At 46.8% G+C, this 144,179-nt stretch overlaps 1 pseudogene; it reads left to right on the forward strand.

Annotated features, from left to right (window-relative positions):
• Positions 1–37,402: 37,402 nt before the first annotated feature.
• On the forward strand, positions 37,403–97,311 carry LOC149436192 (uncharacterized; annotated as a pseudogene).
• Positions 97,312–144,179: the final 46,868 nt, after the last annotated feature.

Genomic DNA, 144,179 nt, shown 5'->3' on the forward strand with positions numbered 1-144,179 from the left:
TGACCTTCTCACCCGAGCCTTTTCCCTGCTGACTCCATCTTCTGCCTTACTGACCCATTTTTCGCCCTGCTGACTATAATGGACCCCAGACACCCACGACTGGGTATCTCCATCAAGAAGCTGCTTCTCAGGCTCTGGAATGCGAGACCAGTGAATCTGGCTATAGTTACCCCAAGATCCAGATGACACCAGATTTGAAGTAAACCATAGATAGACTACTTTATTTGAACACAGATACAAGATATATACACTCAGTGGACAGTCCCCCCTCCCTGCATAATGACACAGGGCGGGGCAATCACATTTAGTAACAAGAGATACACAGGTATTTAAACTTCACACCAGCAGACAGTCCCATCAGAAGGGAAGGCTGCTGGAGACACCCCCCCAACTAAGTTCATACACATAAACACATACATCCCATAATAGTTTGCTCCCAAGCAAGACACACAATAGAACAATGAGATGCAGCCACATAACACCAAACAATCCACAACCCCCACCCCACCTATCTCCTAAACATGTCTACACGGTTTGAGACAAAGCCCACACAATATTAGGACAGATCACCCTGCACCTCTAACAGGCACAGGGTGATTTACACATAAAAGGGATATGGGGAGCTCAGATGGGGTCTCCCTACCTCTCCAAAGTAAGCTGGGGTCCATGGGCCCCCCACCCAAAGTGACTCCCGTCACACTGACCCCATCCAATGCCCTGCTGAATCCAGTTCTATGCCCAGCGAACCCCTGTCTTATGCCCTGCTGACCTCAATTCTATTTCCTGCTGACCCCATCCTATGCCCTGTTGAGCTCATCTTATGCCCTGCTCATCCAAGTTCTATGCCCTGCTGACCCCATGCCCTGCTGACACCAGTCCTATGCCCTGATGATTCAATCCTTTTCCCTGCTGACCCCATTCTTTGTCCTACTGAACCCTGTCTTCTGCTCTGCTGACTCCACCCTATGCCCTGCTGACCCCACCCTAAGACCTACTGACCCCAGTCCTATGCCCTGCTACTCCATCTTCTGCCTTACTGACCTGTCTTCTGCCCTGCTGACCCCTGTCCTATGCCCTGGTGACCCCTGTCCTATGCCCAGCTGACCCAAGTCCTATACCCAGCTGACCCCTGTCCTATGCCCTGCTGACCCCTGTCCTATGCCCAGCTGACCCAAGTCCTATACCCAGCTGACCCCTGTCCTATGCCCTGCTGACCCCTGTCCTATGTCCTGCTGACATCATCCAATGCCCTGCTGACCCCTGTCCAATGCCCTGCTGAACCCTGTCTTATGTCCTGGTGACCCCTGTCCTATCCCTGCAGACTCTATCTTCTGCCTTACTGACCTGTCTTCTGCCCTGCTGACCCTTGTCCTATGCCCTGCTGACCCCAGTCCTATGCCCTGCTGACCTCAGGCCATGCCTTACTGACCTGTCTTCTGCCCTGCTGACCCTTGTCCTATGCCCTGCTGACCCCAGTCCTATGCCCTGCTGACCTCAGTCCTATGCCCTGCTAACCTCAGTCCTATGCCCTGCTGACCCCATCCTGCGCCATGCTCATCCAAGTCCTATGCCCTGCTGACCCCATCCTATGCCCTGCTGATCTCAATACTATGCCCTCTTGACCCAAGTTCTATGCCCTGCTGACCCCAGTCCTATGCCCTGCTGACTCTATCTACTGCCCTACTGACCCCTGTCTTCTGCCCTGCTGAACCCATCCTATGCTCTGCTGACCCCCTCCCCATGTCCTGCTGGCCCAAGCCCTATGCCCTGCTGACCCCCATCCTATGCCTTGCTAACCCAAATTCTATGCCCTGCTGACCCCAGTCCTATACCCTGCTGGCCGCAGTCCTATGCCCTGCTGGCCCTATGCCCTGCTGACCTCAGTCCTATGCCCTGCTGATCTCAGTCCTATGCCCTGCTGACCCCAGTCCTATGCCCTGCAGACCCTGTCCTGTGCCCTGCTGACCTCATCCTATGCCCTGCTGACCTTGTCCTATGCTCTACTAACCCCTGTCCTATGCCCTGCTGATCCCACCCTTTGCCTTGCTACTCCTAGTCCTGTGTCCTGCTGACCCCATGCCTCTGCCCTGCTGACTCCATCTTCTGTGCTGCTGACACCTGTCCTATGCCCTTGCGGACCCCTGTCCTATGCCCTACCAACCACTCTATGGTACTCTGCTGACCCCATCCTCTGCCCTGCTAACCACTGTAAACTGCACTTCTGATCTCCTGTCCTCTGCCCTACTACCCCATGTACCCTGCTCTGCTCACTGCTGTACACTGCCCTTCTGATCCCCTGTCCTCTGCCATGTTGACCCCTGTTGTCCACCCTGCTGGAAATTGTTATCCACCCTATCTACGCCTGTCCTCTGCTTTGCTGACCCCTGTACACTCCCCTGCTGACATCTTATCCTCTGCTCTGCTGGCCTTAGTACACTACCATACAAACTGCTGACCCTATCCTCTGCCCTGCTGACCAACCAATCCTCTGCCCCCTGACTTTTTTACTGCACCCCCACATCAGGTAGGTTAGATCCGGTCCTGGAGTTGAGTCAGACGCCCCAAACCGCTTTCTCATTTTGGACTGGTAATTAACTAGCTATTGGGAACTACTAATTTAGAGGTGCAGGAATTGGGACTGATTTGAGGTGTGAAGGTGTAGGAATTGGGGTAATCTGAGGCATAATCATGCAGGAACTGGGATGATATGAGGTATGATGATGCATGAATACGGTCTGATCTGAGGTGTGACGGTGCAGGAACTGGGCTGATCTGAGCTGTGAAGGAATTGTGGCTGATCTGGGGTGTGAACGTCCAAAATTCGGGGTTGATCTGAGGTGTGATGTTGCAGGAATTAGGACTGATCTAAGGTGAGAGTGTAAAGGAAATGGGCTGATCTGAGGTCTGATGATTTGTGTGAAGGTGCAGGAATTGGGCTAATTTGAGGTCTGAAAGTACAGAAGTTCTATGATCTCAGATCATAGATCAGAAAGTACAGATCTGATCTGAGACATAATGGTGCATGAATTTGGGGTGATCTGAGGTGTGAAGGTGCAGGATTTGGGGTGATCTGAGGTGTGAAGGTGCAGGATTTGGGGTGATCTGAGGTGTGAAGGTGCAGGATTTGGGGTGATCTGAGGTGAGAAGGTGTAAGATTTGGGCTGATCTGAGGTCTGATGGTGTAGGATTTGGGACTGATCTGAAATGAGAAGGTGTAAGAAATAGGGTGATCGAAGTATGAATGTGCAGCAACTGGGCTTACTTGAAGGCACAGAAATCGGGTCTCATCTGAGGTTTGATGGTCCAGGAATTGAGGCTGATCTGAGGTGTGGAGATGCAGGAATTGTCGTGATCTGAGGTGTGGAGATGCAGGAATTGTTGTGATCTGAGGTGTGGATATGCAGGAATTGTTGTGATCTGAGGTGTGGATATGCGGGAATTGTGATTAGAGACATGGAGATGCAGAAATTGACATGATCTGAGGTGTGAAGAGCAGGAACTGGTGTGATCTAAGGTGTGAAGATGCAGGAATTGTCGTAATCTGAGGTGTAAAGGTACAGGAATTGTCATGACCTGAGGTGTGGATATTCAGGAATTGGGGTGATCTGAGGTGTGAAGATGCAGTAACTGGTGTGATTTAAGGTGTGAAGATACAGGAACTGGGGTGATTTAAGGTGTGAAGATACAGGGATTGGGGTGATCAGAGGTGTGAAGATACAGGGATTGGGGTGATCAGAGGTGTGAAGATACAGGGATTGGGGTGATCCGAGGTGTGAAGATGCAGGAACTGGGGTGATCTAAGGTGTGAAGATGCAGGAACTGGGGTGATCTAAGGTGTGATGATGCAGGAACTGGGGTGATCTAAGGTGTGAAGATGCAGGAACTGGGGTGATCTAAGGTGTGAAGGTGCAGGAATTGTTGTGATCTGAGGTGTGAAGATGCAGGAACTGGGGTGATCTAAGGTGTGAAGATGCAGGAACTGGGGTGATCTAAGGTGTGAAGGTGCAGGAATTGTTGTGATCTGAGGTGTGAAGATGCAGGAACTGGGGTGATCTAAGGTGTGAAGATTCAGGAACTGGGGTGATCTAAGGTGTGAAGACGCAGGAACTGGGGTGATCTAAGGTGTGAAGACGCAGGAACTGGGGTGATCTAAGGTGTGAAGACGCAGGAACTGGGGTGATCTAAGGTGTGAAGACGCAGGAACTGGGGTGATCTAAGGTGTGAAGACGCAGGAACTGGGGTGATCTAAGGTGTGAAGATGCAGGAATGGGGTGATCTAAGGTGTGAAGGTGCAGGGATTGAGGTGATCCAAGGTGTGAAGATACAGGAATTGGGGTGATCTAAGTTGTGAAGATGCAGGAACTGGGGTGATCTAAGTTGTGAAGATGCAGGAATTTGGCTGATCTGAGAGGAGAAGGTAAAAGAATAAAAGTAATAAATTAAATAAACTCTACACCCACGTTATACAAAGCTGCAACCACACACAGAGGATATCCTCTCTCAACCAGCATGTAAAGAATAATATGCTCAATACAGGAATTTTTCCGTCCAGACTCATGGGCTTCATCTGGGACCCAACACTTAGATACCATCAAGCCGTTCCCATGGTAGGGATCAATATTGGCTCATGCAAAATAAAGAGGTGCCTCTCAAGTACAGTAAAACTAACCACTTTATTTAGACAGACAGAATCGCACTTACAAAACACTGAAGGTAAAGAAAGCATCAATCGTTACACATGGGTGTTCCAAGATGGCGGACAACGTGATGACGTCAGAAGGGAGGCTCTGCCCAATGCGTTTCGTCATGACCAGACATCTTCCGGGGCTTTCACTTGAGTGAAACATGTTGGGCGGAGCCTCCCTTCTAAATAAATAAATAAAGTGCAGCTCTAAAACATGTCAGAAAGTTCGTTATCAAAAGTTCATGAGATATTCCAATCAATATAATGACAATCAGATGGTAGACACAGCTGTGAAGGATCCAGTAGAAATGACAGAAATGCGCACTCACCGACCGCGCATAGGAAATGCGCATGTGTGTATTAAAATCCACAGGTATCGTTCTCCATTAGGAAGGGGTGTCATCAGGCGATGATCTGCTGGACTCACAAGACCTCCTTAGGATCAGGATAAAGCGACCAGGTGAGGGCTCCCTCCTCTGGGTGTAGCTGTGTCTGCTGGTCTGGTAACCCCTAAGTAAGGGGCAAAAAATGGGAAAGTACCCATAGTGTAGTATGTCAAACTTTATTAGTAAAAGATTTAGTACAGGACAGGTCAGTGATGATACTGGCACAAGCCAGAAAGCACAAGGTAAAAAAATGTTATATTACTGACCTAAAGTAAAATGGCCGCCAGACCTCCTCGTGGTCTGGGCGGCAATGAGGCGTCACAAGCTGTCAGTTCCTCCTGAGGCCTTTCGTGCTAAGGCACATCTTCAGAGGGGAGCCTCCCTTCTGTTGTCCGCCATCTTGGAACACCCATGTGTAACGATTGATGCTTTTCTACCTTCAGTGTTTTGTAAGTGCAATATTGATCCCTACCATCGGAACGGCTTGATGGTATCTGAGTGTTGGGTCCCAGATAAAGCCCATGAATCTAGACGGAATAATACCTATATTGAGCATATTTGGCCCCCTATAATTAAGGGGTCTGACGATCTGGTAAGCCTCTGATTTGACAATATGGTGGTACAGACTCACATTGGTGGGTTTTGATGAAATGAAGAATGTTCACCACTGATTGCAAGATTCAGGGGATTGATTTTCAGCTAGAAGGACTGTCTGTGATTCATTTCACTTCTGTGGATTTTGAGCATCTTATGGTTATTTATGAACTGTCAGCGATAGATTTCACTTGTGGATTTTGAGCACTTCACTGTGTATTTATTAGTTCACATTTCATTTATGTGTTTAGAATTGTTTGCTGACAAAAAGAATTAAAGTGATCTGAGGTGTGAATGTGCAGGAACTGGGTTTACTTGAGATCTGAAGGTGCCGGAATGGGGCGATCCGAGGTGTGAAGGTGCCGGAATGGGGCGATCCGAGGTGTGAAGGTGCCGGAATTGGGGCGATCCGAGGTGTGAAGGTGTGAAGGTGCTAAGCTCAGTTTCTTTTCCTGCTATTTTTCAAATTGTTTCCAGCATTTCCTTTATATAAATGTATTTTCATGATTGAGAGTGTGAAGTTGGCTTATTTTTTTATGTAGTTGGCATTCTCAATTTCTATTAAAACATTTTTCAGCACGCTAAGCTCAAAGGTTTACCTATGCCAGCTCTATCTCCCGTCTGATCGATGTTTATAAACAATGTTACTTTGTATCTCTCCATCTCCCGTCTGATCGATGTTTATAAATAATGTTACTTTGTATCTCTCTATCTCCCGTCTGATCGATGTTTATAAACAATGTTACTTTGTATCTCTCTATTTCCCGTCTGATTGATGTTTATAAACAATGTTACTTTGTATCTCTATCTCCCGTCTGATCGATGTTTATAAACAATGTTACTTTGTATCTCTCCATCTCCCGTCTGATCGATGTTTATAAACAATGTTACTTTGTATCTCTATCTCCCATCTGATCGATGTTTATAAACAATGTTACTTTGTATCTCTCCATCTCCCGTCTGATCGATGTTTATAAACAATGTTACTTTGTATCTCTCCATCTCCCGTCTGATCGATGTTTATAAACAATGTTACTTTGTATCTCTCCATCTCCCGTCTGATCGATGTTTATAAACAATGTTACTTTGTATCTCTCCATCTCCCGTCTGATCGATGGTTATAAACAATGTTACTTTGTATCTCTCCATCTCCCGTCTGATCGATGTTTATAAACAATGTTACTTTGTATCTCTCTATCTCCCGTCTGATCGATGTTTATAAACAATGTTACTTTGTATCTCTCCATCTCCCGTCTGATCGATGTTTATAAACAATGTTACTTTGTATCTCTCTATCTCCCGTCTGATCGATGTTTATAAACAATGTTACTTTGTATCTCTCTATCTCCCGTCTGATCGATGTTTATAAACAATGTTACTTTGTATCTCTCTATCTCTCGTCTGATCGATGTTTATAAACAATGTTACTTTGTATCTCTCTATCTCCCGTCTGATCGATGGTTATAAACAATGTTACTTTGTATCTCTCTATCTCCCGTCTGATCGATGTTTATAAACAATGTTACTTTGTATCTCTATCTCCCGTCTGATCGATGTTTATAAACAATGTTACTTTGTATCTCTCCATCTCCCATCTGATCAATGTTTATAAACAATGTTACTTTGTATCTCTCCATCTCCCGTCTGATCGATGTTTATAAACAATGTTACTTTGTATCTCTATCTCCCGTCTAATCGATGTTTATAAACAATGTTACTTTGTATCTCTCTATCTCCCGTCTGATCGATGTTTATAAACAATGTTACTTTGTATCTCTCTATCTCCCGTCTGATCGATGTTTATAAACAATGTTACTTTGTATCTCTCCATCTCCCGTCTGATCGATGTTTATAAACAATTATACTTTGTATCTCTCTATCTCCTGTCTGATCAATGTTTATAAACAATGTTACTTTGTATCTCTATCTCCCATCTGATCGATGTTTATAAACAATGTTACTTTGTATCTCTCCATCTCCCGTCTGATCGATGTTTATAAACAATGTTACTTTGTATCTCTCCATCTCCCGTCTGATCGATGGTTATAAACAATGTTACTTTGTATCTCTCTATCTCCCGTCTGATCGATGTTTATAAACAATGTTACTTTGTATCTCTCCATCTCCCGTCTGATCGATGTTTATAAACAATGTTACTTTGTATCTCTATCTCCCGTCTGATCGATGTTTATAAACAATGTTACTTTGTATCTCTATCTCCCGTCTGATCGATGTTTATAAACAATGTTACTTTGTATCTCTCCATCTCCCGTCTGATCGATGTTTATAAACAATGTTACTTTGTATCTCTCCATCTCCCGTCTGATCGATGTTTATAAACAATGTTACTTTGTATCTCTCTATCTCCCGTCTGATCGATGTTTATAAACAATGTTACTTTGTATCTCTATCTCCCGTCTGATCGATGTTTATAAACAATGTTACTTTGTATCTCTCTATCTCTCGTCTGATCGATGTTTATAAACAATGTTACTTTGTATCTCTCCATCTCCTGTCTGATCAATGTTTATAAACAATGTTACTTTGTATCTCTCTATCTCTCGTCTGATCGATGTTTATAAACAATGTTACTTTGTATCTCTCTATCTCCCGTCTGATCGATGTTTATAAACAATGTTACTTTGTATCTCTCCATCTCCTGTCTGATCGATGTTTATAAACAATGTTACTTTGTATCTCTCTATCTCCCGTCTGATCGATGTTTATTATTATTATTATTATTATTATACAGGATTTATGGCGCCAAAGGTTTACTCAGCACTTTACACTATAACTGGAGACAATACAGCAACAATACAGTTCAATACAAGAGGGATAGGAGGGCCCTGATCCTTGGAGCTTACAATCTAGGAGGGAGGGATGATTGGTACAGTAGGTAGTCACTGTGGGGGATGGACTGGTTGGAAGAGTAAAGGATTCCAGTATTAGCTGAGGGCAGGATAGGCTTCCCTGAAGAGATATGTTTTCAGAGTGCACCTAAAAGTAAATAGAGTAGGCGATAGATTGGGGTAGAGAGTTCCAGAGGATGGGGGAAGCCCTGGAAAAGTCTTGGAGATGAGCATGGGGGGAGGAGATAAGGGAGCTAGAGAGTAGGAGGTCTTGCGAGGAGCGGAGAGTACAGTTTGGGTGATATTTAGAGATAAGATCGGTGATGTAATTTGGGGCAATGTTATGAACAGCTTTATATGTCATTGTTAGTGTTCTGAATTTTATCCGTTGGGCAACTGGGAGCCAGTGGAGGGATTGGCAGAGAGGGGTGGGGGACACTGAATGGAGGCCAGTGGAGGGATTGGCAGAGAGGGGTGGGGGACACTGAATGGAGGCCAGTGGAGGGATTGGCAGAGAGGGGTGGGGGACATTGAATGGAGGCCAGTGGAGGGATTGGCAGAGAGGGGTGGAGGACACTGAGTGGAGGTCAGTGGAGGGATTGGCAGAGAGGGGTGGGGGACACTGAGTGGAGGCCAGTGGAGGGATTGGCAGAGAGGGGTGGAGGACAGTGAGTGGAGGTCAGTGGAGGGATTGGCAGAGAGGGGTGGAGGACACTGAGTGGAGGCCAGTGGAGGGATTGGCAGAGAGGGGTGGAGGACACTGAGTGGAGGTCAGTGGAGGGATTGGCAGAGAGGGGTGGAGGACACTGAGTGGAGGTCAGTGGAGGGATTGGCAGAGAGGGGTGGAGGACACTGAGTGGAGGTCAGTGGAGGGATTGGCAGAGAGGGATGGAGGACACTGAGTGGAGGTCAGTGGAGGGATTGGCAGAGAGGGGTGGAGGACACTGATTGGAGGCCAGTGGAGGGATTGGCAGAGAGGGGTGGAGAACACTGAGCGGAGGCCAGAGGACGGATTGGCAGAGAGGGGTGGCAGATACAGAACAGTTAGCGAGGTGGACGAGTCTGGCAGCAGCATTCATGATAGACTGGAGGGGGGATAGTTTACGATTAGGTCGGCCAATGAGGAGGGAGTTACAATAGTTGAGGCGAGATATAACAAGGGAGTGAATAAATTACTTTGTATCTCTATATCTCTCGTCTGATCGATGTTTATAAACAATGTTACTTTGTATCTCTCTATCTCCCGTCTGATCGATGTTTATAAACAATGTTACTTTGTATCTCTCTATCTCTCGTCTGATCGATGTTTATAAACAATGTTACTTTGTATCCTTTTGTGGTTTATTTACTAAAGGCAAATACGTTCTTCTCTCTGCAAGGGAATTAGTGAATGAGGTGAAGCTTTGCTTTCTTCTATCATCAAATTCATTTGCCGGAAAATAATGCTGTTTTGTATTTCCCTTGCACGTGATTGGGTATTCTTTGCAAAGTCAAACTTTACCACATCCCATAGACTCTGGAGGAAATTGTTTTCTAAAGTGAATTAGTAAATTATCCCCTAATGGCTCATTGGATTGCAGGTCATTGTTCACATATTCAGTATCTGTCATGTAAGTGGCCCCTCATTATGAACATTCAGGCACAGGATCATCTCTGCCTTCACTCAACCACAGCCAGCTTACTGTCACCAAACCGGATGGCAACAAATACATCAGGAAATGGTTGTATGTCTGTGGTCACCTAATGACCTCTACAGAACCCCCTCCCCCCCTCCTTATCTCAAGGTATAAACATTGATTGTCCAGAATTCAATTCCACAAATTATCGTTGTCATTTTTAAATTGATTTTCAGCAGAAATGGTCATTTATGGTTTAGAAAAAATCTTACAAATTTTCAAAACATTTCTAACACTAACCACCCCATAGCAGGAAAACCTCGAGTTTCAGTCACATGGGAGGGAAGCAGAGCTCATGTCTGCAGGCAGAAGATTTACAGTATAGCTGCACCTCTATGTCTGAATCAGGAGAGTCCATGTTTAACCTCCTTGGCGGTGTTCCCGAGTGTAGCTCGGGGTAGAATTTCTATACCAAGAACGGTAACCCCCCCCCGAGCTACACTCGGGCTTACCATGCAGCGTTCTCTGGGGGTCCCTGCAGCACTTACCTTGTCCTTCGCTCCCACGATGGGTCCCCTGCAGCGTCCCCGTCCATCTCCTCCGGCGGATGCCGGCATCTGACTTCCGTGTTCCGGTCCCCGTGACGTCGGAACGTTCGGGCGGCGGAACCGGCGGGAAATTTGAAATTTTTAAAAAATGACATTTTTGCTGTCATTGCTTTTTCACTGCATTTCACATACATTTTGTCCCTACTGCTTTGTCCGGCGCCCTGCCTGCATTTTGACTGTTCTTTCTGCCTGGAAACTGAGAAACGTCCATGGCGTCCAAAAAGCGTCCCTTTAGGTCAAAAGCGGTTTTAGACCGGCTAGAGAACAGCGATAGTAAATCAGAACCACTTGCAGAATTGAGTGATAATGATTTGTGGGGGAAATTCGTCATCAGACACTGAAAACGATTTTGCGACTTTGCTCAGCGATGTGCGAATTTGCCTCTGTATTTCACATTTCAGTGTTTTTGGTTTGATTATATTATTGAATTAAATTTATTATTATTATATTATTATTTTTTATGATTATTTATTAAATTATAATTTATGATTTCGTGTTTCAAGTTTTATCATATCCGGAATGTTTACTAGACTCTTGTTCGGATAGATTTCAGTGAGTTATTCCTAAAAATTACAGCCTACAATTAAAAACTACATATTTCCATGCAAAAAAATGGTACCGCTTTCAGCACAAAATTCCTGACATGATCATACCGCCAGGGAGGTTAACCACTTTCCCTCCTGAAGGTTTTACCACCTTCATAACCAGGCCATTCTTTGCTATTCCGCACTATACTACTTTGCACTACTTTAACCGCTTCCCCTCCACCCTATAGGAGAAATACTGATATTATTATTATTATTATTATACAGTATTTATAAAGCGCCGATAGTTGGCTCAGCGCTGTACATTACAAAGGGGGACAGAACATGTGACAGAACAATACCAATACAATGCAAAACATGAGGGGATCGAGGGCCCTGCTCTTTCGAGCTTACAATCTAGGAGGGAGGGGATGGTGGCACAGGAGGAGATAGCTGTGGGGGATGGAGTGGTAGGAAGAGTGGGGGAGCTGTTATATATATAAAATTTTGCAGTTCCGGGTAGGGGGCATGTACCCTACCCACCCCGCCATTTGCTGCCTCGGATGTCAATCACCGGGTCCCGGTCGGTGATTACTCACCGGCACCCAATATTAGCAGAGCCATACAAAGTAGTGTGCTTACAGTGGAAAGAACACATAGCCTCATAGTAAAACACACACAGTTAACCCTTTGATCGCCCCTCATGTTAACCCCTTCCTGCCCAGTGCCATTAGTACAGTGTCAGGGCTTTTTATTAGCACTGATCACTATATTGGTGTCACTGGGGATGTCAGTGACACCAAGTCAGTTCCCCCCCCAGTGTCAGAATGTCCGCCGCAGTCCCGCAATAAGTCACTGATCGCCGCCATTACTAGTAAAGAAAAAAATTCCAGTATCTACACCGCCATTTGTAAACACTATAAATCTCACATAAACCAATTAATTTACACGGATTGGGATTTTGTTTTTTAGCAAAGACACGGAGCAGAAAACATTTTGCCCTAAATTTATGATGAAATGTTACTTTTTTATATTTTTTTATTGGACATGTTTAATAGCAAAAAGTAAAAAATATTGTTTTTTTCTAAAAAGTAGTGATTTTTTGTTTGTTTATAGTCCAAAAAATAAAAACTGCACAGACAATCAAATACCACCAAAAGAAAGCTCTATTTATGGGGAAAAAAAGGACGTACATTTCATTTGGGTGCAGCTTTGCATGACCGCGTAATTGTCAGTTAAGGTAATGCAGCGGCGTAATGAGAAAAAATGGCCTGGTCAGGAAGGGGGGGGGGGGAATCCTCTGGAGGGCAAGGGAGGGGAATCCTCTAGAGGGGGAGGGGTTATTATGTTTCATCTTGAAATGTCTAGAGACACGGTGTTTTTCAAATCCATTTTTAATATTGTTAATATGTTCCCTATTATCGTTTTTAATTTTCTTGTTATTCTAGCCACATATTGCTTACGGCAGAGACATTCCAGAACGAAAAAGAATTGTTGCTCTACATAAAGATTGGCTAGGCTAGAAGAAGATTGTCAAGACCCTGAAACTGAGCTGCAGCATGGGGGCCAAGACCATACAGAGGTTTACCCCCTTCCAGTCCGGACACTTCCCCCCCGCCCTTCCTGTCTGGGCCAATTTTCAGCTTTCAGCGCTATCACACTTTGAATGACAATTGCGCGGTCATGCAACACTGTACTCATATGAATTATTTACCATTTTTTTGAGACAGATAAAGCTTTATTTTGGTGGTCTCGGTCAGTCTCTGTCAGTCTCTGGTCAGTCTCAGTCAGTCACCTGGCAGTCTCTGGTCAGTCTCAGTCAGTCTCTGGTCAGTCACCTGGCAATCTCTGGCAGTCTCTGGTCAGTCTCGGTCAGTCACCTGGCAGTCTCGGTCAGTCTCTGGTCAGTCTCAGTCAGTAACCTGGCAGTCTCAGTCAGTCTCTGGTCAATCTCGGTCAGTCACCTGGCAGTCTCGGTCAGTCTCTGGTCAGTCTCGGTCAGTCACCTGGCAGTCTCGGTCAGTCTCTGGTCAGTCTCGGTCAGTCTCTGGTCAGTCTCCGTTAGTCTCTGGTCAGTCACCTGGCAGTCTCTGGTCAGTCTCAGTCAGTCTCTGGTCAGTTTCGGTCATTTTCTGGTCAGTCTCTGTCAGTCTCGGTCAGTCTCTGGTCAGTCTCTGGTCAGTCACCTGGCAGTCTCGGTCAGTCTCTGGTCAGTCTCGGTCAGTCACCTGGCAGTCTCAGTCAGTCTCTGGTCAGTCTCGGTCAGTCACCTGGCAGTCTCGGTCAGTCTCTGGTCAGTCTCGGTCAGTCACCTGGCAGTCTCGGTCAGTCTCTGGTCAGTCTCGGTCAGTCACCTGGCAGTCTCGGTCAGTCTCTGGTCAGTCTCGGTCAGTCACCTGGCAGTCTCAGTCAGTCACCTGGCAGTCTCGGTCAGTCTCTGGTCAGTCTCGGTCAGTCACCTGGCAGTCTCGGTCAGTCTCTGGTCAGTCTCGGTCAGTCTCTGGTCAGTCACCTGGCGGTCTCTGGTCAGTCTCGGTCAGTCTCGGTTAGTCTCTGGTCAGTCACCTGGCAGTCTCTGGTCAGTCACCTGGCAGTCTCTGGTCAGTCTCTGGTCAGTCTCAGGTCAGTCTTGGTCAGTTTATGGTCAGTCTCTGTCAGTCTCGGTCAGTCTCTGGTCTCGGTCAGTCTCAGGGATAGGAGGGCCCTGATCCTTGGAGCTTACAATCTAGGAGGGAGGGATGATTGGTACAGTAGGTAGTCACTGTGGGGGATGGACTGGTTGGAAGAGTAAAGGATTCCAGTATTAGCTGAGGGCAGGATAGGCTTCCCTGAAGAGATATGTTTTCAGAGTGCACCTAAAAGTAAATAGAGTAGGCGATAGATTGGGGTAGAGAGTTCCAGAGGATGGGGGAAGCCCTGGAAAAGTCTTGGAGATGAGCATGGGAGGAGGAGATAAGGGAGCTAGAGAGCAGGAGGTCTTGCGAGGAGCGGAGAGTACAGTTTGGGTGATATTTAGAGATAAGATCGGTGATGTAATTTGGGGCAATGTTATGAACAGCTTTATATGTCATTGTTAGTGTTCTGAATTTTATCCGTTGGGCAACTGGGAGCCAGTGGAGGGATTGGCAGAGAGAGGTGGGGGACACTGAATGGAGGCCAGTGGAGGGATTGGCAGAGAGGGGTGGGGGACACTGAATGGAGGCCAGTGGAGGGATTGGCAGAGAGGGGTGGGGGACACTGAATGGAGGCCAGTGGAGGGATTGGCAGAGAGGGGTGGGGGACACTGAGTGGAGGTCAGTGGAGGGATTGGCAGAGAGGGGTGGGGGACACTGAATGGAGGCCAGTGGAGGGATTGGCAGAGAGGGGTGGGGGACACTGAATGGAGGCCAGTGGAGGGATTGGCAGAGAGGGGTGGGGGACACTGAGTGGAGGTCAGTGGAGGGATTGGCAGAGAGGGGTGGGGGACACTGAGTGGAGGTCAGTGGAGGGATTGGCAGAGAGGGGTGGGGAACACTGAGTGGAGGCCAGTGGAGGGATTGGCAGAGAGGGGTAGGGGACACTGAGTGGAGGCCAGTGGAGGGATTGGCAGAGAGGGGTGGAGGACAGTGAGTGGAGGCCATTGGAGGGATTGGCAGAGAGGGGTGGGGGACACTGAATGGAGGCCAGTGGAGGGATTGGCAGAGAGGGGTGGAGGACACTGAGTGGGGGTCAGTGGAGGGATTGGCAGAGAGGGGTGGAGGACACTGAGTGGAGGCCAGTGGACGGATTGGCAGAGAGGGGTGGAGAACACTGAGTAGAGGCCAGAGGACGGATAGGCAGAGAGGGATGGAGGACACTGAGTGGAGGTCAGTGGAGGGATTGGCAGAGAGGGGTGGAGGACACTGAGTGGAGGCCAGTGGAGGGATTGGCAGAGAGGGGTGGAGGACCCTGAATGGAGGTCAGTGGAGGGATTGGCAGAGAGGGGTGGAGGACACTGAGTGGAGGCCAGTGGAGGGATTGGCAGAGAGGGGTGGAGAACACTGAGCGGAGGCCAGTGGAGGGATTGGCAGAGAGGGGTGGAGAACACTGAGCGGAGGCCAGTGGAGGGATTGGCAGAGAGGGGTGGAGAACACTGAGCGGAGGCCAGAGGACGGATTGGCAGAGAGGGGTGGCAGATACAGAACAGTTAGCGAGGTGGACAGGTCTGGCAGCAGCATTCATGATAGACTGGAGGGGGGATAGTTTACGATTAGGTCGGCCAATGAGGAGGGAGTTACAATAGTTGAGGCGAGATATAACAAGGGAGTGAATAAATTACTTTGTATCTCTCTATCTCTCATCTGATCGATGTTTATAAACAATGTTACTTTGTATCCTTTTGTGGTTTATTTACTAAAGGCAAATACGTTCTTCTCTCTGCAAGGGAATTAGTGAATGAGGTGAAGCTTTGCTTTCTTCTATCATCAAATTCATTTGCCGGGAAATAATGCTGTTTTGTATTTCCCTTGCACGTGATTGGGTATTCTTTGCAAAGTCAAACTTTACCACATCCCATAGACTCTGGAGGAAATTGTTTTCTAAAGTGAATTAGTAAATTATCCCCTAATGGCTCATTGGATTGCAGGTCATTGTTCACATATTCAGTATCTGTCATGTAAGTCATTATGAACATTCAGGCACAGGATCATCTCTGCCTTCACTCAACCACAGCCAGCTTACTGTCACCAAACCGGATGGCAACAAATACATCAGGAAATGGTTGTATGTCTGTGGTCACCTAATGACCTCTACAGAACCCCCTCCCCCCCTCCTTATCTCAAGGTATAAACATTGATTGTCCAGAATTCAATTCCACAAATTATCGTTGTCATTTTTAAATTGATTTTCAGCAGAAATGGTCATTTATGGTTTAGAAAAAATCTTAAAAATTTTCAAAACATTTCTAACACTAACCACCCCATAGCAGGAAAACCTCGAGTTTCAGTCACATGGGAGGGAAGCAGAGCTCATGTCTGCAGGCAGAAGATTTACAGTATAGCTGCACCTCTATGTCTGAATCAGGAGAGTCCATGTTTAACCTCCTTGGCGGTGTTCCCGAGTGTAGCTCGGGGTAGAATTTCTATACCAAGAACGGTAACCCCCCCCCGAGCTACACTCGGGCTTACCATGCAGCGTTCTCTGGGGGTCCCTGCAGCACTTACCTTGTCCTTCGCTCCCACGATGGGTCCCCTGCAGCGTCCCCGTCCATCTCCTCCGGCGGATGCCGGCATCTGACTTCCGTGTTCCGGTCCCCGTGACGTCGGAACGTTCGGGCGGCGGAACCGGCGGGAAATTTGAAATTTTTAAAAAATGACATTTTTGCTGTCATTGCTTTTTCACTGCATTTCACATACATTTTGTCCCGAGTGCTTTGTCCGGCGCCCTGCCTGCATTTTGACTGTTCTTTCTGCCTGGAAACTTAGAAAAGTCCATGGCGGCAAAAAAGCGTCCCTTTACGTCAAAAGCGGTTTTAGAACAGCGATAGTAAATCAGAACCACTTGCAGAATTGAGTGATAATGATTTGTGGGGGAAATTCGTCATCAGACACTGAAAACGATTTTGCGACTTTGCTCAGCGATGTGCGAATTTGCCTCTGTATTTCAAATTTCAGTGTTTTTGGTTTGATTATATTATTGAATTAAATTTATTATTATTATATTATTATTTTTTATGATTATTTATTAAATTATAATTTATGATTTCGTGTTTCAAGTTTTATCATATCCGGAATGTTTACTAGACTCTTGTTCGGATAGATTTCAGTGAGTTATTCCTAAAAATTACAGCCTACAATTAAAAACTACATATTTCCATGCAAATAAATGGTACCGCTTTCAGCACAAAATTCCTGACATGATCATACCGCCAGGGAGGTTAACCACTTTCCCTCCTGAAAGTTTTACCACCTTCATAACCAGGCCATTCTTTGCTATTCCGCACTATACTACTTTGCACTACTTTAACCGCTTCCCCTCCACCCTATAGGAGAAATACTGATATTATTATTATTATTATTATACAGTATTTATAAAGCGCCAATAGTTGGCTCAGCGCTGTACATTACAAAGGGGGACAGAACATGTGACAGAACAATACCAATACAATGCAAAACATGAGGGGATTGAGGGCCCTGCTCTTTGGAGCTTACAATCTAGGAGGGAGGGGGTGGTGGCACAGGAGGAGAAAGCTGTGGGGGATGGAGTGGTAGGAAGAGTGGAGGAGCTGTTATATATATAAAATTTTGCAGTTCCGGGTAGGGGGCATGTACCCTACCCACCCCGCCATTTGCTGCCTCGGCTGTCAATCACCGGGTCCCGGTCGGTGATTACTCACCGGCACCCAATATTAGCAGAGTCATACAAAGTAGTGTGCTTACAGTGGAAAGAACACAGAGCCTCATAGTAAAACACACACAGTTAACCCTTTGATCGCCCCTCATGTTAACCCCTTCCTGCCCAGTGCCATTAGTACAGTGTCAGGGCTTTTTATTAGCACTGATCACTATATTGGTGTCACTGGGGATGTCAGTGACACCAAGTCAGTTCCCCCCCCCCAGTGTCAGAATGTCCGCCGCAGTCCCGCAATAAGTCACTGATCGCCACCATTACTAGTAAAGAAAAAAATTCCAGTGTCTATACCGCCATTTGTAAACACTATAAATCTCACATAAACCAATTAATTTACACGGATTGGGATTTTGTTTTTTAGCAAAGACACGGAGCAGAAAACATTTTGCCCTAAATTTATGATGAAATGTTACTTTTTTATATTTTTTTATTGGACATGTTTAATAGCAAAAAGTCAAAAATATTGTTTTTTTCTAAAAAGTAGTGATTTTTTGTTTGTTTATAGTCCAAAAAATAAAAACTGCACAGACAATCAAATACCACCAAAAGAAAGCTCTATTTATGGGGAAAAAAAGGACGTACATTTCATTTGGGTGCAGCTTTGCATGACCGCGCAATTGTCAGTTAAGGTAATGCAGCGGCGTAATGAGAAAAAATGGCCTGGTCAGGAAGGGGGGGGGGGGGGAATCCTCTGGAGGGCAAGGGAGGGGAATCCTCTAGAGGGGGAGGGGTTATTATGTTTCATCTTGAAATGTCTAGAGACACGGTGTTTCTCAAATCCATTTTTAATATTGTTAATATGTTCCCTATTATCGTTTTTAATTTGCTTGTTATTCTAGCCACATATTGCTTACGGCAGAGACATTCAAGAACAAAAAAGAATTGTTGCTCTACATAAAGATTGGCTAGGCTAGAAGAAGATTGTCAAGACCCTGAAACTGAGCTGCAGCATGGGGGCCAAGACCATACAGAGGTTTACCCCCTTCCAGTCCGGACACTTTCCCCCCCTTCCAGTCCGGACACTTTCCCCCCCTTCCAGTCTGGACACTTTCACCCCCTTCCAGTCTGGACACTTTCACCCCCTTCCAGTCTGGACACTTTCCCCCCCTTCCAGTCCGGACACTTTCCCCCCCTTCCAGTCCGGACACTTTCCCCCCCTTTCTGTCCGCACACTTTCCCCCCCTTCCATTCCGGACACTTTCCCCCCCTTCCAGTCCGGACACTTTCCCCCCCTTCCAGTCTGGACACTTTCACCCCCTTCCAGTCTGGACACTTTCCCCCCCTTCCAGTCCGGACACTTTCCCCCCCTTCCAGTCCGGACACTTTCCCCCCCTTCCTGTCCGGACACTTTCCCCCCCTTCCAGTCCGGACACTTTCCCCCCCTTCCATTCTGGACACTTTCCCCCCCTTCCAGTCCGGACACTTTCCCTCCTTCCAGTCTGGACACTTTCACCCCCTTCCAGTCCGGACACTTTCCCTCCTTCCAGTCTGGACACTTTCACCCCCTTCCAGTCTGGACACTTTCACCTCCTTCCAGTCCGGACACTTTCACCCCCTTCCAGTCTGGACACTTTCCCCCCCTTCCAGTCCGGACACTTTCCCCCCCTTCCAGTCCGGACACTTTCCCCCCCTTTCTGTCCGCACACTTTCCCCCCCTTCCTGTCCGCACACTTTCCCCCCCTTCCATTCCGGACACTTTCCCCCCCTTCCAGTCCGGACACTTTCCCCCCCTTCCAGTCTGGACACTTTCACCCCCTTCCAGTCTGGACACTTTCCCCCCCTTCCAGTCTGGACACTTTCCCCCCCTTCCATTCTGGACACTTTCCCCCCCCTTCCAGTCCGGACACTTTCCCCCCCTTCCAGTCCGGACACTTTCCCTCCTTCCAGTCTGGACACTTTCACCCCCTTCCAGTCCGGACACTTCCACCCCCTTCCAGTCCGGACACTTTCACCCCCTTCCATTCCGGACACTTTCCCCCCCTTCCAGTCCGGACACTTTCCCCCCTTCCTGTCCGGACACTTTCACCCCCTTCCATTCCGGACACTTTCCCCCCCTTCCAGTCCGGACACTTTCCCCCCCTTCCAGTCCGGACACTTTCACCCCCTTCCAGTCCGGACACTTTCCCCCCCTTCCAGTCCGGACACTTTCCCCCCCTTCCAGTCCGGACACTTTCCCTCCTTCCAGTCCGGACACTTTCACCCCCTTCCATTCCGGACACTTTCCCCCCCTTCCAGTCCGGACACTTTCCCTCCTTCCAGTCCGGACACTTTCACCCCCTTCCAGTCCGGACACTTTCCCCCCCTTCCAGTCCGGACACTTTCCCCCCCTTCCAGTCCGGACACTTTCCCTCCTTCCAGTCCGGACACTTTCACCCCCTTCCATTCCGGACACTTTCACCCCCTTCCTGTCCAGGCCAATTTTCAGCTTTCAGCGCTGTCACACTATGAATGACAATTGCGCGGTCATGCAACACTGTACCCATATGAATTTTTTAGCATCTTTTTGAGACAGATAAAGCTTTATTTTGGTGGTCTCGGTCAGTCTCTGGTCAGTCACCTGGCAGTCTATGGTCAGTCTCGGTCAGTCTCTGGTCAGTCTCGGTTAGTCTCTGGTCAGTCACCTGGCAGTCTATGGTCAGTCTCGGTTAGTCTCTGGTCAGTCTCTGGTCAGTCTCAGTCAGTCTCTGGTCAGTCTCAGTCAGTTTCTGGTCAGTCTCTGTCAGTCTCAGTTAGTCTCTGGTCAGTCTCGGTCAGTCACCTGGCAGTCTCGGTCAGTCTCTGGTCAGTCTCGGTCAGTCACCTGGCAGTCTCGGTCAGTCTCTGGTCAGTCTCGGTCAGTCACCTGGCAGTCTCGGTCAGTCTCTGGTCAGTCTCGGTCAGTCACCTGGCAGTCTCGGTCAGTCTCTGGTCAGTCTCGGTCAGTCACCTGGCAGTCTCTGGTCAGTCACCTGGCAGTCTCGGTCAGTCTCTGGTCAGTCTCGGTCAGTCACCTGGCAGTCTCTGGTCAGTCACCTGGCAGTCTCGGTCAGTCACCTGGCCATCTCAGTCAGTCTCTGGTCAGTCTCTGTCAGTCTCGGTCAGTCTCTGGTCAGTCTCGGTCAGTCACCTGGCAGTCTCGGTCAGTCTCGGTCAGTCACCTGGCAGTCTCGGTCAGTCTCTGGTCAGTCTCGGTCAGTCACCTGGCAGTCTCTGGTCAGTCACCTGGCTGTCTCAGTCAGTCTCTGGTCAGTCTCAGTCAGTCTCTGGTCAGTCTCAGTCAGTTTCTGGTCAGTCTCTGTCAGTCTCGGTCAGTCACCTGGCAGTCTCGGTCAGTCACCTGGCAGTCTCGGTCAGTCTCTGGTCAGTCTCGGTCAGTCACCTGGCAGTCTCGGTCAGTCTCTGGTCAGTCTCGGTCAGTCACCTGGCAGTCTCGGTCAGTCTCTGGTCAGTCTCGGTCAGTCACCTGGCAGTCTCGGTCAGTCACCTGGCCATCTCAGTCAGTCTCTGGTCAGTCTCAGTCAGTCTCTGGTCAGTCTCAGTCAGTCTCTGGTCAGTCTCAGCCAGTTTCTGGTCAGTCTCTGGTCAGTCTCGGTCAGTCACCTGGCAGTCTCTGGTCAGCCTGTCAGCTCTCCCCCCCCCAGTAGGCATGGAGATCACTCACCAGGTTGGGGGGGGCGGAGACCGAGGGGGGGCATGTATTGCCCTCGCAGCCTCATTTCCCTTCCCTCTTCCACCTCTGTGACAGAGATCCCTGTCTCCCCTGGACACTGCCGTCCTCCAGGATCATCTCTCAGACCTGGCTCCCCACTGCCATCCACTGAGGAGAGCTCTGACCATCAGAGCAGCCTATAGCCTGGCCGGGTGCACTGGAGGCTGGGAGTTGTAGTCCTTCCCATGCACAGCCTGCCGGGATTGTAGTTCGGAGCGGTGGAGGAAGGACTACAACTCCCAGCATGCAGTGCACCCGGCCAGGCTATAGGCTGCTCTGATGGTCGGAGCTCCCGGAGCTCTCTGCAGTGGATGGTGGTGGGGAGCCAGGGCTGAGAGATGATCCTGGATGACGGCAGTGTCCAGGGGAGGCATGATACTCCCACTCCTCACTGGATTCCTCTGCCGTAGTGACATCAAAGACGTCCCTTCTTCCGAGGCGTGGCGCCACCCCCCTGTAAAGTGCTGCCCTAGGCAAGTGCCTTGTTTGCCTCGTGGCAAATACGCCCATGGTATTTGTACTGTCCTGGCTTGTTAGGGCCTCAAGAAATGAGGCTGTCAGTACATCAGGTGTAATCAGGTGTCATCAATTTTCAATGATTGGTACTATAGCTTGTAGACTCTATAGCTTTCACACAGACCAAATAATATGCACTGATTTGTGTTATTTTTACCCAAGAAATGTAGCAGTATACATTTTGGTCAAAAATTACTTATTTGCAAGATTTTATAACAGAAAAACACATTTTTTTTCAAAATGTCTGGTCGTTTTTCATTTATAGTGCAAAAAATAAAAAACCCCAGTGGTGATTAAATACCACCAAAAGAAAGCTCTAATTGTGTGAAAAAAAGACAAATTTTTATATGGAACAGTGTTGCATGACTGATTACTTGTCAGTCAAAATGTGAAAGCTGAAAATTGGCCTGGGCAGGAAGGGGGTAAAAGTGCCCGGTGGGCAGGAAGGGGGTAAAAGTGCCCGGTAGGCAGGAAGGGGGTAAAAGTGCCCGGTAGGCAGAAGGGGGTAGAAGTGTCCGGTGGGCAGGAAGGGGGTAGAAGTGCCCGGTAGGCAGGAAGGGGGTAGAAGTGTCCTGTAGGCAGGAAGGGGGTAGAAGTGCCCTGTAGGCAGGAAGGGGGTAGAAGTGTCTGTAGGCAGGAAGGGGGTAGAAGTGCCCTGTAGGCAGGAAGGGGGTAGAAGTGCCCGGTAGACAGGAAGGGGTAAAAGTGCCCGGTAGGCAGGAAGGGGGCAAAAGTGCCCGGTAGGCAGGAAGGGGGTATAAGTGCCCGGTAGGCAGGAAGGGGGCAAAAGTGCCCTGTAGGCAGGAAGGGGGTAGAAGTGTCCGGTGGGCAGGAAGGGGGTAAAAGTGCCCGGTAGGCAGGAAGGGGGTAGAAGTGTCCGGTGGGCAGGAAGGGGGTAGAAGTGCCCGGTAGGCAGGAAGGGGGCAAAAGTGCCCTGTAGGCAGAAAAGGGGTAGAAGTGTCCGGTGGGCAGGAAGGGGGTAAAAGTGCCCGGTAGGCAGGAAGGGGGTAAAAGTGCCCGGTAGGCAGGAAGGGGGTAGAAGTGTCCGGTGGGCAGGAAGGGGGTAGAAGTGCCCGGTAGGCAGGAAGGGGGTAGAAGTGTCCTGTAGGCAGGAAGGGGGTAAAAGTGCCGGTAGGCAGGAAGGGGGTAAAAGTGCCCGGTAGGCAGGAAGGGGGCAGAAGTGCCCGGTAGGCAGGAAGGGGGCAAAAGTGCCCTGTAGGCAGGAAAGGGGTAGAAGTGTCCGGTGGGCAGGAAGGGGGTAAAAGTGCCCGGTAGGCAGGAAGGGGGTAGAAGTGTCCGGTGGGCAGGAAGGGGGTAGAAGTTCCCGGTAGGCAGGAAGGGGGTAAAAGTGCCCGGTAGGCAGGAAGGGGGCAAAAGTGCCCGTAGGCAGGAAAGGGGTAGAAGTGCCCGGTAGGCAGGAAGGGGGTAGAAGTGTCCGGTGGGCAGGAAGGGGGTAGAAGTGCCCTGTAGGCAGGAAGGGGGCAAAAGTGCCCGGTAGGCAGGAAAGGGGTAGAAGTGTCCGGTGGGCAGGAAGGGGGTAAAAGTGTCCGGTGGGCAGGAAGGGGGTAAAAGTGCCCGGTAGGCAGGAAGGGGGTAAAAGTGCCCGGTAGGCAGGAAGGGGGTAAAAGTGCCCGGTAGGCAGGAAGGGGGCAGAAGTGCCCGGTAGGCAGGAAGGGGGCAAAAGTGGCCGGTAGGCAGGAAGGGGGCAAAAGTGGCCGGTAGGCAGGAAGGGGGCAAAAGTGGCCGGTAGGCAGGAAGGGGGCAAAAGTGCCCGGTAGGCAGGAAGGGTTAATGTAACATTAAAATGTAGGTTAGCTCGAAAATGTCTACAATGTAACTATACAAGTGGAAACCCTCTGTACGTAGATACAAGGCCCAATCCCCAAATTAACAGTAATATTGTAAGAGAAAAAAAGTTTCCAATCCTCTTCATGGAAGATCAGAAAGTGCCAACAAGACAAACATCCAAATACAGTTTTATTTGTACATTTAAATACAATACAGTTAAAAAAAATTGCTTCTCCAGGATCAAACGTGTCCATCAGCTAAGACTTACGGAATGTGTGCTGAACCTGAGGAAGCTATTTGTATGCGAAACGCGTCAGACACTAAGACTGATGGAATTTGTGTTATACATTGGACTTGGTGCTTCTGCTGGATATGGTTGTTTAACTGTATTGTATTTTAATGTACAAATAAAATTGTATTTTTTTTAATGGATATTTGTCTTGTTGGCACATAAAAAATTCTAGAGTAGATTGGAATATTTTTTTTTCTTACAATAAAAGCAAGAAAATGTCTGAACTTTTCCCCTTGAAGATATTAGTCCATAGACCACTGAAAGGTCCCATCAATGGATCCGTCCCATCACACACAATCACTTTACTCCTCACACTGTATATCATGTATAATCATCTGCTCTTATCTCCTTATTTATGATAGGGGTACTATTCCTCCCACTGACACCAATGATGGGGCACTATTCCTCCCACTGACACCAATGATGGGGCACTATTCCTCCCACTGACACCAATGATGGGGCACTATTCCTCCCACTGACACCAATGATGGGGCACTATTCCTCTCACTGACACCAATGATGGGGCACTATTCCTCCCACTGACACCAATGATGGGGCACTATTCCTCCCACTGATACCAATGATGGGGTACTATTCCTCACACTGACACCAATGATGGGGTACTATTCTTCCCACTGAAACCAATGATGGGGCACTATTCCTTCCACTGACACCAATGATGGGGCAATATTTCTCCCACTGACACCAATGACGGGGCACTATACCTCCCACTGACACCATTTATGGGCACTATTCCTTCCACTGACATCAATGATTAGCCACTATTCCTTCCACTGACATCAATGATGGGGCACTATTCCTCCCACTGACACCAATGATGGGGCACTATTCCTCCCACTGATACCAATAATGGGGCACTATTCCTCCCACTGATACCAATAATGGGGCACTATTCCTCCCACTGACACCAATTATGGGCACTATTCCTTCCACTGACATCAATGATGGGGCACTATTCCTTCCACTGACATTAATGATGGGGCACTATTCCTCCCACTGATACCAATAATGGGGCACTATTCCTCCCACTGACACCAATGATGGGACACTATTCCTCCCACTGACACCAATAATGGGGCACTATTCCTCCCACTGATACCAATGATGGGGTACTATTCCTCACACTGACACCAATGATGGGGTACTATTCTTCCCACTGAAACCAATGATGGGGCACTATTCCTTCCACTGACACCAATGATGGGGCAATATTTCTCCCACTGACACCAATGACGGGGCACTATACCTCCCACTGACACCATTTATGGGCACTATTCCTTCCACTGACATCAATGATTAGCCACTATTCCTTCCACTGACATCAATGATGGGGCACTATTCCTCCCACTGACACCAATGATGGGGCACTATTCCTCCCACTGATACCAATAATGGGGCACTATTCCTCCCACTGATACCAATAATGGGGCACTATTCCTCCCACTGACACCAATTATGGGCACTATTCCTTCCACTGACATCAATGATGGGGCACTATTCCTTCCACTGACATTAATGATGGGGCACTATTCCTCCCACTGATACCAATAATGGGGCACTATTCCTCCCACTGACACCAATGATGGGACACTATTCCTCCCACTGACACCAATAATGGGGCACTATTCCTCCCACTGACACCAATTATGGGCACTATTCCTTCCACTGACATCAATGATGGGGCACTATTCCTCCTATACCAATCATGGGGCACTATTCCTCCCACTGATACTAATGATGGGGCACTATTCCTCCCACTGATACCAATAATGGGGCACTATTCCTCCCACTGACACCAATGATAGGGGTACTATTCCTCCCACTGGCACCTTTGATAGGGGCACTATTCCTCCCACTGACACCAATGATGGGGCACTATTCCTCCCACTGACACCAATGATAGGGGTGCTATTCCTCCCACTGACACCAATGATGGGGCACTATTCCTCCCACTGACACCAATGATAGGGCACTATTCCTCCCACTGACACCAATGATGGGGCACCATTCCTCCCACTGATACCAATGATGGGGCACTATTCCTCCCACTGACACCAATGATGGGGCACTATTCCTCCCACTGACACCAATGATGGGGCACTATTCCTCCCACTGATACCAATGATGGGGCACTATTCCTTCCACTGACACCAATGATGGGGCACTATTCCTTCCACTGACACCAATGATGGGGCACTATTCCTCCCACTGACACCAATGATGGGGCACTATTCCTCCTACTGACACCAATGATGGGGCACTATTCCTCCCACTGACACCAATGATGGGACACTATTCCTCCCACTGATAACAATGATGGGACACTATTCCTCCCAATGAAACCAATGATGGGGCACTATTCCTCCCACTGACACCAATGATGGGGCACTATTCCTCCCACTGATACCAATGATGGGGCACTATTCCTCCCACTGATAACAATGATGGGACACTATTCCTCCCACTGATACCAATGATGGGACACTATTCCTCCCACTGATACCAATGATGGGGCACTATTCCTCCCACTGACACCAATGATGGGGCATTATTCCTCCCAATGAAACCAATGATGGGGCACTATTCCTCCCACTGACACCAATGATGGGGAACTATTCCTCCCACTGACACCAATGATGGGGCAGTCCAGCCCTCCTAAAGTCTAAAGGACAGTAATCAGGCCCTTTGCTTAGAAAGTTTTGAGACCTCTGATCTAACATAATGAGATGCAACAACCCCCCCAGAGTGGGCTCCTCCCACTGTTACCTGTACAGGTGAGTACAACAACACAGGACACTCCCATCATATACAGAGTATAGGAACTGATCTAAGTATAGTCAGTCCAAATTTGCATTTTTTTTTCTACTAATTATTTACTAGTAGGTATAGGCCAAGGGTTCAAACCAAACTCGGGCTGTTCGGGCATTTAAACGAACTCCTGGTCTTTTGCCTGTTCGGCCCCCTGCATTGTGGGAACTGAAAATCATTACTAGAAGTGGGATTTGTTCCTACTTCTATATATGGCAGCTTCCCGCTGTCACTGGTTTCTGAGGAAACTGATGGTGCAAGCACCGACGGCGTCCCTAGGAACCCACTGGGAAATCAACCCCCCTTTTTTTTAAATAAATTCTTTATTTCAACAGCACACGGTATCAGTACAGAGACTAAGGAGATAAATAATAGAAGTTACATCTCCATAACGGAGACCCACACACATGAACAACAATGTAGAAGATCATCAAACAATGTCATTCAATATCCGTCATCTTCTGCTGGTCCATCGCCCCATATAGTAGAAGTACTGCTACAGGGCGGCAGGGCTGTGCAAAATCCATGTGTGATGTGGGGCACATGCTACAAGTGCCTCGGCCTAGTGATACCCACAGGAAGGGCACAGTACAGGACCAGTGTCCTCAGTGCTGGGACAAGGTCTTCTGGTACACAAGGCAAAGACATAGTAGTGCACTCCCCCCAAAAAAAAAAAACTGCAAAAATGACAGACACTATCCACTAGCCCTGGAAATGCCACAATTTATCCATAGAAAACTGAGTGGGATGGGCAGGAGGGTTTTGCCGGTGTTGATACAGAGATGGTTATACCAGAATCATGGATGAGGCTACAATCAGGATCTTGCTACTTTTTTTACAACCAGTTATTGTCTTTCATATAAAAGTGATCCAAGTGGCTATATAGCTGCTGGATCACTTTTACAGGCAGTGGAAGGGGGAACCCCCCTCTCACCACTGTTGCCTTTTGTCCCATCAGAGAGCCCATTAACGATTTGACTGGTCCGGCCACAATCATTGAGAGGAGTGTGTAGCAATTGTGCACACCGAGATGGACGCGGTCATCCATCTTGCTAAGGATCCTCCATCTTGTATCATTCTCTCTCCCTCCAATGAGCCTCCTCAGAAATGTGGTCTGTGTGTGTATGCTGAGTTCAAAAGGCATCAGGCCCCAGCTGGAGAGCTTCATGGTTATAAACCCAAATTAGCTGGTGCCCGGGTGTCTGTTAACTTCTCAATCTGAGATAATCGTAAAACCATAAACCAGTCCTTCACTGGGCTTCAAAGACATTCCAGCTAGCCGTAAAACAGACCTCACATTTAAAACCCACTTTTCCATATAATTTTATATCTTAAGGTAGGAAATAATTACATAAAAACCAAGTATATATTTGGATAGCTCAGTTTAATGCGAGTCGTCTGATATCTTACACCCCTAGTGGACGTCTACAGGAGAGAAGAAAGCCATATAGTTCTAGCTGGAATAGAAAAATATGGCATGTTTGATATCGAGACGTTCAGCAGATGATTCTGCATATTAATCTAGTCATGGATAGAATGTTACATGTACCTAGGGAAGGTTATTGACCATAGTATACCTTGTGAGGGATTTGGTCATAGCCTGAGATCCCCGCCTGCAACACCCCTCCCCAAATGAGGCAATTGGTTCTCTGCTTTAAGGAGACACCCTTCTGAGTTCCTAGAAAAGGCTGTTATGCTTGGAGAAGTTGAAGTTGAAGAATTCTCCTTTTTTACATCAGAACCAACTTGGGAGCTCTGAAGCTTGGTCTGCTTAACCCAGGACTTTTGGCAAGTATCTACAGTACATCTCTAATCCTCTTTCTTCATCTTTTTGTTGTGTTATTGCTCTCTGTATTTATATATATACAGTGGGGATCGAAAGTTTGGGCACCCCAGCTAAAAATTTGTATTAATGTGCATAAAGAAGCCAAGGAAAGATGGAAAAATCTCCAAAAGGCATCAAATTACAGTGTCAGGAATGGACTAGCCAGCAATGGTGGGACTCACCTGCCTTTTGATCTGCAGTACCAGGGCTGGCCAGCGGGTGCTCCCAGCAATCAGAGACTCAACTTTGCAGCCAGCTAACACCTGAAACTGATTATGCTGGGGTATTTAAGGGATGGCCAGACTTGCAGACTCTGCCTTGGTGTTGTGTTTCTCTTGGGCCCTGTATCCTGTTCCTGCTCTCTGTTCCTGCTCTCTGTTCCTGCTCTCTGTTCCTGCTCTCTGTTCCTGTCTGATTCTCTGCTACCTGTCCTGATCCCTGGCTTGTCTGACCATCCCTCTGCCTGACCCTCTGTACTACGCTGCCTGCTACCTGTTCTGATCCCTGGCTTGTGACCCTGACCATCCCTCTGCCTGACCCTCTGTACTACGCTGCTAGCTACCTGCTGAACCTGGCCTGTGACCCCGACCAATCTCCGCTTGCTCCCCCTGTACCTACCTGCCCGACTGATATTGACCCGGCCTGCCTGACGACGCTTGCTTGTATGTACTGTTATCTGTGGGTGGTTGGTTTGGTTCGTTTGCACTGTATTATGTTTAGTATTGCACTGCGTTTATGTTTGTATGGTTAGTGTTAATAAATTATATTGTTTATAACATATCTGAAGTCTGCGTTTCCCTGCGTCAGCCACACACCTCTGGTCACACCTGGGAGCCCTGACATTACACCAAGGCCAATCCTGACCAGAAGTGGCTGCACAGGGAAGCCATCTTGGCTTGTTGCTGGGAAGGATGGATCTGGATGAGGTTGCGTATTTATATCTGCTAGTGTTTGATGACAGGGAGTATGCTTATCAAACTCTGAAGGAGTATACCCGGGATGAACTGCTAGAATGTATACGGTTCGCTCATGTTCTAGTAGATCAGGGCACAGAGTTCTCTGAGGTGCAACCTTTGATTGAGGTTTGTGTTGAGTTGGTTTCATCTGGTTCCCCCGAATGCAGGGATGAATTTTTGCCACCATTTAGTGCAGACCAGGTAGAGTCCCTGGTGTGGTTATTAGAGGATGATGTGGGTTACTTTCTGGAGCGTTATTCCACATGTTCACCACAGACACTAAGAGATTGTATAAACGCAGTGCAGTCATTGACCAGACAGGCTTTGTGTAAGCTCAGCTTTGTCCAACCCATACTGCAGACATGGACAGATTTGTTGCACCCAGCCTCTATCAGCTTACAAAGACCCAGTCCTGCTTCTAACTCTACTCCTGTATTCCCACCAGCTCCTCCAGTTACAGCCCAGTATACTTGGCTATCTACCGCATGTCAGTCCCCTGTTCCCACTCGCTGCACCTATCCTGCCTTTAACCCTGTAAAAAAGCCCTCTGTAGCAACTGCTCCCTCCCCTGTTCCATCCTCCAGCTCTTCTCTGTCTCCAGCTGCTCCATTCGTTTGCAGACCTGCGTTTACTTGCAGTGCTCCAGTAGTTAAAACCAGAAAAAAGTGAAAGTTCTTTCCAACCAATACCATCCTGCCAGTATCCAAACCGGTGAACCTGCCTTCCGTGACTCAGCCTGAAGCCTCTAATCAGCCTGATGCCTCTCTTCGGCCGGATGCCTCTCTTCGGCCTGATGCCTCTACTCGGCCTGATGCCTCTACTCGGCCTGATGCCTCTCCTCGGCCTGAAGCCTCTACTCAGCCTGATGCCTCTACTCAGCCTGATGCCTCTACTCAGCCTGAAGCCTCTACTCAGCCTGATGCCTGCATTCAGCCTGATGCCGCTACTCAGCATGATGAACTGATCCAGCCCGGCGATCCTATTAGGCCAGTTGACTCGATGCCCGCTGTTGATCCAGATGATCCGGTACCTGATCCAGTGCCCGCTGTCGTGCCAATTGACTCAGAGCCCGCTGTCATACCTGGTGACCCGGTGCCCACTGCCTTGCCAGATGACGCGGTGCCCGCTGGCAAGCCAAATGACCTGATGCCTGGTGACCCAGTGCCCGCTGTCATACCTGGTGACCCGATGCCCGCTGTCGAGCCAGACAATCCGATACCTGATGACCCGGTGCCCACTGTCGTGCCTGTTGACTCGGAGCCCACTGTCTTGCCAGACGACTCGGTGCCCGCTGTTCCGCCAGTCGACTCGGTGCCCGCAGTCTTGCCAGTTGACTCTGTGCCCGCTGTTCCGCCAGTTGACTCGATGCCCGCTGTTCCGCCAGTTGACTCGGTGCCCGCAGTCTTGCCAGACGACTCGGTGCCCGCAGTCTTGCCAGACGACTCGGTGCCCGCAGTCTTGCCAGACGACTCGGTGCCCGCAGTCTTGCCAGATGACTCGGTGCCCGCTGTTCCGCCAGTTGACTCGATGCCCGCAGTCTTGCCAGATGACTCGGTGCCCGCAGTCTTGCCAGACGACTCGGTGCCCGCAGTCTTGCCAGACGAGTCGGTGCCCGCAGTTCCGCCAGTTGACTCGATGCCCGCTGTTCCGCCAGTTGACTCGGTGCCCGCAGTCTTGCCAGACGACTCGGTGCCCACTGTCGCGCCTGGTGACTCGGTGCCCGCTGCTTCGCCTGGGGGCCCGAGACCTGTTGCTCCGCCTGAGGGCCCGAGACCTGTCGCTCCATCTGGGGGTCCGGCGCCCGCCGCTCCGCCTGAGGGCCCGAGACCTGTCGCTCCATCTGGGGGTCCGGCGCCCGCCGCTCCGCCTGAGGGCCCGAGACCTGTCGTTCCATCTGGGGGTCCGGCGCCCGCCTCTCCGCCTGAGGGCCCGAGACCTGCCGCTCCATCTGGGGGTCCGGCGCCCGCCGCCCCGCCTGGGGGCCCGAGGCCCGTCGCCCCACCTGGGGGCCAGAGGCCCGTCGCCCCGCCTGGGGGCCCGAGGCCCGTCGCCCCGCCTGGGGGCCCGAGGCCTGTCGCCCCGCCTGGAGGCCCGAGGCCTGTCGCCCCGCCTGGGGGCCCGATGCCTGTCGCCCCGCCTGGGGGTCCGGCGCCCGCCGCTCCGCCTGAGGGCCCGAGACCTGTCGCTCCATCTGGGGCTCCGGCGCCCGCCGCTCCGCCTGAGGGCCCGAGACCTGTCGTTCGATCTGGGGGTCCGGCGCCCGCCTCTCCGCCTGAGGGCCCGAGACCTGCCGCTCCATCTGGGGGTCCGGCGCCCGCCGCCCCGCCTGGGGGCCCGAGGCCCGTCGCCCCACCTGGGGGCCAGAGGCCCGTCGCCCCGCCTGGGGACCCGAGGCCCGTCGCCCCGCCTGGGGACCCGGTGCCTGCTGCCCCGCCCGGGGGCCCGGTGCCTGCTGCCCCGCCCGGGGGCCCGGTGCCTGCCGCTCCGCCTGGTGGCCCGCTGCCTGCTGCTTCTCCTGGTAGCCCGATGTGCCTCTGCCCGGAGTCCTGCCCGATGTGCCTCTGCCCGGAGTCCAGCCCGATGTGCCTCTGCCCGGAGTCAAGCCAGATGTGCCTCTGCCCGGAGTCCAGCCCGATGTGCCTCTGCCCGGAGTCCAGCCCGGTGTGCCTCTGACCGGAGTCCAGCCCGGTGTGCCTCTGACCGGAGTCCAGCCCGGTGTGCCTCTGCCCGGAGTCCAGCCCGGTGTGCCTCTGCCCGGAGTCCAGCCCGATGTGCCTCTGCCCGGTGTGCCTCTGCCCGGAGTCCAGTACGATGTGCCTCTGCCCGGTGTACCGCTGCCCGGAGTCCTGCCCGGTGTGCCAGTCTTTGATATCCCGCCAGTTACCAGACCCGGGCGGTGGAACATTTTTCCCAGCTAGGACAGTTTGGAGAGTCCTGAGGCTGCTCCTTGAGGGGGGGGTACTGTCAGGAATGGACTGGCCAGCAATGGTGGGACTCACCTGCCTTTTGATCTGCAGTACCAGGGCTGGCCAGCGGATGCTCCCAGCAATCAGAGACTCAACTTTGCAGCCAGCTAACACCTGGAACTGATTATGCTGGGGTATTTAAGGGATGGCCAGACCCACAGACTCTGCCTTGGTGTTGTGTTTGTCCTGGGCCCTGTATCCTGTTTCTGTCCTGCATCCTGTTTCTGAACCGCTGCTGACTTCTCCTGCTCTGATCCCGGCTCGCTCCTGACCATCCCTCTGACTGACCTTCTGTACCACGCTGCTTGCTACCTGTTCTGATCCCTGGCTTGTGACCCTGACCATCCCTCTGCCTGACCCTCTGTACTACGCTGCTTGCTACCTGCTGAACCTGGCCTGTGACCCCGACCAATCTCCGCTTGCTCCCCCTGTACCTACCTGCCCTATTGATATTGACCCGGCCTGCCTGACGACGCTTGCTTGTATGTACTGTTATCTGTGGGTGGTTGGTTTGGTTGCACTGTATTATGTTTTAGTATTGCACTGCGTTTATGTTTGTATTGTTAATGTTAATAAATTATACTGTTTATAACATATCTGAAGTCTGCGTTTCCCTGCGTCAGCCACACACCTCTGGTCACACCTGGGAGCCCTGACACTTAGTACACAGAAGTCACTTATTAATTTTATGATTTAATATCTTGAAAGTGGGCAGAGCATAAAATATGTACAAAGGAAAAACAGTTACAGAAAATACAAAAAGACACACAATTGGCTATTCACTATGAAATAAAAAGGGAATAAAAACAGAAATAAAACTTTTAACAAGATTTATCCTGCAACTGGAGCAAATCAAAGAAAGTCCGCGATTCACAAGTCATATAAATCCGGCTCTGTACGAATCACACCGTCCATATCTCAGGGTCCTCAATTTATTGAAATATGGATTTGGGCTGGATTTTAGCCCTCAGCCAATCAACCCTGGGGGGGTGTTCCTGTACCAGCCCACAGGACGTTCTGTGTTCTGAAGTGCCCAATCTCAAATGGGCAAGAAACGGTTTGGATCACTGGGTCAGGGATAGGATTTTCAACACCAGCGCGTCAGTCCGATTGCGACAGTACCAATCACTGTTCAGCTGTCACAATCAGACGCCATATAACCATTCTATGTGTTTCTCTGGGATTCTACATTTTACATGTAGATGGAGCCTACAGTGTGTCCAATCAGAAGGAAGTATTTTCTTCTCTCTGCAACTAATATTTTAGCTTTCATGAGAGATGAAACATATTCCTCTGATCTGTGGATATGAATCAGATCTGGCAGACATTTCGGAGCCTTCTTTCGGTCTTCTTCTTTTAGGTTCAAAAAGGTGGCAATCTCTGGCTACATAGGTGAGAAGCTTTTATTGGCTTCTTGGTGTCACCTCCAGCCTAGAAGCTGCTCTGTCCTTTCAGATGCTGATTGGTGAACATATGTCTCTGACTGAATACTGAACACTGATCTGTAATAATACAAAACTAAACTATATCTACAATTACATATTTCTACTGGTCACATCCCAACTAATGATAAAATGATTCTACTCTTACATTTATGTTACAGTAGGGATTTCTTAGTTGCATTCTACAGCAAAATATGGTCCGCAGAGAGCTTCCAAAGCATCAGAGGGATCTCATTGTTAAATGTATCAGTCAGGAAAAGGGTACAAAAGAATTTCCGAGACATACCATGGAACACAGTGAGGACAGTCATCATCAAGTGGATAAAACATGGCGCAACAATTACCAAGAACTGGACATCTCTTCAAGATTGATGAAAAGACGAGAAGAAAACTGGTCTGGAAGGCTGCCAAGAGGCCTACAGCAATCCCGACCACCCTATAGCAGAAATACTGCTACAGGGCGGCACAGGTGCACAAAATCACGTATATATACATGTTTTTGCATTTCCGGACGCGGCTGTCAATCACTGTGTACGGCCGGTGATTACTCACTGGTGCCCGGAGATTGCCGAGGATCTCCGATGGGGAGGAGAACTGTTTGTAAACAAAACAGTTCTCCTCCCTGTTGGCTCGTGCACACTGCTTTGGATGGCTCTGCACAGCAGTGTGACTACAGTGAAGCACACGGACACAGGACATAGTGAAACAGCACACAGTTAACCCTTTGATTGCCCACACGTTAACCCCTTCCCAGGGGCAGACTGACAACACATGGGGCCCCCGGGCAATAGAAGATCATGGGGCCCCTGTGACCTTGCCCAAATTCAAAAAAGCCTATGAAAAAGGTACCAGGGCATGTCATGGGGCCCCCTACTGACCCCGGACCCTCGGGCAGTGCCCGAGTTTCCAAATGGTCAGTCTGCCCCTGCCCAGTGCCATTAGTACAGTGTCAGTGCTTCTTTTTAGCACTGATCACTGTAATGGTGTCACTGAGGATGTCAGTGACACCAAGTCAGTTCCCCCCAGTGTCAGAATGCCGCAGTCCTGCTAAAAGTTGCTGATCGCTGCCATTACTAGAAAAAATATTTTTTTAAGAAAAGCCCAGTATATATAATGCCATTTGTAGAAACTTTCATGTAAACCAATTAATTTACACGTTTTGGGATTTTTTTTTTGGCAAAGACACGGAGCAGAATACATTTTGGCTTAAATTTATGATGAAATTAGATTTTGTTTATTTTTTTACTGGACATGTTTTATAGCACAAAGTTCAAAATATTGTTTTTTGCTCAATATTGACGGATTTTTTGTTGTATAGCACAAAAAAATAAAAAAACACACAGGTGATCAAATACCAGGGAAAGAAAGCTAATTTTGTGGGGAAAAAAGGACGTAAATTTTATTTGGGTGCAGCGTTGCGTGACCGCACAATTGTCAGTTAAAGTAACGCAGCACCATAATGCAAAAAATGTCCTGGTCAGGAAGGGGGGGAAATCCTCAGGAGGGCAAGTGGATAAAGGAGCTGCAGGAATATCTGGCAAGTCCTGGCTGTGTGGTCCATGTGACAACAATCTCCCGTATTCTTCATATGTCTGGGCTATGGGGTAGAGTGGCAAGACGGAAGCCTTTTCTTACAAAGAAAAACATCCAAATTTTGCAAAAACACATCTGAAGTCTCCCAAAAGCAAGTGGGAAAATGTGCTCTGGCCTGATAAAACCAAGGGTGGACTTTTGGCCATAATTCCAAAAGATATGTTTGGTGCATAAACAACACTACACATCGCCAAAAGAACTCCATACCCACCGTGAAGCATGGCGGTGGCAGCACCGGTGGTAGTGAGCTCTTATGGATCTTCAACTTGGGGTTCCCCAGGGCATGGAGTCTAAGCCCCAGCCTGCTTGTTCACCAGAGCCCCTGATGGTGGGGATGGACTTGCAGCAAGCTGGGACCAGGTACACCCAGCTGAGGTGGAGGAGACTGCTCACGGGAGCAGAGTATCACAGGAGAAGACAAACAGAATCTGATAGGCAAGCCAAGGTCAGGATAGGTGGAAAACAAGCAAGGTCAGAGAATGAAGCTGGGGTCGGTACACAGGTAGTCAATTTAGGATTCAAGACAACAGACCCACATGGGAGCTCCAGCAACTAGGAAGTTGCTCAGGCAAAGCGGCCTAGTCTGAGCACGTCTTATATAGACAGGCAAACAAGGAGGAGGGACAGGAAGTGATGGAAGGGAAGGAAATAAAACCCAGAGGATAGCAGATGATGCCCATAGGTGAACACAGACAAACATGAGAAGGGATCAGGACTACAGCAAGGAGGTAAGAACACAAACAAGAAACTGCAGTCTAACTTGTTGCTTCTTGCTTCGGGGCTGTTTTTCTTCAGCTGGAACTGGGGCCTTAGTCAAGGTAGAGGGAATCATGAACAGTTCCAAATACGGGTCAATATCGGCACAAAACCTTCAGGCTTCTGCTAGAAAGCTGAACATGAAGAGGAACTTCCATCTTTTAGCATGACAACCACCCAAAGCATCCATCCAAATCAACAAAGGAATGGCTTCGCCAGAAGATAAAAGTTTTGGAATGACACAGCCAGAGCCCAGACCTGAATCCCATGGAAAATCTGTGGGGTGATCTGAAGAGGGCTGTGCACAGAAGAGGCACTCACAATCTGACAGAATTGGAGTGTTTTTACAAGGAAGAGCGGGCAAATATTGCCAAGTCCAGATGTGCCGTGCTGATAGGCTTATACCCAAAGACTGAGTGCTGGAATCACATCAAAAGGGGCTTCACCAAAGGATTAGTGTAAGGGTGTGCACACTTATGCAGCCAGATTATTTTAATTTTTTTATTTTTACTTCCCTCCACATGAAAGAGTTCAGTTTGTTGTTCAACTGAATTGTTTATAGGTTACAGATTTATCTTTGTCTAATTTTTTACATCACAGAAACCTGACAATTAACAGGGGTGTGTAGACTTTTTATATCCACTGTATGTACGGGGTGTATGGGGTGTACGGGAAGCATGGGGTGTATGGGAAGCATGGGGTGTACGGGATGTACAGGATGTATGGGGTGTACAGGGTGTATGGGGTGTACAGGATGCAGGGGATGTATGGGGTGTAAGGGATGTATGGGGTGTACAGGGTGCAGGGGATGTATGGGATGTACGGGTTGTATGGGGTGTACAGGATGTACGGGATGTATGGGGTGTATGGGTTGTAAGGGATGTACGGGATGTATAGGATGTGCAGCACTGTGGTAGTTCAATGAGAACTATGGGCGGGACTTGTAGTTTCTCATTCACAGAGGATTGTGAAAGAACGGAGCAGCCAGGCAGGTGGAGTCCAGCATGGTCACTGTTTTTTTAATTTGACATCTAGCAGGGGGAGGGGGTGGAGAATATCCCTCACTAGCTGTCAAAGCGGGGGAGTGGAGAGGATTGGGGGCCGGTCCATTCATATCATGTTACATGTTACACCCTGAATATTTGGAGTATTATAATAATGGAGAATCAGTGGCAGTACGGTGTAAATCTGGATATTATCCATCATCTGACACAATGAGTTGTGACAACCCCCGCACCTCCCAGGAGTGGACTCCTCCCACTGTTACCTGTACAGGTGAGTACAACATGTGACACTTCCATGATATACGCAGCAGGAAGCCCTCCGTATGGAGCAGACAGATCCCAGGAACCTCCCATAATGAGGAGGTCAGACCATGGTCCATAGACCACTGAAAGGTCCCATCAATGGATCCGTCCATCACACACAATCACTTTACTCCTCACACTGTATATCATGTATAATCATCTGCTTTTATCTCCTTCTTCCACAGCTCAGTGTAAGAAGCCCACCATAGACCATGTGGACAGTCTCTCCATAGACAAGGAGTATTATAAGAAGGGAGAATCAGTGGCAGTACGGTGTAAGTCTGGATATTATCCATCATCTAACACAATGAGATGTAACAACCCCCACACCCCCCAGGAGTGGACTCCTCCCACTGTTACCTGTATAGGTGAGTACAACATGTGACACGTCCATCATATACACAGTATATGAATAGCACTATGTACAATATATTCAGAACAAATATACATATCCTTCCTTCATAATATACAATGTAATATCTGCTTCCACTTTGCATGTGCCCGGAGGATTCTGCCCCCAATCTTGAATTTAGCTGAACAGAGCATGCTCCAGCCGTGACATCACACCTCCACTACACACATTGCCCTACCCCAGTGAGATCCCACCCCCTCCACTACATACATTGCCCTACCCCAGTGAGATCCCACCCCCTCCACTACACACATTGCCCTACCCCAGTGAGATCCCACCCCCTCCACTACACACATTGCCCTACCCCAGTGAGGTCCCACCCCTCCACTACACACATTACCCTACCCCAGTGAGGTCCCACCCCCTCCACTACACACATTGCCCTACCCCAGTGAGATCCCACCCCCAGTACACACACATTGCCCTACCCCTGTGAGATCCCACCCCCTCCACTACACACATTGCCCTACCCCAGTGAGATCCCACCCCCTCCACTACACACATTGCCCTACCCCAGTGAGATCCCACCCCCTCCACTACACACCTTGGTCTATCCCAGTGAGATCCAACCCCCTCCACTACACACGTTGCCCTACCCCAGTGAGATCCCACCCCGTCCACTACACACATTGCCCTACCCCAGTGAGATCCCACCCCCTCCACACACACATTGCCCTACCCCAGTGAGATCCCACCCCCTCCACTACACACCTTGGTCTATCCCAGTGAGATCCCACCCCCTCCACTACACACGTTGCCCTACCCCAGTGAGATCCCACCCCGTCCACTACACACATTGCCCTACCCCAGTGAGATCCCACCCCCTCCACACACACATTGCCCTACCCCAGTGAGATCCCACTCCCTCCACTACACACATTGCTCTACCCCAGTGAAATCCCACCCCCTCCACTACACACATTGCCCTACCCCAGTGAGATCCCACCCCCTCCACTACACACATTGCCCTACCCCAGTGAGATCCCACCCCCTGCGCATACACCTTGGTCTACCCCAGTGAGATCCCACCCCCTCCACTACACATATTGCCCTACTCCAGTGAGATCCCACCCCCTCTACTACACACATTGCCCTACCCCAGTGAGATCCCACCCCCTCCACTGCACACGTTGCCCTACCCCAGTGTGATCCCACCCCCAGCACACACACATTGCCCTACCCCAGTGAGATCCCACCCCCTCCACTACACACATTTTTTTTTGATTGAAAAGATACTTTTATTACAGAAGTATAAAAAACAACATGATACTTGTAATCGGGGTACATCTCATCCAGTACTGCGACGCAGCGCACCACATTGCAATACAGTTCCAAGCATACGATAAATACATTCAGAAATAAATACATTCGCTCAGCGGTATGATGCCTGACGTGATGTGCAGAGGATGAATCCCCCAGACCAACACGTCATGCATGACGCCGCTTACCCCGAAACCATAGCATCCTAATACACGGTACATTTCCTAATATCACTAAGTCATGCAAAAACGAAAAACCAAATGTTACAATCTACAATAAGCATCGGGAGTGTGGGGGGGAGGGGGAAAAAGGGGGAAAACACAGGCCCGATGCTTTATTGAAGGGACAAAGACACGCTAGGGGGGAGGGGAAATCTTCAGACGTCCTCTTCCTCCTTAAAGTCCATCAAGGTATAGTCTCTGAGCAGACTGAGGACCAGTCTGCGACAGTCCTCAATGGACATCCTCTCCCGCTGGTGGATGAGGCGCTTCCTGGCGCACCATAAAGCGTCCTTAAAACAACACAGCACCCGCCAGGCGCCGTCAATGTCCTCCAGAGAAAAAGTTCTACAGAATAGTCCACTCAACACCCCAAAGTGAGTGATGGCTGTCTGTGGTACAAAGTCTTTGAGTTCAGGTTCCAGGGCCCCCAACAGGGCCTGAGCAAAAGAGCACTCCCAGAAAACGTGGTGAGACGTTTCCTCATGGATGATGCAGAAGGGGCAGTATCTGTATCTGCTCAGGTTCCTGGCATGCATAAATGTCCTGAGAGGCAACCCCCCTTGGATTGCCATCCATGCCAGGTCTTTGTGCCTGTTGGTGAGAATGTTGGAAGAAACATTCCTCCAGACCACCTTGCAGGTGTCTGAAGGCAGGCCTGGAACCGACTCCAAAATGTCGCTTGCTCTGATGAGCTTGTAGATGGTCTTTGGTTTCCACAAGTCAGGCTTGACTCCCTGCAGCCCCTGCTCCCTGATGAACTTGAAGGTATCCAAGTAGTACCAAGGGGTGTCCCAGTTGTTGGGGATGGAACTGTCCCAAGTGTCCCACCCGAGGGACCTCCAGAGAGGCAACAGGAAGAAGCGAGACATTGCGTTCCCGCCAGAGTCCATAATCCTTTTGGGCAAAGTTCTGCGGATGCAGTTGCAAGCAAAGAACACCCTCAGTTGGGTGGCGATGTCGGGCATGCCCTTACCGCCCTTGAGGGGTTCCTTGAACATGACTGCCCACTTCACTCTGTCCATCTTGGAGCCCCAGATGAAGTGAAACACCGCCCTGGTGATGGCCTTACAGGTGTTGACCCGTGAGGGCCAGGCCTGGGCGAGGTACTGCAACACAGGGAGAATCTCGCTGCGGAGTACCAGTGTCTTCCCTTTGATGGTGAGGTCTCTGAGGCTCCAAAGTCCAAATTTCTGATGCATCTTAGCCAGTCTCTCCTCCCAAGACTTCAGGGCTGCGCCCTCGGCACCAAACCAAACTCCCAGAATTTTCATGAAGTCTGTCTTGATGCCAAAGGGTATGGATGCAGAAGAAGGCAGGAACCACTTTCCGAAGAGCATGACTTCCGACTTCCCGCAGTTGACTCTTGCCCCCGAAGCTTGGCCGAAGTCCTCGCAGGTCTGGACGAGCAGGTCGATGGAGCGCTGGTTGGCACAGAACACCGTCACGTCGTCCATGTAGAGCGAGCACTTCACTTCCCGTCTGTCTGGTCCCGGTGCGGTGATTCCCCCGATCTCTGGATTCCGTCTGATGCATTCAGCGAAGAGCTCTATACAGCAAACAAAAGCAGAGGTGAAAGAGGGCAGCCTTTCCCCGGGAAGGGGTCAGTTTTCCAGCCGTTCACCTGCACGGAACTGCAAATATCATTATACATAATGTCAACGTACGAACAAAACATTTCCCCGAGACCAAACCTGCGCAGGGCTCTGCACATAAACCCATAGGAGACACAGTCAAAGGCCTTTTCCTGGTCAAGACTGACCAGGGCCGCGTGCACACGGCGGTCCTTGATGTATTGGACCGTGTCCCGGACAAGCGCTAGGCTGTCCGCAATCCTGCGGCCAGGAATGCCGCAAGTCTGATCCGGGTGGATGATCTGTCCGATGACAGCCTTCAGCCTGTTCGCCATGACTTTGGTGAGGATCTTGTAGTCCACGTTCAGGAGAGAGATGGGACGCCAATTTTTCAAGTCACATCTCTCCCCCTTACGCTTGTACAGGATCGTGATCATCCCCTCCCTCAATGAAGGAGGCATCCTGCCCTCCACCACCATCTCCTCGTACAGCTCGAGCAGGTCCGGGCCCACGAGATCCCACAGCGCTACATAGAGCTCCGCTGGGAGACCGTCGCAGCCCGGGGTCCTGCCTTGCCTAAAGGATTTAGCGGCAGAGTGCAGCTCCTCCAACGTCAAGGGGGCGTTGGTGGCCGACAAACCTGCAGGATCAATAGCGTTAGAGATACCTGACAAGAACCTGTCGGCTGCTGCCGTGTTTGTTTCTTTGGGGGAGTAGAGGTCGGTGTAGTAGTCGCTGACCACTTCCATCACGGCCTCTTTCCCCTTCTGGAGTGTTCCGGTCTTGTCGCGCAGCTCCGACAGGGGTGTGTGTCCTGAGTGGAGTTTCCTGAAAAAGAAAGAGTTACACTTCTCACCTTTCTCTAGATGCTCCACCTTGGCACGGAAGACAATGTGTCTGGATTCTTCCTCAAAGTGCTTTTTCAAGCTCTTCTTGGTGTCCTCCAGGTCTTGCCTCACGTCCCAGCCACAGAGGTGAAGGTCCTGCAGGGACTGCAGCTGACGCTGCAGTCTCCTGAGTTCCCTCCTCCTGGCACACACTTGCTGGCGTCCCCTGGCCTGAAAGAAGCTGCGCAGCTTGACTTTCACGAACTCCCACCAGTCGCTTACCTTGGGAAAGAAAGACTTCTCCTCTCGCCAGGCACCGTAGGTTTCTCTGAGCTCCTCTAGCAGTTCCTCATCGTCCAGCAGGGTGCAATTCAGCTTCCAGGAGCCCGGGCCGGGGGCAAAGCCCTCTCCCAGGTCACCCCGAAAGTGAATGGCCCTGTGGTCAGAGAAAAAGCAGGGAACCATGGAGAACCCGCGGTGCCTGACTGCCCTGGAGGTGAGCACAAAGTCAATCCTGGAACGCACAGATCCATCGGGGCGGCTCCATGAGTAGTTCACGGAGGCGCGCCCTACGGATCCCACGGCGTCCAGCAGGGAAGCCTCAGCAATCACCTCCCGGAGCAGCTTCGAGGTGGCATCGAGTTTAGCGTACATGCTGGAGCTGCGCCCGTCCTCCTCTATCGGATAGTTAAAATCACCGCCGATTACTACTGTTCTCGTTGTGACGAGTTGCGTCCGCAGGGTTTGGAAAAGCTCCAGCTGCGCGTTCTTCTCCGGGGAGGCGTACACGTTGATGAGCCTAACGGGCTCCCCCACCCATGAGCCGTCTATGACCAAAAGGCGGCCACAGACGAGCTCCTGGACAGAGTCAACAGTGAAATGACCTCCCCTGATAAGAACCGCAACCCCTGCAGACTTGCAATCGCCACCCCCAGACCAGTAGGAGGGACCGTGGGTCCACTGGGAGGACAAATGAGTGTACCTCCTCAGAGGGGGAAGGGCGCACTCCTGAAGCATGTAGACATCACTCTGCTGTGTGGAGAGAAAGGTCAGCACAGTCTGCCTCCTAGACGCATCCTTGATGCTCCTCACATTAATGGAAAAGATAGAGATCTCAGCCATCATGGGAAGGAGATGAAGGGGTTAGTCGGCAGGGGCTGTGCTTACCTCCCCTGGAGAGGGGGGGTGACCTCTGTGACCTCTGCAGCCTGACCAATGTCCTGGCTCAGTCCGATCTAGTTGAGGACCTCGTTGAGGACCTCATCGAAGTCGGTGGTGAGATCTGGTTCCGCCCTGGTCAGAGCCATCTCTTCTTCCACCTCCTCCTCCTTCTCCAGCGTGTCGAGGTCCTCCCCGACGGGGTCGGGACCTGTGACATTCTGGAGGACGGCAGGCCGTTTGGTGGTGGAGGAGGGGTCCTCCGCCGCCGGGCTGGCCTGCTCCTTCTTCCGCTTCCTGTTCCCCGCCGCAGAGCTGCCGGCAGGGGTGGCAGGGGGAAGGGGCGGGAAATCCTCCTGTGAGGACAGGTCAGGGGGGGGCGGGACCGGACTCGGGAGGGGTTGGGAAGGGGAGGGGAGGGGGGGGCAGGAGGGCAAGGGGTGGGGGGGCAGGAGGGCGAGGGGCAGGGGGGGCAGGAGGGCAAGGGGCAGGGGGGCCAGGGTCCAGGGGGGGGCGGCCTCCGACACCGGAGGGGTAGGGGGGGCTGGGGTGTGGGGAGGGGGTGGGGGGTTCCTCTTACCTGGGTCCTTCTGAGGGTTCTTTGGCGCTGGTTTAGCAGGGCCCTTGCTCAGGGCCCCCGCATACGTCCTGCTTCTCTCTGGGCAGTCCCTGTAGACGTGCTCTGACCGTCCACAGAGGTTGCAGGTTTTGGACCTCGGGCAATCCTTGGTCTCATGGCCTGCAGCCCGGCAGAACCTACAAGAGAGCACATGGCAATCCTTACCCTCGTGCCCCGGCTGTCCGCACCTGCGGCATGACTGGGGTTGGTCGGGGTAGTGTAGGAGTCCTGCAGATGCTCCCAGGGAGAAACACTAATGCAGATGTTGGAGGTCTCCAGCAGGCCGATCTCTCAGCAATCTGCAAAACACAGCCCACTTACCTGTCCAGAAGCCGTTGGCATCTAGTATCCGGACTGGCTCCTTCAACACGACGCAGAACCTCTGGAGATAGGTGGCAATATCTCTTCCGGGGACGTGAGGGTTCCTCATGGACACCGTTATCCGCCTTTCGTCCCTTTGAATGGGAGAATTCGCAAGGAACTTGCGGAAAGGGGAATCAGGCCCAGAGGTCTTCACCATCTCCCAGTACCTTCTGCAGACCTGTAACGAGACAAAGGTTATGAAGAAGATACCTTTCACGAAGGACTGCACCGACAGGGTCTCTGCCTTGCTGAATCCTTGTTCCAGGATCATCTTCTTGCCGAAGACTTCCGGGGTCATGTCCGGGACTCTGCCTTCCACCTCCTTCAGCCGCAGCACGACTGTCTGCTTCATCCAGGGCTCCAGGGACGGGAGACCTTCTGCAGGGCCGGAGCGTTCTGAGGTGGAGGTGGAGGGGGTCTTGGCAGGGGCGGCGGCGGTCAGCGGCTTCTTGGCGGTTTGCTTGTTCTTCCCCATCTTGTCGCAGAGGAGTTCTCAGGAGGGCTTCCAAGAGATCTTGAGCGGATTCCTTCTCCTTCTTCTTCCTTGGCGGCTTCACTCTTGCTTAGCCTTTGAAAAGGCTATTGAGCGTCTACTGCCCGGAGGTAGTAACGCAGAGTGGGAAGGGGGGAAGATCACAAACTCGTTCTGTGTGGGGGCTAAGCCTCAAACCCAATAGCAGCAAGCAGGTGAAGCCGAATTTAATCGACGATCCTACCAGGCCGAGTAGAGGGTACCCCACACAGACCAAATGGCTGGGATAGATACAAGTGGTTCTCAACGTCCTAGCTGGAAGCAGGGACACCCCTAAAGGCAAGGTCGATACTACACTTGATCTTAGCCAAAAGGCCGAGAAGCGACACACACACACACATTGCCCTACCCCAGTGAGAGCCCACCCCCTCCACAACACACATTGCCCTACCCTAGTGAGATCCAACCCCCTCCACTACACACCTTGGTCTACCCCAGTGAGATCCCACCCCCAGGACACACACATTGCCCTACCCCAGTGAGATCCCACCATCTGCACACACACCTTGGTCTACTTCAGTGAGATCCCACCTTTGGCACAAAAGGATAGGTCTATCTCTAGTGCCCCCTCACTGTGTAGTGCCCACAATCCATCACACTTATTGCATATTGAACAGTGTTTATATCTTCCCCATAGACATTACTCGCTGAGCACAAAGTCTAGAGGTTCAGCAGCATTCTTATCGTTGCTTTCCACTGGAGTTTTTGTGTTTGTTTTTTGCCCTCCTCACCATAACCAGTCAAGTAATACTATCTCATTAATCCTCTAACTCTCCCCTGTAGAAGTCATTGAGTCTATGTACAACACTGATGATGGCCAACAAGACGTAAACAGGTGTCTGTAGTGTGGAATAATTGGCTCTATAACAGGCTGGATCTGTGCCATAGACTGATATCTCAGGGAGTGGAAATAGCTAAAGTTGTGTAAATTATCATGTCTCAGGTTGCCCAGTATGGATCTCCGGAGTGTTTGTGGATCTGGGACACAAATCCTGGAACTGAGCACCCTGAGAACAAATAACAAAGTCTCCATGAATAGGTCAGTAGTCCTTAAAGACAACCCAAACCAGGATCCTGCACAGGGACCTACCTACCTCTATGTCCATGTCTAATAAAAGTCTGTGGTCAGGATGGAGTCCTGGTACAAGATCATGAGGGTTACAGACATGGCATCAGTCCTGGAATAGTGTGAATGGTGACAATGATGAAACCACTTCTGGACCTTTTCCCGGAGCCCCGGAAATCGCGGCCTACCCGCGCACCAGAAGCCGTGGCCTCGATTTTGGCCGTGGCCGAGCCGCGATCGGACCGGATCGCCGGACATCTACCTGGACCGTCACCGCTCTGCCCACCGGGTCCCGCCGACCTGCCTGCCTGCCCAGGGCCCTCCCCATCAGCCCTGGGTCCTCGCTGATCACCCTGGACCACCAGGAACCGGCACGGCCTCACGGTCTCCCTGGAGCCCTCCCTAGCTCTGGGACCACCCCAGACCACACGGCACCCAGCCGCCACCTCGGGGCACCCAGCTGCTCGCACCCGGCGACCCTGCCTGGGAACTGCTTCGGGCCTCCCAGCACCCTGCGGGCCACCCTGCACCAGCCAGCCCCAGACCAGGGACCTTTCCAGGACAACGCCGCACCTCCGCTACCTGCATCGAGGGGATTCCGAAAAACCATGGGTCTTTAATGCCGTTCCAGATATTGCAATGCATTGTTGATGAGGATTCTCCCGTCCTTCCCATCTCTTGGCCTTTGCTTGGCAACTCGAAGTCTAAGCTCCCAGCTAACACCCCTGGACACCCAACACCCAGCTACCGGGCACCCAGCTACCACCCCTGGACACCCAGCACCCAGCTACCGGGCACCCAGCTACCACCCCTGGACACCCAGCACCCAGCTACCGGGCACCCAGCTACCACCTCTGGTCACCCAACACCCGGACCACCCAGCGAATCGCGACGTCTCCCACTCTCTGGCACCCCTAACCACACGCAACATCAAACCCAGACTGCTCCAACCATGGCAGAACGACCATACTAAATGCCTCAAACGTCGCAGTCGTGCGCTGGAGAGACTATGGCGCAAAACCAGGTCCCCTCATGCATTCTCCCTCTACAAATCTGCCTTCCTCACCTACACCTCCTCCCTCCACGCCGCCAAGCAGGCCTACTTCGTTGACCTGATCAACACCCTCTCAAACTGCCCTCGCCGACTCTTCTCCACCTTCAACTCCCTGCTCTCTCCCCCCCTCCTCCACTCAGTACCTCACTTACCGCCCACGAGATTGCCACTCATCTCCACAACAAGATTGACGCAATCCGCAAGGACATAGTCAACTTGCAGTCTACCTCCCCATCTAGCCTCCCCCCTTCCATCACCCCCTCATCTCTCCCCTCCTCTGACCTTGCAACGGCACTGCCCCCCACCACACCCAAGGCCCTGCCTACCGTAACCCCCCCATCACTGCACTCCTTCAGCCCTACTACCACTGAGGAAGTCACCAGAGTCTTCTCAGAAGCCCGCCTCACTACCTGCCCCCTGGACCCTATCCCCTCTCAACTCCTCCGGTCACCCCCCTCTTCCCTCATCCACTCCCTTACCCACATCTTCAATCTCTCCCTCTCTACTGGCATCTTCCCCTCCCCCCTAAAACATGCGCACATCACCCCCATACTCAAAAAGCCCTCCCTGGACCCCACTGACCTCAACAACCTCAGACCAATTTCCCTGCTGCCACTCACGTCCAAGCTCCTTGAGCGCTTGGTCTACGATCGCCTAAGCGCCCACCTAACTGACAACAACCTCCTTGACCCACTACAGTCCGGCTTCCGTCCCCTACACTCCACCGAAACTGCCCTCCTCAAAATCACCAACGATCTACTAACCGCCAAAGCCGACTACTCTGTCCTCCTTCTCCTAGACCTCTCTGCGGCTTTTGACACAGTCGACCACCCCCTCCTCCTTAATAAACTACTCTCCCTTGGCATCAGAGACACCGCTCTCTCCTGGTTCTCGTCCTATCTATCCCAACGCTCCTTCAGCGTTTCCTACAACGGCGCCACCTCCTCTTCCCTCCCCCTCTCTGTTGGGGTCCCCCAGGGCTCTGTCCTTGGACCCCTTCTCTTCTCCATCTACACCTCCTCCCTTGGCAAACTCATACACTCCCACGGCTTCAACTACCACCTCTATGCTGATGATACTCAAATCTACCTATCCACCCCTCACCTCACCCCCACATTCTCCGCCCGCATCACTCACCTCCTAAACGACATCTCTGACTGGATGTCGCTCCATTTCCTCAAACTCAACCTCTCCAAAATCGAGCTTCTCGTCTTTCCCCCTTCCCGTGCCCCCCCCCCATCCTTTCCATCACTACCAACAACACCACCATCAATCCCGCCCAGCAAGCCAAGGTCCTTGGCGTCATTCTGGACTCAAACCTTTCCTTTCAACCTCATGTCAAATCACTCACAAATACATGCAGGCTCCACCTCCGGAACATCGCCAGGATACGCTCCTTCCTTACCCCAGACACCACTAAACTACTCGTTCACTCCCTGATTATCTCACGCCTTGACTACTGCAACTCCCTCCTCATCGGCCTACCCCAGTGCAGGCTCTCCCCGCTTCAGACCATCCTGAACTCAGCTGCCAGACTCATCCACCTCACCAGCCGCTCCACCTCTGCCACCCCCCTCTGCCTCTCCCTCCACTGGCTCCCCATTGCCCAACGCATTAAATTCAAACTGCTCACTCTGACCTATAAGGCCATTCACAACACTGCCCCTAACTACCTCACCGACCTGATTCCCAGGTACCACCCTACCCGTACCCTTCGCTCCTCACAGGACCTCCTTCTATCTTGCTCCCTGGTCTCCTCCTCCCACGCACGACTGCAAGACTTCTCCAGGTCCTCCCCCATCCTCTGGAGCTCACTACCCCAATCCATCAGACTGTCACCTTCCCTCCTCACCTTCAGGCGCTCCCTGAAAACCCACCTCTTCAGGGAAGCCTACCCCACCCTCACCTAACAGCCGCTGCCCTTCCCTCCTCCTACCACTCCATCCCCCACAGCCATTTCCTCCTGTACCTCTACCCCCTCCCTCCTAGATTGTAAGCTCAAAAGAGTAGGGCCCTCTTACCCCTTGTGTGCTGTTTGATGTTACTGTACTGTTTCATGTATTGTCCCCCCCTCTATTGTACATCGCTGAGCAAACCCTTTGGCGCTATATAAACTCGATAAATAAATAAATAAATAAATAAACCACATACTGCACAGGCCAAATGGAAGTCTGTACACAGTTTATAACTAGACAATTGTCCAGCATGCTGGTCCTGCCACCCTAAATGAATGTGCTCCTCACCTGCTGTAAGGTTGTCCATTATTATAGGACAATGTTCTCCAGATTTACATAAGATCTTTTCTATAAAATGTTTTTCGTATGAACAATTCCACCATTAACAGTAACATTATTTTGTTATAGAAAGATCATTTGTGTACAAAAGGTGACGGTGAAAGATGCAATGTAAAGGCGTGACGTAGACTCAGGGTCAGTGTTGTCAGGATATTCATACTTCCCTCACCGTACAATTACAGTATGTGAGAATACAAACTTAGCTTGAAGAAGGACAAATGAAAGCAGGCTGCATCTACCCATCTAAACAAAGCCTTGGAAGACACTCCATTGGATTAGGACAGCAGGTGACCTCCTTGTGTGTCCTCCCACTTCCAGCACTGACTGCACACTGTCCATACACAGACAGATCTTCCTATGACAAGGCACTGACACTGAGCTCCATGTAGAAGCAGAGTTATGGGGGTAACCCAAGGTGTGTGTGCTGGGGGTGGGATCTCACTGGGGTAAACCAAGGTGTGTGTGCAGGGGGTGGGATCTCACTGGGGTAAACCAAGGTGTGTGTGCAGGGGGTGGGATCTCACTGGGGCAGACCAAGGTGTGTGTGCATGGGATGGGATCTCACTGGGGTTCTCAAAGGAATGGAAATGTGAAAAGAAGCCGGGAGGAGAGTCCGGTCATGTGACTTTGGTAGGCTCTCCTCCAATCACAGAGCTCTCTGCTGTGGTAACCAGGGAGAACTCCAAGAACTTTTTCAGGATCCGTTTTATGAATGGGCTGCAAAATACAGATCCTGGCATTGAGAAATCCTGCTGAATATAATGGAGTAGATATCTTCTCTGTATTCTAAATCGTCTCTGAGAGTTTAACCGCTTTACCAATGACCTATAGCAGAAATACCGTTACAGGATGACAGCAGTGCACAAAATCACGTGTATATATGTGATTTTGCATTTCTGTGTAGGCTCACACACGCCCTACCTACGTCACCATTCATGGCCATGGCTGTCAATCACCACGCCCTGGCCAGTAATTACTCGCTTGCGCTTGGTGATTTCCGAGGATCTCCAATGGGCAGGAGGACTGTTTTGTTTACTAACAGTCCTCCTCCCTGTCGGGTCGGGCACACTGCACAGCACAGCACAGCCATCCACAGCAGTGTGCTTACAGTGAAGCACACAGACCCCAAACCCTAGTAAAACACTCCCTACACACAGGTAACGCTTTGATCACCCCTCATGTTAACCTCTTCCTGCCCAGTGCCATTAGTACAGTGTCAGTGCTTTTTATTAGCACTAATCACTGTATTGGTGTCATTGGGGATGTCAGTGACACCAAGTCAGTTCCCCCCCAGGGTCAGAATGTCCGCCGCAGTCCCGCTATTAGTCTCTGATTGCCGCCATTACTAGTACAGATGAAAAAAAAAATCCCAGTATCTATACCGCCATTTATAGATGCTATAACTTTCACGTAAACCAATTAATTTGCATGTATTGGGATTTTTTTTAGCAAAGACACGGAGTGGAATACATTTTGGCCGAAGTTTAAGACGCAATTTGATTTTTTTTTTAAAATTTTACTAGACATGTTTATAGCAAAAAGTCAAAAATGTTTTTTTTCTCAAAATTGTCAGTGTTATTTTTTATTGCGCAAAAAATTAAAACGCACAGACAATCAAATAACAGAAATAAAGAAAGCTCAATTTGTGGGTAAAGGGGGCACAAATTTCATTTGGGCACAGCGTGGAATGACCACGCAGTTGTCAGTCAAAGTAACACAGCACCGTAATGCAAAAACTGGTCTAGTCAGGAAGGGGGGAAATCCTCTGGAGGGCGAGGTGTTAATGTCTCCATGTTGTCTTTATCAGGAGTCACAATGATGGATTGGAGGGTCACCACGACTAGTATCAGCTACCGGATCTCCTGCACTCCTCAATGTCCCCAGACCTGGAGATTTTCTATGGAATGCTGTGCCGAGCCATATTCTTATGGATCCTGTAAAACGTCAAATAGTAAAAATGTGACATTCACCGATCTACAGCCGGTCTCTCTGTATAGAATACACACCTACATTCTTACAGAACAAACATACAATCTGGGGTTCAGAGATATCAGGACGGAGGAGTCAGGTGAGAGAATGGTCTGTTCTTATACAAGTATTGTCTGTTCTGATATCAGCCAACACTGGACACAATACTCAGCCCCGTCATTTATCATTTGTCCTAAAGGAAACCTGTACTGAGGGAAATACAGAAGCTGCCAAATCCTGAAAATGGCAGTTTGATTCTGATTGGTGGCTGTGGCGAAATAAAGACTCTCCTTAAATAAATTGATAAACACATAGAAGATGATATCAGAATATAATGGGGGTCTAGCAGATAAAAGCACAGGCACAAATTTCTCAGCATCATGTGCAAAGTGAATGTCTTCCCAAATACCCATCTTCTTCAGTAAGGTGTACCAATTCATGCCCAGCCTTGTTCCTTCGGTTCCTCCCTTATTACATGGCTCCATACACATGGGATACTTTCCCAAAGGATGAGGTCATTTAGACCAAATTAAGTTAATCATGTGTAGCACTACCCCTCTTCCTTAGGAGTTGCAATAGTTTTGGGTCCCCTTATAGTCCTGCACAGCAAGGCAACACACATTTTCACGACCTTGCATCCAGGAGTCAGTAACTAGTCCTTAAGTTTGCTTTTTTGTTTTTATTAAAGGGGTTAATAACTTGGATGGGTAAGGGATGTACGGGATGCTCAATGGAACCGAGAAACTGAGAACAACTTCCTGGAACTATTTACAAGTCTTCACAGCAAAACAGTTTCTTTTGGAGAGCTAGCCAACATCCAGTACCACCTCAGACCCCAGAAAACTCCCCTTCTTTTCTCAGCTGTCTGAAGGAATCCCTGAGCGGAGGATCCGGTGTCTGCCACAAATTAAGTGAAACAGTCCTGGGTGAAAGGCTAATTCAGCTCCTCACTCCAGTGCCTCCTTCTCCTTTCTGGCCCAGGGGGTGCAGGTTTAGTCAGTCCTCTTGTGCAGCTGGTGGGTTGGTGGCTGCTAGCAAGCCTTCTAGCTGCACCACTCCTTCCCTGCTACACAGGTGGTCCTTGCTCGGGGGGCCAGTGAAGGTCTGAGATTTCCTCCTTCCAAACTCCACTGCCTGTAGGTGAGCCCCTCCCCATAGGAGCTCCCTCTCAGGCTCCTGCCTTTAGCCTCTCATCCTCTGTTTTCCACCCAAACTCTCCTGTTGCTGAGCAAGTGCTCACTTTTAGGGGTGTCCTGGCCCCTTGCCAAGCCTTCTGTTGGGGATTGGACAGGATCCCTCAAAATTTCAGATTAGCCACTTCTCAGATCCACCCACTGCTGCTAGACCTTTCTCCAAAGTTTAAGAGCAGGGGGAAATTCCAGAGGGCTAGTCTGCAGAGCCTCTCAGCTCTGACCAGATTTTGACCCCTGCTATCTATCACACCTAGGCTGCTACTCAGTCCTACTCACTAACAATTGGAGTCTAGCTCCCCCTAGCTGACTAGCATAGTGCTACACGTGTAAATGGAGCAAAAATATATAATTTATGATTGTTAAGAATGACCACATACTGTACACTTGGTGGACTCTTTATAAGTCTGTCTATAAAATCAGGGGACTGTGTCAGCAAACAATTCTAGGTTGGAGTGAAAAGTATAGAAGGAATAAGAACAAGGTCTGGTGGAATAGGAGGAATAGGAGTGGGTCCGGTGGAATAGGAGTGGGGTCTGGTGGAATAGAAGGAATAGGAGCGGGGTCTGGTGGAATTTTATTATTATACAGGATATATATCGTGCGAACAGTTTGCTCAGCGCTTTACAAAATGAAGGCGGACATTATAGTTACAATACAATTTGGTACAAGAGGAAACAGAGAGCCCGGCTCATTAGAGCTTACAATCTAGGAGGAAGGGTTGAGTGATACAAAAGGTAATAGCTGTGGGGGGAGGAGCTGATGGAGAAAGTAAATGGTTTACTAGGTAGAAGCAGGATAGGCTTCTGTAACGTACATGTAAGATTTGAGTAGCTGAGATGGGATCTGTAGAAAATATGACAATGTAGATTTAGCATTCCATGTTATAATAGAAGATGTGTTCAGAATTCAGTCAGAGATATATGGTCACCAATTAGAATATGAAGGGACAGAGCTTCCTCTGGAAGGAGGTGACACCTGGATGCCAATAAGAGTTTAAGATTTGTCACCTTCTGGGAAATCTGGAAGGAAATGGCTGGAGACAGTTCGGCTTCATGACACAGCGGGGGACCAGAGGTGGTTCCAATGTGTCTGGGAGCTTTGAAGTATATCAGCAGATCAAAGGAATATATTTCATCTCTCATAAAAGCTAAAATATTAGTTGCAGAAAGATGAAAATACTTCCTTCTGATTGATCACACTGTAGGCTACACCTGCATGTAAAACTGTATTTGTAGACTATGTAGGATACCAGAGAAATGCAGGAAATGGTTATATGGCGCCGGATTGCGACAGCTGAACAGTGACTGGTACTGTCTTGATCGGACTGATGAGCTGGTGTTGGAAATTCAATCCCTGACTTGGTGATTTAAACTGTTCCTGGTCCAATCGACTTTGGGCATTTCAGTACCCAGAACGTCCTGTGGGCTGGTACAGGAACACCCCCCAGAGTCGATTGGCCAAGGGCTAATGTCCAGCCTACATCCATATTCCCATAAATTGAGGACCTGGGATATGGACGGTGTGATTCGTATGGAGCTGTTTCTATTGACTGACAGATTTCGGACTCTCTCTGACTTGCTCCAGTTGCAGGATAACTCTTGGTAAAAGTTTTATTTCAGTTTTATTTCCCTTTTTTTATCGTCAATAGCCAATTGTGTCTTCTTGTATTTTCTGTAACTTTTTATACTTTGTACATATTTTATGCACTACCCACTTTCGGGATATTAAATCATAAAATTAATAAGAGACTTCTAGGTACTTAAGCTCGGGCTCATATCTCCAGGGAGATTGTATTGTATTGTATTGCAGTGTCTTTATATGCTCGGTCAAGTTCATTGCCGATCTGTATGCAATTGCACTGCGTGTTGGCAGATTGCATGCAGATTGTAAAGGTAACAGGTCTGCCAGACGGAGATCTGTGTGTGTGTGGTGTCCCAGCAGGCCAGTAAAACTGCTGGGTGGTGGCAAGCTACTGTTTGTGGCGTGTCTGGTGTGGGGGTGTGTGGACAGTGGAAGAGTGATTAACAGAGGTTCTGGCTTGTAGAAGAGCTAGAGGAATCCTAGAAGGGTGTGTGATTGCTAGGCTGCTCCTCAACTCTTAGCGTGCACCAAATTGTATATAAGATTCATGTCTGCCTGTGTGATCAGCCAGCTGGATTGGAGTGGAGTCTGCCTCTAGTGGTGGCCAGAGGTAGTGCAGGCTGTGAAAGTATATCACGGCCGGTCTTATATACTTATATATATTCAGATTAAGTCCCCCTTATTCCCTCTTACCCCAAGTCACGGCCACATGTGCGCGCCTCGATTAGCTAGGCTCTGTGTGCGCGTGGGTTGGATCCGTGACAGCTTCTTCAAAGAGGTTTTCAGGGATCATCTAAAGGTGTATAGATTAGAAGGTTGATAAGGTGGATGAGCCTGGCAGCAGTATTTATGATGGACTGGAGGGGGAATTGTCTATGTAAAGGTAAGCCAATGAGGTAAGTTGCAGTAGTCAAGTTGAGAGATGACCAGGGAGTGAATTAAGAGCTTTGTGGCATCATTGGTTAAAAAGGGGCATATTCTGGAGATGTTGTGGAGGTTGATTTGGACAGGGATTGGATGTGGGCCTGAAAGGATAGTTCAGAATCCAGGGTTACACCTAGCACCCTGGCATGCGGGGATGGGTTGATAATGGTGCTATTGAACCTGACTGAGAAATCAGGGGAGGAGGCACGTGGGGAGGAAATATCAGCTCAGTTTTGGATAGATTGAATTTTAGGAAGTGGTGTGACATCCAGTCTGATATGTCTGTTAGTAAATCGGTGATACGTGAGGAAACGGATGGGGTGAGCTGAAGAGTAGAGATAGATTTGTGTCATCAGCATAGAAATGGTATTGGAAACCATGGGAAGCTATCAGCTGACCCAAGGAAGAAGTGTAGATAGAGAATAGGAGAGGTCCAAGGACAGAACCTTGGGGGACCCCTACAGTAAGAGGAGTAGGAGAGGAGGAAGTAGAGTTGTAAGTGATACTGAACATGCGGTGAGTTAGGTAAGATTCCAACCAGTGGAGAGTATAGTCACAGAGACCCAGTAAATAGAGTTTTTTGAGAAGGAGGGGGTGGTCAACTGTGTCAAAGGCAGCGGAAAGGTCCAAGAGCAAGAGTATGGCATAGTGACCATTGCTTTTAGCGGATAGTAAGTCATTTGTGAGTTTGAGGAGAACAGTTTCTGTGGAGTGTTGTGGGCAAAATCCAGACTGAAGGGGATCGAGAAGGTTAGTCTCAATAAGTTGGCAGCTCAGCCAGTTGTAGACTAGACGTTCAAGGAGTATAAAGGGAAAAGGAAGTAAGGAGATGGGTCTTAGGTTGCCAAGATTGTCGGGGTCCAGTGAGGCTTTTTTAAGTATGGGGGTGTCTAGCGCATGTTATAAAGAGTTGGGGAAGCTGCCAGTAGAAAGGGAGAGATTGAAGATATGAGTTAAAGAATGAAAGATAGAGCCAGAGGGTGACCATAGTATTTGCGAGGGAACAGGGTCCAGGGGGCAGGTGGTTAGGTGCACTTTAGAAAACAGTTTACTAACCTCCTCTATAGTAGTTTGTTAATCAAGAGAAGTATAGGTTGTGCAGGTGGACAAGGAGTGTAGGGTGAGGGAGATATCTGTACAGTGGAGATCTCATCATGAATTGCATCAATCTTATTTTTGAAATGATTAGAGATTTCCTGGGCAGTGAGTGAGTTAGTGGGTGGAGGTAGAGAAGGATGAAGTAGAGAGTTAAATATAGAAAAGAGTTGACGGGGATTGCGTGAGAGGGTGGTAGAGTGATAAAATAGGTCTGTTTGGCAGTTTGGAGACAAGAATTGTATTTTTGAAGGGTGGGTTTATATTGGTCGAAGTCATGCTGGGTCTTAGTCTTAAGCCATAAACACTCAAGAGCACTGCTATGTGTTTTGAGGCATCTGGTAGTGTCTGGTTGCCAGGGCTGTAGCAGTCGGGGCCTAATTCTGTGTGTAGTGAGGGGGGCCAATGTGTCCAGGGTGGATGACAGTGAACATGTCAAGAGAACATGTCAAGAGTTGTCAAGAAATTGCATGGAACCCGACATGCGGGCGTTTATTGAGGAGGTTTTTGGGGCACAAACAATAGTTCTGTTGTCCACAGATCCACACCAGACACAGCAACACAGTAAACTTCTCTGGAAGGCAATATGGAACAGGGGGATGGTAATCCACAGGGTTCAGTAGGACAGTGAAGGGGTGGTTTTAGGAGACTTTGGGTTCCTGGGGGGAATTGGGCTCAGTCTTTTGGGCAGCACAGGGTTAGTCCACTTGCTAGATGCAGGGAGCCAGACACAGAGGGCTACAGCCCACACCAGCAACACAGGGTCAATCTGCACAGGGTCAATACACACAGGCAGCTCCAGGCAGCGAAGGGTTAAGTCCAGGAAGGTTCATGGAGAACCAAAGAGTTAAGTCCAGGCAGGGGATAGATCCAGCAAGCAGGATCATGGGGACAGCAGAAGGTTCCTCACAGTGAAGAGATTCCAGGCAGCGAAGGGTTAAGTCCAGGCAGATTCACAGAGAGCAAGGGATTAAGTCCGGGCATACAGATGGGGGTACAATCACAAATGGGGTGCTGCTTTTGCATGAGTGCTGCGTTGGAGCGCTAAGACGCAGTTAAGCACAGCAGTTTAACTAAAGCAGGATAACTCAAGCAGCAACAAAGAACTCTCCTGCATGCTGGATGGACTGCAAGCAAACACCCTGGGAAACATCTCTTACAAGTCTGAGTTCCATTCCGTGTACCTTTTTAATATGTCCCCTCTACTCCTTTTCATATTACTTTCCTGCGTTCCCAAAATCTCACTTCTTTATCCCTCTGCTCCACCCTAAAACTTGTACATCTCATCCTCACTGCTACCATCTCCCTACTACTACTCTCATCACCTCCTGCTGATACTTTACTCTCCTGCTGACCCAAATACCAGGACTGGAAGGCATGTGCGCTCGTGTACATCCCGCACCCATGTTACTTTCCTCACCCTTCTTCTTCTCCTAACCTCTGGGGATATCTCCCCAAACCCTGGTCTAACAGTATCTCACCCCCACACCAGGCATCCTATTTCTTCCAGGAATAGCTGAAATCCCCTCAAATTAACATCAGTCCCCATGCTCCCAAAAACCACTCTGTCTGTAATAAGCTCACCTCTGTCCATGACCTTTTTGTCTCCCGCTCCCTTAACCTACTAGCAATTACAGAAACCTGACTCCAAGCAGCAGATTCTGCTTCCCCCACAGCACTTTCCTCATCTGGACCCACTCACCCAGACCCAGTGGTCGGAAAGGTGGTAGGGTCGGTTTGCTTCTATCCCCACTGAGCACCTTTCAGGTCCTCCCTAACCCTCCCTCTCTATCCTTCTCTTTTCAGACTCACTGCATCCGGCTGTTCTCTCCCATTTCTCTGAGGATTGCAGTGATCTATCAGCCTCCTGGACCCGTGTCCCGCTTTCTTGATGATTTCTCCACCGGGCTACCCTACTGTCTCTCCTCTGAACTACCCACTGTCATTCTCTGAACATCCCTATTAATGTCAACAACCCGGCTACATCCCAACTCTTCAACCTAACCTCATCTTTTGCATTAGCACAATGTATACAGTCCTCCACTCACTCTGATGGGAATACATTAGACCTTGTTTTCTTCCATCTTTGCACTCCCTACAACCTCACAAACACCCCTTTCCTCTCTGATCACAATCTCATCACCTTCAGTGTCCTCGTCTTCAAACACCTATCCCTCCAAGCAGCAATTACCCGCAGAAACCTTCACAACTTGAACCCTGCTCCTTTCCACTCTGCAACTGACCAACTCTATGACAGAATCTCTCCCGTCCTGCCCTGACCTGGCCACTACTGTCTACAACAGTTCGCTTTCATCCACATTAGACTCACTTGCTCCTCTAACAGGAAGCATCAGGCCCCGACCATTACAACCTTGGCAGACTGACATCAGAAATCTTAAATTACATAGTCATGTGCTGGAGCGATTGTGGCGTAAAACCAAATCCCAGCAAGCATTCGCCCTATATAAATCTGCTTTCTTAAGATACAAATCCTCCCTTCATGCTGTCAAACAAGCCTACTTTGTCACTCTTATTAATACCTTGTCATGCAGTCCTTGTCGTCTCCTCTCTACTTTTAACTCTCTACTTTCTCCACCTCCACCCAGTACCTCACTCACTGCTCACAAGATTGCAAATCATTTCAAAAACAAGATTAAACGCAATTCACAGGGGCATATCCACTGCACAGACATCCATCCCACTTATCATACCTTATACTAAACCTCCCTCAACACTTTCCTCTTTTGACCTTGCTACTACTGAAGAGGTCACTTTTCTCAGATTTTCTCAGAAGCCCGTCTCACTATCTGCCCTCTGGATCCTGTCCCCTCACAACTACTACAGTCACCCTCTTCTTCCATCCTATGCTCCCTCACTCACATCTTCAATCTCTCCCTCTCTAATGGTGCCTTCCCCTCCCCCCTAAAGCATGCACACATCACTCCCATGCTTAAAAAGCCCTCCCTGGACCCCACCAACCTCAACAACTTAAGACCCATCTCCCTGCTGCCATTTACCTCTAAACTCCCATAACGCTTAGTCTACAATCTATATATAAAATGTGCAGCGCTATAAAATGATATATAAATAATGTAAATATGCACAGAGCATAATATTGATAAAATAAAGTATAATAAAAGTTCATAAATAAGTGCCAGTGAAGATCCTGATGACTCAGTTCGGTGATTGTGCTCTTGTGAACAGAAGAAATGCGCACTCACTGGAGGTGCATTGATAATGCACGTCTAAATATCCAGATGTCATCAGATAAGGTCATCAGGGCCAGGTAGGAAATGATTCCCTCTCAGCATGAGTGGATCCACAAGCCTTTTGGGATGATCCAGGGGCATCCAGAGATCCCCTTTAGGGGATGGATGGCTACAGATCTCAGGGGGTTAGCAGGCTCCCTCTCTGGAGGCTAAGGGCTGGGCATCTGGAAAATCAGCACTCCACGAAGGAGTCAAGATAAAATATGCCCATAGTGTAGTATGTAGTTAAACTTTTATTAGGAGTAAATATAAAAACAGATGCATCCAAAAATCAGTATCAGAAACCGGACTAATCATCCACAAGCATAGATGGCCACCAGAGCTCCACGTTGCACCGACGCCGTGATGTCACGGCGTAATCGGTTCCTCCTTACGCGTTTCGTGCACGAGCACATCCTCAGAGGGGATCGCCTGAGCTCCCACCTCACTGACAACAACCTTCTTGACCCTTTACAGTCTGGCTTTCGCTCACTGCACTCCACTGACACTGCCCTACTAAAACTCACTAATTATTATTATTATTATTATTATTATACAGTATATAGCGCCAAAAGGTTTGCTCAGCGCTGTACATTATAGTGGGGGACAGTACATGAGACACTACAGTTAGAAAACAAAACATGAGGGGTTTGAGAGCCCTACTCTTTTGAGCTTACAATCTAGGAGGGAGGGGATAGTGGTACAGGAGGAAGTGGATGTGGGGGATGGAGTGGTAGGAGACGTGTAGAGTGTAGATCGGCTGTTAGGTAAGGATGGGGTAGGCTTCCCTGAAGAGATGGGTTTTCAGGGTGCGCTTAAAGGTGAGGAGGGAAGGTGACAGTCTGATGCATTGGGGTAGCGAGTTCCAGAGGATGGGGGAAGTCCTGGAGAAGTCCTGCAGTCGGGCATGGGAGGTGGAGACCAGGGAAAGTAGAAAGTAGGAGCTCTTGTGAGGAGCAAAGATTACGGGTAGGGTGGTATTTGGGTATCAGGTCGGTGAGGTAGTTTGGGGCAGTATTATGAATAGCTTTGTATGTCAATGTTAGTAGTTTGAATTTAATGCGTTGGGCAATCGGAAGCCAGTGGAGGGAATGAAAGAGGGGGGTGGCAGAAGCGGAGCGGTTGGTAAGGTGGATGAGTCTGGCCGCTGAGTTCAGGATAGACTGAAGCGGGGATAGCCTGTGTTGGGGTAGGCCGGTGAGAAGGGAGTTGCAGTAGTCGAGTCGTGAGATAATAAGGGAGTGAACGAGTTGTTTAGTAGTGTCTGGGGTTAGGAACTTACATATTTTGGAGATGTTGCGGAGGTGGAGCCTGCATGAGTTTGCCAACGATTGGACATGTGGGTTGGAAGGACAGGTTTGAGTCGAGTGACACCTAGGACTTTGGCTTGCGGGGTGGGACTGATGGTGGTGTTGTTGGTCGTGATGGAGAGGGTGAGGGGGTGCACGGGCTGGGGGGAAAATCAGGAGCTCGGTTTTGGAAAAGTTCAATTTGAGGAAATGGAGCAACATCCAGTCTATGTCGTTCAGTAGGTGAGTGATACGGGCGGAGACTGAAGAGGTGGAGAGGTAAATTTGTGTGTCATCGGCTTAGAGGTGATAGTTGAAGCCGTGGGAGTGTATCAGTTTGCCAAGGGAGGAGGTGTAGATGGAGAAGAGAAGGGGCCCGAGGACAGAGCCTTGGGGGACCCCAACAGAGAGGGGGAGAGAGGGGGAGGTGGCAGCGTTATAGGTAACGCTGAAGGAGCGTTGGGATAGATAGGAGGAGAGCCAGAGAGAGCAGAGTCTCTGATGCTGAGGGAGTGTAGTTTATTAAGGAGGAGGGGGTGGTCAACTGTGTTGAAGGCCGCAGAAAGGTCAAGGAGTAAGAGGACTGAGTAGTGGCCCTTAGCTTTGGCGGTTAGCAGGTCGTTAGTGATTTTGAGTAGGGCGGTTTCGGTGGAGTGTAGGGGACGGAAGCCAGACTGTAGGGGATCGAGGAGGTTGTTGTCAGTGAGGTGGGCAGTTAGGCTATTGTAGACTAAGCGCTCAAGGAGCTGGAAGTAAATGGCAGCAGGGAGATGGGTCTAAGGTTGTTCAGGATGGTGGGGTCCAGGGAAGGTTTTTTGAGTATGGGAGTGATGTGCGCGTGCTGTAGGGGGGAGGGGAATGCGCCAGTGGAGAGGGATAGATTGAAGATGTGGGTGAGGGAGCGTAGGATGGAGGAGGAAGGTGACCGGAGGAGTTGTGTGGGGACAGGGTCAAGGAGGCAAGTGGTGAGGTGGGCTTCTGAGAAGACCTTAGTGACCTCCTCAGTGGTAGCAGTGCTGAAGGAGCGGATTGTTGGGGAGGTTATAGTGTGCGGGATGTTAGGTGTGGTGGGGGGCAGGGCGGTTGCGAGGTCAGAGGAGGGGAGAGTTGATGTGGTTGAGCACTGGCGATGTCCTTACGGATTGCGTCAATCTAATTTTGGAAGTGATTGCCAATCTCGTGGGCGGTGAGTGAGGTACTGGGTGGGGGTGGGGGGGAGAGAGTAGGGAGTTGAAGATGGAGAAAAGCCGATGAGGACAGGTTGAGAGGGTGTTGTTGAGGGTTACGAAGTAGGCTTGTTTGGCGGCGTGGAGGGAGGATGTGTAGATGAGGAAGGCGGATTTGTAGAGGGAGAAAGCTCGAGGGGATCTGGTTTTGCGCAATAATCACTCCAGCGCACGACTGCGTCATTTAAGATTTTTAGTGTGGTCGATCTGCCAGGGTTGAAGCGGTCGGGGTCTAATGCTACGTGTGGTCAGGGGTGCTAAGGAGTCTAGGGCAGCTGATAGCGAGTCGTTATACGCAGTAGTGGCCAGGTCAGGGCATGACAGTGGAAGGTCAGCTGCAGAGTGGAGAGGGGCCGGGTTCAGGTTGCAGAGGTTACGGCTGGTGATGGTTTGAGGTTCGGGGGGGGGTGTTAGAGGACAGGGAGATGGGGAACATAATGCGGTTGTGGTCACAGAGAGGGAAAGGGGTGTTTGTGAGGTTGTGGAGGGTGCAGAGATGGGAGAAAACGAGGTCCAGGGTTTTTCCGTTGGTGTGGGTGGAGGACTGTGTGCACTGTGTGAGTGCAAAAGAAGAGGTTAGGTGGAGGAGTTGGGATGTAGCCGGATTGTTGACATTGATAGGGATATTGAAGTCTCCAAGGATGATGGTGGGGAGCTCAGAGGAGAGGAAGAAGGGTAGTCAGGCGGAAATGTCGTCAAGGAAGTGGGATACGGGTCCAGGAGGCCAATAGATTACTGCAATCCTCAGAGGGGTGGGGGAGAAGAGTCGGATGCAGTGGGCCTTGGAGGAGAAGGATAGAGGGGGGGTTTGGAAGGACCTGGAAAGTGCTCAGCGGTGACAAGAGCATGCCGACCCCACCACCTCTATGACCGCTCGGTCTGGAAGAATGGGACCATATGAGACCTCCATAGGAGAGTGCCACAGGGGAGGTGGAGTCAGTGGCTTGGATCCTGGTTTTGGTGATCGCTAGGAGGTGAGGGAGTGGGAGATAAAGAGGTCATGGATGGCGGTGAGCTTGTTGCAAACCGATCGGGCGTTCAGGAGTGCAACCGAGAGTGGAGGGGTGGATGCGGGGAGGAGGGGGACAGGTATAAGGTTGAGGGGGTTGTGGCGGTTTGTGGGAGTAGGAGGGTGCCTAGTGGGTGAGTGAGGTGGCAAGGGGCCAGGATTTGGGGAGATATCCCCGGCGGTTAGGTGGAGGAGAAGGGTGAGAAAGGTGGCATGGGAGTGGGATGTGGAAGAGTGTGTGGGTCTGTTAGTGGTGGCGTGTGGGTCGGTGGGAGAGTGGAGTATCAGGAGAAGGTGGTGAGAGCCGTAGTGGGGAGATGGAAGTAGTGAGTGTCCGATGTATAGTTGTTTTGGGGGAGTAGGGGGGTAGAGGGAGGAGATTTTGTGAATGGAGGAGAGGAGTACGAGGAGGAGGAGGAGTACAGGTGGCATATTAGGAGGGTGGGCGGAGTGCTGGTCAAGTGAGGGAGGTGAAAGGTTTCACAACAGGGCATATTGATGCGGAGAGTCTGTCGTGCAGTGGCGGAGGAGTTTATCTGTGGGAGGGGAGGGAGAGTGGTGGGTAGCTGGATCTGCTGCTGGCTAGTCACGGCAGTCTGTGGGTGTTGTAGGCCAGCGTCTGAAGTTGCTGTGGGGCACAGCGTCTGGAGGTGCTGTGGGGCACGGTGTCTAGAGGTGCTGTGGGGCACGGCGTCTGGAGGTGCTGTAGGCTAGGCGTCAGTAGCTGCAGTAGGGCACGGCGTCTGTGGGTGCTGTGGGCCGGCGTTTGTAGGTGCTGTGGGCCGGCGCTTGTAGTTGGTGCGGGCCAGCGCTTGTAGATGCTGTAGGGCCCAGCGTCTGTGGGTGTTGTAGGGCCCGGCATCTGTAGGTGCTGTAGGCCGCGTGGCAGGCTCACGTGACGGGGCTCTGGGCTGTGTGGTGGCGGGGCATGGGGGGCGGCTGTGTGGCACGGTGGGTAGCAGGGGAGTTGTTCTGGTGGTGGTGGATTACCCTCTCAGTGCCGGCGGTGGTGGCTTCTCCTCTCGGTACAGGATTAGGAGGCAGGGGCTCTCTCAACGGTGGTGGTGGCGGCTGTAGGTAGGGGTGGTGGTAGGTTCCCCTCTCTCTGGCAGGGGTTGGTGGCGTCTTGGGTTGACAGGAAGGACCGCGGCTTCGCAGGCTGCAGTAGGCCCAGTACCAATCCTGGGTGACGGCAAGACCTCCGGAGCGGCGGCATCTCGGGTCACTGCGGCGGTGGTAGGTACCGACGGTGGTGGGGGTGGTGGTTGCATTCCCTTGTCCCTCTTGCTGGAGCGGGGGGCATCTCAGAGGCAACTTGGTACATCGCGGCTGGCAGGAAAGACCACGGCTTTAGGTGCCGCGGTAGGCCGCGAGCCGTCGGAGCTCAGCCGAAGGGACAGAGCACCCAGCACCTCTTCAGAGTGTTGACAGGACCTCCGGTGGTTGCTCCGGGGCCCACTACCTCCCGGATGGCAGTGGATTCAGCAGGGGGTGCTGGAGCTGGCAATCATGTGGCTGCTCTAGATGACATCTTGTACTTCCTTTTTGATGATGATCTACTAACAGCTAAAACCAATGGTCACTACTCTGTATTCTTACTACTTGGCCTCTCTGTGGCTTTTGAAATGGTTGACCATCCCCTCCTCAAAAACTCCACTCTCTTGGTCTCAGAGACTCTGCTTTCTCCTGGTCATCCTCCTACCTATCGCAGCACTCCTTCAGTGTTACCTATAACGCTGCCTCCTCCTCTTCACTCCCTCTTTCTGTAGGGGTCCCTCAAGGTTCTGTCCTTGGACCCCTTCTCTTCTCCATCTACACCTCCTCCCTTGGTCACTTGATAAACTCCCATGGCTTTAAGTACCATCTCTATGCTGACACACAAATCTATCTTTCTACCCCTCACCTCACCCCTTCAGTCTCCTCTCGTATTACTAACCTACTAAGCGACATATCAACATTGATGTCACTCCACTTCCTCAAACTCAATCTTTCCAAAACTGAGCTCTTAGTATTCCCCCCAGCCCGTGTCCCCTTCCCTGACTTCTCCATCAAGATCAATAACACAATCATCAGTCCCTCCCCTCATGCCAGGGTACTAGGTATAATCCTAGACTCCCATCTGTCCTTTCAGCCCCAAATTCAATTACTTTACTCCAATTATCCACCTTACTAACCATTCTGTATCTGCCACCCCTCTGTGCCAATCCCTCCACTGGCCTCCACTCAGTGTCCTCCGCCCCTCTCTGCCAATCCCTCCACTGGCTTCCCATTGCCCAACAGATAAAATTCAAAACACTAACAATAACGTATAAAGCCATTTATAACTCTTCCCCAAATTTCATCACCAATCTTGTCTCTAAATATCACCCAAACCGTACTCTCCGCTCCTCGCAAGACCTCCTGCTCTCTAGCTCCCATGTCTCCTCCTCCCATGCTCATCTCTAGGACTTTTCCAGAGTTTCCCCCATCCTCTGGAACTCTACCCCAATTTATCAGGCTATCGCCTACTCTTCAAGGCAGCCTATCCTGCCCTCAGCTAATAATGGAATCTTCTACTCTTCCAACCAGTCCATCCGCCATAGTTACTACCTTTTGTACAACTAGCCCCTTCCTCCTAGATTGTAAGCCCCAAGGAGCAGGGCCCTTCTTTCCCTCTTGTATTGAACTGTATTGTTGCTGTATTGTCTCCCGTTATATTGTAAAGCGCTGAGCAAACTGTTGGCGTTATATAAATCCTGTATAATAACTATTGTAGACATAATTGGCCAGGTTGGGGCAGGACAGGGCTGAGATTTTGTCAGAGACAATCTGTTGCCGAGAAAAGAGAAGGGTTAAGATAACAAAGGTTTCTACAGGCAACTGTTTGGTAGTTGGAAGACAAGGAGGAGAAAGCCAAGGAGAGAGTGAAGCTAATAACGAAGTGATCTGAGAGTGGAAGAGGAAAGTTGGTGAGGTTACAAGGAGTGCATTGGTAGGAGAATACAATGTTATGGCAGTTACCATTCGAGTGAGTAGAAGCATGTGTCCATTGTTTTAGGGCAAAAGAAGTGGTTTGGCTCAGTTTAGAGGTAGCGGGAGTGTTAAGATTAACAAGGATGTTGAAGTCACCAAGAATGATAGTGAGAAAGTAAGGCAGCCAGGCAGAGAAGTCATCAAGGAAGCTTGATACCGGTCCAGGAGGCCGATAGAGCACAGCAATTCTTAAAGAAACTGGAGAGAACAGATGAATACAGTGAACTTCAAATGAGGAGAGGGACAGAGAGGGAGGTGAATGGAGGACCTGAAAAGTGCTTTGAGGGGATAGGATTCCTACTCCACTTCCTTTCCATTCACTAGGCCTGGGAGAGTGAGTCCAGAGGAGACCAGCATGGGAGAGGGCAGAAGGAGAGGGAGAGTCAGATTCATGAAGCCAGGTTTCTGTAATTGCAAGCAAGTTAAAGGAGTTTGTGATAAAAAGGTCATGGACAGAGGTGAGTTTGTTACAGACAGAGCAGGCATTCCAGAGGGCACAGGAAAAGGGGAGGCTGGTTCTAGGAAGAAGAGGAATAGTAACCAGATTGTGTGGATTGTGGCTGCTGTTGGAGGATAGGGGGTGCTGGGTGTGTTGATCAAAGGAAAAAGATGGCAGCTCGGGATTTGGGGAAATGTCTCCAGATGTTAGAAGCAGAATGGTGAGGGAGGTAATATGGGAGTATGAGTTATATGGAGTGACAGGTTCCAGTGTCCTGGAGGTTTTATTAGTGTGTGGGTTCAGAATTATCAGGAGTTGATGAGTACAGTAATAAGGTGAAGAAAGGAGTGAGGGTGATATATATATATATATATATATATATATATATATAAGCTGTGGGGTGGAGAAGAGGGGTGAAGGAGATAGTTTGAAGAGAGAGAACACAACTTTGAGAAGGAGGAGTAGGGAGTACACATTACAGAGTGTAGATGAAGCAGACTGGATAAGAGCTGAAAGATCTGGATTGAGAAACAGGTCACCTGTAGTCTGATTAGTATTTGAAGTTATCTGCTTCTCACCTTGTGCATTCACTGAAGTGCAGAGCCGAAGCTTAATACTTAATCCACGATCAATACTTTATCCAAGGTGATAGTTGCCAATGCTACCCCTGGCTGTGCCTCCCCTAAGGAAGGCCTAAGTTTATACTGAGTTGGGTGGGGGAATTGTCGATTAATCAATTAGGAATGCTTAGCAGAGACACATGGCTAGCAGGGAAAACTTCTCACACCAAAGGAGGACTACAAGAGACAAGAGAGCAGGAGGGCAGAGTTGTAAATATTAGGATCAGCTCATAAATTTGTGTTGGACAATAAGGGCAAAATAAACACCACAGTAATATGGACCAGAGTTAAACATTTTTGAAGCACTAAGAATGACCAATAAGAACATTGATAGTTATGGATCAGCTTCAGTTAGAGGTGGATTTTAGCAGTGCGAGGTGAATTTGCATTCATACATGGCATGGGCGATATTACAGATGGATATTGCTTGCAGACAATTACCATATAGCAGTGCAGGATGAATTAGAATTCATACAAGGAATAGTAGTGGGGTCTGGGGGAATAGAAGGAATAGGAGCGGGGTCTGGGGGAATAGAAGGAATAGGAGCGGGGGTCTGGTGGAATAGAAGGAATAGGAGTGGGGTCTGGTGGAATAGATGGAATAGGAGTGGGGTCTGGTGGAATAGAAGTAATAGGAGTGGGGTCTGGTGGAATAGAAGGAATAGGAGCGGGGTCTGGTGGAATAGAAGGAATAGGAGTGGGGTCTGGTGGAATAGAAGGAATAGGAGCGGGGTCTGGTGGAATAGAAGGAATAGGAGAAGGGTCTGGTGGAATAGAAGGAATAGGAGCGGGGTCTGGTGGAATAGAAGTAATAGGAGTGGAGTCTAGTGGAATAGAAGGAATAGGAGAAGGGTCTGGTGGAATAGAAGGAATAGGAGCGGGGTCTGGTGGAATAGCAGGAATAGGAGTTGGGTCTGGTGGAGTAGAAGGAATAGGAGTGGGGTCTTGGATGAATATAAGGAATAGAAGCGGGGTCTGGTGGAATAGAAGGAATAGGAGTGGGGTCTGGTGGAATAGAAGGAATAGGAGTGGGGTCTGGTGGAGTAGAAGGAATAGGAGGAGGGGTCTGGTGGAATAAAAGGAATAGGAGCATGGTTGGGTAGAATAGAAGGAATAGGGGCGGGGTCAGGTGGAATATAAGGAATAGGAGTGGGATCTGGTGGAATAGAAGGAATAGGAGTGGGGTCTGGTGGAATAGAAGGAATAGGAGTGAGGTCTGGTGGAATAGAAGGAATAGGAGTGGGGTCTGGTGGAATAGAAGGAATAGGAGCGGGGTCTGGTGGAATAGAAGGAATAGGAGTGGGATCTAGTGGAATAGAAGGAATAGGAGCGGGGTCTGGTGGAATAGGAGTGGTCTGGTGGAATAAAATGAATAGTAGAGGGGTCTGGTGGTTTAGTTTGGTTTAGTTTGTAAGTTTTTGTTTGTTGCAATAAAGCTTTTCTGGATATGCAGAAAAAAAACACACTTTCTCTGTTTAATTTTTCCATATTCTGGGTCTGTAGATGAGTATAGGGGGAGATGGATGCTCTGACCTCTGTGTGCATGGACAGTGTACTGGAATTTATTGCATTTATTTATTTATTTTTCTTCATCCAGTGCCGGGGAAACCTGAAATAATGAAAGTTCCATCAATGAAAAATAACACAATAGGATGGAAGTTGTCTGAGAAATGGGGAAAAATAACTGGATTTCAGGTAAAATAATTCTACATTTTGTATATTTTAACCTGAATTCCATATTGGACAGTTACTGTTTACCTGTTAAAAACTAATCTAAAGCTAATGATTGAATTGATTTTCTTTGACTTTAAGTGAATGTGTTTTAGAAATGATGTTTAATATAAAATAATTACAAATAGACATTTAATACAGAGTGTACCCATGACACAAGATTCCCAGAGCACTGTGGGTTATCTAAGGAGAGAACACAGCACTGTTTACGTTCAGACAGTATATCTCTGAAACCTTTGGAACTGTTTGGAGGGAGGGGGAGGAGACACTGCTCAGACTCTTCACTTGTGTCTGTTTATTTCAGCTTGAACTACTGAGCTCTGTAAACAGACTTTTGTCTACAACAGTATTAGGAGATTTGTAAAACAGTATAACTTTTATTAAAGATGAACTTCACCCCAGTGTGTGAAAATTCAAAATGATGTAGCTGCTGTTTTTAAAGAAATAGATACTTATCAGTCCAAGAATTTAGTTCTATCTTTCCTGCAGCCGAATCTTCTCCGGGCTTTCACAATTCCACAGCATAGCAACATTTCAGGGATAACGAAATCCCATCTGTAAGCCAGGAATGTAAACAGCACAATTAGATGTTACACGTTCATATATTCTGCTGTTCTACAAATTGTCCGCCAATGTGGACCACCAGCACTGTCTATTCAACCAATAGGTCTTCTCCTGATGGGAGTGAAAACATAGACCATGGATCATATAGACCAACCAATACACACAGATAAAGCCAGTTATGACATCTGGAACAGAGCCTTGTCCATTCCTGGCAGAAAGTTCTTCACATGACTTCCATTGCTGGTCAGCAGACATCTCCTTCCAGAAAAGTCCCACCAACCAGCTGTTTGTACACCATTGCTGAGAATCCTCCATCAATCCTCCCCAGCCTGTCCACCTAAATCCTTCTGCTTTTCAAAGTGTCCAGGAGCAGCCCGAACTTGGAAGCCCAATAAGAAACAATGAAATTCTGAGGTTGGCCATTGTTGTGCCAATGACAGTTGAGTAGCTCTAAGTGGTTGTTACCTTTTAAGCACCAGGCAATGCTCTTCATACTGATCAATGATTGCTGCCAGAAAAGTCTGAGTCCACCTGATCAGATGCCTTAAAAGGAATCTATAGCGGTTTTCTTCATATTTCCTTTATTTAATATGAGTGTGGATAAAAAATAACATTTTAAAAAGTTTCATTTTAAACCTTTTCAAAGTAAATGTTAAATGTTAAATAAGAAGATTTATGATCTCATATCCAGTCAGCAGGTGGAGCTTTTGGCTCTATTTCCCATGTCTGCAGTTAGTCCATACTGTACCTTCTGTTGAAAAATCCTGCCGTTTAGAGATCTCAGTAGCTCAAACTGAAATTTCACATTCAAGTGAATAGGCAGAGCAGTGACTGCAGCCTCGTCCCTTGAAGAGTCCTTCAGAGATTTCAGTCAGGAACAGAGTGTCTGGAGTAGGGCAGCTAGTGCACTGCTTTCACTTTTTTTTTTTTTTATCATGGAGGAACCCTTTAAAATGATACAAAGCATACAATGTTTAATTGCCGTTATCCTAATAATGTACAACATATAAAGAGTATGCCAATTCTTAATTTAAGAAACCATCTGAGTAGTTGTCACGGATCCACACTGCACACACACGCCCACAGCGACTAGCTAACCGAGGCTGTGACTTGGAGTAAGAGGGAATAAGGGGACTTAATCTGAATATATATAAGACCGGCCGTGATATACTTTCACAGCCCACACTACCTCTGGCCACCACTAGAGGGAGACCACTCCAATCCAGCTGGCTGACCACACACATGGGCAGATACGATCTTACATACAATCTGGTGCACTAATTAGGGTTGAGGACCAGCCTAGCGATCGACACACCCTTTTAGGATTCCTCCAGCTATCCTACAAGCCAGAACCCCGGTGTTAATCACTCTTCCACTGTCCACACACCCCCACACCAGACACACCACAAACTGTAGCTTGCCACCACCCAACAGTTTTACTGGCCTGCTGGGACACCACACACACAGATCTCCATCTGGCAGACCTGTTACCTTTACAATCTGCATACAATCTGCCAACACGCAGTGCAATTGCATACAGATTGGCAATGAACTTGACCGAGCGTATAAAGACACTAAAATAAAATACAATCTAATCTCTCCGAAGTTATGAGCCCGAACTTAACTACCCAGAAGTCACTTATTAATTTTATGATTTAATATCCCGAAAGTGGGCAGTGCATAAAATATGTACAAAGTATAAAAAGTTACAGAAAACACAAAAAGACACACAATTGGCTATTGACTATAAAATAAAAGGGAATAAAAAAGAGAAATAAAACTTTACCGAGATTTATCCTGCGACTGGAGCAAGTCAGAGAAAGTCAGCGATCTGTCAGTCAATAGAATGAGCTCCATATGAATCACCCCATCCATATCTCAAGGTCCTCAATTTATGGGAATATGGACGTGGGTTGGACATTAGCCCTTGGCCAATTGACTCTGGGGGGTGTTCCTGTTCCAGCCCACAGGGCGTTCTGGGTGCTGAAATGCCCAAAGTCAATTGAACCAGGAACAGTTTGAATCACCAAGTCCGATCAGTCTGATCGCGACAGTACCAGTCACTGTTCAGCTGTCGCAATCCAGTGCCATATAACCATTTCCTGCATTTCTCGGGGATTCTACATAGACCACAAATACAATTTTTACATGCAGATGTAGCCTACAGTGTGTCCAATCAGAAGGAAGTATTTTCATCTCTCTGCAACTAATATTTTAGCTTTTATGAGAGATGAAATATATTCCTTTGATCTGCTGATATACTTTAAAGCTCCCCAGACACATCGGAACCTCCTCTGGTCCCCCGCTGTGTCATGAAGCAAAACCGTCTAGAGCTTTTTCCTTCCAGATTTACCAGTAGGTGAAAAATATTATTGGCATCTAGGTGTCACCTCCTTCCAGAGGAATCTCTGTCCCTTCAGATGCTAATTGGTGACCATATGCCTCTGCCTTAATTTTGAACACATTTTATATTACCATGGAATGAAGCTAAATCTATATTGTCATATTTCTACAGGTCACATCTCAGCTACTCAAATCTTACATGTACATTACAGTAGTGTATTTATTCATTCTTGTTCAGAGGTCACATGACGTTTCCCAGGTCTTTCACGTTCTCAGGAAAAGATTTGAGGGAGGAGTTTCTAGTACTCTGCTGATGTATGAATCTGTGTCCGCACGGAGCTGATTGGTGCTGTGCCAGTCGCATGTCATAAAAAAACTGTTTCCGAATAAAGAAAAAAAATCTATATTTCAAAGCAAATGTTTTTTTATTTTTTACAATAAGATGTAGGCAGGGTTTAGGGTGACTGACAATAGCTTTCACTTTGTTCAATGTAAACATATATGGAGAAGGCTCTGCTGATCATGTCCCTCCAACCTGTGTCTAATGGCTTGTATGTTCTGGGACTAAAAGGGAGGTGAAGTCTCCATCAATCACCATTTTATATCCCTCCCCCATAGTGTTTAGCAATACAAGAACATGGAAGAGGAGGGAGGGGAATGTTATTTACCACTGTGTATACTCCCACGTGTACTTTATAGTCACGTGGGCTGCACAGATTAGAAAAATGAGGAAATGAAAGCTTAGAAGGGGACTTAAACTGGAGCATGTTCAGTGGATGACAACAGCTGGTCTACACAATCTGAGGCTGCAGCAGGGACACAAAGAAGGGAGGGAGGGTGAACAGCAGGGTCAACCAGGTGTTTTGCAATCTACAGAAAAGTAATGTTCTAGTAGCAAAGTGAGTCTGCACACAATGTAATATAGCAAGTTTCCAAAGATTTTGGTTTAGTGACACTGTAAGTAATGTTTAGGTCACAGGGAACCCCTGCTGTAAATTATTTTGTATTCAATTGTTGGTACCTTAGCTATACCACATTTGGTGGTCAGTGAGAGAATGGGTCCATTATGGTACAGTGGTGGTCAGTGAATAAAATGCCCCAATTTACATACAGTTATCACAACCAACGGTGTTCATTGATACTTACAGTGCCTTGAAAAAGTATCCATACCCCTTAAAATGTTCCACATTTTGTCATGTTACAACCAAAAACATAAATTTATTTTATTGTGATTTTATGTATGTTGGAGAACATTAGTGAACAAACAGCATCGCAAAGGCCAAGGAACACACCAGACAGGTCAGGGATAAAGTTGTGGAGAAGTTTAAATCAGGGTTAGGTTATAAAAAAAAATCTCCCAAGCTTTGACCATCTCACGGAGCACTGTTCAATCCATCATCCGAAAATGTAAAGAGTATGGCACAACTGCCAACCTACCAAGACATGGCCGGCCACCTAAACTGACAGGCCGGGCAAGGAGAGCATTCATCAGAGAAGCAGCCAAGAGGCCCATGGGAACTCAGGAGGAGCTTGCAGAGATTCACAGCTCAGGTGGGAGAATCTGTCCTCAGGACAACTATTAGTCGTCACTCCACAAATCTGGCCTTTATGGAAGAGTGACAAGAAGAAAGCCATTGTTGGAGGAAAGCCATAAGAAGTCCAGTTTACAGTTTGTGAGAAGCCATGTGGGGGACACAGCAAACATGTGGAAGAAGGGGCTCTGGTCAGATGAAACCAAAATTGAATTTTTTGACCTAAAAGCAAAATGCTATGTGTGGTGGAAAATGAACACTGCACATCACCCTGAACACACCATCCCCACCGTGAAACATGGTGGTGGCAACATCATGTGGTGGGGATGCTTTTCTTCAGCAGGGACAGGGAAGCTTGTCAGAGTTGATGGGAAGATGGATGGAGCCAAATACAGGGCAATCTTAGAAGAAAACCTGTTAAAGTCTGCAAAAGACTTGAGACCGGGGCGGAGGTTCCCCTTCCAGTAGGGAAATGACTCCAAACATCCAGCCAGACCTACAATGGAATGGTTCCGATCAAAGCATCTTCATGTGTTAGAATGGCCCAGTCACAGTCCAGACCGAAATCCAGTGGAGAATCTGTGGCCAGACCTGAAAATTGCTGTTCCCAGACACTCTCCATCCAATCTGATAGAGCTTGAGAGATTCTGCAAAGAAGAACGGGCAGAAATGTCCCTCTCTAGATGTGCAAAGAGACATCCCCAAAAAGACTTGCAGCTGGAATTGCAGCCAAAGGGGGTCCTACAAAGTATTGACTCCGGAGGGCCGAATACAAATGCCACCACACTTTTCACAGATTTATTGGTCACAAATGTTGGAAACCATTTCTCATTTTCCTTCCACTTCACAATTATGTGTCACTTTGTGTCGGTCCATCACATCCAATCCCGATAGATACATTGTAACATGACAACATGGGGGAGGGGAATACATTGTAACATGACAACATGGGGGAGGGGAAATACATTGTAACATGACAACATGGGGGGGATACATTGTAACATGACAACATGGGGGACATTTCAGGTGGGAATACATTGCAAAATGACAACATGGGGGACATTTCAGGGGGAGGGGAATACATTGTAACATGACAACATGGGGACATTTCAGGTGGGAATACATTGCAAAATGACAACATGGGGGACATTTCAGGGGGGAGGGGAATACATTGTAACATGACAAAATGGGGGACATTTTAGGGGGAGGGGGAGGGAGAATACATTGTAACATGGCAACATGGGGGACATTTCAGGGGGAGGGGAATACATTGTAACATGACACATGGGGGACATTTCAGGGGGGAGGGGAATATATTGTAACATGACAACATGAGGGAGAATACATTGTAACATGACAACATGGGGGACATTTTAGGGGGAGGGGAATACATTGTAACATTATTATTATTATTATTATACAGTATTTATAAAGCGCCGATAGTTCGCTCAGCGCTGTACATTACAAAGGGGGACAGAACATGTGACAGAACAATACCAATACAATGCAAAACATGAGGGGATCGAGGGCCCTGCTCTTTCGAGCTTACAATCTAGGAGGGAGGGGATAGTGGCACAGGAGGAGATATCTGTGGGGGATGGGGTGGTAGGAAGAGTGGAGGAGGTCGGCAAGTTAGCAGGGGGTGGGGTAGGCTTCCCTGAAGAGATGGGTTTTCAGGGTGCGCCTAAAGGAGAGAAGAGTAGGTGATAATCTGATGGGTTGGGGTAGGGAGTTCCAGAGGATGGGTGATGTCCTGGAGAAGTCCTGGAGGCGGGCATGGGAGGAGGAGACCAGGGAACTAGAGAGAAGGAGGTCTTGTGAGGAGCGGAGTGTGCGTGCTGGGCGGTACTTGGATATTAGGTCAGTGATGTACATGACAACATGGGGGACATTTCAGGGGGAGGAGGAAAACATTGTAACATGACAACATGGGGGACATTTCAGGGGGGGAGGGGAATACATTGTAACATGACAACATGGGGAACATTTCAGGGGGAGGGGGAATACATTGTAACATGACAACATGGGGACATTTCAGGGGGGGAGGGGAATACATTGTAACATGACAACATGGGGAACATTTCAGGGGGAGGGGGAATACATTGTAACATGACAACATGGGGGACATTTCAGGGGAGGGGAATACATTGTAACATGACAACATGGGGGACATTTCAGGGGGAGGGGGAATACATTGTAACATGACAACATGGGGGACATTTCAGGGGGAGGGGGAATACATTGTAACATGACAACATGGGGGGACATTTCAGGGGGAGGGGGATACATTGTAACATGACAACATGGGGGACATTTCAGGGGGAGGAGGACATTTTCAAGGCTCTGTATAGACTTACAAATTGGCTATAAATCCTTATAGATTTAACTTCAGTTGACTAAAGAATCCAATTTCTTATTTTTCCGATTCTCTTGGTCATAAAATGAGTGACATAACATATAATCCATGAAATGATTCCTTGCAGATGAATATCTCAGCCTGGAGGGATTACAATGTGTCCTTTGCTGTGGATGAATCTCTCCAGTTTCACCCAATGTGACGGAATATAAAATCCCCCTCCAGTATGGAACCAACTACACCATCACCCTCCGAGGATTCACATCAACCGGAGCCGGGGAGGTCACAATCCAGAACATTGAGACTGATATTGGAGGTGAGTACACTGGCAGACATGGGAGTTGGGAGCTAAAAGGGAGAAACTTTATTATTTATATATTTACACTTAGAGTGGCACTGCTGTCTCTAATGACAGACGACCCCCCAGGTAATGACAGATGACCCCTCCCCCCGGGAATGACAGACGACCCCCCAGGTAATGACAGATGACCCCCTTCCCCCCACAAAGTAATGACAGATGACCCCCCTCCCCCCACAAGGTAATGACAGATGACCCCCACCTCCAGGTTCCCTCCCCCTAGTGATGACACATGCCCCCTCAAGGGAATTACTGACTCCCCCCCCACCATCCTAGTAATGCCACATTATCCCCCCCCCCCCCCATGCTGACAATGACAGATTCCCCATCCTGCCTTAACTGTCACAGTAAAATATGTAGCCTCTGGAGCCCGCAGTGTTATGGAATTTTGTCAGAATTTTTGTGTGAGTATCAGCAGGAGTTGTGGGGAGGGGTGGGGTGGAGTGTCTGTTCTCTGCATAGATCCAACCAGTCATATTACCTCCCCAATGACAGCAGTACCAGCTCCTGGATGGTGCTCTCCTCCTCCCCCCTCGCTCATCCTGGTGACAACTCGCTGTTCACCCCTGCCTGGTTGTCAGCATTGCGGCCCCTGCGACCACTGATGCTACGCCCATGCATGCAGATCATGACTGGTGGGAGGGGCCAGGTGCTGTACATAGCTTTCTGTCTTACTACTCCTCTCAAGAGCTCTCAGTCCTTACGGAAGCAGTGGGCTGGCTCTTGGGAGGAGTTATGCAAATATCAAAATGCCTTGAGAGGTGGACATCAGTCTGGAGGAGTGGGCGTTTCTAGGCAGACTGCATTTGCATGTAAACCTAAGCAATCCATTTGCCCTAAGAAATCCAACAAATGAAAGGGGCGGAGCCAGAGACAGTCAGGCTGAGGAGGAAAGCGCTAGAGGATACTGGATGTCCTCCAGCTAGAAAATGAGGCAGGCTCTGTCTGACCTGCTGCAGGTTCCAATGCACATTGAGAGGATCTCACAGTGTGCAGTGAAATCAGGGGAAGCCATTTCAGACAGCTCACCTGTGCAAGACTGAAGGGGAGGAGCCTGTACACCTGTGCAAAACTGAAGGGGAGGAGCCTGTACACCTGTGCAAGACTGAAGGGGAGGAGCCGGTACACCTGTGCAAGACTGAAGGGGAGGAGCCGGTACACCTGTGCAAGACTGAAGGGGAGGAGCCGGTACACCTGTGCAAGACTGAAGGGGAGGAGCCGGTACACCTGTGCAAGACTGAAGGGGAGGAGACGGTACACCTCTTCAAGACTGAAGGGGAGGAGACGGTACACCTCTTCAAGACTGAAGGGGAGGAGCCGATACACCAGTGCAAGACTGAAGGGGAGGAGCTGGTACACCTGTGCAAGACTGAAGGGGAGGAGCCAGTACACCTGTGCAAGACTGAAGGGGAGGCTGAAGTTTCACAGACAGAGAGAAATCTTTCCAGGTAAAGTACAAAGTGATATCAACAAGGGTGAGCCACACAGAGAATACAGATACAACATACATATTTACAATCGATACCTTTGAAAATGAGATGATTTTGAGCACCTGTGATCTCTAGAAAAATATTAGACAGAAGTAACCCAATGGGCAGAGCTGTCCCCAGTTGAACATGTTCAGATATGAACAGCAGAATGGGAAAATTAGAGAAGCAATGATCCAGTGATCCCGGGTGAGAAGTGATCCCTCAAGAATCCATCAAACCCCATTTCCTATTAATGAGTGCAGAGACACAAAGGAGGTCTCTCAGTTTACTCCCATTTGCAGCACACGCAGGGCCGTGGATAAGGGAGTACCATCAGTCCTCCTGTACAGGGCCCAGGCAGCTGGGTGAATTGGATGTGGGCAGGAAGGGTGATCGGCACAGCCGGGGGGAGGGACACCAATCCACATACAGCCAGCCTAACAGGGTCCCCCATCACCACAAAAAAAAACAGTTTACTTAGTAGTGAATGAACACAGTATGTAATTGGTACTGATCACTCATTGTGTTCTTTCAGGAAAGGCAGGGGCTGGTAAATTACTGGAACTGATCCCCTGTAGGTCTCTCTGCAGCAGCTGAAAGCTAGCTTCTTCTCTCTGCCCTCCCCCCCCCCCCCACTGGCTTTTAGCTTTTTTTGTGGGGATGGGGGGCCCTGTTAGATTGACTGTATGGGGCCCCTGTCAGATTGCCTGTAAGGGGCCCCATGGTTTATAATTGCAGCCTTGAGCACATGTAATTGGATAATGTTTTTTTTAAATAATTTCTTTCATTCACAATTTTTATCCTCATATAAACACATTATACATTGTGCAATTTCCATATCAGCTGTGGTCAGACCGTGTGCAGGCACATAGCACATCTGTTCTGAATCCTGAATTTTCCCCTCCAGATCCTCCTCTTCACATGGAGAAGACAATAAGAGATGACATTTTACAGCTCTACCCAGTTCTTGATCTGAATGGGCCAATCAGGTGAGAAGCTGCTTACAATTGCTTAATATGTTCCTGTAACTACATTGTCAAAAGGGTCAAATAAGCCCATCCTGTAAGAGGATGATCCATACTTCCCTTTCTGGTGACCCATCTATTCAAACTGTTGGTTTGCCGTTCCTCAGCTGCTGGAGGTATTTGACACAACACAAGTACATAACCTCTTCTTGTTTGAGAGGATGCAATGGCAACGAGGCAATTGTCCTCTCACATGACCACCGTGTCCCCCACAAATCATGACTACATTTGGAGGCATGGCTGATATATGTTTGAAGACAACAAAGGGGCTTCCTCTACACCTATGGTCCAGACACCCCAGGAGTGTAGCATAGGAAACAAGAGGGCACCAGTGGCATGAGTGCCAGAAGTGCAATCCACAGAAGATTCTTTCTGGAGGTATGTTTGGCTGTGAAAGCTTATTCAGACTGAAAAGGAGGCTCCTGGGAGTAGGTAAACCAGAAAGCATTTGGCCGGGACATTGGAACATCTGGTAGGCTGAAAGCAGGGTCTGGATCGGCGGTGGTCTGTAGCCAAAGAGACAGAAAGTGGTCAGGGCAGCAGATGAAGTCATGACCAGGAAGATAATCAAAGACAAGCTATGGTCAGGATCTAGCCAAGGTCAAACCAGGAATCAGCAAAGACAAACCCTGGTCAGGATCTAGCCAAGGTCAAACCAGGAATCATCAGAGACAGACCCTGGTCAGGATCTAGCCAAGGTCAAACCAGGAATCAGCAAAGACAAACCCTGGTCAGGACTCAGCCAAGGTCAAACCAGGAATCATCAGAGACAAACCCTGGTCAGGATCTAGCCAAGGTCAAACCAGGAATCATCAGAGACAAACCCTGGTCAGGACCTAGCCAAGGTCAAACCAGGAATAAGCAGACAAACCCTGATCAGGGCCTAGCCAAGGTCAAAGCAGGAATCAGCAGAGACAAACCCTGGTCAGGGCCTAGCCAAGGTCAAACCAGGAATCAGCAGAGACAAACCCTGGTCAGGGCCTAGCCAAGGTCAAACCAGGAATCAGCAGAGACAAACCCTGGTCAGGATCTAGCCAAGGTCAAACCAGGAATCAGCAGAGACAAACCCTGGTCAGGATCTAGCCAGGGTCAAACCAGGAATCAGCAGAGACAAGTCATGGTTGGGATTTAGGTAAGGTCAAGCCAGGAATCAGTAGAGACAAGCTGTGATCAGGAATTAGCCACGGTCAAACCAAACATTAGCAAAGACAAGTCATGATTAGGAACTAGCATGGGCATAGCATCAGGGGTTGCACGGGATGCAATTGTGACCCCACCCATGCTCCAGGGGAGGCCTGTGCTGTTTCCCTGTCACTATGATGGGCAAAGTGGAATCCAGAGCAAAGCAGGAACTCTGAGGTTTTGTCTCCATTTTCAAATCCTGAGCTGGAGAGTAGTGGAGGAAGGAAGGGGTGAGGACAGCCCTGAAAAAGTGAGTGTCAGTGCTGATAACCAGGTGGGGATGGACACAGAGCTGTCACTGGCCTGAGTGTGGGAGGAGGATGGCAAAGTCCAGGAGCTGGTACTGCTTTCACTGGGGGGGGGGGGGTAATAAGACACAAGTGTCTGTGTAGAGAACGGACACACTCCACCCCACCCCTCCTCACAACTCCTGCTGATACACACACAAAAATTCTCACAAAATTGCGTAACACCTCCTGAGGGGCCCCTGAGGGACTGCGGGCTCAAGAGGCTGCAGATTTTACTATGACAGTTTGAGCAGGATGAGCAGAGGGGGAAGGAGGGGGATAATGTAAAAATTACCAGGATGGTGGGGGGGAGATAATCAGTAATTCCATTGGGGGGATCATGTGTCATTACTAGGAGGAAAGCACTTGGAGGTGGGGGTCATCTGTCATTCCCTGGTGGAGGAAGGGGGCATCTGTCATTACCTGGTGGGGGAGGGGGGTTTATCAGTCATTTCCTGGGGGGGAGGGGGGTTATCTGTCATTACCTGGTGGAGGAGTGGAGGAGAGAGGTCATCTGACATTACCTGGTGGGGAAGAGGGGGGGGTCATCTATCATTACCTGGTGGAGGATGGGGGTCATCTGTCATTGCCTGGTGGGGGAGGGGGGTTTATCAGTCATTTCCTGGGGGGGAGGGGGGTTATCTGTCATTACCTGGTGGAGGAGTGGAGGAGAGAGGTCATCTGACATTACCTGGTGGGGAAGAGGGGGGGGTCATCTATCATTACCTGGTGGAGGATGGGGGTCATCTGTCATTGCCTGGTGGGGGAGGGGGGTTTATCAGTCATTTCCTGGGGGGGAGGGGGGTTATCTGTCATTACCTGGTGGAGGAGTGGAGGAGAGAGGTCATCTGACATTACCTGGTGGGGAAGAGGGGGGGGTCATCTATCATTACCTGGTGGAGGATGGGGGTCATCTGTCATTGCCTGGTGGGGGAGGGGGGTTTATCAGTCATTTCCTGGGGGGGAGGGGGGTTATCTGTCATTACCTGGTGGAGGAGTGGAGGAGAGAGGTCATCTGACATTACCTGGTGGGGAAGAGGGGGGGGGGGGGTCATCTATCATTACCTGGTAGAGGATGGGGGTCATATGTCATTACCTGGGGGGGTATCTGTCATTACCTGGTGGGGGACAGGGAGTAATCTTTCTTTCCCTGGTGGAGGGAAGGAGGCTATCTGTCTGTACTTGGTGGGGGAGGGAGGCCATCTGTCATTACCTGGTGGGGGGAGGGGTCATCTATCATTACCTGGTGGGGGGGTCCAGATCTCTAATGCAAGCTTCCAGAAGGACAACCCACTTACATCTGTTGCAGCGGTATCCATCCTGGAGCTGTTGCTGCATACATGTGGCACACTGTGCACGGCACAAACCCTTTCGCATACATGTGCCACACTGTGCACGGCACAAACCCTTCCACATACATGTGCCACACTGTGCACGGCACAAACCCTTCCGCATACATGTGCCACACTGTGCACGGCACAAACCCTTCCGCATACATGGGGCACACTGTGCACGGCACAAACCCTTCCACATACATGGGGCACACTGTGCACGGCACAAACCCTTCCACATACATGGGGCACACTGTGCACAGCACAAACCCTTCCACATACATGCGGCACACTGTGCACGGCACAAACCCTTCCACATACATACGGCACACTGTGCACGGCACAAACCCTTCCACATACATGTGGCACACTGTGCACGGCACAAACCCTTCCACATACATGGGGCACACTGTGCACAGCAAAAGCCCTTCCACATACATGTGGCACACTGTGCACGGCACAAACCCTTCCACATACATGGGGCACACTGTGCACGGCACAAACCCTTCCGCATACATGTGGCACACTGAGCACGGCACAAACCCTTCCACATACATGGGGCACACTGTGCACGGCACAAACCCTTCCGCATACATGTGGCACACTGTGCACGGCACAAACCCTTCCACATACATGGGGCACACTGTGCACGGCACAAACCCTTCCACATACATGGGGCACACTGTGCACGGCACAAACCCTTCCGCATACATGTGGCACACTGAGCACGGCACAAACCCTTCCACATACATGGGGCACACTGTGCACGGCACAAACCCTTCCGCATACATGTGGCACACTGAGCACGGCACAAACCCTTCCGCATACATGGGGCACACTGCGCACGGCACAAAACCTTCCACATACATGTGGCACACTGCGCACGGCACAAACCCTTCCGCATACATGTGGCACACTGAGCACGGCACAAACCCTTCCGCATACATGGGGCACACTGCGCACGGCACAAAACCTTCCACATACATGTGGCACACTGCGCACGGCACAAACCCTTCCACATACATGGGGCACACTGTGTACGGCACAAAACCTTCCACCCTGCTAGCACTCATATCCAAGTTACAATATTAACAGGAAATATCACTTGTCACTTACAGGTTAGTAGACTCCTGTTATAATCTCCTGTTTTCCACTCCATTTTTTTTAACTCCACTTGATCAAAAGTCCAGCAAAATACAGGCAGGTTCAAGAATGAGCGTGCTCAGAGTGAGCTCTACAGAACGTTCTATAGCACCTGGAGCACCTGTGCACCCCTCCCCTTAATTAGCAGACTGAAAAAAGGAAAGGAAGAAAAAAAAAACGCTATTTAAAAAAGTGACAGAAAAAGTGATTTAAAAAAATTAAAGGTTCTAGCAAGACCCAAAGACTCTCCATTTAAATGCCCCACTCTTTTTAGCTATCAGCCAGCAAAGTGTGTGCATGAGTCCAGGAAAGGGGATGTTACTGTTCCCTAATATCCTGCACCTCCATATCACTGCAGCCTGGCCATGAGAGAGGTAACTGGGCGCTGTGTAATAACGTATAAAAGAAAGGTGTTTAAAAAAAAGTGTGATATCCACAGTGGCACACTCTCTAATCAGCTCCCCCACCCAGCCCAGTACTGTACCCCCCTCCCGCCCCTGCTCATGCACACAAGGTGGGGGCAGGCAGGCCACACTGTGAGCTGCTGAGTGAAAGCGGTGGACTTGCATGTGGCTCTGGAAGTCTAGAGGGCCTGCTGAGTTTCCTCTTTTACATACAAACCCATTGCTTTCACCCGACCGCTCAGAGTATGGCCTGTCTGCCCCCACCTTGTGTGCATGAGCAGCCGGAAGCAGGAGAGAGAGAAGAGAGAGACAGCCACCATACAGCTATCATATCTTGGTGCACAGTGGAATATAGTGGGGGGCCCCAGGTCAACTTTTGCATCGGGGTCCACAAGCTTCAAACTACACCTCTGGGAACTAGCTAAGGTCAAACTCGGAATCAACAGAGACAAGCCATGGTCAGGAACCAGATCAGGTCAATAGCAGGGAGGCAGAGTAGAGAAACATCTAAAGTCAGGATGGGTCAACAATGGGGGAGAAAATTTCAGGAACAGGTTTGGGGTTGAACTTGCAAGATAACCGCTAAAGACCATCTATCAACTTCCTAACTCAGCTCTGTTCCTTAACCCCTTCACGCCGGATCCTCCCGGTGTGAAGAGGGGTTTCTGCGCCGGGAGGCGGGACAGGGAGGGGTGGGGCACGGTGGTCACATGATCGGGAAAGGTCCCGATTGAAAGAGCAAATCGGGACCTTTCCGTCAGTACCAGACATGTGTGCTGGGAGCGTTCAGGGCGTGCGCTCTCAGCACATATGTATTTTGTATATTGAACGCAAATGTGCGGCCGCTCAGCGTCTAGGCCCAGATGCCGGGAGGCCGCACATTTGCGTGCGGCTGGAGCCAAGGGGTTAAATAGACCAAGATCGGAATTAGGCATGCATGCCAATGTACCTGTACATGCATACATCCACGTGGCATTACCTATATAACTGTATTATCAGGCTGCAGCATATTAACATCGAAAAAAGTGAAGTGGGTCTGAATACTTTCTGAGTGCACTGAATGAAATATGATGCATTTACAGTTCAGCAGAATGTCTTTATCTGTGTTGATATCATAATTAAAATTGGAAATTATTTAAATTAAGGACAGCAAAGATAAGCACATGCGTTATATTGTCTAGTTGAGATTATTTTGGTATTTTCGTCCTCCAGATCTTATGAGATAATTGTCTTTGGTGGTCAGGAAGGCAATTCAACAAAGGAGTGTCTGAATTTCAAAAACACCCCATACAACTCCAGCTGGACTCCGATCCGTTATACTGCAGCTGTCCTTCCTGCAGAGACCCTCACCGGACCCAGAACCTTCACCTTGGGGGATAACCACCATTATAATGGATTCCACAATGCTCCTCTTATCCCCAACATCAACTACACCGTCTACATTCGGGTCACCAGCCGCTGGAAACAGGTATGTCTATACTGATGTCTATACTGATGTCTTCCTGGTGTGTGAGTGCCATGAATGGAGTCCCATAATCTCTGTTTTCTGGAGTTTGTGATGGAATCTAGACATGAATAAGAATCCAAATGCCAGTCAATTAGCTAACATGGTTGGCTTGTCATGGTTCCAAGAGAGGTGTATTTCAATGAGTTCTGTTTTGTCAGAGGACAAGAGGTCTTGGCTTTCTAGAGTATGGGAAGTTGGTACTTTTGGAGCCTCACCACTTTCTCTTGGTGGGTTCCCAGGTTTGGTGCATTCGGGGTAAATTTATTTTGGTTAGTTTAATAAAAATTTTCTGATCATAGAACTTTAACCTTCAAACCTCTAAAGTGCAACACCACATCAAACAGCTAAATACAAAGCTGATGTCCACACCTGTAGTTTGCCTCTTTATTCCACTCTTCTGTGGTCTCCGTTCTCCTGCATACTTTTATCTCGATTTACCAGTTACATGGAATAGAATGTCAATGGACACAGGGTGAAAAACACCTCAGGCAATAAAAAAAGATCAAAAGGGAAGAGGGAACCTTCATAGTGTAGTATTCACGTTATTCCCAATGATGTATAAAATTGCACTTACATAGAGTGTAATAAACTCGGCTTCAAACAAAAGGCAAAAGGCGGCTGATGTAAACCAGTCCAGAAATGCTGCAGCCCGTGTTCCATGGACCAGATGCGAGGAAAACGGAAGCCCTACCCAACGTTTTTTGACCCTCCCACTGGGCTTCGTCAGGAACAGGAAATGGATCAAGGCTGTTCGATAAATGCTTTTTTCAAGTCACGTATGGTCTGTCTTTGCAAAGGCAAGCAAAAACTGTCCCTAAGGAGTAAAAAGCATTTATCGATCAGCAAAATCAGCCAGTAAGCCGTGATTAGTTTAAAAAGCTGTCCCTCCCTCTCCCAGTCTGATCTATGCAGCATAGGGAATGACAGTAGGCTGATATAAAGACTGAATAATGTAAGATTGAAAACTACATATAGGTTGGATTCATACTGTCACTGAGTGGTAACCCAGTTGTGTTGTGTTGTTAGTCCACACATTAACCTGGGATGTGTTAAAGCAGACCAGTCCTTTGGGATGGCTATTGCACACTAGTTTAGCATGTGCTGGGGTACACAGCTACGTACTGTAGATGTATTGTTAAGGTCCACTGTGGTGCCATTAAGAATGAATGATGCCACACTGCACCAGCAAGCATGCTACGCATCTGTGTGCCTTGTGGTAATGCTCTCCCAGGGACTGGCAGCCACCATTTCCAAAGGCCAAAAAAATGGCCATGGGCTGGTCGTGTCAGTGAGATTGTGTGTTCATCTGTCTCTGAGGTTTCAGATTTAATAAAGAGGTTGTGAGAGGGGAGTGTGATGATCGTGGCGTCAGACCCCAGCCTTTCTCACCAAACTCGTGACCGAAGGACTAGCCAATCTAAAACCGTGCTGTCATGTGCGTAACAATGCCATGCCCAGCTGCACCCTGTACACAGATTTTCCAGCTAATGGACCACAATCTGTGTATCTGCAGCCTGAGAGCGATTGTTACTGGGTCAGGTTAATTACGCAATTAACCCTTCACACTGCCACCACCTCCTTTTTGTACAGAGAAAGAGGAAACTCGGCAATATCAGCAATAACACTATGATGGTTGAATAATCGTTTGCATACACAATGTCACCGCAGACAGATGTATGCAGACGTTTAAAACACACAGAGGCATTAAAGAGCTGTAGAAATAGTTCAACACTTTCAGAAAGTAAGATTTATTACTAAATGGTCAAAAGGATGCAATAAAAATATTTACAGAAAAATATGTAGCCAATATATATATATATATATATAAATATACAGAGAGCAATAACACAGCAAAGAGATAACAGAAAGGAATTTAGATAGATAAAGTACTTGCCAAAAGCCTTGGTTTAAGCAGCTTTCAAGTTTCAGAGCCAAAAGGATGCTTTTATCTCCCACTGTTAGTTCCGATGTTAAAAAGGGAGATTCTTCAACTTCTCACAACTCAGCTTAGCTTAGCTTTTTCTAGCAACTCCACAGGGTGTCTCCCTGGAGTAGTAAACCAATTGCCTCATTTGGGGAGGGAGTTGTAGGTGGAGACCCAAGCTATGACCAAAAACTCTCATAGCTCATATTATGGTTCATAACTTATTCTCGGTGCATTTAGCAGCCTTGCCACTAGTAGATTAACATGCAGATGCATCTGCTGAATGGTTAGATACGAAATATGACATATCTGTTTGAATGGTTCAGGAGATATAATTTTCTGCTCTCCTGTATATGTCAGATAGGGGGTGTAATATACCAGGAGACTGGACTCAAAGTGAGCTGTCCGAATATGGGCTCCATGTCTATGTAATTATGTCCTATTTGAAGATATAAAATTATATGGAAAAGTGAGTTTTTCAATGCAAGTCTGTTTTTATGACTCCCTGGAATGCCTTTGAGCTCAGTGAAGGACTTGGTTTATGGTTTGACGAGCCCTTCGCTAGCAAGAGTTTCCTAGACAGAGGGGCACCAGATAGTGTGTGATTTATAACCATGACGCCCTCCCAATGAGTTTGCTGCCTGGGATCTGCATCAAACAGACCACATGTCACTCAACAGAGAGGGAAGGGGGGATGAGGAAAGCTGATTTGGGAGTAGGACATGATAGAAGATGGAAGACCCTTAACAAGATGGAGGAACGCGTCAATCTCTGTATGCATGATTGCTACAGGGAGGACATACAGGGTTTTCAATTTAGCTGTAATTGCTCTTTACATTTTATCTTCAGATTCATAGAATGTTCCACTTATCAATTGCAGTAAAAAAACCAGTGTAACGTTCACCAATTCCATTCCATTTTCTTTAATTCCACAACCTGACAGATTACATTTCCCTTTTCCTCATTGTCTGTGAAAGTTCTCATGTATCCAGGTCATGGTACAGAGTCTAGCAGTAGTTGGTCACATTCAGTTGGACTTGTTCTGTAATGCTGAAGGCGTTTTGTAGCTTCTCCAAGCCACTTCTTCAATTCCAATGAGTATTTATATCTACACAAGTAGCACAAACCCTTAATCCAATCAGCATGGGATGTTTGAAGGCAATTGTTAATTGTCCAAGATCAGGGTAGGAGCTGTAAAAGTCGTAGAAACCATCCTCCCCCGTACTAGTTACATCCTCTTGGCCTTGGTAGTAGGAAGTCTACATGGGTGTAAAAGTTGAATTCTAGCCTAGATATAGCCAAGCTTACAATGGCTCCCTCCCACCCCCAAATCCTATTTTAACTACTCTGTAGAAGAAAGATGCTTATACTTACCTATTCTCAGGGTGCTCTGGTCCAGTCACGTGATCGGCTCCCAAAAGCTGGCTTCATAAGAGAGGAAGGACAGCAGACAATGGATGCCCCATAGCCAGCCTATGGGTGACATCAGCAGCCAAGCATTCCATCCATTGTTAGCACTTTCTCCTCTCCCCTGAAGCCGGCTGCTGGGAGCCAATCATGTGACCGGACTGGATACCCTGAGGATAGGTGAGTATATGCACCTTCCTTATAAACGGTAGTTAATATGGGTGTTAGAAGGGAGTAGGAGCCGGCTTCAGCTTAGTTAGATCAGAGCTCCACTTTAATCCTTCGATTTCCATAGCTGAAGGTGTGAATGGTTTTCAGATCACCAGGATATACAATCATGGCCAAAAATATTGTCCCCCCCTGCACTTCTATCAGATAATGCACCATTTCACCCAAAACATTGTCACAATTACAAATGTTTTGTCATTCTCATGTTTATTTCTTTTGTTTGTATTGGTATGACACAAAAAGTGGAGAAAAAAAATATGAAACATTCCACGCAAACCCCACAAAATGAACTGGACAAAATTATTGGCAAAAAAATAGCTAAAATCAATGGCTTCCTGTAACCATCAATGAGTTTCTTCCACCTGTCTACTGGAATTTTGGAGCACTCTTCTTTCACCAACTGCTCCAAGACTCTCAGATTGGAAGAGTTCCTTTTCCCAACTGCTGTTCTGAGATCTCTCCACAGGAGCTCTATGGGATTTGGATCTGGACTCAATGCTGGTCAGTTCAGTCCTCTCCAGCACTTTGTCTGAAACCATTCTGGGGGCTTTTTGATGTGTGCTTTGGGTCATTGTCCTGCTGGAAGACCCATGACCTCAGACATTGGAGACTTTCTGACACCGGGCCCTACATTGCACCCCAGAATTCTTTGCAGATTTCTTTGGTAGTCTTTTTCACATTTCATAATGCCATGCACACGGTTAAGACATCCAGTGCCTGAAGCAGCAAAGAAACCCCAAATTATCAGGGACTCCCCACCATGTGTGACTCTAGGGACTTTATTCTTTTCTTTAAAGGCCTCAGTTCTTTTTCTGAAAACAGTAGAATGATGGGCTTTACCAAAAAGCTGCCATTTTGTTTCCTCTGTCCACAGCACATTCTCCCAAAAGGATTTTGACTTTCTCAGGTCAGTTTGGGCAAACTCCAATCTGTTTTTTTATGTTTATGTGTCAGCAGTGGGGTCCTCCTGGGTTTCCTACCATAACGTCCCTTTTTATTCAGATGGCAACGTATAATGCAAACTGACACAGTTGTACCCTGTGCCTAAAGGTAAGCTTGAATTTCTCTGGAAGTTGATGGAGGTTCTTTAGCCACCAATCCAACAATCCTTTGTTGCAATCTTTGATCATTATTTTAATTTCCTCCACGTCCAGGGAGATCAGCTACAGTGCCATGGGCTGTAAACCTCTTGACAATGTTGCGCACAGTGAGCACAGGAACATTAACATCTTTGGTGATGGACTTGTCACCTTGAGATTGTCCATGCTTTTCCATAATTTTTGTTCTCCAATCCTCAGACAATTCTTTGCTGCTCTTTCTCTCCTCCATGCTCCATGTGGCACACAGAGACACCCAACACAAAGGTTGAGTCCATTTTTCATCATTGTACCTGGTTGCTGATGGAATTTCTATATTGCCAGCACCTGGTCATTGATACGGGGGAGTTTAATGACAAATTACAGGAACATCACAGACTTGGAATGCAATTATTTCTTACAATTTTGAGAAGGTACCAATAATTTCGTCCGGTCCATTTTTGGGGTTTGGCGTTTAAAGTGTCAGATTTGGCTTTTTTTTTCTCCACTTTTTTTGTGTCACCAATACAAACAAAAGAAATAAACACAAGAATGCCGAAACATTTGTCATTGCAGCAATTTTCTGGGTGAAGTGGTGCGTTATCTGACAGAAATGCAGGGGGGGCAAGATTTTTGGCTATGACTATAGATGTCATATGTTGGAGATAGATGATACCAAAGGCCCCCACCCCTGTCCAATTGTAGTTGTTCCAATTTAATGTGGATGGATAGCAGGGTGATCATTTTGGACAGCTGATTTGTAAGAGGCATAAGGGAGGCCATGATGCAGCGACTACCTGCGAATGGTCTGCCCTGGATGCAAACTGTCTGTAGGCAATTGCTGAATGAGCCGCTAATAGTTGTCTTTCCTCTAATTGCTTTCATTGAGGCCAATCACAATGAACCCCCCCGCTGGGGCTTCCATAGCTATCCGAATGTGGCTCCATTCGTAACCGTGAATGGGGCCTAAAATACCGGTCGATGGTTCTCTCCTAGAACCCCCAGCACAGTAAGCTGATTATAGTCTTTGGCTGTTTCAGCTGCTGATCCATTTCCAGCACAAGATCAGCAATGGAAGAGTCTGGAATCACTTGTACACTTGGCATGATTGGCCGATTGACTGAGGAGCATCTGGTAACGTTTCACCTCTGTAGACGCAAAAATGAGTCTAAAATGTATTAATCATTTATTTATGCCCTAAGGTGGAGAAATCATCATGTGCTCTTGTGGGATTCCCTCAAAGTAAGTTTGTCTTTGGTGTGTGTGTATGTATGTGTGTATAAATAAATATATATATTTAGTTTTTTTATTTCAAACTAATAAATTAGAAGGGATCCATTGCTCCCATCTAAACAGGTAAACGGACAGACAGGGTGGAGGAGTAACTGGTTAGATTCATACAGTTGTGTATTAATTACAGATTCAGCTACTGAGCTCTGTAAACAACATATTTTTTGTGCAAAAGAGCAGCTAGCAATACAAAGGCAAATGAATGAAAAGAGCCCAGAGCACCACCTTGTGCATGAATATGTAACATACTATACTATTACATATTTTTGTTATCTGTACTGTATACTGTATTTAAAAATGACCCGAAACCCTTGTAATTGAAACGAATTCCATTGTACACATAACTAGCCTTAAAACTGTCCCCTCCCCCTCCTAATATCTATACTGAATAACCTGTGTAAGAAAGATGTATATACAGTACTTACCTATTTTCAGCACAATCCAGTCATACGATCCTCTGTGTCAGCCAGCAGCAGCTGGAGAGGAGAGAGTACTCAAACAACATTTGGTAATGCCTAGAATTGTGACATCACCCATAGGCTTTAATGGCCCATTTGTTGTTGGTGCTTCCTCCTCTCCCCTGCAGCTGCTGCTGGCTGACACAGGGGAGCCAGATCATTTGACCAGGCTGGATTAGAGTAAGTATATACACTATATTGCCAAAAGTATTGGCCCCGCCCTCCAAATCATGTGATTCAGGTGTTCCAATCCCCTCCATGGACACAGGTGTATACAATCAAGCCCCTAGGCATGCAGACGGCTTCTACAAACATTGGTGAAAGAATGGGTCGCTCTCAGGAGCTCAGTGACTCCAAGCGTGGTCCCGTGATAGGTGGCCACAAGTGCAATAAGTCCATCCGTGACATTTCCTGGCTACTAAATATTCCACACTCAACTGTTAGTGGGATTATAACAAAGTGGAAGCAACTGGGAACAACAGCAACTCAGCCACCAAGTGGTAGGCCACGTCACATGACAGAGTGGGGTCAGCGCATGCTGAAGCGCACAGTGAGCAGAAGTCGCCAACTGTCTGCAGAGTCAATAGCTAAAGACCTCCAAACTTGGTGTGTCCTTCAGATGAGCCCAACAACAGTGCGTAGAGAGCTTCATGGAATGGGTTTCCATGGCCGAGCGGCTGCATCCAAGCCTTATATCACCATTGGTGGAGGGGGGATTATGGTGTGGGGTTGTATTTCAGAGGTTGGGCTTGGCCCCATAGTTCCAGTGAAGTGAACTCTTAAGGCATCAGCATACCAAAACATTTTGGACAATTTCATGCTCCCAACTTTGTGGGAAGAGTTTGGGGATGGCCCCTTCGTGTTCCAAAATGACTGCGCACCAGTGCACAAAGCAAGGTCCATAAAGACATGGATGAGCCAGTTTGGGGTGGAGGAACTTGACTGTCCTGCACAGAGTCCTAACCTCAACCCCATAGAACACCTTTGGGATGAATTAGACCGGAGACTGCGAGCCAGGCCTCCTCCCCCGACATCAGTGCCTGACCTGACAAATGTGCTTCTGGAAGAATGGTCAAACCTTCCCATAGACACCCTCCTAAACCTTGTGGACGGCCTTCCCAGAAGAGGCCATTAAACATTTACATGTTCTAGAAGTCTCATGTAATGTGTCTCCAGTCTATGTCTAGTGCAGCATGTCTCCAGTCTATGTCTAGTGCAGCATGCCTCCGGTCTATGTCTAGTGCAGCATGTCTCCAGTCTATGTCTAGTGCAGCATGTCTCCGGTCTATGTCTAGTGCAGCATGCCTCCGGTCTATGTCTAGTGCAGCATGTCTCCAGTCTATGTCTAGTGCAGCATGTCTCCAGTCTATGTCTAGTGCAGCGTGCCTCCAGTCTATGTCTAGTGCAGCATGTCTCCAGTCTATGTCTAGTGTAGCATGTCTCCGGTCTATGTCTAGTGCAGCATGTCTCCAGTCTATGTCTAGTGTAGCATGTCTCCAGTCTATGTCTAGTGCAGCATGTCTCCAGTCTATGTCTAGTGTAGCATGTCTCCAGTCTATGTCTAGTGCAGCACATCTCCAGTCTATGTCTAGTGCAGCATGTCTCCAGTCTATGTCTAGTGCAGCATGTCTCCGGTCTATGTCTAGTGCAGCATGTCTCCAGTCTATGTCTAGTGCAGCATGTCTCCAGTCTATGTCTAGTGCAGCGTGTCTCCAGTCTATGTCTATGTGCAGCATGTCTCCAGTCTATGTCTAGTGCAGCGTGTCTCCAGTCTATGTCTAGTGCAGCACGTCTCCAGTCTATGTCTAGTGCAGCGTGTCTCCAGTCTATGTCTAGCGCAGCATGTCTCCAGTCTATGTCTAGTGCAGCATGTCTCCAGTCTATGTCTAGTGCGGCATGTCTCCAGTCTATGTCTAGTGCGGCATGTCTCCGGTCTATGTCTAGTGCAGCATGCCTCCGGTCTATGTCTAGTGCAGCATGCCTCCGGTCTGTGTCTAGTGCAGCATGTCTCCAGTCTATGTCTAGTGCAGCATGTCTCTGGTCTATGTCTAGTGCAGCATGTCTCCAGTCTATGTCTAGTGCAGCATGCCTCCGGTCTATGTCTAGTGCAGCATGTCTCCGGTCTATGTCTAGTGCAGCATGTCTCCGGTCTATGTCTAGTGCAGCATGTCTCCAATCTATGTCTAGTGCAGCATGTCTCCAGTCTATGTCTAGTGCAGCATGTCTCCGGTCTATGTCTAGTGCAGCATGTCTCCGGTCTATGTCTAGTGCAGCATGTCTCCGGTCTATGTCTAGTGCAACATGTCTCCAGTCTATGTCTAGTGCAGCATGTCTCCAGTCTATGTCTAGTGCAGCATGTCTCCGGTCTATGTCTAGTGCAGCATGTCTCTGGTCTATGTCTAGTGCAGCATGTCTCCAGTCTCCAACAACTCCTACAGCATGTTAGCAGTCTCTGACCGTCTCTTGCAGCAAACGCATAGTCTCTGACCATATCCTGTTGCATGTCTGCAGCTTCAGATTCATTGAATATAATGTGGGCCCCGTTGGGGATGTTACTTGGAGTCCCCTATAGTGAGAAAGTTGGCCAACGCTGCTTTAAGATAACAGTCACAATGTATCGAAGAATGAATAAATGTCCTTTCTATTCCACAGAGAGGACAGACGGCTCCTTCATGATGTAAGTACAAGATCTCTACTTCTGACACCACAAATAATAACCTCTTATTGGGGAAATTCCATGACGGATTGCACACATTGGGGGACATTAACAGAGAGCGGTGCAAACCCCCTTGTTAACCAGCTGTGGACCGCCTGCTGCACTTTTACCATGACAGGGCGGCCCAGCCGTGCCGGACCAAGTACATGATGTGGTGTTTCCAGGTAGGGGGTGCGAACGCTCCCGATGTGCGAAGTCGGCCAGCAGGTCCCGGCCAATGAGTTATGGCCGGAATCTGCTGTTTGGCTTAGCAAATCACAGCTTAGTGCTCTGTGTTTACTAAAAACACAGAGCTCTGTACAGAGAGCAGTGATGTGGCTGTTTTATTTACTCTGCAAAGCAGGCAGAAAAAACAAATACAACTAGAGGAGAAAACAGCACACATTACCCATTGTCAGGCACACAGTTAACCCTTTCATTGCCCCTAGATGTTAACCCCTTCCCAGCCAGTGTCATTAGTACAGTGACAGTGTATAGTATTATTATTACAGTGCCGTCAATGTACGCAACGCTTTACATATATATTGTACATTCACATCAGTCCCTAACCCTCAAGGTCCCTAACTTACATTCATACATACACATACTAGGGCCAATTTAGACAGGAACCAATTCACCTACCAGCATGTCTTTGGAGTGTGGGAGGAGACCGGAGTACCCGGAGGAAACCCACACAGGAACAAGGAGAACATGCAACCATTTAGCCACTGTGCTGCTAAATTTCTGCACCAGAGACAATGGTCATCAGGATAAATGGGGAAGGTTGAATGTACTCAATGGGACACTAACCTCTCACCACACCACCCATAACTAAAATAACATTGGCATTATATACACTTTACCTTTATGTTGTATTTAATTACACATCTCTTATGCTCTTTTTCTTTCTCTTGTCCTGTGATTTCAGCGTGTTGTCACTTCCTTCTCTGGGGCTCATTATCACCATGATGAGTCTGAAATTTTTGGCTCTGTTGGGTCTCGTTGTGATCCCTCTGACCCCCTGTGTGAGGATGAGAACTCCGGAGGTGAGTATCTGACGTTATACAAAGTCACACATAGAACACAGTGATGTCATGGATCATCTCATGTTGTCATATTTATATCATTGCCTCCCATTCATTAATCCAACATCACATTTAGAGCAGATGGAACTGGAGGACATTTAGTTTCTTCTGTGAACTCATTCTTCCTTTGAGGCCAAAGTCATGCTATATATCTGGTCTTAATGTTCGGGATACTGGGAACTGCTAGCTGACATAGGAAAGCATACAGCTGGCCCTACAAGAGTAGACTGTCCAACGAGCATTGTACAAAAGTTCTTAAGTGTACATTTGTTGAATTGACAAATGTTATTTGAAAACACTTCAAAATTTAATTTGTTTTTAACATTCAATATTGGTGTGAATATAATTAAAAAAAAAAAAGTACACGTTAGAACCAAACTCTTCTAATATATGACCAGCTTAAAGGCATTATAAACCTTCCTACCTGCATCTTGTGTTTTTAATCTGCAAAGGATGTACATTGATCATGTAGTCTCGTGGTGTCCTGCTTAAGATGTATATTGACCATGTAGTCTCAGGGTGTCCTTCATAAGATGTACATTGATCATGTAGTCTCGTGGTGTCCTTCATAAGATGTACATTGATCATGTAGTCTCGTGGTGTCCTTCATAAGATGTACATTGATCATGTAGTCTCGTGGTGTTCTTCATAAGATGTACATTGATCATGCAGTCTCATGGTGTCCTTCATAAGATGTACATTGATCATGCAGTCTCGTGGTGTCCTTCATAAGATGTACATTGATCATGTAGTCCCGTGGTGTCCTTCATAACATGTACATTGATCATGTAGTCCCGTGGTGTCCTGCTTAAGATGTATATTGACCATGTAGTCCCATGGTGTCCTTCATAAGATGTACATTGATCATGCAGTCTCGTAGTGTCCTTCATAAGATGTACATTGATCATGCAGTCTCGTAGTGTCCTTCATAAGATGTACATTGATCATGCAGTCTTGTGGTGTTCTTCATAAGATGTACATTGATCATGCAGTCTTGTGGTGTTCTTCATAAGATGCACATTGATCATGCAGTCTCATGGTGTTCTTCATAAGATGTACATTTATTTATTTCAGGTACTTATATAGCGCTGTCAATTTACATATATATATTGAACATTCACATCAGTCCCTAACCCTCAAGGGGTGTACAATCTAAGGTCCCTAACTCACATTCATATACTAGGGCCAATTTAGACAGGATCCAATTAACCTACCAGCATGTCTTTGGAGTGTGGGAGGAAACCGGAGCACCCTGAGGAAACCCATGCAAGCACAGGGAGAACATGCAAACTTCATGCAGGAGGCACCATGGTCGAGAATCAAACCCATGAACCATTTACTGCAAGGCAGACGTGCTAACCACTAAGCCACTGTGCCGTACATTGATCATGTAGTCTCATGGTATCCTTCATAAGATGTACATTGATCATGTAGTCTCATGGTGTTCTTCATAAGATGTACATTGATCATGTAGTCTCATGGTATCCTTCATAAGATGTACATTGATCATGCAGTCTCATGGTGTTCTTCATAACATGTACATTGATCATGTAGTCTCATGGTGTCCTTCATAAGATGTACATTGATCATGCAGTCTCATGGTGTCCTTCATAAGATGTACATTGATCATGTAGTCTCATGGGGGTTTATTTACTAAAGCTGGAGAGTCCAAAATCAGACTCCCTTCTGCATAGTAACCAATCAGCTTCTAACCTCAGCTTGTTCAATGAAGCTTTGGCAATGAAACCTGGAAGCTGATTGGTTTCTATGCAGAAGGGAGTCTGATTTTGGACTCTCCAGCTTTAGTAAATAAACCCCATTGTGTCATTCATAACATGTACATTGATCATGTAGTCTCATGGTGTCCTTCATAAGATGTACATTGATCATGTAGTCTCATGGTGTCCTTCATAAGATGTACATTGATCATGTAGTCTCATGGTGTCCTTCATAAGATGTACATTGATCATGTAGTCTCATGGTGTCCTTCATAAGATGTACATTGATCATGTAGTCTCGTGGTGTTATTCATAAGATGTACATTGATCATGTAGTCTCATGGTGTCCTTCATAAGATGTACATTGATTATGTAATTTCATGACTTCATGGATTGCACCTTGCCTTTCCTCCAATCTGGTCTGGATCAGTGTGTGGCTTTGAGTACTATCATTGAATAAGTCTTGCCCTTGCTCTATTTCACAAACTGTTGGTCTCTCATTTCTTACATCCTGTGTGCATCTCTTGCTCTGTATGTTCCCCTGTGTCTCTGTGAAACCTTAACCTGGTTCCTTTGGCCCTTCTGAGGCTGTCTTTTGAACCTATTTGGGATATATCCTAGTCTGACCTTACTTTCAAGGTGGTCTTTCTTGTAGCTATCACCTCTATGAGGCAAGTCTCTGAGTTAGTGGTGTTAACCCATAAGGAACATGTCCTAGTATTACACAAGGACAAGGTAGTCCTGAGCCCCAAACAATTCTTTCCTCCACAAAGGTTTTTTTCTCTTCCTCAATCAAGACATTATTTTCTTCTTCTTATGTCCTGCTCCAAAACATTCCAAGGAAATTTCCTTCCACTTTCTTGATGTGGTATGCACTGTAAGAGTTTTCTTCTTAGCTGCAGGCAATCAGAGTCCCTCTTTGTACTTCCCGAGGGTTCCTGTGAGGAGCTCCCTCCTTTTATGTTTCACCATTGCTAGGTAGATTTAACAAAATCATAACTCACGCCTAGGGTCTGAAGGAAAAGGTTCCCCTTTCCTGTTAAGTTGCACTCTATCAGATCTATTTGTGCTTCATGGGGTTTTCAGCATCACGCATCTGTTTCTCAGATTTGTAAGGCTAGACTTGGTCTCTGTTCATACAGGTTTTACCAGGTGGATGTTGAGGTCTCCTCTGATGACAGCATTGGGCATAAGAAGATACATCTGCTCTCTGAGGTCTGTGGAGCCTTTCTTGGCCCGTTTGCTATGTGGGCATCTTGGCATTTGTTGCCCACCACTCTGTTGGACTGTTTATGGACATAGATCGGACTTCCCAGTAAAATCTGTTTCTTGGAGTGGATTATAGGACACAGGACACTCCCTTCTGTACTTTATGACCTCCCAATTACTTTCTACAAAACTGAGGCCTCCCAGGAGTGGGAATGTTCACAGTGTCCAATCACCTGAAGGTAGCTGCATATAACCCATGGAGTCAGCACTGCTATCATTTATGTTGATTTTGTTCTTTCTGACGTTTTCCTTTTCTATGTATTTCAGGAGAAGAGAGAAAAGAAAAGAACAAATATTTCTATAGAAGATGTTGGTGATAACAATGTATATGATCTCCTGGAAGAAGCTGAGAACAGAATCTAGAAATGAAGTATTATAAACTATTCCCACATATTCCACTCTCTGAGCTCACCATACAACGCTGTACAGAACATCAGGGAGACAATATGGAAAGCCGCGAACATCAAGTGATAGATCACATCTCTGTGCAGAGCTCCCATGTTCTGTTGGATGTTTTGCTGTATGGTTTTATGGTAGATGATTGGTTGGCAGTACTGTGGTCCTGGGTTCAGTTTCACCTAATGTATCCGAATGGAGTTCCTATTTTGTCCCTGTGTTGGTTTGGGTAACTGGGTTCCTGCTGGAAAAAAAAAATTCCTTCCTGATCCACCGAGAGGCAATCAGATATTCCCTGGATCATCTTCCCCTATAAATGTTATATCCAGTTATATTCTGTGTATCCAAGAAAGAATCCAGGACTTTCCTACAGCAATCCACTGAGCTGGCCACAACCAACTCTTGAGGGAGTCTATTCCACATTCTCACAGCTCTCACTGTGAAGAAACCTTTCCGTTTTTGGAGATTACATTTCTTTTCCTCCAGATGTAAAGAGCGCCCCCTTGTCCTCTGTGATGACCTCAGGGTGAATGACTACACCGAGTTCACTACAGGTGAAACTCGAAAAATTAAAATATTGTGCAAAAGTTCATTTATTTCAGTGCAGCAACTTAAAAGGTGAAACTAATATATGAGACTCATTCCATGCAAAGCAAGATAGTTCAAGCCGTGATTTGTCATCATTGTGATGATTATGGCTTACAGCTCATGAAAACCCCAAATCCACAATCTCAGAAAATGAGAATATTCCATGCAATCAATAAAACAAGGATTGTACATAGAACAATATCGGACCTCTGAAAAGTAGAAGCTGCATATGTACTCAGGACTTGGTTTGGGCCCCTTTTGCAGCAATTACTGCCTCAATGCGGCGTGGCATGGAAGCTATCAGCCTGTGGCACTGCTGAGGTGTTATGGAAGACCAGGATGCTTCAATAGCGGCCTTCAGCTCTTCTGCATTGTTCGGTCTCATGTCTCTCATCTTTCTCTTGGCAATGCCCCATAGATTCTCTATGGGGTTCAGGTCAGGCGAGTTTTCAGGCCAATCAAGCACAGTAATCCCACGGTCATTGAACCAGGTTTTGGTGCTTTTGGTAGTGTGGGCATGTGCCAAGTCCTACTGGAAAATGAAGTCAGAATCCCCATAAAGCTCATCTGCGGAAGGAAGCATGAAGTGCTCCAAAATCTCCTTGTAGACAGCTGTGTTGACCCTGGACTTAATGAAGCACAGTGGGCCAACACCAGCAGATGTCATGGCTCCCCAAATCAACACAGACTGTGGAAACTTCACACTGGACTTCAAGCATCTTGCAGTGTGTGCCTCTCCATTCTTCCTCCATACTCGGGGTCCTTGTGCCTCTCCATTCTTCCTCCATACTCCGGGTCCTTGTGCCTCTCCATTCTTCCTCCATACTCGGGGTCCTTGTGCCTCTCCATTCTTCCTCCATACTCGGGGTCCTTGTGCCTCTCCATTCTTCCTCCATACTCGGGATCCTTTGGCCTCTCCATTCTTCCCCCATACTGGGGGTCCTTGTGCCTCTCCATTCCTCCTCCATACTCGGGGTCCTTGGGCCTCTCCCTTCTTCCTCCATACTCGGGGTCTTTGGTTTCCAAATGAGATGCAAAAGTTGCTCTCATCAGAAAAGAGGACTTTGGACCTCTGAGCAACAGACCGGGTCTGTTTTTCTTTAGCCCAGGTAAGACGCTTCTGACATTGTTTGTTGTTCAGGAGCGGCTTGACAAGAGGAATCCGACATTTGAAGCCCATGTCCAGGATCCGTCTGTGTGTGGTGGCTCTTGATGCACTGACTCCAGCCTCAGTCCACTCCTTGTGAAAGTCCCCAACACTTTTGAATGGCCTTTTCCTGACAATCCTCTCCAGGCTGCGGTCATCCCTGCTGCTTGTGCACCTTTTTCTTCCACACTTTTCCCTTCCACATAACTTTCTATTAATGTGATTTGATACAGCACTTTGGGAACATCCAACTTCTTCTGCAATTACCTTTTGAGACTTTCCCTCCTTATGGAGGGTGTCAGTGATGGTGTCAGGTCAGCAGTCTTTCCCATGATTGTGATTCCTACTGAACCAGACTGAGAGACCATTTAAAGGCTCAGGAACCCTTTGCAGGTGTTATGGCTGAATGAGCTGATTAGAGTGGGACACTTTGAGCCGAGAATATTCCACCTTTTCACAATATTCTCATTTTCTGAGATTGTGGATTTGGGGTTTTCATGAGCTGTAAGCCATAATCATCACAATGATGACCAATCACGGCTTGAACTATCTTGCTTTGCATGTAATGAGTCTCATATATTAGTTTCACCTTTTAAGTTGCTGCACTGAAATAAATGAACTTTTGCACGATATTTACATTTTTCGAGTTTCACCTGTAGTGAACTCGGTGTAGTTATTCCCCCTGAGGTCATCACAGAGCACAAGGGGGAGCTCTTTACATCTGGAGTAAAAGAAATGTAATCTCCAAACACGGAAAGGTTTCTTCACAGTGAGAGCTGTGAGAATGTGGAATAGACTCCCTCAAGAGTTGGTTGTGGCCAGCTCAGTGGATTGCTGTAGGAAAGTCCTGGATTCTTTCTTGGATACACAGAATATAACTGGATATAACATTTATAGGGAAAGTTGATCCAGGGAATATCCGATTGCCTCTCGGGGGATCAGGAAGGAATTTTGTTTTCCAGCAGGAGCAAATTGGATCGTGCTTTACTGGGGTTTTTTGCCTTCCTCTGGATCAACTGTGGGTGTAGGATTATAACTTTTTTTCTCTCTTTTCTTTTCTTTATAGTTGAAATGGATGGACTTTTGTCTTTTTTCAGCCAGACTAACTATGTAAGAGGGAACTCTGGTAGGAACACTGATGTAAAGGGGAACTCTGGTGGGGAGCCTGATGTAAGGGGGCATACTGGTAGGGACCCTTGTTTAAGGGGGACTCTGGTGGGGACCCCTATTTGAGGAGGCATACTTGGGGGGACCCTGATGTAAGGGGGAAATCTGGTGGTGAAAATTGATGTAAGGGGGAATCTTTTCGAAACACTAATGTAAGGGGGCACTCTGGTGAGCACCCTGATGTAAGGGGGCATACTGGTAGGAACCTTGATGTAAGGGGGACTCTAGTGGGGACCCTGACCTAAGGGGGCATACTGGGGGGACCCTGATTTAAAAGGAACTCTGGTAGGGACCTTGATGTAAGGGGGCCCATCTTATGGGGACCCCGATGTAAAGATGGACTCATGTTGAGTACTCATGTTGAAAAAGGGACCCTGATGAGTACTCCCAGTGTAAACTCTGATAGGGGCACCTGATATAATGGGGCACATGTTCCATGTAATCACCCTAATCTAATGACAGGTGGGTGCAGGTGAGGTGCAGCGTGGTGTGGCACCAATAACACACACAGTCCACGTGCGATGATAGAACTCATATTGAACTCATTCAAAGACAGTTGACAATAAACCCGATGGGAAGACAGCCCTACCAGGAACACTCACAGCTCCAACATTGTGTAGAGAGCAGTTTTTGGCTGAACTGACAGTACCTGTTGAGAGGGGCAGAATGCAGCCTGGCTTGTGCCCAAGCAGGAAGATGTCAAGAGAAAGTGTGAGCCCTACGTTTTCCCTCCCCGTCAGGAACCTTTGCCTGCCACTTGTTCTGTTCTTGCTCTATCCACTCACAAAATGTATGCCAAGCCTGTGGTCCGGGGCCTTCAATAGGCTCTGCCTTACCCAAGATGTCTGCAAGAGTCGCATGGGGTGGCAGCATCCAATCTGATAGCTTCCCCAGTGCCCCAGGAAACCATGTTAATCTTGACTTCCTCTCCAGCTGCAATGTTGCTGCAGAAGAGCGCCACCTGTAGTGGGGAAAGTAGACTGCACCTGTCTACAAGTCCAACAAATTCTAGTGTTTTCCAGGTCGTGACACTAAGTGACAGACTGTCAGTGACCCACATACTGTATAGTGTTGACATTGAGCCCCCTAACTTTTTATACTGCACCCCAAGATCAGATAGGCTACATCCAGCCTCAATTACAGCTCATTCATACAATGCAGGCAAGGAGTGGTGTCTGCAAAAAGCTGCAAAGATGACTCCATGATTGGCTGAGAGACTGGTTACAATATTTGGCAGATCACATGACCAGTGTTTCTTCTCAGGATTTTTTTCTCATTCCTTTGAATTCAAGCAGTGCCTAATGCCCAATTGTAAACCAAGGAACACATTTGTGCATCATAATTTTCAAATTAAAAACCGACTCCACCCAACGTACGCGCCTACCCTCAAGAATTAAAGTATAAATAAACGATAGAAGTAAACATCAATTTGTTAGTACTTTCAATTAAACTGATTTTAAACAATAAGAAAACATGTCATAAATCAAAGACTAAATCAACAGAAAGGGCGCACTGTGGGGGAAGGGAAAATAGAAGGGAATAGTGCCGGCAGTCAGGAGGGAACAATACTGGGATCAGGAGGGCACAGTACAGGTTCTGGGATGTTGCCCAGGACATCCCGGGACAGCTTAGTAAAAAGCATGACTGTCCCAGCAAATCCGGGACAGTTGGCCAGTATTATGTAATGCAAGATTATCATGGGCCCCCATGCACCTGGGGCCCCTGGGCATTGCTCAGTGGTGCCCATGCTTTACAGTCCTGATTCCATCACATGGGTGCAGGGAGGACTGTCTTGTGTAATCTCACTCCCAGAGGCTGGATGGAGCAGCAGAGAACAGGTGAGTATGTGCTGCTGCTTTTCCCTACATAGACAAATCTCAGGTCCTCTTTAGGGGAAGTAATAATGACTCTAAATATGTACTCGCTGAGAATACTCTGCACTTCCCTTTATGTTAAGCCAAGTTTGTTAGAGCCGCCTCATCAGTAATTTAGCGTCGGCCGTCTCGCACCTTTTCTCATACTTCACATATATTTCCAAATGATAGAAAGAGGAACTTGCTGGAAGTGTGAAGACATTATCACAATGTTATTGAAATGACAACTAATAAATCTTTCTCTCTTTCATAACCATTTCTGCGCTACTATATAGAAGACATACTGCTACAGGGCAACACGGGGGCTCAAAATCACATATATACAGTATCTCACAGAAGTGAGTCCACCCCTAAGTGACAAGGTCCAAATTGGGCCCAAAGGGTCAATATTTTGTGTGGCCGCCATTATTTTCCAGCACTTCCTTAACCCTCTTGGGCATGGAGGTCACAAGAGCTTCACAGGTTGCCACTGGAGTCCTCTCCCACTCCTCCATGATGACATCACGGAGCTGGTGGATGTTAGAGACCTTGCGCTCCTCCACCTTCCATTTGAGGATGCCCCACAGATGATCAATAGGGTTTAGGTCTGGAGACATACTTGGCCAGTCCATCACCTTTACCCTCAGCTTCTTTAGCAAGGCAGTGGTGGTCTTGGAGGTGTGTTTGGGGTCATTATCATGTTGGAATATTGCCCTGCGGCCCAGTCTCTGAAGGGAGGGGATCATGCTCTGCTTCAGTATGCCACAGTACATGTTGGAATTCATGGTTCCCTCAATGAACTGTAGCTCCCCAGTGCTTACATTGAAACAGACACACAGTCCCCATAGTGAAACAGCACACAGTTAACCCTTTGATCGCCCCAGATGTTAACCCCATCCTGCCCAGTGCCATTAATACAGTGTCAGTGCTTTTTATTAGCACTGATCACTGTATTGGTGTCACTGGGGATGTCAGTGGCACCAAGTCAGTTCCCCCCCAGTGTCAGAATGCCCATCACAGTCCTACTATAAGTCACTGATCGCTGCCATTACTAGTAAAAAAAAAAAATCCCAGTATATATACCGCCATTTGTAGACGCTATAACTTTCCCGTATTTACAATTTATTTACATGTATTGAGATTTTTCTTTAGCAAAGATACGGAGCAGAATTCATATTGCCCTAAATTTATGATGAAATTTGATTTTTTCCATTTTTTTTTACTGGACATGTTTATTAGTAAAAAGTCAAAAATATTGTTTTTTTTTTAAATTGTCGGTCTTTTTTTTGTAGCGCAACGAATAAAAAAAAAACGCACAGGTGATCAAATACCACTGAAAAGCTCTATTTGTGGGAAAAACAATGTAAATTTCTTTTGGGTGCAGCGTTGCATGACCGCGCAATTGTTAAAGTAATGCAGTGCTGTATCGTGAAAAATGGCCTGGCCAGGAAGAGGGGGAAATCCTCTGGAGGGGGAGGGGTAAACCAAGAAGCTGAGTTCATGGCGGACTTCACCAACCCACAATTGTAGAAAATGTATGATATAGAGTGTGTACTTGTGTTGTGTCCAGGCCATCCATTCATTCCCAATGAGATCCCAACACAGCTCTGCGCACGATGGACCGGCACTATCTCTGACCATGCAATGTACTACAATGTACACATGCATGTAGCACCCTCCAGTGAATATTGAACTGTATTGCAGGTAAAATCATTGTGGGTGACTGATGGTAGTCAGGGGCATATTTACCACAAGGCAAACAAGGCACTTGCCTAGGGTGGCATTTTTCAGGGGGCAGCACTACTACCCGGAAGAAGGGACACATGCGGCATAGGGAGCAGGTGGGTTCCAAGAGAGGCTTCTTAACAGTGTATGCAGATCCTGACTCTCGTTCTCAGAGATGTCCGGAGCTGGGAAGGTGAGTTTCTCTCTCTCTAGTGCTGGGGTGGGAGTGGGGGGGTGGTATTGGAAGCCTCTCTTGGGAGTGGGGGGCAGGGGTGTTGTTGGTCAATGTCAGGTTCTCTCTGTGGGGAAGGGGGGGTTTGTGTTGCCTAGGGCAGCACAAAACCTAAATACGACACTGATGGTGAGTCACGTGATTGAGGTTGGGTTACTGCAGGTCAGCTGGATGACTTAACAGGTTGTGGTGCAATCGCCTCCTCCTGACTCTGGAGGACCAAAGAACCTGCCAGAAGTTGGTAGGCAGGAAGGGATGGAGACCTAATCTGCATGTCTATGGGAATCCTGCCAATCCCAGGTTTGCAGGCACTGCTAGAGTGGTGGACTGGCCCATAAACATGGGAGAATCAGGCTGACAGGGGAGTCAGGTGGAAGATGGAGTGCTGAGGAGACTCTCGGTGGCCTGGGTGGGGTCCCCTACGTCTGGGGGGAGCCAGCCTCCAGGCTGGGATCAGGCTGGCTCAGGAGGAAACATTCTGCAGTGCAGCATGAATGGGAACAAGGCCTGGAGCAGCAGGCAGCAGAGAGAACAGTGTGAATACGGCAGCGCTCTCTGGGATCTACAAGGGGGAAGACTGCCACGTGCAGCAAGCTTTCTAAGGACAGCACTGGGCTCAATCCTTCATCCTTGTCTCGGGAGATCTTCTGAGAAGCCAGGAGGGCTGGGTGGTGTCTGCAGGACATGGAGCTGGGAGTAGCTCTACAGGGGTAGAGAAGACAGAGTGAGTACAGCAGCGTTCTCTGGGATCTACAAGGGGACTGCTACACTTAGCAAGCTTTCTAAGGACAGCGCTGGACTCAGTCCTTTATCCTTGTCCCGGGAGATCTTCTGAGAAGCCAGGAGGTCTGGTGGTGTCTGCAGTACATGGAGCTGGGAGTAGCTCTACAGGGCGAGAGAGAACAGTGTGAGTACAGCAGCAATCTCTGGGATCTACAAGGGGACTGCTACACATAGCAAGCTTTTAAGGACACCGCTGGGCTCAATCCTTTATTTTTGTCCCAGGAGATCTTCTGAGAAGCCAGGAGGGCTGTTGGTGTCTGCAGAATATGGAGCTGGGAGCAGCTTTACAGGGAGAGAAGAGACATCTCTGCATGTAGTCAGAAGAAGTGAAGCTGATTTTTGAGGGGCTGCTAGTTCCTCGCCCGTAAGGGGCTGTCGCTACTGATCTGCCACAAATGACGGCTTTTAGGAAAAAGTCCAGGATCTGTCTCTGTACATAGGAAGGAAGTGTCAAGCCAACTGGGCATCCCATAATTCCTATTTCCCTTAATAAAACATCAAAACCAAGCCACGGGCTGGTCACTGTCTCTTGGATGAAAGTCTGTGTGTGAGAAATTGCTGTCACCTGGTTGTGTAGAGAGAAGCTGAGGGGTACCCACTACACAGCGGCCCTCACGAGGGTAGCACTACACTTGTGTTGTGTTCAGGCCGTCCATTCATCCCCAATGAGATCCAAACGCAGCTCAGTGCACAATGGATCTGTGCTGTCCCTGACCATGCAGTGTGCTACAATGTACAGAGTACTCGTGTCAGGGGGCGCTATAGCACAGGTACTGTATATGTGCTCTGGAGTGCCATTTAGAATGAATAGCAGTGCATCCCAATCCAGATATATAGTATATATAGTGCTGTGAAAAAGTAATTGCCCCTTCCTGTTTTTTTTTTTCTTAAATGAATCGAATCACCAAACTAATTTTAATATGACACAGAGATAACCCGTGTACATACAAAATGCAGTTTATAAAATTATGATTTCATTTATTAAGGGAAAAAAGCTGTCCAAACCTGCCTGGCCCTTTGTGAAAAAGTAATTGCCCCCACCCCGCTAAATCATGAGTGAACTGTGATTAACCACATTTTTGGGAAAACCAAGTTAAATTTCACATGTCACACCCAGGCCTGATTACTGTCAGACCTGCTGAATCAAGAATTCGATTAAATAGAAGCTGTCTGACAGAGTGAAGCACGCTGAAAGATCTCAAAAAGTAAAAGAAATTCAAGAATAGATGAGAAACAAATTAATTGATGTATCAGTCTGCAAAGGGTTACAAAGCCATTTCTAAGGCTTTGGGACTCCAGCGAACCATGGTGAGACCCATTATCTATAAATGGAGAAAACTTGGAAGAGTGGTGAACCTTCCCAGGGGTGGCTGGCCTACCAAAATGACTCCAAGAGCACAACGACGACTTATCCAGAAGGCCATAAAAGATCCCAAAACAACATCTAAAGAGCTGCAGGCCTCACTTGCTTCAGGTAAGGTCGGTGTTCATGATTCAACAATAAGAAAGAGACCGGGCAAAAATGGCCTCCATGGGAGAGTTCCAAGGCCAAAGCCACTGCTGACCAAAAAGAACACAAAGGCTCATCTCACATTTGCCAAAAAACATCTTGATTATCCTCAAGACTTTTGGGCAAATATTCTGTTGACTAATGAGGCAAAAGTAGAACTTTTTGGAAGGTGTGCATCCCGTTACATCTGGAGTGAAACTAACTCAGCATTTCATAAAAAGAACATCATCCCAACAGTGAGACATGGTGGTGGTAGCGTCTGGGTTCAGGACCTGGACGACTTGCCATAATTGATTGAACCATGAATTCTGCACTCTACCAGAAAATCCTGAAGGAAAATGCCCAGTCATCAGTTCCTGGCCTCAAGCTCAAGCACACTTGGGTTATGCAGTAGGACAACAATCCAAATCACATCAGCAAGTCCACCTCTGAATAGCTAAACACAAAATAACACAAAAGAAACACAAAATAAAGGTTTTGAAATGACCTAGTCACAGTCTGGACTAAAATCCGGTTGAAATGCTGTGGCGTGACCTTAAACAGGCCGTACATGCTGGAAAACCCTCCAATGTGGCTGAATTAAGGGCAATTCTGCTAAGAAGAGTCGGCCAGAATTCCTCCACAACGATGTGAAAGACTCATTGCCAGTTATCGCAAACGCTTGATTGCAGGTGTGGCCGCCAAGGGTGGCACAACCAGTTATTGGCTGTAGGGGGCAATTACTTTTTCACACAGGGCCAGGCCGGTTTGGACAGCTTTGTTTCCCTTATTAAATTAAGTCATCATTTAAAACTGCATTTTGTATTTCCTCAGGTTATCTTTGTGTCAAACTAACATTTGTTTGATGATCTAAATCATTTAAGTGTGACAAATATGCAAAATAATAATAATAATCAGGAAATCAGGAAGGGGGCATGTCACAGAGATGTTCTTCCCCCATCCCCCGGTTTGCTGCCTTCCAACCCCCACCCCCCAGCAGCCCCTCACTCTTTGTTGCCAGCAATCTGGCCCCCTGTCGAGGGAGCATCCTGCTCCCCTGGCTGAGCGCCAGAAAGTCGGCCCCCCTGCTGTGGGAATCCACATGCAGGCTCCCTCCTGTCACGCTCCTCTCTGTCCCCACATGCACGGCGCGATCCTGTCCTCTCACACTCTGTGCCCAACCGGGACAAAGGCTGCGTTCCCTGTTTGGGCCTGGAGATGCGGGGGGCTGTGCCCGTTGCCATGATAACTCGACGCTAAGTCTCGGGTTACCACGGCCACAGGAATGTGCCTGGCTCTGTACTTAAGGCAGCGCAGGGCCCCGGTCCCGGTTAGATCTCCTGGATGCGATCCTAGTGTGTGAGTGAGGTCTGAGCTGCGGGCCAGCCTCCTCATTGCTCCAATCCTCTCCTCTCACTGGCTCCACTGCCTGCCAGTGTGGGATTAACTCTGCTGCCTGGAGCTCCTCTGTGTGGATGAACCCTTTGATGCACATGATCCTGCTGCCTGAATCTCTCCCCTGTGTGAACTTAACCCTTTGCTGCCTGTGAGCCTGGTGGACTTAACCCTTTGCTGCCTGTGAGCCTGGTGGACTTAAGCCTTTGCTGCCCGTGAGCCTGGCGGACTTAACCCTTTGCTGCCCGTGAGCCTGGCGGACTTAACTCTTCGCTGCCTGTAGTTGCCTGTGCGGATTGACCCTGTGTTGCTGGTGTGGACTGTAACTCTCTGTGTCCGATTCCCTGCATATAGTAAGTGGACTAACTCCATGCTGTCCAAAAGACTGAGCCCAATTCTCCCCATGACCCCAATTCTCACGAAACCTCTGCCCCTCTGTCCTGTTGAACCCGGTGGACTATCTCCCCCCTGTTGTCCCATATTGCCTTCCAAAGAACTTTACTGTGTTGCTGTGTCTTGTGTGGATCTGTGGACTAATGGATTTATTGTCTGTACCCTGAAAAACTCCCCAATAAATGCCCGCACGTTGGGTTCCATGCAGTCTGTCTCCATGTGCTCTCTCTGCGTTCCTAGTAAGTTACAGGGGCACTCTGGTGGGGACCCTGATGTAAGAGGACACTCTGGTGGGGACCCTGATGTAAGGGGGTACTCTGGTGGGGATCCTGATGTAACAGGACACTCTGGTGGCAACCCTGATGTAAGGGGGCACTCTGGTGGGGACCCTGATGTAAGGGGGCAGGCTCATGGAGACCCTGATGTAAAGGAAGACACTGATGAGTACTGATGACATAAAGAAGGACACTGATTAGTACTTGTGATATAAAAGGAGGACACTGATTAGTACTCATGACCAAAAGGAGGACATTAATGAGCACTGATGACATAAAGGAGGACACTGATGAGTAGTCATAATATAAAAGAAGGACATTGATGAGTACTCATGATGTAAAGGAGGACCTTGATGAGTACTCATGACATAAAGGAGGACACTGATGAGTACGGATGATGTAAAGGAGGACACTGATGAGTAGTCATAACATAAAGGAGGACACTGATGAGTAGTCATAACATAAAGGAGGACACTGATGAGTAGTCATAACATAAAGGAGGACACTGATGAGTAGTCATAATATAAAAGAAGGACATTGATGAGTAATCATGATGTAAAGGAGAACATTGATGAGTACTCATGACGTTAAGGAGGACACTGATGAGTAGTCATGATATAAAGGAGGACACTGATGGGTATTCATGACATAAAGGAGGACACTGAGTACTCATGATATAAAGGAGGACACTGATGGGTATTCATGACATAAAGGAGGACACTGAGTACTCATGACATAAAGGAGGACACTGATGGGTACTCATGATATAAAGCAGAACACTGATGAGTACTCATGACATAAAGGAGCACACTAATTATGAGTACACATGACAAAAAGGAGAACACTGATGAGTACTCATGACGTAAAGGAGCACACTGATGAGTACTCATGATATAAAGGAGGACACTGATGATGAGTACTCATGACATAAATGACAGGGACACCTGATATAATGAGGCACAGGTTCTGTTTAATCATCCTAATCTAATTGCAGTCTAACACATACTAGTGTTTCCAAGGTCAGGACACTGTGTGACAGGTTGTCAGTGACACACACAGTGAAGATCAGATGGGCTACATCCAGCCGTGATTACAGCTCATTCATAAAATGCAAGCAGGGGGCATAGATTCTGCAGTGTCTGAAAAAAGATACAAAGACGACTCCATGATTGCTTGAGAGACGGTTCACAATCTTTAGTGGATCACATGACCAGTGTTTCTTCCCGGGATTTTGTTTCTCATTCCTTTGAATGTGAGCTGAGCACAACACCCAATTGTAAAACATGCTGCTAATAACTAGGCCCCAACTGCCACTGCATTCCAAAAATGTCTCCACCCAATCACTGGCCTGTCCTCATTGCACTCTGGTTTCTTCCAGCATCACTCCCCCTCAAGTTTTCTGGGTACCCCACAGGTTTGATGGTTATTATTATTATACAGGATTTATATGGCGCCAACAGTTTGCGCAGCGCTTTACAAAATGAAGGCAGACATTACAGTTACAATACAATTTGGTACAAGAGGACACAGAGGGCCCGGCTCCTGGGAGCTTACAATCTAGGGGGAAGGGTTGAGTGATACAAAAGGTAATAGCTGTGGGGGGAGGAGCTGATGAAGGAAATAAAAGGCAGTTTAGTTAGAAGCAGGATAGGTGTCTATAAAGAGAAAGGTTTTCAAGGATTGTCTAAAGGTGGAAAGATTAGGAGACAGCCAGACAGATTGGAGTAGGGTGTTCCATAGGATGGGAGAAGCTCGGGAGAAGTCCTGGAGGCAAACATGGGAGGAGGTGACACAGGAACTAAAGAGAAGAAGGCCTTGCAAGGATCTAAGAGAGCAGTTTGGTTGATAATTTTAGACCAGGTTGGTGATGTAGCTGGGGGCGGAGCTGTGGATGGTTTTGTAAGAAGTTGTTAGTATTTTGAATTGTATTCGTTGAGCGAACGGAAGCCAGTGGAAGGATAGGTAGATAGTCGTGGAGGACACTGAATGGAGGTCAGTGGAGGGATTGGCAGAGAGGGGTGGAGGACACTGAATGTAGGTCAGTGGAGGGATTGGCAGAGAGGGGTGGAGGACACTAAATGGAGGCTAGTGGAGGAATTGGTAGAGAGTGGTGGAGGACACTGAATGGAGGCCAGTGGAGGGATTGGTAGAGAGGGATGGAGGACACTGAGTGGAGGCCAGTGGAGGAATTAGTAGAGAGGGGTGGAGGTCACTGAATGGAGGCCAGTGGAGGGATTGGCAGAGAGGGGTGGAGGACACTGAATGGAGGCCAGTGGAGGGATTGGCAGAGAGAGGTAGCAGACACTGAATGGAGGCCAGTGGAGGGATTGGCAGAGAGAGGTAGCAGACACTGGAGGCCAGTGGAGGGATTTGCAGAGAGAGGTAGCAGACACTGAATGGAGGCCAGTGGAGGGATTGGCTGAGAAAGGTAGCAGACACTGAATGGAGGCCAGTGGAGGGATCAGTAGAGAGGGGTGGAGGACATTGAACGGAGGCCAGTGGAGAGATCGGTAGATAGGGGTGGAGGACACTGAATGCAGGCCAGTGGAGGGATTGGTAGATAGGGATGAAGGACAGTGAATGTGGAGGCCAGTGGAGGGATTGGCAGAGAGAGGTAGCAGACGTTGGTTGGTTGGTTGGTTGGTTGGTTGGATGCATCCTCCCAGGGCTGCAAGAAACCTCTCCAGCAATCATGGAACACATTTGTACATTTGGCCAATTAATCACAAGCACCATCACATGGGTGCCGGGAGAAAGTCCGGAGTAATCTCATTCTCAGAGGATGAATGGAGCAACAAAGGACTGAAGGACAGGTGAGTATGTGCTGCTGCTTTGCCATGCATAGACAAAGCTCTCTTTTCTGGAAGTAATAATAGCCCAGAATATGCCCCCGCTGAGAATACTCTGCACTTCCCCTTTATGATGAGCTGGATTTGTTTGAGCCGCCTCTTCAGTAATACAAAATCTCAGCTTTTCTCGTACTTCACTCATACTTCTAAGTTGTAGAAAGAGGAACTTGCTGGAAGTGTGAAGACATTATCACAATGTTACTGAAACGGCATCTAATAAATCTTTCTCTTCATTAACTAAGAAGCCGAGTTCATGGCGGACTTCACCAACCAGCAATTGTAGGAAATGTTTGATGTAGAGTTTGTACTTGTGTTGTGTCCAGGCCGTCCATTCATTCCCAATGAGATCCCAACACAGCTCAGCACATGATGGACCCGCACTATCTCTGACCATGCAGCCCATTACGGTGTACAGAGGATTCACATCTGTGTGTCGGGGGCGCTATAACACAGGTACTGTATATGTGATCTGGAGTGCCATTTAGAATGAATAGCAGTGCATCTCAATCCAGATATATATATATATATACACACACACACACAGTGATGTGAAAAAGTATCTACCCCCTTCCTGATTTTTTTTTCTTCATATTGGTCACACTTGTGTAAAAAATATATATTGAAACCTCTCGCTTGGCTGAATACAGAGATGGACTGCTGCACTCAGGAATCCTGAATACTCAATCCTGAACATGCACATAAAAAAATATGTATATGTTTGTTACACTTAAATGACTCAGATCATCAAATTTTAATATTACACAAAAATAACCCGAGTAAACACAAAATGCAGATGATTTAATTTTCAAGGGAAAAAGCTGTCCAAGCCTGCCTGGCCCTATGTGAAAATGTAATTGCCACCCCCCCCCCCCTTGAATTGTGAATGAACTGTGATGAACCACATGTTTTGTAGTTAAATTTCACTTGCCGCACCCAGACCTGATTACTGCCAGACCTGTTGAATCAAGAATTTGCTTAAATAGAAGCTGGTTGGCAAAGTGAAGCATGCTAAAAGATCTCAAAAAGCAACACATCATTCAAGAACAGATGATGAACAAAGTAACTGACATGTATCAGTCCGGAAAGGGTTACAAAGCCATTTCTAAGGTTTTGGGACTCCAGACAACCATGGTGAGAGCCATAACAGTGATGAACCTTCAGGAGCGGCCAACCTACCAAAATGACTCCAAGAGCACAACAACGACTCATCCAGGAGGTCATAATAGATCCCAGAACAACATTTAAAGAGCTGCAGGCCTCACTTGCCTCAGGTAAGGTCGGTGTTCATGATTCAACAATAAGAAAGAGACCGGGCAAAAATTGCCTCCATGGGAGGGTTCCAAGGACAAAGCCGCTGCTGACCAAAAAGAACACAAAGGCTCATCTCACATTGGCCAAAAAACATCTGAATTATCCCCAAGATAATTTGGGGCAAATATTCTGTGGACTGATGAAACAAAAATAGAACTTTTTGAAAGGTGTGCAAAAAAAATATTTGTGCTAAATTAAATTTTAAACATAAAGCCATTTCTCCCCCTGAGTCCAGATTGATCAATGGGGGTGTGACAGTCCCTGTGAAAATGTAGGAGAATGTGGCCCGGGGTTTTCACCAATGCGGAGTGCGGGACTCCAGAGTGTCAGTTCTGAGTGGAGAGAGGTGAGTTTTATTCTTTCTCCGGGTTTTGTAATTCCCCAATCAGGGGCTGGAGCTCAGTCTCCCCAAAGTGGTTCAGGAGGGGAGGAGTCTCCAATCTAGAGTCCGGGTCTTGCCAGGAACCAGCAGGCTGAGTCTACAGGTGACCACGGCCTTTATAACTTAAGGCATGACAGTGGTTGAGGGCTCCACCGTCCTGAGGAGCCCATGTGGTTGCTGGAGAGTAGCCAGGGGTGGCGTGTCTGCACAGTGCAGTCTGGGAGCATTCTATGTGTCTTACATAGAATTATGAGTTCCTCAATTGATTTAACACTCTGTCAATTCTCCTGTGTACATGTGGATTTATAAAATGGGGATCCTGAGGTCTACTGGTCATGGAGAAGCTGTGGTACCCACCAGGGAGGCCACACTCGGCTTTTTGAGTCTTAAGAATTTCTAGTTTTCAAAATCTTGAGCAGACCTTTACTTTTACCACAAAAGAGGAAGAAGGACTCTCTCATAAGTGTTGTTGATCAGAATCTTTGTGAACTTCTTCCTCTGTCAGAGTGTCAGATGTACAGAACAGGCAGTGATAAGACGGAGCACTGCGCACACTGACTGTAGCTGGGGGTCCGTCTGCCATGTCTGCACTGGGGTCTTATCTACTGATCACCATCTGTCTCCTCTACCAACTGACACCAGTTGACGGCAACTCTCCGGAGGGAGAAGGTAAGGGCCAACGCTTATTACTATCACAGGCTGAAAGATGGAGATATTATTAGCAAGGGATCCTCGAGGACAGGAAATTATTTCAAGGGTTCCCCCATGTTAAAAAGATGAAGAAAGGGTTCTCTAGAGTTTAGGAGGGAAATATCTGATTGAGGACAGAGGAGAATGGCCAGACTGGTTGGAGCTGACAGAAAGGCTCTGATCACTCAGATAATCACTACATACAACTGTTCTGAGATGGAGAGTATATTGGAATCCACAACGCACTGAACCTTAAAGTGCCCTCTGCCCAGACCATCGAAATTAAAGTATTTGCATATTCATAAAAAGTAGTAAAAAAGCTCTAAAACAAGCCATCACTGAACTCTCTAGCTGCTAGTACTGTGAAATTATTTACTCTCGAAGACTCCAACTGAAGTGAGATTTCAGTCTGTTTCTAACAGCTTCAGCATCTTCTGTGTGTTTATATTGGAGGGGCTGTTAGAGAATATTCAGAAATAAGCTGAGCATTCAATCTCTGATGAAAACTTTGAAGATGAATTATTCCACAATGCTGATAGCCACAGTGGTTAACGCGGGCTTCCTTTAGGGTTCATTAAGATGAGTGTATGAAATTCCTGAACTTTGAATGCAGGATCTCCCTTACGGAAGCTGGTCTAGTGGTGGACACTGACCCACATGTCTGTCATGTGTAGCCAGCAGCAGGTCTTTGTGTGCAAGTGATGGAGCTCCATAGGAAAACTTCTGAGCCTCCCCACCTCAGCCTCTCTAATCTCCTTCTCAACCACCTCCCATCCAGCCACTGAATATAAACAGCCAGGCTGGAGCTTCTTCGATTCAGGAGGACACATCCATATGTCTAGAAGCTGCCACGTACCAGTAGGCTAGGCACGCCTGACTTCTAGATACTGGGAGCTGCTATAGGTGATGCTGCACTAAGCTATATTCCCTGACCACTTGTATAGAGGCCACCATTACTGTACATTGATTGTCATTCAGTTGGTTGATTTTTTTAAAACACAAAATACAATATCTGATATATGATCCGTACAAATATTTAAATAGTCTCACACGTCGTATCCTCATATTTAGGAGGAATAGCAGAATGTGTTTTGGGGTGAAAATATACTGTAGGTATGCCTATGCTGTGTGTGAAAAATATTTTATCAAATTGGCAACTTTGTGTAGAAAAATAAAATTTTATTTTCTTTAAGCATTTACCAAAAACCTGTAATAAAAAAATGAAGTCTTCAAGACTCACCATGCCTCTTAGGAAATACCTTGGAGGGTTCACTCTTCGAAATGTGGTCATTCTATATAGTTACATAATTAGTCTGCCTGAAAAAAAGAAAAAAAAATTTAATCCTACACCCACATTGATCCAGAGGAAGGCAAAAAACCCAGCAAAGCACGATCCAATTTCCTCCTGCTGGGAAAACATTCCTTCCTGATCCCCCGAGAGGCAATCGGATATTCCCTGGATCTACTTTCCCTATAAATGTTATATCCAGTTATATTCTGTGTATCCAAGAAAGAATCCAGGACTTTCCTACAGCAATCCACTGAGCTGGCCACAACCAACTCTGGAGGGAGTCTATTTCACATTCTCACAGCTCTTACTGTGAAGAAACCTTTCCGTGTTTGGAGATTACATTTCTTTTCCTCCAGACCTAAAGATCGCCCCCTTGTCCTCTGTGATGACCTCAGGGGGAATAACTACACCGAGTTCACTATATGAACCACTGATGTACTATACATGGAGATTATATCCCCTCTTATGTATTTATACATGGAGATCATATCCCCCCTTATGTATTATACATGGTGATCATATCCCCCTTATGTATTATACATGGAGATCATATCCCCCCTTATGTATTATACATGGAGATCATATCCCCCCCTTATGTATTATACATGGAGATCATATCCCCCCTTATGTATTATACATGGAGATCATATCCCCCTTATGTATTATACATGGAGATCATATCCCCCCTTATGTATTATACATGGAGATCATATCCCCCTTATGTATTATACATGGAGATCATCCCCCCTTATGTATTATACATGGTGATCATATCCCCCTTATGTATTATACATTGAGATCATATCCCCCTTATGTATTATATATGGAGATCATATCCCCCCTTATGTATTATACGTGGTGATCATATCCCCCCTTATGTATTATACATGGAGATAATATCCCCCCTTATGTATCATACATGGAGATCATATGCCCCCTTATGTATTATACATGGAGATCATATCCCCCCTTATGTAGTATACATGGAGATCATATCCCCCTTATGTATTATACATGGAGATCATATCCCCCCTTATGTATTATACATGGAGATCATATCCCCCCCTTATGTATTATACATGGAGATCATATCCCCCCTTATGTATTATACATGGAGATCATATCCCCCCTTATGTATTATACATGGAGATCATATCCCCCCTTATGTATTATACATGGAGATCATATCCCCCCTTATGTATTATACATGGAGATCATATCCCCCCTTATGTATTATACATGGAGATCATATCCCCCCCTTATGTATTATACATGGAGATCATATCCCCCCTTATGTATTATACATGGAGATCATATCCCCCCCTTATGTATTATACATGGAGATCATATCCCCCCTTATGTATTATACATGGAGATCATATCCCCCCTTATGTATTATACGTGGAGATCATATCCCCCCTTATGTATTATACATGGTGAGCATATCCCCCCTTATGTATTATACGTGGAGATCATATCCCCCCTTATGTATTATACGTGGAGATCATATCCCCCCTTATGTATTATACATGGAGATCATATCCCCCCTTATGTATTATACATGGAGATCATATCCCCCCCTTATGTATTATACATGGAGATCATACCCCCCCTTATGTATATACATGGAGATCATATCCCCCCCCTTATGTATTATACATGGAGATCATATCCCCCTTATGTATTATACATGGAGATCATACCCCCCCCCTTATGTATATACATGGAGATCATATCCCCCCTTATGTATTATACATGGAGATCATATCCCCCTTATGTATTATACATGGAGATCATATCCCCCTTATGTATTATACATGGAGATCATATCCCCCTTATGTATTATACATGGAGATCATATCCCCCCCCCCTTATGTATGATACATGGAGATTATATCCCCCTTATGTATTATACATGGAGATCATATCCCCCCTTATGTATATACATGGAGATCATATCCCCCCTTCTGTATTATACATGGAGATCATATCCCCCTTATATATTATACATGGAGATCATATCCCCCCTTATGTATTATACATGGAGATCATATCCCCCTTATGTATTATACATGGAGATCATATCCCCCTTATGTATTATACATGGAGATCATATCCCCCTTATGTATTATACATGGAGATCATATCCCCCTTATGTATTATACATGGAGATCATATCCCCCCTTATGTATTATACATGGAGATCATATCCCCCTTATGTATTATACATGGAGATCATATCCCCCCTTATGTATTATACATGGAGATCATATCCCCCCTTATGTATTATACATGGAGATCATATCCCCCTTATGTATTATACATGGAGATCATATCCCCCCTTATGTATTATACATGGAGATCATATCCCCCTTATGTATTATACATGGAGATCATATCCCCCCCCCCTTATGTATTATACATGGAGATCATATCCCCCTTATGTATTATACATGGAGATCATATCCCCCTTATGTATTATACATGGAGATCATATCCCCCCTTATGTATTATACATGGAGATCATATCCCCCTTATGTATTATACATGGAGATCATATCCCCCTTATGTATTATACATGGAGATCATATCCCCCCCCCCTTATGTATGATACATGGAGATTATATCCCCCTTATGTATTATACATGGAGATCATATCCCCCCTTATGTATATACATGGAGATCATATCCCCCCCTTATGTATTATACATGGAGATCATATCCCCCCCCCTTATGTATGATACATGGAGATTATATCCCCCTTATGTATTATACATGGAGATCATATCCCCCCCTTATGTATATACATGGAGATCATATCCCCCCTTCTGTATTATACATGGAGATCATATTCCCCCTTATGTATTATACATGGAGATCATATCCCCCCCTTATGTATATACATGGAGATCATATCCCCCTTATGTATTATACATGGTGATCATATCCCCCCTTATGTATTATACATAGAGATCATATCCCCCTTATATATTATACATGGAGATCATATCCCCCTTATGTATTATACATGGAGATCATATCCCCCCCCTTATGTATTATACATGGAGATCATATCCCCCCCTTTATGTATTATACATGGAGATCATATCCCCCCTTATGTATTACACATGGTGATCATATCCCCCCTTATGTATTATACATGGAGATCATATCCCCCTTATGTATTATACATGGAGATCATACACCTCCCCCTTATGTATTATACATGGAGATCATATCCCCCCCCCCCCTTATGTATTATACATGGAGATCATATCCCCCCTTATGTATTATACATGGAGATCATATCCCCCCTTATGTATTATACATGGAGATCATATCCCCCCCCCCCTTATGTATTATACATGGAGATCATATCCCCCTTATGTATTATACATGGAGATCATATCCCCCCTTATGTATTATACATGGAGATCATATCCCCCCTTATGTATTATACATGGTGATCATACCCCCCCTTATGTATTATACATGGAGATCATATCCCCCCTTATGTATTATACATGGTGATCATATCCCCCCTTATGTATTATACATGGTGATCATATCCCCCCTTATGTATTATACATGGAGATCATATCCCCCCTTATGTATTATACATGGAGATCATATCCCCCCTTATGTATTATACATGGAGATCATATCCCCCCCCCCCTTATGTATTATACATGGAGATCATATCCCCCTTATGTATTATACATGGTGATCATATCCCCCCTTATGTATTATACATGGAGATCATATCCCCCCTTATGTATTATACATGGAGATCATATCCCCCCTTAATCTCCTCTTCTCAGTAGAGAATACATTCAGTTCCTCTAATCTTTCCTCATAGCTGATCTCCTCCATGCCTCGTATCAGTTTGGTTGCCCTTCTCTGTACTTTCTCCAGTTCCCCAATGTTCTTTTTGTGAATTGGTGCCCAAAACTGAACTGCATATTCCAGATGAAGTCTTACTAATGATTTGTACTGGGGGGGGGTAACATGATATCTCTCTCTGGAGTCTATACCTCTCCTAATACAAGAGAGGATTTTGCTCACTTTAGAACCCGCAGCTTGGCATTGCTGCCATTATTAAGCTTGTGATCTACTGGAACTCACAGATCCTTCTCCACCATTGACTCCCCCAGATCCTTCCCCACCATTGACTCCCCCAGATTCTTCTCCACCATTGACCCCCCAGATCCTTCTCCACCATTGACCCCCCAGATCCTTCTCCACCATTGACTCCCCCCAGATCCTTCTCCACCATTGACTCCCCCAGATTCTTCTCCACCATTGACCCTCCCATACTTGTTCCGGATTAGAGGTTTAGGCAGTACTGGAGCCGGGAGACAACCAGGCAACTAGTACTCTTAGAGGATGGGTGATGGCAGCTCCTATATTCTATCATTACAGAGTCCTTATAAAGAATTGCAGTTTTCAGCCACCATGGGAAATGTTGTGACAGAATGCAGATAATTTCAGGGTGACTCTTCTGTCCTCACTACACATTTCCCTGTGTGTAACTCGACATGCAGCTAAACCCTCCTATTCTGCAATAAGCCAGGCTGAATGTAATCTGGAAGTTCTATTAACAACACAAGGTGGGATGAAACTATTAAGAAAAACAGATGAGAAATACATACAATCAATGTAAGAAAATACAGAAAACACAATGAATAGGTTGGTTATAGATGGCGATATGTGCTTCTCACCAGTGATGCTGCCTTTAGGGAATACAAAGGGATGCAAGTTTTAGTCCAATATGTACAGTGATAATTGGCTCATTCTCTCCCAGTTTTTAAGATGACGTCAGAGCTCCCGAGATGCATCTCTTTCCTTTCTCTCAGAATTATGACAATTTTTATTAACTCTAAAAGTAGAACTATATGCACAATTTATATATATATATATATATATATATATATATATATATATATATAATTTTTGGATAGAGCAAGTGAGAAATACAACCCCTGTCAGTTTTTTTTTTATTTTTTATTTGTTGCCTTTTGTATCCCACTGCAGAGATTTCTCTTCACTTCCTGTTCCATAGACAAACAGGAAGTCAGAAGAAATCCCTGCAAATTAAGGAAATTCCTTGGGGACCCTCAGGTTACTATAACTAGTGTCTCCATTGGAAGATTTCTCCTCTATTATTGTTCTGGGGAGAACCCAACATTTTAGATTTTCTTTTACTTTTGCTTTCAGTGATGATGTTAAACAGGACAAATAGAGAGGGGGAACCTCCTTAACAGGGGCACGGACAGCAATAAAAACTGACAGGGGGACTTATCCATCTCCACTCCATCCAAAACTAAAAAAACGTTTTTCCTTTAGGTATACATTACCTCTTATCTAAACCGTCTCTAGTTTTTGTAAAACAGCACATTTATTACCGGCTTCATCTATTAGTCAAATGTAATATTGTAGGCAGGACAGGCTTAATATATTCCCTGCTGGAGGCAGAACATTGACCCAACCAGAAAAGTGTCCACAGAGCTACTAACTCAACCAGAAACCCATCCACAGGGACACAATCAGTGCCATACTGACATAACTATCAATGTATCTAGAGAGAGAATCAACTGACGAGTCCTCATGCACAAGCCAATGTCCTACACTTTCCCCAGCATGCTGGGCAATGGAAGTAACTGGAGATGTGGTGGTGCTCTTGATTGGGTAGGTAGCTGCAAACATTGATGTGTGTCGAAAGAAGGAGAGAAGACAGTCTCTTTAGGCCAACGAGTAGAAGCAGCCAGCATTAGTCTAGCCTGGGCAGCTATGATCTGTTCTAATGGTCATGGTGCCCTTGGCCACGCGTGTTCTTACTAAATAGTTTCATTTCCATGTTTTGTAATGACTGGCAGTAGGTTGGCTTGCAATGTGCTTAGAATTTGATACGGTGATGGTGGTAAACGCAAACCCTCTAAAACCCCATAGATGAGTCTTCTAGGACTGGAAATAAAGGGTTGGTACTAACACACAGAATATCATGTTCTGACAAACTTCCCTTTTACTGACAAGACTTCAAAAGCTGTGGAGATGGCTGCAAGCAGTGTTAATGAGGAGAGTGAAAGGGGAATAGAGGTGATTATAACAGCAGACAATACAAGACAGAAATGTATAGAATGCACATGGGTTCCACTCTACAAGCACAAGTATAACAGCATGGAGAGTTGATAGAAACAGGCCTGGTGATTAAAGTACACCATGTAAGTGGGGCGGCACAGTGGCTTAGTGGTTAGCACTTCCGTCTGGCAGTACTAGGGTTGTTGATTTGAATCCCAATCTCAGCACCACCTGTCTGGAGTTTGCATTTTCTCTCTGTGCCTGCGTGGGCTTCCTCCAGGTACTCCGGTTTCCTTCCACACTCCAATGACATGCAGGTAGGTTAATTGGATCCTGTATAAATTGTCCCTAGTATGTGTATGTATGAATGTGAGTTAGGGACCTTAGATTGTACGCCCCTTGAGGGTTAGGGACTGATGTGAATGTACAATATATATATATATGTAAAAGCGCTGCATAAATTGATGGTGATATATAAGTACCTGAAATAAATAAATAAAGTAGGGGAGATGCAGCAGTCTGGTAAAAGGGGAGTAGATGGGACATCTAGTGGTGTGCACAGGGTAAGAGGCACCTGATCTAGTGGTGGGAACAGAGTAAGAGGCACATGATCTAGTGGTGGGAACAGAGTAAGAGGCACATGATCTAGTGGTGGGAACAGGGTAGGAAGTACATGATACAGTGCTGTGCACAGGATAGGGTGTATATGTTCAAGTGGTAGGCACAGGGTAGGTGGTACACGATCTAGTGGTGGGCACAGGGTAGGTGGTACATGATCTAGTGGTGGGCACATGGTAGGAGGTACATGATCTAGTGGTGGGCACATAGTAGGAGGTACATGATCTAGTGGTGGGCACATTGTAGGAGGTACATGATCTAGTGGGGGGCACATGGTAGGAGGTACATGATCTAGTGGTGGGCACAGGGAAGGAGGTACATGATCCAGTGGTGGGCACAGGGTAGGAGGTACATGATCTAGTTATGAGCACAAGTTGGAGGTAGAGGATCAGATGAAAGAAGACAGGAATGTACACTGGGTGCCAAATCAAAAACACCAATCAAACCTCTGCTCACCGAGAACTTCCCAAGCAGAGCTGGTAGAGGGATTAGGCCAGTTGTCACCAAGAAGCATATTGTCATGAAATGGCCCTAGATGGTTTCATAGCTCCCAAGAGAGCCTACTTCATTTTCTATTACACAACGAGAACATTACAATGGTCTGCTAGGTCCTGGTGAGTTAATACAGTGGTGTATCTGTGGGTTGCCAGGTGTTATTTCAGTTAACCAAATTCCTGGGTAGTTTTCATCATCTGTCAGTAAAGCATTCTAATGTATAAGTGCTGACTGAAGAGAACCATTCACTTTCTATTATATAATGCATGTGAGATCTAAGTGAAAGAATCTAGATAACTTCCATTTTGTATTATGTACGCCATTTTAAGTATTAAGTATTAAGTTAGTTTTTGTAGAGATATTAGAAGTTTAATGAAACTGTTTTTGGTTGTTCAAGGATGTATCAACAGAAGCTAACACGACCCTGACAATGTTTTTGTCTGTCTGTTTTCTCTAAAAGTTAGCCAAAACAATTTGTACCAAGAAATGTATATGTCATGTTTCATGTAGTTAGCTCATGATGGAAAGTTACAAGTTACAGTTTTGAAACTCGCTCCCCCCCTCCCTTATGATTATCTGTAGTCTATATAATCTTATTAATGTCTAATAAACTTTGAACATCTCTGAACATAAGCTGTCGTGATTTCCGTGTTCAAGGGGTGTTCCCAGAATTCTGCTGATAAACCAGGAATCTCTCCACAGACCGGGGGTCTCTGAGGGGAAAAGAAAATCATTCCTTTCAGCTGGGGGCTCGGCCCGGGATGACCACCCACCTCACTTGGTAAGTAAACCTTTTGTCTTTTTATGACTAAAAGCTCTTTCTTGCCCTGTGTTGAGGGAAGGTCTTGAATCATTCTGTATTGTCTATATAGACCCGTGATAACCTGTAGCTGCTTTTGGTAAAGCAGACTTAACTCTTTGGTAAGAGTTACAAAATAGTGCACTATAATATAAAAAAAAGGTGTTTTGGTAAACACAGTTCTCTGTTTTTGGTAAAACAGTGAAGAGATAACTTTGGGAAGTTATCAAGAGGTTAATAAGTCTGTGGAGCAGATTCTGGTTTATCTGTCTTTTGCTTTTTCTTTCTGTTGCGTAGAAGTATAAGATAATTTGTTTTGTGGAACAAAATAAGATTTTAAGCTAAAATTGTTTTATCCACTGTCTAAATATGGGTCAAGGAGGTAGTTACCCACCAGGTCCCCCAGAAAAGGGAAAATTGTAAGGATTATGTTGCTAGAGTTTGTGGATCGGACTATTATTTAATAAATCCCTGGGTGGATTGTATGGCAGGTTGGACAGAAGCTATGGGGAGTACAGACCCATTCCCAAGAAAGGGGGAGAAAACTGGTTAAAATGGTCACCGTATTGGGTTGATAATAGCAAGGGAAAGTTCAATTTGATTTTCTCTTTAAAACAAAAGAGGAAGTTGAAATTGGATACATTAAAAATATGCCAGGAAAAGCATCAATCTGAAAAGACATGCAGACCCAAGATTGGACTGAAAACAGTTCAGACACCAACCCCACCCCCTCCGTATAATATATATCCTTCATTAAGTGGTTTTAAAAATGCTGCTGATGATGATTTTTTGATTAGTTTGGGGATGATTACTCCCCAGCCTAATGCCCCTCCAGCCCCTGCCCCTGTCCCTGCGCCACTTCCCGTCCCGGATCTACAACCAATACAGCCAGGCCCCTCCACTAGACCCAAACAGATTATTAGTATAAAATCACCAGAGGAGGGTAGCCAAGTTCAAGGCATCCTTACGGAGAATAATGACAACGAAGGAGAGTTGGAATACGAAGAACAGGGACAGGTAAATATAATAAAATTACAGAAAAAGGATGGTCAATGGAGAAGAAGTGACACCAGTCATAGAAAGGGCAGAGAGAGGTGGAGGAATTTAGAATGCAGCTTAGATCCATGGATAAGAAACAAGAGGGAAAAAGAGAAGATGAGGGGGCCGTAGCAGGAAAGGAGTTGGCTATATTGACACTACCTTTTCTCACAGCAGGAGAACTAATGCTAAAAAAACCCCATAGAATTAGAAGATATTAATAAGATTGTTAAACATTGTCCCAAGCCTACAGTATCTCCTGGAGGTACACTTGCTTATTTAAAAAAGGCATGTTTAGGAAGAAATTACACACAGGAAGATATGAGATTGATCATTGATGGTATTCTGGGAAATAATCCAGCTTGGGATTGGATAAATGTAAAAAGCATTAGTCACATAGAACCAAGTAATACACAGGCTACTGCCTATAAACTGAATACCACAGAAGGGAGAGAAACTATGTGGGAGGAGCTTGACACAGAATTAAAAAGGGTTTTCAAGAATAAGGCTTCCCTCCCTATTGCTACAGCATGTAAACAGAAGGTAGAAGAAACTGTTTCTCCTTACAACACACCTATCAATTCTGTTAAGAAGCCGGATGGCTCTTACAGGTTTGTACAAGATTTGAGGGCCATAAATAATTTGGTGGTTCCATTAGCCCCAATAGTGCCTGATATGCCATCACTCCTCACCTCCATTCCGTCCGATGCAGAATATTTTACAGTGATTGATTTAACAAATGCATTTTTTTCGGTTCCTGTGGACCACCAGACAAGGGCGCTATTTGTATTTATATTCTGAAAATTGCCAGATGAGCTGGTGTAGAATGCCTAGGGCTATGTAGATTCGCCTGCAGTCTACTCACTTGCCCTCCAGACCACACTGAGGTCCTGGACCCCTCCCAATGGTTCGGTCCTCATTATATATGTGGATGACCTATTGATTTGTAGTTCAAGTCAGGAGGCCAGTCAGGAGGATAGTTGGTCTTTGTTAGAATGGTTGTCAGGGAATGGTCACAAAGCATCTAAAAAGAAATTGCAATGGTGCCAAAAACAGGTCGAGTACCTTGGTTTTATTCTAAGTCATGGTGAGAGGAATGTCAGTCACAAAAGAGCTGCGGCTCTCGTGGGTCTGCCCCGCCCACAAACAAAAAAGGACATGCTAACTTTTCTTGGTATGATTGGTTACTGTCGCCAATGGATACCTGATTGTTCATTCTATGATCACACTCTGAGGTCTGCCACACTTTCAGAATCACCTGACATTCTCACATGGTCAAATGAAATGGTTGATGCCTTGTGTACCTAACGAATGCTATGGTAACGGCCCCTGGTCTTGGACTACCTGATTATAAGAAAATGTTTCATCTGTATGCTAGGGAAAATTGTACAACCATGGCGGGGGTCCTGGCTCAGGAACATGGAGGCAAGCTCCGCCCTGTAGCTTTTTTTTCCAAAGTAGTGCCAACTCAGGTTCAGGGCATGCCTGCTTGTCTGAGAGCTGTTGCATCGTGCGCAATTCTGGTGGGGATGGCTATTTCTTTCATATTGGGACATGAAACTACCCTACACACCACACACCAAGTGTCCTTACTATTGAAAAACATACACACTCAACACATGTCAGCACAAAGGTTGAGCGGATATGAAGTGATTCTTCTATCTGATCCCAACTTGATTATTAAATATTCTTCAGCAAATTCAGGTCCTATTCCAATTTTGAATGCCCTACTGGGGCTAAAGGGGGAACAGGATGAAGTGGCACCAGAACACAATTGTATAACCCACATACAGCAAGACACTTCCCCTAGGTCCGACATGTCAGCTGTGGCTCTTGATGGGGCCCCAGATGTGTTTGTAGATGGCTCATGTTCTAGGCCAAATGATAGTACTTACCATGCAGGAGACAGCATTGTGCAACTTCCTGACAAAATACTCGAGGCAAAGCCAATTCCATATCAGTCAGCCCAAGCAGCCGAACTGATTGCCCTTACAAGAACATGTCAATTATTTGCAGGACAGGATGTCAACATTTACACAGACTCCAAGTACGCCCATGGTGCTGTACATGATTTTGGGGTCATTTGGGAGAGAAGAGGATTCATTGCTGCTGATGGCAAAACCATATCTCACTCTTCTTTGATATCTGATCTACTCAAAGCCATACAGTTACCAAAAACATTAGCCATTCTACATTGCAGGGCACATACAAATCGCAGAGATCATATTGCCAAAGGAAATGCATTAGCAGATAAGGTAGCAAAGGAAGCCGCATTACAACAGGTGGCCAGTGAGCAGATGCCTTTGCTCACTTCAGGCATCACAACCACCCCACATGACCAGATGTATGCAGATTTACAAAAATTTGCTACAAAAATCGATTTAGCAGACTGGGATGGTTCTGGAGCACAACTAGATCCAGCTTCTGGTCTAGTGTGCTTAGAGGGGAAACCATGCATTCCCATGTCAAGTGCCCCATTGTTCATTGCACAGTACCACGGTCTAGGACATAGAGGATGGAAAACAACATGTGAAACATTATTGCAGGATTTTTACATTACAGGTTTATCTAGGTTGGTGAAAGAATATGTTTCTAGGTGTATTATATGTATAAGGAACAATCCACAGAACCCAAAGAAATCACAACACCAGCATCTAGTGTACCCAACTACACCTTTCACCCATTTACAAATAGATTTTACCCACATGCCAAAAACAGGACAGAGGCAAGAGTTTTTGTTGGTAATGGTGGATATGTTTAGCAGATGGGTGGAAGCATTTGTCACTAATAAAGAAGATGCGCAGACTGTAGTCAGAATTCTCACACAGGAGATAATACCCAGATGGGGATGTCCGCTGCAGATAAATTCTGATAACGGACCAGCCTTTGTGGCCAAGGTATGCCAAGATTTGGTAAAGGTACTTAAGATAGATTGGAGGTTTCATATTCCCTATCATCCTCAAAGTTCGGGTATAGTAGAAAGGATGAACAGGACGATTAAGGATAAGTTGAGGAAGGCCACTGGAGGAACCTATACCCACTGGAAGAAGATGTTACCTGCAATTCTAGCAGAGGTAAGAATGACACCTAATAAGACTACAGGGTTATCTCCTTTTGAAATATTAATGGGAAGACCGTTCCCCACTCCTTGGGCTAGACAGCCACTTATGTTAGAAAGAGGGGACTTTGACCTGGTACAACAAGAATATGTGAGAAAATTGATTCAGAGTTTAGATAAGGTTGAAAGAAATGTTGCTCGCACTTCTCCTTTATTTTTCAGGAACCAACACACCTTTTCCAAGTGGGAGATGTCGTAGTGGTCCGCCAACTTGCTAAAGACAAGAAGCAAGGCTACCCCTTTGGACCACCTACTACGGTGATAGCGGTTACCAGAACGGCTGTTCTGGTGGAGAATTCCCAGTCCTGGATCCATGCTAGTCGAGTGAAGAAGGTGAACCAAACACCTGAGAAACACGAGATGGAAAAAGGAGGTGAAGTATGAGAGAAAAATCCTCGAAGAGTGGGTGAAGTAAGTGAAAAAGGCCCTGAAGATGAAATTTTTTACTGCCCCTCATGGTGCTTTGAAACTCTGGGTCCTATTGGGCACACTGACTGTGCTCTTTTTTCTGTCAGTATGGATCCTAACTAACTGTATTTATCACCCTGAGGACTTGGGTCTAATAAAAGGTATCTGTGGTCAAGGACTAGTTTTAAATGAGACCCAGATAACCAAAAGTGAAAGAAAGTCAAAAAGAAAGTTTTGAAGAGAACAATCCTTTTTCAGGAAAAATGTTGATGATGCAGTTTAAATCTGCTTATGCTGAAAAGTCAGGTTCTGATAAATGTTGGATCTGTAGTAAGTTACATCCCAGCACATATGAAATTCCTCTTCTGGCCGCTCCAGTCAAAATATTTTTGTTAATAAAAGGGAATGTAAGTATTGGTTTGACCAATATTACTTCTAATGCCACCATATCTTTTCCAACTCTGGGAGTCACTCAACTCCCCGATTGGTGTTTTAGACTGGGGAATACTTCTCACAAGGGAAGGGGAATGTGCTCTCAGTCCATATTAAACATATCTGATCCTGGAAGGAGGGATGGAACTTCTTCTGTGAAACTCTGGCAAGTAAATGGTAAAACCCTGAATGAAAGTTTAGAAGGGATACAAGATAATGTGGGGAAAACTATGTTTGGAAAAGTTTTTATTTTACACTTGTTGTCACCCCTGAATTTCATTCTGCAATACAAAAATTGCCGATCTCCTTGGGAAACAATACCTATATCTGTTGTGGTAAGATCTGTTACCCTTGGATACCGAGTAATGTCCAGGGCTGGTGCTATGTAGCCCAATTAGTGCCAATTATGGCAGCTATAGACCAAAAGGAACACCAGGTAAAAGCCAGTACATACCCAAAATACCAACTAACTCTGAGACAGAGAAGGGAAACCAAACAAGAAAAGGTAGATCTATTCTCTACAGGGGATAAGGTTTGGTCATGGTTTCCTACTTACACTGGATGGGGAATAACACTCATGAACAAAATAAATAATTACACAAACATTATTGATGATATACTGGAGAGGAACTCTAAGGACATGGGGTTGCTAAATACTGAGACCAGAGCTATTAGAAAACAGCTGGAGATGCAAGAATTAGCTATTGAAAGTATGAGTGCTGCTCTGACAGGTTTGTGTGAGATGACAGAGGATTATGAATGTTGTACTTGGGTATATAATACCACAATGACTGTTCCAGATTATTATGAAATAATAAAGCAACACAGGGAACAGGTAGATGGTTTGATGGAAGAAGCTAGAGCTATAGGAAAAGATGGATGGACTCCTTTTGATTGGTTAGGATCAGGATTTGGTTCCATCTTTTCATGGAAGAAAGGTATCGCTGTAAGCATAGTCATGATATTGTTTTTTGTTTTATCTTTATATCTATGTTTTAAATGCTCATTATATTGCATTGCTAGAGCTACAAAGCCGCAGAATACAAATGAAGGTTATCTAGCTATGTACAAAAAGATGAATGAAGTAAAGAATTGAGATCATGTTCATGATCTTAGAGGGGATTGAAAGAATCTAGATAACTTCCATTTTGTATTATGTACGCCATTTTAAGTATTAAGTATTAAGTTAGTTTTTGTAGAGATATTAGAAGTTTAATGAAACTGTTTTTGGTTGTTCAAGGATGTATCAACAGAAGCTAACACGACCCTGACAATGTTTTTGTCTGTCTGTTTTCTCTAAAAGTTAGCCAAAACAATTTGTACCAAGAAATGTATATGTCATGTTTCATGTAGTTAGCTCATGATGGAAAGTTACAAGTTACAGTTTTGAAACTCGCTCCCCCCCTCCCTTATGATTATCTGTAGTCTATATAATCTTATTAATGTCTAATAAACTTTGAACATCTCTGAACATAAGCTGTCGTGATTTCCGTGTTCAAGGGGTGTTCCCAGAATTCTGCTGATAAACCAGGAATCTCTCCACAGACCGGGGGTCTCTGAGGGGAAAAGAAAATCATTCCTTTCACTAAGTATCACCCAAACCATACTCTCCACTCCTTGACGACCTCCTGCTTTCTAGCTCCCTTGTCTCCTCCCTCCATGCTCATCTCCAGGACTTTTCCAGAGCTTCCCCCATCCTCTGGAACTCTCTACCCCAATTAATCAGACTATCGCCTACTCTGCTCACTTTTAGGTGATCTCTGAAAACCTATCTCTTCAGGGAAGCCTATCCTGCTCTCAGCTAATAATTGAATCTTCTACTCTTCCAACCAGTCCATCCACCACAGTTACTACCTTTGTACCACTAACCCCTCCCTCTTAGATTGTAAGCTCCAAGGAGCAGGGCCCTCCTGTCCCTCTTGTATTGAACTGTATTGTTGCTGTATTTTCTCCCTTTATATTGCAAAGTGCTGAGCAAACTCTTGGTGCCATAAATCCTGTATAATAGTAATATAACGACCTCCAACATCAGCCACCCCATAAGGTACAGAATGTTCCATTCCAGGGCTTCTCTTTACCTTTCCGGAGCAGAGTGTTCCTGATGGAGGGGGTCATGTTGGAGACTCTGCAATGTATGTACAATATTTTAAAATAAAAATTAGGCTTAGAATTAGTAAACATCACCACACTAGGTAGCAAGAAGTGGATGGAAGGACTGTGAAAAGCTGATTATTATTCACTATGGGTCAGCCCAACATGTAGCACATGCTCTGTCCTCCAGGACAGCCTATATTATTTATTTCAGGTACTTATATAGCTCTGTCAATGTACGCAGTGCTTTACATATATATTGTACATTCACATCAGTCCCTAACCCTCAAGGGACGTACAATCTAAGGTTCGTGACTCACATTCATACATACACATACTAGGGACAATATAGACAGGAACCAATAAACTTATCAGCATGTCTTTGGAGTGTGGGAGGAAACAGGAGTACCCAGAGAAAACCCACGCAGGCACAGGGAGAACATGCAAACTCCAGGCAGGTGGTGCTGTGGTTGGGATTCAAACCAACGACCAAAGCAGAAGTGCTAACCATTTAGCCACTGTGCTGCCCCATATCTATGCACAGCATGTGAAGATTGTGGAGGTTGGTGAGGATTAATAGAAGGTCTTGAAAACTCCAAGCTTTTGAAGAACAATGATCACTTTATTAGTGTACGGCAAAAACAGCCAACTTCATATTGAAAACCAACCGGATGGACAGTTGTTATTGATTTAGCGAAGGTTCATTAGCTCCCCCACCCATTAATTTTGAATATGAAATTCCTTTAAATTGAATCTGTATTGTAAATGCATTAATTCACATTTTTTTTTAACCTGCTCCTCCCCCAATGTTTCATCTGTTCCCAATCCCCAAAGCCCTAGAGAGAGGGGGGAGCCCCAATCCCCTATTACATGTTGGATATGTTTTATGTTATACATGAATAAAGTGGTCATTGTTCCTCAAAAACTTGGAGTTTCCAAGAATTCTTATCCATGCATGGTGCTCCATATCAACCTTGACAATCTGTACATGTTGAAGGAACCCACTCCTGGACCTTTCACAAGCCACCACAGACCTCCTCTCTTAGCTGTTAAGCTCAGTAGGTGGGTGAATTTCATCCCTTGCATGGTTTATCCACCTCTACAATCTGCACATGCTTGAAGGAACCTGCTCTTGGACACAAGCCACCACAGACCTCCTCTCTTAGCCCTTAACCTCCTTAGCGGTGTTCCCGAGTGTAGCTCGGGGTAAAATTTCAATACCAAAAGCGGTAACCCCGAGCTACACTCTGGCTTACCATGCGGCGTTCTCTGGGGGTCCCTGCAGCACTTACCTTGTCCTTCGCTCCCGCGATGTGTCCCCTGCAGCATCCCCGGCCATCTCCTCCGGCCGATGCCGGCATCTGGCTTCCGTGTTCCGGTCCCTGTGACGTCGGCACGTACGGGCGCCGGAACTGGCGGCAAATTTGAAATTTTTTTAAAAATTCATTTTTTTTAAAATGATTATTACATAGTAAAACATTGCTGTTTCAATGCATTTCACCTACATTTTGTCCCCACTGCTTTGTCCGGCGCCCTGCCTGCATTTTGACTGTTCTTTCTGCTTGGAAACTTAGAAAAGTCCATGGCGTCCAAAAAGCGTCCCTTTATGTCAAAAGCGGTTTTAGAACAGCGATAGTAAATCAGAACCACTTGCAGAATTGAGTGATAATGATTTGTGGGGAAATTCGTCATCAGACACTGAAAACGATTTTGCGACTTTGCTCAGCGATGTGCGAATTTGCTTCTGTATTTCAAATTTCAGTGTTTTTGGTTTGATTATATTATTGAATTAAATGTATTATTATTATATTGTTATTTTTTATGATTATTTATTAAATTATAATTTATGATTTCGTGTTTCAAGTTTTATCATATCCGGAATGTTTACTAGACTCTTTTTCGGATAGATTTCAGTGAGTTATTCCTAAAAATTACAGCCTACAATAAAAAACTACATATTTCCATGCAAAAAAATGGTACCGCTTTCAGCACAAAAAAAAATCGGAAAGAATCATACCGCCGAGGAGGTTAAGCCCAGTAAGTGGGTGTCTTTCTATACATGCATGGTGCATCCTATCCACCTCTACAACCTTCACATGTTTCAAGGGACCTACCCTGAGGACCCCCACAGGTTGAGCTGCCACAGGCTTACCCATCACCAATCACCATCTGGTGCTGCTTCATCCATTCACTACAAACCTCTGCATACAGATCAGTCATTGGTGTAGATGCTGCAGCAGCCATGGTCAGATGGGATAGTAAACTCGGTATAAAGGACTGTCCAGCGATACAGTATATATTTACAGATCTGCAGGTCACAGTAGGAAAGCTGCAGTAACAAAATGTTCTTAAATTTACATTTATCCTAAAATGGTCTGTCCCCGTGATAAGTCAGTGTGAATACTGCAAACTGCTGCAAAACAGGATCTCTGCTCGGCCTCTGTGCATGTATATGGCCATTAGACTCCATAATCGTTGTATACAAGGTACTGTCTTTTCTAGGTGTCCAACGCTCATGTTATACAGTTCTGAACTCCAACAACCGGAGACCAGTACATAAATTAGAAGTGTTTGCTCTTATGTACAGCGCTCAGCATGAATGAGTACATCCCTTTTGAAAAGTAAGATTTTAATCAATATCTCAATGAACACATCTGTTCATCTCATTACATGAAAGTAAGGTCAATAATAGAACTTAGATTACAAAATCTTCAGTTTTACGTAAATTAGCTGATGCAAAAAATGAATCCACTCCACAACAAAAACCACCGTATCTAGTATTTTGTATGACCTCCATGATTTGAAAGGACAGCACCAAGTCTTCTAGGCATGAAATTACCATGTTGGCGACATATTGGAATGTCGATCTTTTTCCATTCTTCAAGAACGACCTCTTTTAGAGCCTGGATGCTGGATAGAGAGTGATGCTCAACTTGTCTCTTCAGAATTCCCCATAGGTGTTGGATTGGGTTCAGATCAGGAGACATACTTGGCCACTGAGTCACTTTCACCCTATTCTTCAGAAATGTAACAGTGGCCTTAGATGTGTGTTTTGGATCATTGCCATGTTGGAAAAGTGCACAACGATCGATGGCACGGAGTGATGGGAGCATCTTCTCTTTCAATATAGAGCAGTACATTTGTGAATTCATGATACCATCCATGAAATGCAGCTTCCCAAAACCAGCAGCACTCATGCAGCCCCACAGAAGGACACTGCCACCACCACGTATCACAGTAGGCACCATGCATTTTTATTTGTACTCCTCACCTTTGCGACGCCATACAGTTTTGAAGCCATCACTTCCAAAACATTTATCTTGGTCTCATCACTCCAGAGTAGAGTCCCAGTAGTCTTCTTCTTTTTCAGCATGGGCGTTTTTTTGTGCATGGGCTTCAGGAGAGGCTTCCTTCATGGATGACACCCATGCATGCCATTTCTCTGTAGTGTACGCCATGTTGTGTCACAGGAAACATCCACCCTAGTTTGGCTTTCTACTTCTTTAGCGACCTGCAGTGAACTTGCTGGATGATTTTCTTCAACCCTCCTCATCAGAAGTAACTTCTGTCGAGGTGTTAACTTCCGTGGACGGCCGGGATGTGTCTGTGAGATGGTTGCAGTTCCATCTTTGTTAAATTTTTGTATCGCTTTTGCTACAGTATCCTGACTGATAAGTAAACTTTTATGATCTTCTTGCAGCCTTCAGCTTTCTTATTTTGTAGTAGAATGTACCAGGAGTCAAAGAGAATTCCTACTGAAATAGTCTAAATATATTAAATACATAAAGTATAATAAAATGCATAAACATAATAAAAGTAAAGACAATTTGCATAGCTGTTCTTCCATTGAAACTGCATGTAAATTTGCTATGTGCAAATGGATCAAAATCAAATGTTCTCAGGCTATATCCTGTGTGAATAGAATGTGTGGCTTGGAAACAAATACCACATCAAGGCCACTAGATGGACCTTAAGGGCATTCTTTGTTAATGATTATTTAGTCTGGGGGGGCAGAGGAAAATACCATGACCCTTCACCCCCCACAGCTCTGTTCTTCTATCTGGTCCTCCAGGTTGTGGGTGGGCCCTTGGTATACTCATGTACAATGCAGGACTATTGTTCCTGCATCGTATTTCATGTGACTGCTGATCAGGGTACCTTAGAGAAGAGATTCAAGGAGATGGGTCACACAGATGGAGGGAGCCTGCCAGGGGGAGGAAGACCTTAACCTTCTATCTCTAGACTTTAAGGCATAGTTCACCTTTACAAAAAAAAACAACAACATGCAGCTAAGGGGAATGTTTAGATAAAAACAAGCTGTGCAGATTTGACCAAAGGCAAAAAATGTCCTTGATGTAGGTGTAGGCTATATATGTACCTCTGAAGCCTGCCTGAAAATGTAGATGTACTGTTGAAACCAATGATGGGTCACTATTCCTCCCACCTATATCAGTGATGGGACATTATTTATCCTATTACCACCATTGATTGGGCACTATTCCTTCTACTGACACCAATGATAGAGAACTATTCCTTCCACTGACACCAATGATGGGGCATCATTCCTCCCACCTATATCAGCGAAGGGACATTATTCATCCCATTACCACCATTGATGGCGCACTATTCCTCCCACCTATATCAGTGATGAGACACTATTCATTCCATTACCATCATTGATGGGGGCACTATTCCTTCCACTGACACCAATGATGAAGCACTGTTCATTCTACTGACACCAATGATGGGGCACTATTCCTTCAACTGACACCAATGATGGGGCACTGTTCATTCTACTGACACCAATGATGGGGCACTATTCCACCCATTTATATCAATGATGGGGCATTATCCATCCTATTAACACCGTCGATGGGACACTATTCCTTCCATGTACACCAAGAATGAAGCACTTTCCTTTCACTTACACCAGTGATGGGGCACTGTTCATCCCATCGCTATTCCTCTCCCCTATACCAACGATGGAGCAGCATGGACACCAAAAATAGGGCACTGTTCATTCCAATGACACCAATGATGGAGCACCATGGACACCAAAAATAGGACACTGTTCCTTCCAATGACACCAGTGATGGGGCACTATTCCTACCACTGTCATCAATGATGGGGCACCATTCCTCCCACTGAAACACCTTTACTTCTACTGACAGCAATGATGGGGCACCATTCCTTCCACGTACACCAAGAATAGGTCACTGTTCCTTCCAATGATACCAATTATGGAGCACTGTTCATCCCATGGTGACACAAATGATGGGGCACTATTCCTTCCATGGACACCAAAAATAGGTCACTATTCCTACCACTGACACCAATCATGGGGCATCATTCCTCCCTCTGAAACAATATTACTATTACTTCCACCGATAACAATGATGGGCCACTATTCCTTTCACTGAACCCAAAGATGGGGCACTATTCCTTCCACTGACATCATTGATGGGGCACTTTTCCTCATACTAGTACCAACAATGGGACACTATTCCTTCAATTATCTGTCCCAATGACACCAACAAAGGGCCACTGTTCTTACTTCCACTAACTACAGGTGCTATGTCATTTTCCCCCTACTGCTCATCAACCATGGGGCATTTTTTATTGTTACCGCCCCTTAAGGTCAGAAGGGCAGCAAATTGGCTTTTTGTTTAGAAAGTTTGAGGACCCCAGTCTATACCTTATACATTGCAACAATATGATTACAATGTATTCATAAATGAAACATACAAGCATTGTTTGGGGGCCTCCTTCACATAAGAGGTACTGCCATATGTCCTGAAACATGGAGCAGGGCCAAGTACACCAGAAATCACACCAGGCATGGCAGACACAGCAAGAAGGAAAGGAGACCCAATATATGACTTGTGAGTCTGAGATCTGGAGGATTCTGCTCAGGAATGGATGATGGCAGCTGACCGAGGGCTGTAAAGGTCTCTGGGTCTCAGATTTACAGTGTCACAAGAAAGGTAAATGATATGACGGGTTCTCTTCACTAAAGTTGCAGGAAGTAGTTTGGTTGAAGGATCTGCACTATGGAAATGATGAGAGAATCGGTTTACAAGATACAAATCCCCAAATTACACTTTATTATTCCTGAATCCATGGATGAACCATTGTCCAATCTGCAGAGAATCCTACAATTCTCCATGGATCAATCCAAGCTATAAAGAAATATTCAGGAAGATCTACAACTGACCAATGAGGGATTCTCTAGATGTCATCATTGAAATGCGATCGTCCTTTAATTCCTTCTGATCCTTTCACAGTTTTGCAGAAGAAGAAACTGTAAAAATTAAACTAACAACTCTTGCAGTAAGAACATAAAATTGATGAAGTTGCACAACTATGAGCTGTAAAGATATATAAATATAAATCCTCCTTCCGTGTCAGAAAGCAGAAGTCCCCGAATACATCTCTATTTTTGTTTGAAGAAGTCTCATAGACGTTATTGACTGGAGCCATTTCAAAACCCTTTTTAAAACCCTGGCCATTAGCATGGAGTTGCCTTCTTTATGCCTTTAACCATTTCCATACCGGGCAATTTTACCCCTTCCTGCCCAGGCCATTTTTCAGGTTTCAGCGCTCTCACACTTTAAATGACAATTGCGCGGTCATACAACATTGTACCCAAACTAAAATTTTATCATTTTCTTCACACAACGAGAGCTTTCTTTTGGTGGTATTTAATCATTCCTGGGGTTTTTATTTTTTGCTATGTATTCTGCTACATGTCTTTGGTGAAAATAACCCAAATTAGGATGTATTTTTTAGTTTGTAGGAAAGTTACAGAGTTCACAAACTATGGTATAGATCTGAATATTGATCAATCCTGAAGTACTGACAGCCAATCTAATTTCTTGAGGTCCAAGAATGTCAGAACAATACAGGTATCCCCCAAATGTCAGGACGGTACAGATATCCCCCAAATGTCAGGACGGTACAGATATCCCCAAATGTCAGGACGGTACAGATATCCCCCAAATGTCAGGACAGTACAGATATCCTCCAAATGTCAGGACAGTACAGATATCCCCCAAATGTCAGAACGGTACAGATATTCCCCAAATGTCAGGACAGTACAGATATCCCCCAAATGTCAGGACAGTACAGATATCCCCCAAATGTCAGGACAGGACAGATATCCTCCAAATGTCAGGACAGGACAGATATCCCCCAAATGTCAGGACGGCACAGATATCCCCCAAATGTCAGGACAGGACAGATATCCCCCAAATGTCAGAACGGCACAGATATCCCCCAAATGTCAGGACAGGACAGATATCCCCCAAATGTCAGGACGGTACAGATATCCCCCAAATGTCAGGATGGCACAGATATCCCCCAAATGTCAGGACAGGACAGATATCCCCCAAATGTCAGGACAGTACAGATATCCCCCAAATGTCAGGACGGTACAGATATCCCCCAAATGTCAGGACGGTACAGATATCCCCCAAATGTCAGGACGGTACAGATATCCCCCAAATGTCAGGACAGATATCCCTCAAATGTCAGGACAGGACAGATATCCCCCCAAATTACCAGTTTTTGCAAAGTTTTTTTTCATATTTCACTTTGACCAAAGTAGTACAATGTTACTATAGTAACATTGTACTACTATGGGGAAGTGATCAGTATTTTTTTTTTTTTACACAATTTGCTTATAGCAAAGAATTACTTTGCTATAAGCAAGCATTTACCTGAATGACATCGATTCATTCAGGGTTTTTTTTTTGTGCTTAGCTGTGATTTGGCCATGGCTAATCACATGACACAGCTGGAAACTGTCTGCTGCAAAACCTTTATTCATAGTATCTGAGGGATTATGTTTCCTTATTGGTCTAAAATGTTATTCACAGGTAGATAAAAGTGATACCTTCTGAAAATCAATATTGTGTGCTGCAAACAAATACAACATGCTATGTCCTGGATGTAGAGAACCCCCTAAGGTTCTGTCCTTTTTGGCATCTAACTACATTTCTGTTTTTTTTTTCTTTTTCATTCCTAGCGCTTCCTCCTGGCAGTATGTATGCATGTTCTCTCTGTGCCTATATGGGTTCCCTCCGGGCACTCCGGTTTCCTCCCACACTCCAAAGACATGCTGGTAGGTTAATTGTCTCCTGTCTAAAAGGGTTAGGGACTGATGTGAATGTACAATATATATGTAAAGTGCTGCATAATTTGATGGTTCTATATAAATACCTGTAATAAATAAATAATAATAAATGTGTAAACACAGAACAGGCAGCAGGGGAGATGTCAGCATACTCGGTACACTACAGGGGATCAGCGGTGTGGACAGAAGTTATCAGAGAAGAGGAACAAACTTGTAACTTTCATTTCCCAGCTAACCGTTGGGCCCCAAGCAGCTCTTCAGCCTTCTTCATTATCTCAGATCTCAGGACCTCGGTGTAAATTCTAAGTCCTCTTACCCTTTCCATCACCACAGCAAGCAAGTGCTGGAAAAGCTGGTGTAGCAGTCAGCAAAAAGGAAAAAAACGTTGTTGAAGCAATAATAATGTCATCACAATACTTTATATCGGACATAATTATTAATACTCCAGCACACAATTACTCTATAAACTGAGGATTTCTGGAGAACTTCACTCTGGGATTTTTTACAGGAAGACCGAATTACATATACAGGGTTAATTTCAGTGCTGGCCAGGATGAGCAGAAACTCTGACTTCATTCTTATGGTCCTCTGGTGTTGGATGAGATCCTCTATGGACTAAACCTAGAAGCAATGGAAAGTTGAGGTTTGTGAGCAAAGTGTGGTTAGTGACATCTGGCTAGGCCTCAGGCTGAAGTTGTTTAAAACCTGAGTTTATGTAGAGCCGTAGGGGCAGATGTGGTCCTCTCTCAGGGGACCGGTGAGTCATGAGGTTTCCTCCTTTCCACCTGGCAGCCTTCTTCTTCCAGCCTCACATCTTCCTGTCTCACACTTCTCTCCCACCACCACACTCCTGCTACTGAGTAGACGCCAACACTTTTTAAGGGATTCCAGCCCCTTGATTGGCTGAGGTCCCTCAAAAGTGCAGCCAACCACTCCTCAGATCCACCCACTGCCAGGCACCCTGGTTGAAAAAGGCTGCTCTAGAACACACCAAACCTGGCTACCCCGTGGATAGGGGATCTGCTGATCAGATAATGTAGACTGAGGAGAGGACATATAAGTTATGCCACTCCCTTCAGATGAAGACTGTAATTCCCAGATCAGGGCTACTACATCCACACAAAGTACCAATGTAGTAAAATGGGGCTCATTAGCAGTAGGAGAGTCAGCCCTGGCCCACTTCCAAGGAGGGGGAGGGTTTATCAGAATGTTCCAGCTCCAAGCACTGGAGGAGACCAAAACTCTTCTTCAGTAGTGGTAAGGAATGGACTGTCATCCTGGGCCAAGAAATACACTTGTTGAACACAAGAAGTATGGAGGCATCCTTTGCATTTATTGCCTCAGCAGGGGGCAGACCTGTCCCAAACCAGCACAAGGGAGTCAAGGCTCAACCTGCAGACCAATTGCGATTCCCATGGAGAAACTGCAATAATATCCGCAATATCCATTGTCTGACACCCCCAATCTACAGATGTAACCTTGGGAAATCATCTGTGCCCAGCTGACAGGGACTTCCAGAGCCTGGAGACATTTGAAATAATGGAGTTTAACATGCCAAACAACAGGTTCATGGTGAGAAATCAGTCTATCAGTGGCTGTAGGTACCACAGTTTACCCGTAGGGTATCTTGACCCTCAATGCAATAATGGGTTATAGTGGTTCTAAAGCCTTAAAGCTTTTTTTTTACCTCAGTGCATACAGACTCTCCATTTACAATCCTCATACAGAGTGCATTCTGATGTCACTGATCATGCGCTGGGCACACTTCCTTTCCTATGTCTAGTCATGTTTCTGTCTACATGCCATGGTCTCTTTATTAGCTGACGTCAAGTGCAAGCAGGAGGTGTATCCTGCTGACTACGCCAAGTTGTGGGCGGAGCTTAACACACCCATGCGGGGACACTGAAACAGCGCTCTCTGATGCCTGCACCACAGGCGGAGACCATGGTCATGTGAATTCAACATAAGGTGGTACTCCTGACTTAGAAGCAAGCAGCTTCCACAGTTATCACTCTGTAACCCATGGCCAAACTTCTACACTGTTGATGATAATGTATTATGGAAACATCTTCTTGTCTTGTATGAAGGACAACTGGTAGCCAGAAATGCTGCTGAATGATAGGGGATCAAATCCTTATTTCCCTCATGAACATGCAAATCAGTGCATAATTTGTTAGAAATGCATTTCTGCTGAATGTTTTGTTGCTATTCTGTCTCTCAGTGTTACAAAACACCAAACATTCGATTTTTAGACCGATCATTTCTTTGTGAGTGGGCAAACACTCAAAATCAGCAGGGGAGAAAATATGCATTTCCTTCACTATACATATATATATATATATATATATATATATATAAAATATACATGTGACATGATGTAACGTACATGTGACCTAAATGATTGATTTGAGTAGATAAGATGTAGTTTCAGTCTGTTGGAATATTAGAGTTGTGAAAAAAACTCTATTAGTATTCCTGTATTTGTAGGTGGTTGTGGGAAGAAATCCTTTTGAAAGCCAGTTAGGAAAAAGCAGTGTGACTTCAAATACAAAAAGATATGTAGCTTAAAATGAAATAAAATAAAGAATATAAGTTGTTTGTTCCTTGAATTTAAGAAGAAAAATGTAGTTCCTTTGTTCACACTTAGCATGCCATGTGCTCCTTTGTTCTCTTAGCATGCCATGTGCTCCTTTGTTCTCTTAGCATGCCTTGGCCTAGACCATGTGCTTCTTCTTTGTGTAAGTGTGTGACAATGTGTCTGTGTGAGTCTCCTTTGTAAGAAGTGACTCCTTTTCTAAGCCAACATGTGCTTAAACTGCTCAAGAAAACCAAGCCCTCCCACAATTTTGTTTCAAATTCGCGGGCTCCTTAACTACCTGCTGACCGCAGATAGCCGAATGACGGCTGCACTGCGGCCGGCCAGTTCTGGGTGGACGTCATATGACGTCCCCCCAGAACGCGCTCTCCTGCGCGCCCCAGGGGGCGCGCACCCGGCGATCTCCGTGATCGCTGTGTCCTATGGACACAGCTGATCACGAGATGTGGTAAAAGGCCGATCATACCGGCCTTTTACCACGTGATCAGCGGTGTCCAATGACACGCTGAGCACAGGGAAATGCAAGTGCCGGTTCTCGGCTGCACTTTCCTCATGCTGTCAGATCGTGAGGAAAGTACTGCCGAGAACCGGCAGTTGTCAGAGCGAGGATCGGCACCGATCATCAGGGCACTGATGATCAGTGCCCTGATGATCGGTGCCCAGCAGTGACACACGCAAGTTCCGCCCAGCAGTGCGCCCACTAGCTCCGCCCACCCGTGCCCAGCAGTGCACCCACCTGTGCCCAGCAGTGCCCCCACCTGTGCCCAGCAGTGCACCCACCTGTGCCACTCTGCAGTGCCACCTACCTGTGCCCAGAAGTGCCACCTACATGTGCCCAGCAGTGCCACCCACCTGTGCCCACCCACCTGTGCCCACCAGTGCCACCCACCTGTGCCCACCCACCAGTGCTGCCCACCAGTGCCACCCACCAGTGCAGCCCAGCAGTGCTGCCAGTCAGTGCCACCAGTCAGTGCCCAGGGGTTGTGCGAGTCAGTGCCGCCAGTCAGTGCCCAGAAGTGATGCCAGTCAGTGCCGTCTATCAGTACCCATCATCAGTGTCACCTATCAGTGCCGCCTATCAGTGCTGCATATCAGTGCCGCCTATCCGTGACCCCTAATTAGTGCTATCAGTGCCGCCTATCCGTGCCACCTCATTAGTACTGCCTATCAGTGCCCTTTAGTGCTGCCTATCAGTGCCCATCAGTGCCGTCTATCAGTGCCCATCAGTGCTGCCTCATCAACGCACATCAGTGAAGGAGAAAAAATACCTGTTTGAAAAATTTTATAAAAGAAACAAATAAACTTTTTTTTTTTTTTCAAATTTTTGCACTTTTTTTATTTATAGCGCAAAAAGTAAAGCGCCCAGTGGCGATTAAATACCACCAAAAGAAAGCTCTATTTGTAAGAAAAAATGATCAAAATTTCATATGGGTACAATGTTGCATGACCGCGCAATTGTCAATCAAAGTGCGGCAGCGCTGAAAGCTGAAAATTGGCCTGGTAAATAAGGGGGTATAAGTGCCTGGTAGGCAAGTGGTTAACCACTCCCCTTGTCTCCTCCCAGTGTAGCAACACATGTGTTTCTTGTTCAGTCACAGCTAGGCTAATTAACATGACTGACATGAAACTCAGGAGGGAGGGGGTTAACAACTGGAGTCTTGTGTTACATATACAACTGTCTGAATACATGATTTATGAATACAATTTAAGCTCTCAGACTCATTATATGAAATCAAAACAAGATATACTTTACATAGGCAATTCTATAGAAAACATAAACCTAGGCTTTTCGTAATTATCCAACCCAGACACAAATAATTCACATCTGTTACTACTCAATTTCAAAACCTTTCATTCACGTCCAATTAGGAGGGTATATATATTCTGCCAGGCATATATCAGAACTTACTAGAGACCGAATTAAAATTTAGATATTCAAAATTAATATTACATTCCCCTCTGAAATATGAAAATTCATATTTTAATTTATCATACACACTCCATTTATATCACAAACACTCAGGTTTTGATTTAGTAATTCCAAATGTATCATTATTTGTAACTGAGTCAGCAAAACCAGAAAGTATTTTTCTCTTAAGTATATTTTGAAATAAATCATCTCCTTTCCTAATTTCACTTCTAATTCGCTTATAGAAACTTCTCATTTTACACATCAAACATAATTGAAATATAATACATAATATGATAATAATAAAAATAATTATTATAGGATGTAATAAAATATTTCCTGCTGCAGATGCAACTGAAGTTTTTCCCCACATTGATACAGAACGTTTAAATTTTGACCACCAAGAGTGACCTGAAAATTCAGACCATTCATGTTCTATTTCTTGCAAATTCCCTTGTTCATGTTTAAATAATATTTCTGCCTTTTTGGAGTTCATCTGATAAAGCTATCAGTAACCTTTTAATCTTTTTGAATAACATTTGCCCAATCTCTCCATGGGAATTCATCCACCTGAGATATATTATACTGTATGGGAAGATCACTTACATTTTTCATAAGCATGTTTGTTAAATTCATTCTCATCCCATTAACACTTATTGCTAAAATATCTCCTTCTATACAGAACAAACCTCGACTTACGTTTTCTGTATGTGTACAAGAAGAGAAGAAGGATTGAACCCTTTCTGAGTTTGACATAACTTGTAAACAAACTTTCTTTTTATCTACAATTGAAATTAACTCAGAAGTGGTTTTAACCTTTTCTATCCTTACTGAACATAGAGTATGGTTATGGTAACAAGTAGAGATGAGCGAAGTATTCAAAAATTCGATTCGGCTGATTCGCCGAATTCACGGAAAAAATTCGATTCGAGGCGAATATATTCGCTGCGAATTTAACTTATAAAAAGGGTGTTTCTAGGCTTCAGAGAGCCTTTATATTAGTGCAGAACGCTGTACCTTTAATTTAAATGCCCTTGGAGTCTGCTGGGGAAGAGAAATAATACTGTCAGTCAGTATGACATGCAGATGAGTGCCGTCGATCTTAGAATCACCGCACACTTCACTCATTTGGGCAGTCACGGGGCCAAAACCAGAGGGTGGAGCCACAGTGTGGCGGTGGAGGCAGCAGCAATGGGAGGCAGATTACGGGCCTGGCAGCAGCAATGGGAGGCCGTACAGGGACCCATGACACACTCTGGACCTGGCAGCAGCATGAGGAGGCGGTACAGGGGCCCATGACAGATTACGAGCCTGGCAGCAGCATGAGGAGTCGGTACGGGGGCCCATGGCAGATTACGGGCCTGGCAGCAGCAATGGGAGGCCCGTAATCTGCCAGCACCCTATGACAAAATGGAACCCACCAGCAGTGTGAGGAGACCTGAAAGTGGCACATGGCAGAGTGTGGCGATGGAGACAGCAGCAATGGGAGGCCGTACAGGGACCCATGACACACTCTGGACCTGGCAGCAGCATGAGGAGGCGGTACAGG

Source organism: Staurois parvus, unplaced genomic scaffold, assembly GCF_062004578.1.
Source record: "Staurois parvus isolate SC_StPar_1 unplaced genomic scaffold, SC_StPar_1.0 ptg001402l, whole genome shotgun sequence".
NCBI lineage: Eukaryota > Metazoa > Chordata > Amphibia > Anura > Ranidae > Staurois > Staurois parvus.